Consider the following 144,179-nt stretch of genomic DNA (forward strand, 5'->3'; position numbering starts at 1 on the left):
GTGGCGCTGGCGTCACTTATTAGTTTAGACAGGAAGGTAGCCTGCATCGTTGCTGACTTCGATGCTGTCTCCTTGAAGCAGTCTTCGTTGACTGCTTCGTTCGAATTGGAACGGGGCTTAACATGGCGTACTGTCCGCGAAGACGGCAACGAAGCTGTCTAAACGGTAAATTGGAACGCACCCTCTAAACTAATAAGTGACGCCAGCGCCACCTTTTTGCGTAATAATGTTGAAACAAAAGCACTTGTTCTTTTATTGAAATATTTAGTATAACTTACTAGTGATTAAGATGACTTTGTTTTATTTTTAAATCACGTAACGTTTGTAATAACAAGGGTAATATTAGTTACGAAACTTGCGGCTTGCTCATCTCAACATGTGTGCTACGACGCTGTCGTCTGCGCTGGTTTTGCCTTTGCGGCCGCGGCGCCGTTCCAATTTTATTCCTTTAGACGTCTAGTTAGACTGCTTCGTAGACTGTCTACCAAGCTGTCCGCGAATTGGAACGCAGCCAGAGAGATGACTCCGTAGCTGCACGTGTCAACTCCGTCCTTCGCGGCCATTCGCGGCAGACGCTCCTCTTCGTTTTCTTTCTTTCGTCGCTGCGACGTTCGCTCACTCGGTTATGCGGACATAAACAGACGCCGCTCCCGCGAAGCCCAGGCAACGGCTGCCAAAGGGCTGCCCATAGCGTCACTAAATAAGCTACACTTACGAGTACCGCCACTTCGTGAACCCAGAAGCGTCTGGGGGCCACTTTATTTCTGGCTTGCAGTGTTGCCATGTCTCCCAACGAACCGCCGCCGGTTGTGGCGGGCAGAATGCGACCGGCCGCTCTCTAGCGTTCGCGCAGCAGAGAGAGAGAGAGACAGAGAGAGAGAGAGAGAGAGAGAGAGAGAGAGAGAGAGAGAGAGAGAGAGAGAGGCGCCGAGAAACAAAATGGCTGCGCCCATATGTAAACAAATATCACGTGGTGCCGACCCACCAATGAAAATCCTGGCGGCACATAATAATGAGAGAAAAGAGTGCCGATTCCCTAAAAGCCTTTATTTAGTGTCGCTAGCTGCCCCCTAAAACGACCGAAACCCGCCGTCGCCGTTTCCGCTCAAATTCCACTTCGCCCCGTAGCTGCAGATCCCTCCCGGTTGAAGAGAAACTTGCCCAGTTGGAACGTCGGCGTGAGCCCATATTTTTTTTTCAGGTGGGAAGGCCTTCCGAGCGACATTTTGGCCGGTGTCTTTCACGCCTTAGTATGCGCCATTACCGTTTGTCGGTTTAAGCGTGCATGAATTGCGGGTGGAAAAAGGGAGGAGTGCACACACAGCTAGGCTTCACGGCGCTACCGATGAAATGCCGGTTGTTCTGGTGGGAGATTTAGATGTCGAATTTACATGGCTCAGTGAGCTTAGTCGGCTGTCCCCCTTCATCGAGCGGTTCGGGTGTGGGTTGATGTGTTACACTGACATCTTACACACACTGTACGATGCTTACGAGGAGGAAGAAAAGCGGACAGCCGCATGTTTTTACGCAAGAATAGAGCTCAAGGGCTTCCAGGTTTTACATCGTTATGGCACGGACACGGGCCGTTTGTTTAAAGGAAGAAGAGCAAGAATTAAAGCGTTGGACCGAACACAAGCGCGAACAGGGCAAAAACAAAGGAAAGCTGCTGGCGCCGCCGTTACCGCCTTAAGTGCAGCTCGTCTAGTAGCGGCGAATCCCTCCTGGATAAACAGCAACTTTGGTCCGTTTGCAACGCCAGCGTGAGCCAATATCACTTCTCTTAGGAGATATTTTCTACCGCGTCTCTCATTTCTAAGCGCGCGCACTTGAACGGTTGCCGGGTTATGCGTGCGCAGGTTTGTAGAGGAAAACAGTGAAAGGGGGGGGGGGGGGGCGTGCACGCGCAGCTATGCGTTTCATGCCCGTACTGATGGATGGCATGTGTCCGCTGTGCTGGTGCGAGGTTTAAACGCAGACTTTCAACGGCCAAATGAGACCTGTATGGAGTCCTTAGTGGTAGAGCGGATTGGGATTGTGTGTTACACAAACAGTAAGATGCTTACGACGCGGGGAGGACACAGGCAGCTCCATGTTTGTCTGCAGGAACGAAGCTTGGATCCTTCAGAGGTTCATTCAGCTAATTGGAAGTGTGCTCCATCAGAAGTGACTAGGAAGTGTGCTCCATCGCAAATTACAACCCTGCTTTTTTTCGGGCACTCCGTGGACTGCGTCCAGCTTTGCAGGTCATCCTTCTTCACAGAGTGGAAGGGCACTAATGTTTTTCGTTTCGACACTCTGACACACACTCACACCCACACACAAACACACACATACACACACACTATATATATACAGGGCGATCAAAGTTAAGTCGACAGGTTTCTTTTTAAATAGGCGCTTAGATTTACGTGAAGACCACCTCTACAGTGAGGTTATGTGCCCAGGGGGACACATAATTAGGAGGTTGTCATTGACGTAGGTGGCTTAATTAACTAACATTGATTAATTAACTTTTTAGTGGCTGCAGTAACCAGGCATATTTTATTGGAAAGTTAGACGCAATCGTGTTTCTACGCAGTTTCAATTGGCAGAATTCTTCTAGCGCATCCATAGTCCGAGATATCAAACGGCGAAGTTTAATTGCCGTTCGCATGATTACGCATGCTAGAAGTCAAGACCGGCGCATAGCTCCTCCCTTTTGTTCTGTGTTTCGATAGCGGTTCCGAGTACTGCAGATTGCGATAACGCCAGCAAAGAATGAATGGATGCCAGTTATCACTTTTTACTTTGCCTCCACCCCTTTGTCGAACTGAACAGCGTACACAGCAGGCACGTCACAGAAGGGAGGAGCTTTGCTCCGGTGCAGACTGTCTTGCATGCGTAATCATGCGACCGGCAATTAAACTTCGCCGTTTTATATCTCTGACTACGGATGCGCTAGAAGAATTCTGCCAATTGAAACTGCGCAGAAACATGATTGCGTCTAACTTTCTAATACAAACATGCCTGGTTAGTGTAGCCACTAAAAAGTTAATTAACCAATTTTAGGTAATTAAGCCTCGGAAATCAATAATTACCTGCTATTTATGTGTCCCCCTGGGCGCATAACCTCACTGCAGCGGTCGTCTTCGCGTAAATCTAGGCGCCTATTTTTAAAAAAACCTGTCGACTTAACTTTGATCACCCTGTATATATATATATATATATATATATAGTTGAGAAAACGGTAGACGAACGATTAAAAACAAAAACAGTTGTTTACTGCCGTTTCGACTGGAGGACCAGTCTCCACTCAAGATAAAGCTGGTCCTCCAGTCTAAACGTCACTAAACCACTGTATTGTTTTTAATGGTGCGTCTACCGTTTTCTCAACTATTTCTTCTGGCTCCTCGAGAAGTTTCTTTTTCTGCTTACCTATATATATATATATATATATATATATATATATATATATATATATATATATATATATATATATATATATATATAGTGGAGAAAAATGCCATCCAGGTGGGATCCGAACCCACGACCTCCAACACCGGTATTCTGGAGATCGTGGGTTCGGATCCCACCTGGCGGGCATTTTTTCTCCACTTTCTTTCTTTCCAAATTCTTAATCTGTTTCAATGATCTACCACATCCTCCCCTTTGCTTTCCGAGGTTTTCTTGACTGCCAACCCTTATTTCTGTCTTATTTCAATGAGCCCATCATTTCCTATTCTGATTCGCTACATGCATAGCGAGGGCCACTGTTCTGGCAGTCTTGGTGCCATAGGGAGCTTAAGAGGGTTCAACGCTGGTCGACCACTCTCGACATGTCGTAGACACTCGAGTCACGACCCGGGGGTTAAAAAGAAGGTCCCCATCACCCCGAGAAGTCGGAGTGGCGCTGGCTACCACCCCCAAGCACAGGGAAAAAAAACATTTACATAAATACCCCAGAAAGCGGAGGGGAAAAATAGCCCCGCCGGTAGCGTAGTCGTTATCGCACCAGACCGGTATTCTGGAGGTCGTGGGTTCGGATCCCACCTGGGGGGCGTTTTTTCTCCACTTTCTTTCTTTCCAAATTCTTTATCTTTTGTAAGTACCTACCATATCCTCCCCTTTGCTTTCTGAGGTTTTCTTGACTGCCAACCCTTATTTCTGTCTTATATATATATATATATATATATATATATAACCCACGCCTTTGGGGACCGAACCCAAAGGCGTGGGTTCGGTCCCCACTCTGGGCGCGTGTTTTTCTTTCTTTCTTTCTTCCGTATATTTAAAAAAAAATAATAACTTCATTAACCGTACTAAAAAAAGAGCCTAACCACACCCCTATGCCTCCTTTGGCGTTGTAGACTGCCGACTTATCTTTCTGTATTTCCCCAACGAGCCCCTCATTTCCTTACTATATATATATATATATATATATATATATATATATATATATATATATATATATATATATATATATATATATTATATAAATCTAGAAAAAGAAAAAAAACTGACAAAGCGCGGAGGAATAGTATAAGTAAACAGTCGACTACACAGCAAGAACAATAACAAAGAAGGTGTTGAAAATTATCATCGCCACGCTTCTCCGATGCATGAAGAGGACGAAGAATAAACCTAGATGCGACGGAGATGGTGAGGGATAGCTAGCGCTCAGAGCTCGCTCTCGCGGCTCGAGGCTGGCTCCTCGAGGAATCGAACGACGAAGACACCACTGGGTGCCACGAAAATAAACCCTCTGCTTCTGCATGGAGAGCTTCATTTTTCGACTCCCGCCACGCCTTGGCTCAACACACAGCAAGAACAACTACACAGCAAGAACAATAACAAAGAAGGTTTACTCACGTAACGGCAATGGGACTTGCCTTTATCAGAGTACAGTTACATGATGTTGCTTCCAATACATTTGGAACACATTTCTTATATAGCGTTGTGGGAAACCGTGAGAACATCTTTCTCTTTTTAGTTTTCCGCAAAGCTATATAAGAAATGTGTGTATATGTATGTTTGTCAAGAAGACAGTCGACGCACCAGTAGCTGGTTGAAGTGGTTTATTCGAAAGTGGTGAAGCCGATAGGAACGCAAGTCCGAGCGTTGAGAAAACCCAGATCGTTTCTTGCAATTGCACCTTCGAGGATTCGTCTTCCCCGGACATGTCTTTAGCGCATATCCCGTGTCTGTATTGGACATAGTCCTGCCTCCCTCTTTCACAAGGTGGAAGGTGGTGCGCTGCATACCCCGATGGCTTGATGACCTGTTGCATCGGTTCATTACCCTCGCCACAATCGCCCTCGGTGCAAAAGGAACCAACTTGGCGACTTAGGGTGATGTCGACACCAGAGGGCTTAAGCAAGGCTTACGTTTCTCAACGTGGACTAATAAGTCCCGCAACGTGGACTATGATGTGGTTATTATTTTCAGATGAAAAGAACCTTGACCAAGGCAGAAACGTTAAGTGCCGTTACGACAGGCGGCTTTGCGGAAGCGCTTGTTAGGTGCCTCTAGGGGCCGACATTTTTGTCGTCTATCATGCTGTTATCCGTCTTCAGAAACAAAGGTATGCGTCATGCCACCACACTTTTTCGCAGAAGGACTCTGCGTTAATGCTCCCGCGTAACTGGATGTGCTTGCTACCTATGTCTCTAAAGCCATGGATAAGGAGTGTTTCGAACCCGCCGCGGTGGCTCAATGGCTAAGGCGTTGCGCTGCTGAGCACGAGGTCGCGGGTTCCATTCCCGGCCGCGGCGGCCGCTTTTCTGATGGAGGCGAAAAGCAAAAACGCCCGTGTGTACGAGATTTCGGCGCACGATAAAGATCCCCAGGTGGTCAAAATTAATCCGGAGCCCTCCACTACGGCGCGCCTCATCGCCTGCGTTGCGTCGGCGCGTTAAACCCCTCAATCAATCAAATAAAATCAAGGAGTGTTTCGAAAGGAACACCATATGTACTTCAGCAATATTTGGCTCCTGCCCACACTGTCTGCGCCACCCAAGAGTGACTCGCTACCAACTTGTGGCCTCCTAGTTTTACACAAATAAATCCGTTGGACTACTATGTCCGGGCGTCGTTGAGAGAGACGCTAACAAACATCCGCATAAAAAAAAGATTCGCTAAAGGCCACCGTTGCTCACTCAATGGCCAACATCTCTAAGAAGCACGTGATCCACGCATGCAGCCGTTTCCGAAGCCGACTCTAATCGCTTATGCTGCCAATGGCGGATTCATATACAGTAATCCCTCGTTACAACGAAATCGCTTTATTCGAAATATCGCTTTATTCGAAATATATTCTGGTCCCAACCCAAACGCATGCATTTTAGGCGGCATTACTCGAAGTGCACGAAGAGCTCGAACCGCTTAGAACGAAGTGGTGAGCGGAGGCATGGCCGAGCGGCGGTGACACAGCGGTGAGTCAGGCTGCCAACAAGGCGGGTGAACGCAAGCTGGCCTTTCCGCGGCCATTTTCCCGAGCCGGTCATGCTCGATTCGCGCCAGACGACTTTAGACAAACGTTACGAGTGCGTGTTTCGCTCATAGACATTGATCAATGGCGTGGACTTGACGCTGCGCGAACATTGACAGTCTAACCATAGAATTAGCAGTGTCGTCGACCACGGGTCCCCGAAAAACTCTTGTTTTGCGAACTTAACTGCTGCAAACATCGGTGGAAAATTTCCCAGAGATTATGTAAAGCCCCTAGTGCAAAACTGGTCAGTTTTCATGATTGCGCTGTGCACCCAAATTGAGCGGTTAATCATTTGTTTTTGTGCAACGAACGCCTCAGACTCGAAGCACGGCATTTGCGGCGCTTTCCAGCGCGAAACTCGCTTAGCTTTCCGTGACGCCAGCACGTCCCCCTGTAAACTGACCACAGCCACTGCCACTTTATTGGGCGGCGACAACAGCCTCATGCAATGCTTGGTCAAATAGGAGCAGGGGTTGCTTACACCCGTCAAGAACTTGAAACAGCCAAAGATTACTGACTTTTTTGCACCTGAATAACGCTTTGCTTCACTGAATACTTTGTGGTTTGATTCCCTGCAGTTGTGGTGCAATTAAAGCTTAACTACTTTAGCTTTTTCGAGTGCTCTCTTATATTAAAATACCGCTTATAACGAAACTTTTTGCTGTCCCGCTGACTTCGTTATAACGAGGGATTACTGTAGTTATGGAAACAAACCCCAAGAGAAGTAGTTCGCAAATTTTGGTGAAAATATGTCTTATTTTGCTGGTGATATTCTGTTGTGCTTGAAGCCAACGTTCTGTTCTCAAATAGCTCGCGCAGAGAAAGAGGAGAGAGGGAACGAGAGAGAGAGAGAGAGAGAGAGAGAGAGAGAGAGAGAGAGAGAGAGAGAGAGAGAGAGAGAGAGAGTTGGCTGGCTGGTGTAAGCGCTCTTGGTGTGGGTTGCGTGGACTATTTGCGTGACTAGTTGGACTATTTGCGTGGACTGCTTTTTTGTACATTATCATCATCACGAGGTGACTTACCAACACTTCGTCATCTCTGTAAATACTCATCATCATGGTGTGTGCCCGCTTGTTCTGGGCTCGAGCGCCCCAATCAAAGGTCGCCTTGAACATGGGCCTCTCGACTGTAACGTCGCCTCTCGATATATAGAGAGAAAATATAGAGATAGCGTTCTGGCCTTTGACTTAGACACGTGCGTTCGCGACGTTTACTGCAGCCTAGACGAGTCATTTGAGCACGCAATCCCGGCAATAGCAATTAGGAGAGTAGCAAAGTACGTCACTGCTGAACGTCCCCGTGCTTGGCTAAGCGACCAGTCACATTATTGGATAGAAGAAAAAGGCGCGAAAGGTAAAAGAGGATGACACTGATAAGGGGACACGTTCGGAAATCGGAAACTCACGCTTTCGTATTCGCTGCAGTACGAGGAGGGTTACGTTCCCTCGTAAGTCTTGTCTGACTTATTAAATCGCTCGGTGGTGGTTTATTATTACTGCGAATCTACGTTAACGCACTTCAGCAAAAGGGAAATTTGGGTCAGTTGGTTTGGATTCATGACATAACAGCGCAGATAACGAGACGAGGAGCAGAAAGATACGGGACGAGCGCTGCCCGTATTAACGCACTTTTTAGGGAAAAACACTCTCACATTCTTCAGCTCCATAATGTCGGATTTATTGCTAGCGCAGAAAGGAGCATACCCTTTTATGTTTATCAAATTTTTAGCTGGAAGTTGTCGCAGCAGAGATGAGCCGCTCGAACTTGCGTTGGAGTTCCCATTTTTCATCGTCCTGGAGGAAGCAAGCCGAAATTGCAGATCGGTTCTGCGCGGAGGAAGCAGAACCAATAAGAATGCAGCGCTCTCAGTTAATAACCGCTGCAGTCTATGCAGTCTATGAATTTAAAATGTATGAACATTTTACCATACGTGCAAGTCGGGTTTACGAGTGCTGATCAACAGACACTGCATAAAAAAGGGCTACAATTAGTACATGAAGTTGGAGGCAAACATACCGTGCAGAGAATATTCGTAGCAAATGCGTCTTAGTAAAGTTATCCAACCTTCCATCGCTTCATTTATTGCGGATGCACAAACCTTCCTGTTACGGACAGGCAGTCGTTGTTCCAAAATTCTCTCACTTTTTTTTCCTGATGAAAAATTCCCGGGATATCTTTATTTTATCGGACTGTCAATGTAATGAAAACTTTCCATGCGTCTCTAGGCACATGCTTGCGATTTCCCACCTTTTTTTTTCTTAGTTTCACAGAGACTTATTGCGTACAGAAAGCCGGAGTTTGCCGTTTCTAAACTTGGATTCACTGTTTTTCAGAGCACAGCTTTAAATTTCGAGAACAAGTAGACGCTTCCAGCCCCTGAAATAAGCTGTACAACCTCTAACGCAGAACGCTAAAGGACGGAACACAAAAAATAAAAAGGAGGTCACAGGAAAGGTTCTGTGCGTTCCTTAAATGACAGCAACTGATTAGTGAAACAATGCGCCGAAGCTAAACTGGTATTTCTCGCCAATAGAGAATCACTGCATAAGCGGTTTGCTACTAAGCTTGGCGCCCCGACGTCAAGAATTGTTCTTGATTGGTTTATTGTTCTCGCCGGTTTCAAAACTGCGCCGTAACTTCTTTGACGCTTCCAGTCCTTGCCGTATTTATGTGACGGCCCCAAAACGTGCTCCCGTGGTTAAGTTCAAAACGCAGTAACCAGACTTGTCTGCTTTCTGCACTCCAAGAACAACTGTTATTTTGCCAAATCATGCGAAACGGCAGCAGTGAGTGCACAAAGATGCACAAGCGCATATAAACACTTAACACTCCTTACGTGTAGGGGATAGCTTTATATGTGTAATTCACGCTATAGTACGTCCATATGAATCAGCAATGGTCGTATGATAGTAGATGGCATCGTCACTGGTCAATTCCCTACAGTGGGCAGGTGAGATATGCTAGTTGGTGTGATGACGTCGCCGCCGAATAGGTGATGGAGCCACCGTCTTTTGAAGGACGTTGTGGTCGTCACTGGACAACCCGCGTTATTGGGAGTTAAACTTCTACGTGACAACTTGGAGGATTGATAACTTTATCGTAATGACTGGCTCAATGATCGGCAGCCCCTGGAAGACTACGGTATACACCAGTCATGTTCAATTTATTTACGAGTACTATTAACTATTCGTAGCAAAGACGATCACAAGTCGGTCAGAACCCGCATCCAGCGGCGCGCCCGCTCTCCCCCGACAAACACCGAACATCTCGGTTTTATTACAAAAACCCCACCACCTAAAAAGGCGTAACACCGGATAGTGAGAAGGACCTGTCAATCCACATTAGCCCACTGGTTGGTCATAAAAGCAACCAATCGTAGATGTGCGTAACATAGTCACGTGATCCAACTCTATCTCAGTGCGGAAACTCAAAGGCATTTATCGAACACAGATTACCTTAAAGGACCGTGCAGACATAATGCAAATTTGTTTTATTCGACAGATTTGCTGTTTTGTAGTGCCCCAGCGCTTGCCCGGCAGCAAACAATGCTTTATTCACTGATAAATTAAACAATTTTACCCAAAATTTTGATTCACCGGCTAAATAGTGTGTTTTGTGACGTCTGCGATGACGTATCCAGAGCAGGTGTTCAAGCGAACGTTAGTGCGCTGTTTAGTCTGCAGCCAACTGCGAAACGCCATGTTTAGTGTCATCCCTCCTATATAGTGCCACCATACCGTTCAGGACCGCTGTCGGACATCGCTTTGTTTCTGACCGTAATGGCACCTGGCTTACAGTTGGTGTAGTATAACAAACGAGGCCACAGCCTGGTTGACATTCCTGCGTTTCCTATACGTTTATTGCTTCCTTGTTAGGGTTGGTAATAATCATTTCGTGAGACATTGGATATGCGCGACAAACAGGCTCACGTAAGACAATGTCTCTTTAGCCAATCGGATAGTGCCGTGTGAGACAACCCCAAAGCGCCGGACTGCTGTGCAGCTATAACAAGCATAGTGCGCGCAGTACCAACAGCAGTACGCGCTGGTGATTCTATGTTTACGTGTACTTTCGTATCTTCTATTCTTAACCCCATAATTATCACTGCTATAATGAATATGCATTAAATATAAGCGCAAATAGCTCGTTCTGCAAGCTCATAAGCCCTGCCCAACCTGCGTTTGCTTTTTCCTGCTTCAGCCAATCGCATGGCTGCGCATAATAGATTTCCCGCCCTAGAACCTATAGGTTCTAGGGCGGGAAATGAGCTGGTGTGTCGCATGGCCATTCTCTTATTTCAAAATTATAAAGCCTGTCCGGGTGAACTCTGCGTTCAAAAAGGTGTCAGTTTTATTAAAACTAGGCAGTCTTTCGAATCAACCCAACTTGCAGTTTGTCTGAATAGCCCCTTAATAAAGAACGAACCAAAAAAAAAAACAAAAAAGAAAACACCTGAACTCTCAGTGCTCAACAACATACTTCGGTTCGTCTTTTGTGCCGTCCACGAATTGAAGGCCGAAAATCAAACTCCGCGTAGAAGAATACCCTTTACTAAAACTTGACTTTGGGCTATTTGGGCACCCATTGTAAGAAAAGCAGCGCGGAAAACTGGGACGAAATAGATACAACTACAAGCACTCACGAACAACTAAGGAAATTTTAGGGGTGAAGCCCCTTAGCTGCTCGGGCTGTCGGCGTCTCCTGTCGTCGTCGTCTGATGTAGTCACGGTACTGAAACATCGGGACACTCGTTTTCAAACGCCTCGTGGTAGAACCTAAACCGTACTAAAAGAAAAGCGTGAAATAGAAAAAACTAGTTCAAAATAAACTAACATCATTTAAAGATTTGTGGAACGCTCCCTGTCCGCTTCAGCAATCGTCAAGCACAAGCAGAAGCTGTTTGCAGACGGGTAATAATTTGTGTTACACTCAAATACCCACCGGCTGTCGACGCTTGGCCTGATCGGGTCGGGTGGTCGGTCGAAGCAAGATAAGATATACTTACCTGATGCCGGGGCCTCTTCGAGCACCAAAGAGGAGCCCCCAGGGAGGTGCGGACATTGCACTGCGCTCGCGTTTACCCCTGCCACTACACCAAACTGGGGCAGATAGGGCAATAAAATTGCTTACATCGGGTTCAGCGAAGAGAGGACGCCACCGCCTCAGCAAGCTCGCGATTGGTCCTCCCACCGGCGCTTCTCCGGCGCCCAATCAGCGCGGCGCTTCTCCGGCGCCCAATCAGCGCAAGAGAGAGACTTGCGGTGGTGGTGGTGGTGGTGGTGGTTGGTGTTTAAAGCAAAAGGCCAACAAGGGCAAAGAGCGCCAGAGAAGAAGTTATTTAATGGTTGATGCGACTGTAAATACTAAAACCTGCTAGTAGAACTAAAAGTGACGCAAAACAAAACACAATGTAGATGGCTGTTGTATAGGGCCAGGATGATTACACGTGATATGACAAGAGCTGCAGAAATTTTACCTCAGCTAAAAACTTAAGACGTGACTAGGAAACATTGGTTCGTCGGGTAAAAAGTATGATGGGTGGAGTGGAATGTGTCGTCTGTATAATTCAGGGAATCGTTTGTGTCGTGTTCTGTCCAGTACCTTGCATGTGATTCGTATATGGACTACGGATGAGTCCCTTCTACCCCTGCTACACATGAGTTGCGAAGATCCAGTGAGCAGGTGGGAGTGCGTTATATGTCTGTGGCCTATCCGCATCCTAGCCAGGGCGACTTCAGTGCATCTGTTGTGTGAATCAGTTGTGTAGCGTCCAAATTGTGGTTTTATTACGTGTAGTTTGTTGTCTGTTTGTAGACTCCAGCGTAGTTGCCATGTGTTACGAAGCTGTCGTCTGATGTGTGACTTAAGGTCGGCGTAAGGTGGTGTTGTTATGTCAACTGTTGTCATGAGAGCAGCAGCACCAGCTATTTGATCAGCGATCTCATTGCCAGGGATCCCACAAAGACCTGGTACCCAGCATATAGTTACTTCTAAATTTGAAGCATATGCAGTCATTATAACCTTTAAAAGAACATTGATCACATTGTTTTAAAGCAAAGCTTTTTACCTCTACCCACCAAGGGTTCTTTCGTGACCGTTGGTGTCAGCAGAAAACTCCCGCGAACAAATAAAAGAATTTACTGGCGCCGCCAGGCATCGAACACGGAACTAATAGAGTACCAATGTGAGAGCCCGTTGTCTTACCGATTTAGCTGTGAGCCAACGCGGAGACGGGGAAGGCAGGTGGTGCATTCACCAAGCGCATCTACGGGTTTACCCCGTGAATTCTCAAAGAATGCCACGTGATAGCGTCACGCGACCTCTCGCGCCGCTGTGCGCTCCGCCCACGGCACGTCTAGCGGCACTGCGCACGCCTTGCGGGTGTGATAGAAATTACAAAAATTAAAGGACGCTCACACCAACACATGTCATGTCACTTCTAGTACGCCAATGTCCTAAATCCTGTGGCCTCCAGTGTTCAACTAAAAAATCACAGCTCCTTGTCGTCCGCCCTCACACCGAACGACATTTGAAGGAACACATTCAAATACTCCTTGATGGCCAGCACAGGATGTAACTCGCTTGATGTACTCCCGGACTCTTGGCGACAAGAACTAAGGATTCTCCCTTTGCATAAAAATATGAACCCCTAACACGACAGGGGTCGCCGACAGGGACGGACTCAAGCGCTCGACCCCATCCTCGGTGAGGATCATGAAGTTGTCTACACAGACGCCTAACATCATCGACAGCAGCAGTACGCGCCATCATCGTGGGTACCTCGGGAACCAACCTCCTTGCGTGTGCCTCACTCAAGACCCAAGACATGACGGCAGCAAAAGAGGCAGCCATCTCCTTGACTCTCACTCAACCAGAGGATGGGAAGGTAGTCACCACTTCCCAAAGCCTACCGGAATTACCAGTCGGGTTGGTTGTTCCAGCTTGCACTGCGTGAGCTAAAAACCCACTCTTCAAACGGTTCAGTTCAGCTCATCTGGACACCCGCTCACGCTTCAATGGAGGGCACCGAATACGCCCACTAACAAGCCTGCGCTTTTGCCCCCCGTGCTATAGAGCTGTACGATGACAGTCACCCGCTTGACTCGTTCAGGGACATAACACAGCATTACCTTCATCAGAAACAGACCCTACCTTCGCCTTACCCTGAGCATTCCAGAGAACAACAAACTACCCTACGGCTCATAGAATCCGGCTCCTTCCCACACCGGACGCGTCTTTACTTAAAGGGACCCAGAAAAGCCTTCTGTAAAAGTTACAAAATGCCTGTATTGTCACGTAGCACCAATATAGCGATTCAATGCCGTTGGAATTATTGATCTACATTCAGTATTAGCTGCGCCAGAAGCAATTAAAGGCACCTCTCCCCACTTGCCAATCGACTCCTCCTCCCTCTCTGCCTCCTTCAAAGCAGCTAGCTACATTCCTGCGCCTAGGCTCGCGTCAATCACTGCGGACCCGCCTTTGCCGCCTTTGCCTCGGGATCGCGCAGGAAGGAGGAAGAGCAGCCGGAAGCCAATGGCAGTGACGCCGCCGGCGGCCGACCTTGCCGGCGATTGGGCGAATCAGGGGGCGCCTTCGCCGTTGCGTCAGCAGCGATCACCGTTGCGTCACCCGCGGTCGCCGTTGCGTCAGCCGCGGTCGGCTCGCTGCGGCGTCGCGCTCATCGGCTGAGAAAGGCGATCTTCAAAAATTGTTTACAAATTATCTGTACAACGTATGGGGCTCACACTTGGCTCAAAAATCCCCCGTTATGTGTTCTACCACCTGAATGCATTTGATTGCCACCTTCACAAAGCTTTTCGGGGTCCCTTTAATGCACTAGAATAGCTACGACGCTGAATGTAAATTTTGCTCAGAAGTAGGAACACTCCGCCACGTAACCGGGGTGTGCGACTTTAGCCCTGAGCACCCTCCTCTCTTTCCGTCAACTACCCAACCCAACGCTATCCAACACGAGCAACGGGAGATACTGCTGTCCAGCCCCTCTCTGCCTACCCAGCTTCAGCTGGTGGACAGGCGGCGCGCAGTGCATATGGGCTCCAGTGAAGAAGGAACCACTCCCCTGGGCCGCACACTGGGCCGTTCAGAAATCTGAGAAGAAGTATTTCCTCCTCCTTCTCCTCCTTCGTCTCTGCCGACGATCTCGTCACCTCTTCCAGCGGCGGCAGAGACGGAGAAGTGCGATCGTCTAACACCGGTTTTAAGCTTCCTTTAATTTTATACAAAAAAGAGTTTCCACTCAAGTGCTCCACCAATACAACTCATCCAACCACCGTTCATACATCATGCATTGATTTAACCCTTACCAAGAATATCTCTTTGAAGTAACAACGGGTGTGGTTAAGTGCATTTCACTTCTCTCTGGTTTCATTATTTGTAGGGCGACGCGAAAGAATTTAAGTGACCCCTCATGGGTAATCGTTGTAGGTGCCGTTTACAGCTTTGCTTTCCAACCACATTCACATGATGGATTGGTCCGATTTTTAGATGCGACGCTGAGAGCATCTCTTGTCGGCGGCCCTGTCCTTCCTGCGTGCGTCCGTCGTCGTCGTCGTCGGCGTCCGCACTCTCCTCGGCTCACCCCCTCTCCTCTCCGATAGCGAACACTCTCTCGTTAGAGTGTACTAGAAGTTTTAGAGTGGCCCGAGCGGCGGCCTCTCCCATTGCTCCGCCGGGTCGACTTTCGCGCTGAAAATAAAACCGGTATAGCGGCGGCGCTGCCGTCGTGGACAACTGAACTGCCGGCGCTCCCCGGCACCAGCTCCCAGCCTGCGCGCGGCAATATTTGCGTTGCTCGCTGCGGTGTTTTGCGCTTGCGAAGCTGATTTATTTTGGATTATGAGGTTTAACGCGCCGGCGTCACACAGACGATGAGGCAAGCGGTACTGGAGGGCTCGGGATTTATTTTGACTACCCGGGGATCTTTACGTGCGCCGAAATCTCGAAGACACGGGCGTTTTTTGGTTTTATCCGCCACACAAAAGCGGCCGCCGCGGCTGGAAATTGAACCTGCGCCTTTGGTCAGCTGATTTAGAAACTAGACGCAGAAACGTTATGACTCCGCTTGAGCAAACTTTAAACTAGTACGACCCGACATAAAATTATCGACCCCCCCCCCCCCCCAAACGATTTTTGTCTTTTTTTATGGGTTTTCTGAAAACGTTAATCGTTGATATACAGTAATCTCTCGTTAACTCAAAGTCATAAAATTAACTGAAAGTTTTGAGGTAAGCGCGGAGTTTTGAGTTAAGTCAAATGCAGAAAACGTGTAGCCAGGTCCCTGAAATTACAGCTAGTGCTGCTAACAAAAGCACTGTTGCACAGGGGAGATTTCGTAATAAAGGCAAAATAATTCGCAGGAAATACAAACTTTTATTTTTGCAGAAGAAAGAACTCTGTTGCGCTCGGCTGTTTCGCGTTCGCATCTGCATCCCAGAAAAGAGTACCCGAGCTTCTGAATGCATTGCATGAATTGGTAGTCGCCACCGCTACATTCTACTTTGTTACAAAGCAGACGCAGCATGTATGTTCTTTCTGCCGTTCTCCTCGGCTCCTCCTCGTCTTTCTGCCGGCTCCTCCTCGTCCGCATGATCAGCTGCTTCGTCCACAGCTATCTCAATGATGTACGCGCCAGACAGCATTCCGGTGACGGGGACGCGTAGTCCACGTACACTTTGACTTCACGACCGCTTTCGGCGAGTAGTGGGAGTAATAATTCGAACGGGGACTTTATCAGCTGCCTGCAGCAGACTTTGCTTTGTGTCCTCTCTGCCAGTATTTCGAGACATCCGTGGTCCTCCGAAAAAACGTTTCGAGATAAAGCGGGCAAATGCGTAGCGCCTCTGGGAGGTAAACACACGGTGAGAAAAGTTTCGAGAAGATATTTTGAGATAGCAGAGTTTGAGTTAAAGAGGGATTAATTTGATGGACAGCAACAGGAATGTGGCAGCCACCCTTCCCTTTCTTGACTCTGCTCATGAAGCCAAAGCGGCGGGGCGCACATTCTATAGGCTGCAAAACGTTTACTGGTTTTTTACGTTCCTATTTGGAACGAAAATACCAAGAGCCTTAATTTGGGATACCCCTACCGTTGATGCTTGTACTGTCGTTAGTGGGCTTTCTTATTTTATTAACCTGCTATGTCGAATATTGCAAGCACTTGGTGAGGAAGTGTGTACTGAAAACGAAGTGCAAGTCTGCAGGACCAATCGTGCTTGCCAGGGGAAGATGCCGCTGTGTTTACTACCTCTTGTAATTTTAGGGGACTTCTGAATCCTTCCGTGCATTTTTTTTAGTTTATTAGCGATCTCTAAGACGTTTTTACCAGCTGCTTCAGCGACAAGGAGCTCCACCATGACAGCGTTATGGATGTGCTGCATCCCTTATGCACAACAAACACCTTAACGGCGTTGGTTGCGACCAGAACGTGAGACCTTGACAGCAAATTAGGTTCGGTTCTGTATACATTGTGACACGGATTCATTTCTATATAAAAGGTTTAAACAAGTTCCGTGATTACATGCGAAGGTGGGAGCAACACCTTAAACTTAGCCGTCGGTAAGGATCGAGGGCGAGTTGCGAAAATGCGTTGGCCAGAAATGTCAATTTAAATCTCCATGTCAGCGTTATTCCTAAACCTTTAGCTGTGTAGACTTCGTGCATGATTTCCCGCGTTACATTTCAGTTGCTGAGCTATTGAAAATGAAAACAAATTGTGTATTTTGTTCCAGTTCCGTTTATTTGAACCTCCATTTAGCGTTCCTGAACATTTACCTCTATAGTAGACGTGTTATATTTAATTTTTGTCGCGGTCAATATATTTTCTGATCTATGTTTTGCATTTCTTTTATGTGCGTGTAATTGTACTCTCAGCATACTTGTGAATTAAATTTGTGTTAATTTGATTCAACTCCTTTCTTGACCGAATCAGGTGAAAGGTGGTGTGATAAATAGAACGTTGCGGGAATGGTTCTATGAAAGGTCATTGGGACAACTGAGCTAACCGCTGGGCTAACCCCTTTTTAGTTAAAAAGATATCTCGCTTGCGCGTGTCATTTTCTGTTCGGCCACCACTGGGACCCGTAATTATCCCAAGCGGGCCACTGCTTAAATACTGCTATAATAACAACTCACGCAATAAAAAACAAACGCAACTTATGATATTAACCCCCATAACTGCTGTCCGAGCGTAAATTGCGAAACAATAAATAGGTAATTCTTCTGAGAAGCTATCATCCCAGTCCTCATATATTTTCGTGTCATTTGCGTTGTTGTGCCAGAGCGCCTGGCCCAAATGCGTTGCACGAGGCGACGCGCCGACAGCGAGGCTGAGTCACGCCTCTCCCTTTCGTCGCTGCGGCGCGGCCGAATCCCGCATCTCAGAACGCTGCGGCGCGGCCGAATCCCGCATCTGAGAACGACCAAACACAAACAAAGGCATGTCGCTACGCCCGGAGGCAAGGTCACGGAGACGGCGGGGGCATCGCCCTCCCTTTCCCCATTGGCGGCGCAGCTGACTCACCGCTTGGCTACCATTCGTACCATTCGTCGGAATTCAAACTTCAGGCAGCGAGAGCCCTGATTAGAGCTTTTCGAACTTCTTGGGGCCACAACGAACTTCCCGGGCTATAAAAGAATCCCGGAGGCTCTCATCGTCGGCATTCCTCAGCGGCTTCTCTCCGGCACCAGTCTCTTCGGAAGCACCGAGTGAAAGGGTGCTGTCGCCTTTGTGCGAATCATGTAACGTTTGCTTACCCTGTACATACTGTATATAAATGTTACTTTAAGTTTTCATCGGCTCGAGAACTTCTTCGCTCTGCTCTGCGCCGCGTCGATAGCGGACGGAGCAAGGCAACGTCGCTACACCGGTGACTGCGCTCGGATGGCCAGTCGCAACAGTGGAGGCGGCCCTGGGATGCTCATTCCCAACAGTGGAGGCTGCGGTGAGAGGGCCCAGTCCCAACAGCGGTGACAGCGTCGGGATGGCCGATTCCCAACATCGGTGACGAGCTGAAGGCGAGTCACAACCTTGGAAGCAGCGGTGGGATGGTCATTCCCAACAGCGTCGACCAATTATGTCCATCAAGCAGCACAATAAGGACAAAATGATAAAGCAATCATGAACTGGTTCATAACAGGCAATTAGACGGAAAATACTGTTTTATGGGAGATTGGAATAGCCAAAATGTCGCTGCAATTACATTATTTACAATCCCCTACGAATGCTGCACCAAAGGAAAATCCGTAATTTTCTTTGTTGTCGAGCGGGAAAGGCAAAACAAACGCAAAATGAGCTGCAGTGTTTATTTTTAATTTCGTTACCCACAGTCCACTGTAAATACAGTATATTTAAGCAATTGGACGACCCGCTGAACAAATTTCGAGCGCTCCGCGCGTACCCGGCCCGAATGACCGCGCGGCCGTGCGCGCGGCCAGCCGCTGCTTTCGCTTTCAGTGGTCGTTGACCAAAACACCGCCGCTGTTTTCTGCGCGAAACGAGCACCTCTCCGGGTGGCTGGTCGGGCCACTCTAAAACTTATAGTACACTCTACGCTCGCGAGGGGCATTGGATTGGATTGCCTTGGCTTGGCTTGGATTGGATCGGATTGGATTTGGATTGGATTGGATTAAAGTGGATTGTGTTGGATTGTGTTGCGTCATAGCCACGGCAGATGCACTGGCGCCGGCGCCTGCCCAGGTGAGAGCGAACACTCTCTCTCAACATCTGCGGGTGTGCGGCCCAGCGAGCTCTCACTCCGCCGGTGGGCGGCGCTGCGCGCGGTGCTGCGCATGTGCAGTACTCTCTCTCTCTGCGGTCTCCTCTCCTTCGGGCGCGCTGCGCATATAACCGGTGTGCCGCTCTCCGGCGGCCTTTCGGTCGACGGTTGCTCGCCTCTTGCGCTTGAACCCCCCCTCAGCGTCGCATCACACCAGGGTTCCCGCGAGGGGAGGTGGGCGTAATTTTTTAGACGACCTTCCTGATGACGATGCCTGCACAACGCTTGGAGATTCTGTGTACACGATGGACTTGGGAATTTCATGTTTAATGATATGATTTGAAATGAGTAAGATGCCATACGCTTCTACCGTTAAAATATTGGTATGAAAATTCATTTTTTAGTAACGCTAAAATGTGGTCCTTCCGCTGCACAAGAGACAGCGGAAGCAGTTTTCGACGCGCCGCTGAAGAATTTTGTGCACCTGTACTTGTCCTGCAGGAACAGGAAGTGCTGCAGAATTGCACTCCTGGGTACCCTATCTTTTTGTAGATGCGTGAATGACAGGCCGCATGATATAAGACGAACATGCCATGATAGAATGAAATTATGGATGAGTGTCTTGTGCGTGTCTGAAAGGGGGACATTTAGTGCAAAAGCCTCCTCCCTCACTCTGAGAAAGGTAAGGACATAGATGGCCTGTTTAAAAAGACTTGCAAGTTTGATGTATCGTTCATGATATGATGAAAAGGATGGTTGGTAAGAGACACGATCTTAGACGCGTACAGCAGGTCAACATACTCCCGCTGATACCCTAGGCACCATTTGTCACACTCGACATACAGACTCTCGACAGGGCTAGGGCGGAAAGCGCCGCATGAGAGGCGAAGGCTAAGATGCAGCCTGGGTCGAGCATTTTCATAGCAGTTTTTGTAGCCGACCCATACACGACACTGTCGTAGTCAAGCCGAGACCCCACCAAGGCTGTGTAAAGGCCCAGCAGGAGTTGTTTGTTGGCCCCATAAGACTGGTGTGAGAGGACCTTAAGAATGTTCATTGTTTTTAAGCATTTGCATTTAAGCTGCTTGATATGCGGAATGAATGTAAGCTTTTCGTGGAATAAAATACGTAAAAGCTTGTGCTCCTTGTTCACAGGAATCGACACGCCATTAAGAGTTATGTATGGGTCCGGGTGGACTCCACGCCTCCTGGAGAACACAACACAAGAGCTCTTTGCAGGATTAAGATTAAAACCATTCTTGTCTGCCCAGTCGGCCAGTTTCTTGACGCCGAGCTGGACCTGACGTTCGCAGATTGACATATTATGATTTAAAGGATATCTGGTCGTCGTCTACATACATGAAACAAGAGATTGTAGGAGGCAATGCCTTTTCAAGAGAGTTCATCTTAACTATGAAGAGCGTGCAGCTCAACCCGCCACCTTGCGGCACGCCATTTTCTTGCACATGAACCTTTGACAGTGCCCAACCAACTCTCACTCGAAGCGTTCTAGGTGACAAGTAATTGACCACGGTGTTTAACATGTTACCCGAAACACCGAATGACTTGAGGTCCCTAAGGATCCTGTAACGCCAAGCGGTGTCGTAGGCCTTCTCGAGGTGGAAAAACACAGTTAACAATACTGCTTATGCACGAAGGCATCCCTGATGTACGAGTCAAGCGCGACCAGTTGATCATTCGTTGATCGTCCCACCCTGAAGCCTGCCTGTCAGCTCTCGCGAAGACCGTTGCACTCAAGGAAGTACACGAGCCGGCAATTTATCACCTTCTCGAGAAGCTTGCACAGACAGCTCCTTAGGGCTATGGGACGGTAACTTGAGGGAGACGATGGGTCCTTTCCCTCCTTCAAGAAAGCCACTACTATGACCTCCCCCCAAGAGTGTGGAATGTGACCCGAAAACCATATTATATTATATAAATGTAGAAGTGTTTCAAGTCTGTCTGCCTGCAGCTGTTGTATCATTGTATATGTGATGTTGTCTGGGCCTGGAGCTGAGGGTTTACACGTGCTCAGAGCAGCCCTCAGCTCATGCAGTGAAAATTCTCAGCTAGAAGAACATGTTGACCTATTGTGATGTAGTAGGCTTTTTGTGGGCGATTGTTCGTATTTTATGAAAGTGTCTGTGTAGTGTGCTGAACTGGACACGTGTTGGAAGTGTTGTGCGAGTGGGTCAGCCTGGTCTTTGAGTGTGTTACCTGTTGTGCTGACCAGAGGCAGGCTGTGTGTTTGTTGTCCCTTGAGCTTGCGTATTCGTGTCCATACTTTTCGTGTGTCTGTGCAGGAGTTTAGGGATGTTATGAATGAACGCCAACTATCTCGCTTTGCCTCACGGCGTAGACGTTTTCCTAACGCTTTTGCCCTTTTGAACAAAAGGAGGTTTACCGATGTGGGGTACCGATTAAGGATACCCCACGCCTTGTTCTGGGCCTCTCGCGCTCGCCTACAGTCCTCATTCCACCACGGCCTCCTTTGGTGGCACGGGGCACCAGAGGCGTGGGGAATAGACTTTTCGGCGGCATCGAGGATGTGAGCCGTGAGGAGTTGGGTAGCTTCTTCAACGTGTAGGCGTCCAATGGATGTGTGGTGTAGTTTGGATGTCTCTGTAAATGTATTCCAGTTAGCTCTTGCTTCATTGAACCTGTTTTGGGAAGATGGACTGCGTGGGCCTTTACCTATATATGTTAGTGAGGTGGGGAAGTGGTCACTACCGTATGGGTCAGTGCCCACACCCCACTCAAGAACAGGAAAGAGAATGGACCTCTCCCTGTATGTAAACAACGTGACGTCACTAAGCACACGTGCGCGACGGGTGGCGCCTGCTGGCGGCCGCGAAGTGAGGTGGTGGTTGGCAGAAAGCGCCTGCGCCGACGGCACGGCCTGGCCGCGCGGCGCCCGAAAGGAACGATGTGCCGTTGGTTCGGGCCGTCACTGGCTTCCCACATTGCAGGGGGGGTAGCTATCCTAGCTGTGGCCGTCGTACCTCCATGTAGCTTTCGGCATCTACAACCTCCGCTACACTTTCGTTTACCGTACAGTCAACTGAACGGCGACGCTTTCGGATAATCAGTGCGCGGCAGAACAGCCTAAACGAGTAATTCTGAAGGTTGGTGCTGTTGCGACGCATCCCAAAATGTTTTTGAAGATTCTTTGTGTTCGGACACATACCAAGGAAAGCTAATTTATTGTTGCTTTCGAGGTCCGCTTAAGCTAAGCGCGGTGCCTCAGGCAGCTATATATAAACGCTCCCTGTTCTTGGTCTCTTTGCGTCGCCCGGAGACAGTGGCGTACACACGATTGCATGTCGAGGGGAAAAAAGGAAAGGTAAAGCATGAAAGGATTAAATAGTAAAATAAGCAGCAACGAAACAAAAATATGAAGAGCAAAAGGCAAAAATTATTACAATAAAAATATCGCGATGATGTCGTTCTCTACGAGATTGGCCGATTGTTTTCTTACCTTTACCCCAGTGAAATATCGAAGTGGTTCATCGTCATTGTGAGAGTAACATAGCAGCCACATATGGTTAGTGCGTATATCTTGCGACAGTGCACTGAAATACTTTCGGTAGTCATTATTTCATGATAGTCAAAGTTAGTGTCCATGTACGCCCGCTGCATACGCCAGCGTCGGGAGGCCGCAACAAATGAATACATTCACTGAGTCTGTTCGCTAAGGGCAAACACATTTTTCGAGTCGCGTGAGCGGCCCATCTCGCCCCGAAGGTACGATGCTACATGTGAGCACGGCAAGCATCTCAGTTTTCCGGCATCCTCAAGGCAGAATATAATTGATCAAGGTAAAAATTTATTGCACTTACAAGCAATGAATTTCGTTCGTCTTGAACAGTTCCCCCCATAACAAAAGACCAAACTTGTCGTTGTCGATCAGGCGGCAGGCGGCTATCGCGGATCCCTCGTCGAAACATTTATTTCGTGTCGCCTAAGCAGGTTAGGCATTCATTGTGTTTTTAATACAGTGCTCTACCTCCTCAAAACATGACAATATTTCGCAGCAAGAAAATTTCCGTCTGCCCCCTCCCCCACCCCCCCCCCCCCTATTTTACTTGAGCAAATTTCTGCTGGTGCTGTGATAGCAGATGGTTGATAAACAGCATCATTTCATTGCACGAATCAGCGCGGACTGCCAGTGTAGACGGTATAACTGCGCTTTAGAGAACAGCTGAAGTTCGAGAATGCGAAATGTTGCTACGAGTAAGAGCAGACTATGTCGCTGCTTTGGCTGCCAGCCTCTTCGGCACAATGCGCGCATCCACAATACACGCCGAATTTACCTCTGTGGGGACTCCGAAAAGTCTGATGCCGCTGATTTTGCTCGCAAAATTTGGGTAGCCGAGAGCACAGCAGCCCACCGGCATCAGAAAAGCCAACACGTAAACAAAAACTCCACTTTTGCGCGCGTCTAATGCAGCCTCACTGCATACGCGCCGCGCGCCGGTCCGAATGTTTTGCCAACCACCCTCCCGGCCACGCCCAGCACGTGCGATTTCCGTGACGTCACGGCCGCCGCGTGACGTACCCCGGAAGAGGTCCATTGCGGTCAAGAAATGAGTGCGTGTTGTGTCCTATGTTAGGGTATGTAGGCTGTTTCTTATTGAAAAGGCATGCTCCCGGGTGTGTTAAAAACTTCTCCATCAGGCGACCTCAGGGATGCGTGCCAGGTCGCCAAAGAGAATTGTGTGCATTAAGGTCACCTGCGAGAATGTACGGTTCGGGCAGCTGGTGGACCAGCGCCTCGAAGTCAGAGCTCGAAAGTGCAAGATCCGGAGGAATGTATATAGACCATAACGTTATCAACCTATTAAATATTATTGTGTGGATTGCTACAGCCTCAACGACAGTGTTCATAGTGACAGGGTGGCATGCTAAGGATTTCCGGGCGATTATGGCCACACCATGAGAAGAGTTGGTGCAGCAATCCCTGTCCTTTCTGTATACCAGGTAAATATTCAAGAAATTTGTGTGTTTTTCGAATTCAAATGTGTTTCCTGAACATACATTACACTTGGCTGATTAGCATGCAGTATTTCGTATGCATCAAGATTTTCAAGAAGGCCTCTGCAGTTCCATTGCATTATGTCTGCTTTTCCCATTATGAAGTGTTCGGGGATACTGTTGTGTGTTTAGGTATCGTCTTTCGGAGCTTGGACTCTCGAAGGGGGCTTTTTGGGCCTCTCTAGAGGTTTGGATGCAGGGACCCGTTCCTTTCGCTGCGACGCAAGCAGGAACGTTCCCACGTCCATCTCACCCTCCGATGTCCTAGGGGTGCCCGATGGACCAGGCCCCTTGGACTTGGCTCCCATTCGTGCGCGCTTTGATTTTTGACCCGCTACCGCCGAAGGTGTCGGCAGCACCACAGGTGGCACGGGTGGTGCGGAAGGGGTGGGAGCCGATGTGGTACTACGGTGTCCATCACCTGCGCAGCCTCCAGTGAAAGCAGGGAGGGTGAGGAAGCAGGGGCCGGAAGGGCATCAGTCCCGACCGTGACTGTTTCCACCACAGCCGCTGCTGGCTCAGCGAGCGCTGTGGTGACGCGTGGGGCTGCATGAGGCAACCCGGGGGGGTGGGGGCGGGACCAAGTCCGACTCTCAGTACTGGGTCCCCGCCGAAACCAGACGCCGCTCCACCCACCGGCGAGCTGCGTCGGCGTACCTCCCTAGGGGGAAACAGGCGAACCTCTTTTGCGCCTCTGGGAAGGTGATGTTCTAGTTGACTTTAAAGGCAATGGTCTGTTTCTCCTGCTTAAACGTTTCCCAGCTCCTAGAACAGGCAGCGCGCGGTCCCTGGCAGTTTGCACAGGTGAAGTTGTCGGATTCTCATTTGTCAGCTGGATGATCTTGTGCTGCACATTTTGCTCACGTCAATTTACCACGACAAGAGGTTGTGCCATGCTCAAACCGCTGACACTTGAAGTAGCGGCGTGAGTTTGGCACGTAGGGTCGTACCGGACATCTCATGAAGCCAGCGTTGACCGACTCAGGAAGTGTTGAGTTACCAGTTCGACAAAGGGGCATTTCGTCTTTAGGACCTTTTTAAAAACAATTAACAAAGCCAACAACTGAGGCAACGATAAACAAAGTGCCGGGCGTCTCTATTAATTAAGGAGGATACTTTAACTCGACAGTGCCGATGTAAGTATTTTGAGCCGGTATGTTGTCGTCTTCACCAATGGTGTTTTTGGTGCAGCCATAGGCACAACGCCAAAGGTCCCCGCCAGATTGCCGCACAGTGCGGCTTAATAAAAATAAGAGTCACTTCTAAACGCATTTCACCTTCCGCGTAGGGTCACTGGATAAAGCTGTGGGCTGTTGATCCCAAGGGCGCAGCTTGAATTCCCATCAGTGGCGGCTGCGCTTCAGATGGCGACGATAAGCAAAAAAGCCCCTGCGTCGGAATATCCGCAAACGTTAAAGATCCCCAGGTGGTCAAAACTAGTCCGACGCCCTCCATTAATGGGCCTCATAGATCATGGGTAGCTTCGGCGCGTAAATTCCCCCTTTTTTTTCTCACAAAATCCTTCCTCTGGCACTTGTTCAAGCATTTATTCTTTAAAGTAACCGTTCGCAATCGGGCTGCTCGGCTAGATTGGTCTCGACGAACACTTTTGTGAGTTCTACGAAGTGCTTATTCTTCTCTTAACTCAACGTCCTGTTTTTTCAAAGCACGTACGGTATATGTGCATGAAAGCACACAAGGGGAACGTTGTGCTACGCCCACGTCTTATGTCTTAACTTTTGTTGCGGCAGGTTAAACAGCGCAGGGAATTTTTGGTGGTTTTATTCAAACTAGCAGTGGCTGTCGCTCCATTAGCTCTTCTTTTAATTGCCTTCCTTCCCGCCGGTCGTCATGTTGCATTCAAAAGGACCGATTTGTTGGAAAGAGCACGCATTTCGACTTTTTTCACGAGGTTTCAGTTATTGGGCTGCCTTTTCTAACGGTAAAGCTATTCATAAAAGCTCTATACGCCGAACATTCGCAATTTTACGACTGGTTGTTATTGCGCGAAGGAACTGCTTGCTTAGCCGCGTGGCGGCCTGCAAAGATTCCAATTTTATTCCTTGAAGCACACTTTTTGCGTGCATCCATGTTGTTCCCCAACATTTTCTCCAGTCAACAACTGCACCGAAAACAAGAAGCCAGAGAGTGGCCAAAGAATGGCACTGCGCACTTACACACTGGAGTATGTCGTCGTGCGTGAGGCCGAGCCTCAGCGCCAGCCGGTACTCGTCCTCGAGCGTCGTGTGCGTCACGGCCGGGTTGTCGGTGCTCAGCGAGAAGCTGGCTCCGGCGCGGCGCAACCTGCGAGTGGTTGGAAGGCCGTGGGCACCCGAACCCGGCGCTGTAATTAACGCCTGCTAAGACGACGAATCAGGCAAGTAATATCATTCGCTGGCTTAAAATCCAACGCTACTGTACGCGCCTCGCTGAGTAATAATGCTACAAAGGTAAAAGTTCGTAGTGCGGATTACTTTGTGGAAACTCCCCTTTGCCCTAACCAAAGTGTAGTAAAATGCTACAGATGAATAGAATTCTAAATAAAGATAATAACGCTGCGTGCCGGGGCATCCAACAGCATAAAAATTTCGTCGTATACAGTTCAATCAATTATGTCGAACAGCATTAAAGTACTGCTCGAATTCGTATGTCTCGAACCATGTTATGCCCAACATTCCTAACGCCGTATTGAAAGCTTTTTTGTATGTATTAACACTACAATTCTCCCTGATCGATTAAACCAAACTGTTTTCTGAATTTAAATTCTATATAGCAAGTCGTTACCGTACAATTACCCCCCGTTGCAAAACTGTAGGACCAGTGTCAAGAGGTCAGCTGTCTGTACGGCGTTGCGCATCACAAAGCTTACGGAATATACCACAGGAGGGCACAACACTTGATTTATGGATAAGTGCTTGTGTTTCCAAGCAAAGCATGCAAGGGGCCTTGGACATAAAGGATGCCCTGCCTCATGGAGTGATGCGACAACAAAATTCGGGGGCAAGTAATGGTTTCGCAAGCAACATTTCGTTTCTTAATCGGCACAGAATTGGCACTTCCGGGAGGCACTTCCGTTGGTTCGCCTCCTACACTAGCTACACTCTTTTGACCAACTGCCAAAATTAGCCACTGCTTGGCCTCCGTTACTCTAAGATATTTATTGCGGCTAGATGGCTCTACCAATGTGCCGAGATAAACATCCTCTGGTTCTAGTTGTAACGGTTTGGGTTCGAGCCCACGCTATTCTCGACGTTTTTTTACGTGAAGTAAGCCGTTGTTGGGTCACTCCATGCCAAACGTCCCAGCCGTAAAATCAACCATCACGGATTTGCTCAGGAAAAATTGTGGGTCATCCTTGCATGGCCCACAATTCTCCCTGAAAGTGTTCTTGTCCAAAAAAATGTTTTTTTTTCTAGCGGCCCTTCTACCTCCAGGGTTTAAAGCAAACTTACGCCTGTAAAAGAATTCATGAAAAAATAACTTATCTTACAATGGCCACTATTTCTGTGAACATCATGTTGAGGCTGCTCTATGGCGCATTTTTAAAATATTTTTTTCCTTTTCTTTGCTGTGAATACTCTATCTAGAAAATACACGATGTCGAACATTTTTAAACATTTTTAGCAAGTACGAGCACATTCTCTGAGCCAATGAAGCATTTGAACCTGTATCTCCGCATTGTGGAAAATTGGTAAAAGCTATATTTTCACTGAAAAAAGGTGAAATGTGCGAGAAAACGTTTGTCGAACTTAGAACAATCTGCTTTCTGGCCCATATTCACCTTGAAATTGCGCATTGCTGTGCTCGTAGTAAAAATGTTAAATACAAGCCATTCACTATCACAAATGATCGCAGTTTATTTTAGGAAGTTTAATCAGAACAGTTTTTTTTTTTTAGCTGAGAAAAAAATTTTCTATTTCTAGAGCGACACTACATCACCACGTTGTTCCACGGAGCGTCTTCTGTGCACGGCGTGCACCTGCCTGCATGAAAGAGGCGTGAGCCAGCGGGTTTGCGCTACAAGAATACCTTTCGCGGCATGGTATTGTAGCGTCAGTACAGGAAAAAGGAATAATTCGCGTACAACGTGTAGCTGGCGGTGGTGCGCCCATTCCATGAGTACGGGCAACTCAAGGGCAATCTCCGCCTTGTACTATACTTCGTTCCGCTTAGCCTTGGCAGTTTCACACTCGCTTTTTCCCCTCTCAATTTGCTCGACCACGCCCGTGCAAGGCTCAGGACTGGCGGGATATCTCGGACGCCGTGTAGGGGATGGGGGCACGACATAGGCGTTTCTTTTTTTTTGAGCTTGGGATTTCAGATAGTCTCGCGAATTACGCGAGAACGCGCTAAATATACTTGTTTAAATGAATTCTTAGCCAACATGTCGCGTGAGACCGTCTGTTAGGTCGGCATTTACCCGCACCCGTTACCCCGTTCGTACGACACCTTGGTCATACCACGCTTTCTCGCGGTCGCTGGTAAGTTGTATTACCGAGGTTCCACTGTATATATTTATATATATATATATATATATATATATATATATATATATATATATATATATATATATATATGGCTACTGGCACCTAATCACAAGGACACATCGGTTAACAGGAACACAGTAACTGGTTCAGTCACCTGTTCGAACCAAGCAGTCCTGCGATTTCCTTCATCGTCTTCGTCTTCCTGTTCCCCAGCTCATCTATGTCTAATTAGCTCCTAGCCTTAGGGTAATTGCCCTTCTCCTCACATTTCTGTATTCTTGACCCACAACACTTTCCCCTCCCCCGGGGGGAGGGGGTGAGAAGGTCGAAGAGTAGGCCTGTATAACGGTGGCGCCTATGGTCATAGTTCATGGCAAGGCTCACGGCAACTGCCTAGCGCACACGGCAAGACAGTTATGCGTATGTGCCCTCGCTCGTTCCATCGGTCGCCGAAGTCGGCGACAGGGTCATTGCCGCAGACCTCGGGTGGATGATGTGCCACATCTGGCCCGCAGATGTAGCGCTTTCGATCATCGCGGTCGCTATTCGTGCAGTCCCGCGAGATGTGGCCCAGCGTGCCGCACAGGTAGCACTGGGGAGGAGACATGCCGGCACCACTCCTTCGTTCGCCTTGTTTGCAGTCCCTGGAGATGTGGCCCTGCTAGTGGCAGATGTAGCACGTCTTCTCTTGCTTCTTGCACTAGCGGGCGATGTGGCCCATCCTGCCGCAGTTGTAGCAAGACATCTCCTATCTGTGCTGGCAGTCTTTGGAGATGTGGCCGCTGCCGTTGCTGCGGTAACACCGGGCCTTAGTCTCCTTGCAGTCCCTCGCAAAGTGACCTATCCAGTTGGACTTGTAGCACTTCTCCCTGATGTGTGGCGTGTAGTTCATGCGGCCACCACGGCCGCCCCCACCCCGTAACACGCCCCGTGGGCCTAGGTCACCGCCCCTGCTTCGTCCGTCGGCTCCGTCTTGGAAGCACTCGCGGGCAAAGCGTCCCGGCTGGTGGCACTGGTAGCACTCTGGCGTCGTCGTGCTCCGCCGCCGCCTTGGTCTGTTGGCAACTCGTTTTAATTGGGCTGAGCAAACCACTGGCTCAGACAATACATGTTCTGTCATGTCGCCTTTTAGTTCCGCTTCCACCCTAGTCCCTGCCATTGGCGGTAAACCTGTGCTAACAGTTGCTGCCGCTCCGATGTAATATCTGTGCGCCCCTTGCGCGGCAAACACCACGAAGACACGATCAACAGGAGCTTTCCAGCTTGCACGTATATGCAGAAAGCGACGTACGACGAAAGCAAAAACTAGTGCAGGTAGGCAGGACCAATGACCAGCTATCGGACGCGTAGGAATGTTTTCACGTAGCATGCACCTAGGCGTTGGCGAAAATGTTATTTCGATACCAGCATGTTAACACAAGCCACATCCGACAATTACCGGCCAAATTGGGCTTTCGGCTACCATGAACTCGACATGGTGGAGTCTTCCCAGAACCCTCACATCCAGAAGTACATAACCAGTCAGTTGCATCTTGGCTCTGTTGACGGGCAGCAACCATGTGGCGGCTGCGGACTGTATTAAGTGAGGCACATGAGCGATGACAGAACGGTCCAAAATGTTGACGGCAGCACCTGTCTCCACTAAAGCCTTTAGTGATTGGCCCAGCACGACCACGTCTAGAAGCACATATGGTGCATCGTGGGAAACCTTCGTCCAGACAGTGGCGTTGCCTGGAACTCCCGCAGCCACAGTGGGCACAGACAACACTACAGGGTTTACTTCACGTGTAGTTGTTTCAGCTGCTTTGGGCACTCCTACACTTCCCGCATCAAATTTCGTACGGCTTGAAGAAAACTCTGGCGACAGATGAGGGGCTTGATAAGTTACGAGGGTTCCGGCCCTCGAAGGCCCGCGCTTGCGTTTCCCGGTCGACCAGACAGAACATCTTCTCCGCGGTCACAACCACGCGCGTAGTGACCAGGGGCACCACAGGCGTGGAGGAGGCTGCCGAACCCTGCCGTGAGGTAGCCTAGAGCTGGAAGTCGAAGAACCAGGCTCAACTTGCTGTGCAGCAGGAGATTCCACAGCTGAAGCTTCGAGCCCCAGTCCAAGAGCCGCACGGACAGTCATCGGCCGAGCGAGACGCACAATACGCTGAACATTGGGGTTCTCCAGGGCGTCAACAAATTATCCGGTGCCAATGAGATCTTTTGTGGCGTTCGGAGAACCCGCGAGTACCTTGTGCGTCAGTCGCTCTACGCAATTTGCGAGGTCTTCTAAAGTCATGCCTTGCTGTCGCACACGCGCTCAGCAAAATGTAGCTGCTGAAAGCGGGCGTCGCCAAGGAGATCTTCTATGGTCCTTATTAAGCCGGGGTAGTCGAGTCTCGTGTGCCCCGGCAGGTATTAAAGTACATTAGAGGCGGAAGGTCGTAGCTTGGCCACCATAACACCAGCCTGGTCCATAAGAGACCAACCGCTGGCCTCAGCAAGCGACTGTAACTGAACACGGAATGCTGCCCACGATGTACAGTCACCAAAAACAGGTGGACGAAGTGGCACACACTGGTGCTGAGTTGCCAATTGCGGCACAACAAGCGTGGAAGGTACAACGGGCGCAGTCAGGTCCAGGGCAACCGGCCGAAACGACGATTCCATGGCTGCCATACGATTGCACAGGTCAGCTATTCGACGGTTGAAATCCACAAACCAGGCAGACATCTTCTAATTAGGTCAGTTCAACTTTTCGTCGATGACGTTGGTATGGCAGTCCAGGCAGTCGACGAGTCTACCAAAGAGCGCTACCAAAGAACTGGTCCGAATACGCTTGTTTCCTAGCAGCAGAATCAAGAGACAACGTTCGGGCATCCCGTTGGTTGAACATGAGGATCGCGCTCATCCTGGCTGTAGCGTGGGCCCCATCCTAGACAGGCCGGATGTATTGGGCGGCATTCGGACTGCTGCTTAGGAGACCCCTCATGGGAAGCGATGTGGATGGGTCACTTGCCGGTCAAAGTCTTTGTGGAAAGAACACGCCGCCATCTTGGTTTGTAATTGCGCGGCTCTGTCTCTCAGGGGACTCCTCAATGCTGGATGCTGGCGCGGCAAGAAGGGACGCCATCTCTGCGAGGGCTCGAGCTTGACTGCGGGTCATCATGTGTATGGCACCGCTGCCACTAAAAATGCAGCGGGCAGCAATTCATCAAGACACATCTGTTAACACGAACAAAGTAACTGCTTTAATCACCCGTCCGAATCAGTCAGTCCCGCGATACCGTTCTTCGTCTTCATCTTCCTCTTCTCAAGCCCATCTCTCTGACTAACTGGCTAGCAGCCCCAGGGACATTCTCTTTCTCCTCAGCTTTCTGTATTCTTGGCCCACAATAACACATATATATATATAAATAAATATATATGTATATATATATATATATACACAGAGAGAGAGAGAGAGAAAGAGAGAGAGAAAGAAATAAGTGTTGGCAGTCAAGAAAACCTCCGAGAGCAAAGGGGAGAATGGGATGGGTAGTTTAAACAGATAAGGAATTTGGAAAGACAGAAAGTGGAGAAAAATGCCCGCAGGGTGGCAACCGAACCCACGGCCTCCAGAATACGTGTCTGGTGCGATGACCACTACACTACCGGCGGGGCTATTTCCCCTCCTCTTTCTGGGGTATTTATGTTAGGGTATTCTTGTTTCCAGTGCTTGGGGGTGGTAGCCAGCACCACTCGAACTACTCGGGGTGAAGGAGCCCTTCTTTTTTACCCCTGGGCCATGACTAGAGTGTCTACGACATGTCGAGAGTGGTCGACCAGCGTTGAACCATCTTAAGCTCCCTGTGGCACCAATACTGCCAGAACAGAGGCCCTCGCTATGCATATAGCGAAACAAAATGGGAAATGAGGGGCTCGTTGAATTAAGATCGAAATAAGGGTTGTTAGACAAGAAAACCTCGGAAAGAAAAGGGGAGCATGGGGTAGGTCATTGAAGCAGATAAGGAATTTGGAAAGACTAAACCAAAGCGGAGAAAAAATACCCGCCGGGTGGGATCGCAACCCACCACCTCCAGAATACGCGTCTCGTGCGATGACAACTACGCCCCCAGCGGGGCTATTTTCCCCGCCACTTTCTGGGCTATTTACCCGCCGCGGTGGATCAGTGGCTAAGGCGTTGCGCTGCTGAGCACAAGGTCGCGGGTTCGATTCCTGGCCGCGGCGACCGCTTTTCTGATGGAGGCGAAAAGCAAAAACGCCCGTGTGTACGATATTTCCGCGCACGATAAATATCCCCAGGGGGTCAAAATTAATCCGGAGCCCTCCACTACGGCGCGCCTCATCGCCTGCGTTGCGTCGGCGCGTTAAACCCTACAATCAATCAATCAATCAATTTCTCGGGTATTTATGTTAAGGTATTTTGTTTACTGCGCTTTGGGGTGGTAGCGAGCGACCCTCGGACTACTCGGGGTGAAGAGGACCTTTTTAACCCCCTCGCCGTGACTAGAGTGTCTACGACAGGTCGAGAGTGGTAGACCAGCGTTGAACCCTCTTAATATTGAATAAATTTGAGGCACTAAACCACAGGGACCAGAAGAAACACGCAGACACAGACAAGGCGCCACTTCCAACTAAACTTTTTTCGTGAAAAATCCCTTGGATATTACACTTTTCTGACGTCATGAAAACGTCACGCCAACAACATGTGCCAACCTACACGTGTCCATCTAATAACTCCAGTTCTTTGAGTGATAATACGACCGACGGTGTACTGATGCACTTGTTTTCCGCCTTGTGAACGAAGTACGCCTCCACAATCTCTATTCCTTGCCTATCTCTGACCCATTTTAGAAACGTGGCCTGTTTGAAGAGCGGAGTGCAGCTTGTACCCTGCAGAGTGCCTCTTTTGTAGTAAGTGGCCCCCAGCCAAGTGGCCCCCAGCATTGTTCTTTACTGCCCAACAGTGCTCGCGCGCTTTTTCGTTGAAACATATGCCTGTTTTTTGAAACTCATGGGAATCTCGTAAACGACTCCCATGGTGCATTCTGTGTAGAATTCGCCGTCCTTCTTGGAGCACGATTGCTCGTTCCTTTGCGTCATCATAGGGTAAAAACCTTGGCTAATCTGCAGGGTGCACTAGACACCACATTGACATCGTACCTTTGAGCGACTTTTTTGAGGTTATGCGAGATACTGTGCAAATATGGGATAATATGAACTTTCTTTCTTTCTATATTCTTTTGCATGTCAGCTTCCTTCGGTTTTTGTTAGAATTTTTGCAGAAGTGCTTCGCAGACACCGGAAACAACTCCAGAAGAGAATACTGCATTGCGCAGCCGGGCAATCTGTTCGTTAAATGCGTCTTGTTCCTTGTGCGCACACGACTTTTTCAAGGCTGCCTTGATGCATGTCATGGCCACACCTCTTTTGATTAATTTCGAGTGAGCGCTATCAAATGGAATCAGCTGCATGTTGGCGCGCGGCTTGTATTGCCAACACACGTGCGTGTTCTGAAAAGTCAGGCTCAAATCTAGGAACCGCAGGCAGTTATTGCTTGGCAGCTCCCACGTAAACTGAAGCGATTGTGAAGAGCTGACAAACGTTTCAATGACGTCATTTACTACATCATTCAAGCTGGTTTCGGCCACTTGATTAACGACAACAAGATAGTCATCCACATATCTATGCATGGTGAGGTGATACGCATCAGGCAGTTTCGTCTTTACGCAGTCATCAAAGGCACTCAAATAGATATCGGAAGGAATGGGGACTAGCGACGAACCAATACAAATTCCACGCCGTTGTACATAAAACCTGTCTTCCAATTCGAAAACAGTACTCTGAAGGTAAAAGTGAACAAGTTGCAAAAAACTCTCACGGCTAACACCTGTTTTTCCGTTAAATTTGAGTTGACCGAAATCATCTATTTTGTCTCTCAAGGCACTGAATAACCCATCATGGGGAACACTGTAATACAAGTCTACAACATCCATAGAGAAGGCATGCACTCCATTCCAGCGACCATCTTCTAGCAGTTGTACGACTTCTTCTGAACTCCGTACCAGAAAAGGATCTTGTAGTGGCAAGAGGCGAAGATGCCGCTGTAGGTATTGCCCAACCTGAGCCTGCCACGTAGCCTTCTCAGAAACTATAGAAAGGATCGGGCACTCCGGCTTGTGTATCTTGGCCGTTCAGAACACTTCAAGGACTCCCGTCACCGTCCTGGTCATAGCCTTTTTGAGGGACTCCAAGTTGACGTCGGTGACTAGCTTGAGGGCCCTTGCTTTCTGTTTTTTAGGGTCAAAAGGTACCTCCTTGAAGTTCTTTTCAACGGCACTCAAAGCTTTTTAGCCATTCTCTTTATCCGCCTGAACAATGCACAGTTCATCCCGCTTGAGAGCGCCAACGATCCTCCTAAAATGAACTTTAAGTGCCGGCGTAGTACTCACAGTCTTCAGCAGGGTGTCCACTCCATTCTCAGTAGCCCGTTCGCGTTCTTGTTCACCCGCACTTTCACCAAGGCTCCGCACAATGGCGGGCATCCGGGACCTTGTTGCAGGCGGTTCCACTCTGTACTTGGGGCCATTTTGTAGTAGACGCAACACATCATCTGGAACATTAGTGTCGCCCGGAAGGGTGACCCCACTGGATTGGGCTTTCCGTCGCTCCCGTTTTGGAATTGTGGTCCTCGCTTGGTGCCACAGGAAGTCGCCAACCTGATCAGCTAGCTTCTTATGCTTAAAAAAAGTCCTCGTCCCTCTCTTCTCATCTTTTTCCTTTGTGGGCGAGCACCCATAACCAGTCGTTGTACCGTCGTACTTGTCTCCACTTCTCCGACTTCAAAATCTTAGTTTGAAATCGGAGAAGTGGTCTATTCTGTATGTTGAACCAACTAGCCCTGATCAAGCTTCTGTTAGTTAATATTTCTTCTACATTGGGCTCTTTCCTTCGTCTCAAGTTAATTCATGTGCACTAACTACGTGTGTCAACCTCATCGCTGCGACGTCCTGCCAATCACGCTTCCTTTCTCACAACCTCAAGCAAAGAATTGTGCCTCAAGAGGTTCGGGTCATGTGTTGCAGCTATGGCTTGGAGCCGTCCTGGGAACACGCGAAGAGGATCTGCAAGATTTTGAAGTTCGAGAAGTGGAGACAAGTACGACGGTACAACGACTGGTTATGGGTGCTACCCCACGAAGGAAAAGATGGGAATAGAGACACGAGGACTTTTTTTGAGCATAAGAAACTAGCTGATCAGCTTGGTGACTTACTGTGGCAGCAAGCGAGGACCACTCTTCCAAAACGGGAGCGACGAAAAGCCCAATCGAGTGGGGTCATCGTTCTGGGCTACGCTATTGTTCCGGATGATGTGTTGCGTCTACTACAAAAAGGCCCCAAGTACAGCGTGGAACCGCTGCAACAAGGTCTCGGAGGCTCGCCATGCTACGGAGCCTTCGTGAACGTGCGGGGGAACAAGAACGCGAACGGGCTACTGGGAATGTAGTGGACACCCTTCTGAAGACTGTGAGTACTAAGCCGGACTTAAACTTCCTTTTAGGAGGATCGTTGGTGCTCTCAAACGGGATGAACTGTCCATTGTTCAGGCGAATAAGTTGGGTGGCTTTGTGATCCTTCCGGCTGGAACATATAAAAAAAAACCTTGAGGGCCGTTGAAAAGAAGTTCAAGGAGGTACCTTTTGACCCTAATAAACAGAAAGCAAGGGCCCTCAAGCTAGTCACCAATGTCAACTTGGAGTCCCTCAAAAAGGCTTTGACCAGGACGGTGACGGGTGTCCTGGAAGTATTCTTCACGGCCAAGATACTCAAGCCGGAGTGCCCGTTCCGTGCTATTGTTTCTGAGAAGGCTACGTGGCAGGCTCAGGTTGGACTACACCTACAATGGCATCTTCGCCTCTTGCCACAAGATCCTTCCGGTACGAAGTTCAGATGAAGTCGTACAACTACTAGAAGATGGTCGCTGGAATGGAGTGCATGCCTCCTTATGGATGTTGTAGACTTGTATAACTGTGTTCCCCATGATGGGTTATTCAGTGCCTTGAGAGACAAAATAGATGATTTTGGTCAACTCAAATTTAACAGAAAAGCAGGTGTTAGCTGTGAGAGTTTTTTGCAACTTGTTTACTTTTTACCTTCAGAGTACTGTTGTGGAATTTGAAGACAGGTTTTATGTTCAACGGCGTGGAATTTCTATTTGTTGGTGGCTAGCCCCCATTCTTTCCGATATATATTTGAGTGCCTTTGATAAGTGCGTAAAGACGAAACTGGCAGATGCGCATCACCTCACCATACTTAGATATGTGGATGACTGTCTTGTTGTCGTTAATCAAGTGGCCGGAACCAGCTTGAATGATGTAGTAAATGTCGTCATTGAAACGTTTGTCAGCTCTTCACAATCGCTTCAGTTTACGTGGGAGCTGCCAAGCAAGAACTCTCTGCGGTTCCAAAATTTGAACCTGACTTTTCAGAACACTTACATGTGTTGGCAATACAAGCCGCGCAATAACAAGCAGCAGATCCCATTTGATAGCACTCACTCGAAATTAATCAAAAGGGGTGTGGCCATGACATGCATCAAGGCAGCCTTGAACAAGTCGTGTGCGCACAAGGTACAAGACGCATTTAATAAACAGATTGCCCGGCTGCGCAATGCGGGATTCTCTTCTGGAGTTGTTTCCGGCGTCAGCGCATCACATCTGCAAAAATTCAAACGAAAACCAAAGGAAGGTGACATGCAAAAAAAAAGAAAGTTCACGTTATCCCATATTGGCACAGAATCTCGCATAACCGCAAAAACGTCGCTCAAAAGTATGAAGTCAATGTGGTGTTTAGTGCGCCCTGCAGATTGGAGAAGGTTTGCCCTGTGATGACGCAAAGGAAGCGGCAATCGTGCTCCAAGAAGCACGGCAAATTCTACCCAGAATGCACCATGGGAGTTGTCTACGAGATTCCCATGAGTTTCAACAAGTGTTATATTGACCAACCAGTCAGATGTTTCAACGACAGAGCGCGCGAGCACTGTTGGGCAGTAAAGAACAACGCTGGGGGCCACATGGCTGAGCACTGCAAAAGGTCACTCTGCAGGGTACAAACTGCACTCCGCTTTTGAAACAGGCCACGTTTCTAAAATGGGACAGAGATAGGCAAGGAAGAGATAGGCGTACTTCATTCAGAAGGCGGGAAACAAGTGCATCAGTACACCGTCGGTCGAATTATCACTAAAAAAACTCGAGTTGTTAGATGGACACGTGTAGGTTGGCACACGTTGTTGGCGTGACGTTTTCATTACATCAATGCAGTGTATTTAACCAAGGGTATTTTCACTAATAACGTTTAGTTGGAAGTGGCGCCTCGTCTGTGTCTGCGTGTTTCTTCTGATCCCCGTTTTTTAGCGCCTCAAATTTATTCAGTATGTTCAACCAACTAGCCCTGATCAAGACTTTGTTACTAGCACTCTTAAGCTCCCTATGGCACCAAGACTGCCAGAACAGAGGCCCTCGCTATGCATATAGCGAATCAGAATTGGAAATCAGGGGCTCGTTGAATTAAGACCGAAAGAAATGAGGGTTGGCAGTCAAGAAAAGCTCGGAAAATCTTTGTGCCATAGGGAGCTTAAGAGGCTTCAACGCTGGTCGACCAATTTCGACATGTCGTAGACACTCTAGTTACGGCCCGGGGATTAAAAAGAATGTCCCCTTTACCCCGAGTAGCCCGAGTAGCGCTGGCTAATACCCCCAAGCGAGGGAAATAAAAATACCTTAACAGAAATACAGCACAAAGTGGAGGACAAAATAGAACCCGCCGGTAGCATAGTGGTCATCGCACCAGTCGCGTATTCTGGAGGTCATGGGTTCTGATCCCACCCGGTGGGCATTTTTTCTCCGCTTTCTTCCTGTATTTCCAAAGTCCTTATCTGTTTCAATGACCTACCACATCCTCCCCTTTGCTTTCCGAAATTTTCGTGACTTCCAACCCTTATTTCGGTCTTAATTCAACTATCCCCTCATTTCCAATTCTTATTCGCTATATGCATAGCGAGGGCCTCTGTTCCGGCAATCTTAGTGCCATAGGGAGCTCAAGAGGGTTCAACGCTTGTCGACCACTCTCGACATGTCGTAGACACTCTAGTCACAGCCCAAGGGTTAAAAAGAATGTGCCCTTCACCCCTAGTAGTCCGAAGGGCGCTGGCTACCACCCCCAAGCGCAGGAAACAAAAATACCTTTAAAAAATACCCTGCAAAGTGGAGGGGAAAATAGCCCCACCAGTAGCGTAGTGGTCATTGCACCAGACGCGTGTTCGGGAGGTTGTGGGTTCGGATCCCACCCGGCGTACATTTTTAGGTGCGGAGCACCTTAACACCGCACAATTTCCGTCCGAGTCCGTGCGCATAGCATTCATAATCGCAAGAAATCACACAAGCACCCGGAGGATTCGAACCTGCGTCGGGTAGACCAGACAGAGTTAGCGTCAATCGCTTTGACGATTGGGCTACGACCGTGAGTTAATAGCGATAGTCAAACGGCTTACTCTCTCGCCTGTAACGGTGCGGAGTACCTTAAGAACTCCCAATGTCCGTCCGCGTCCATCTGTGCGCACACCAACATCAAGCGAAAATCAAGCGAAATTTGTTTTGAACAGTCAGTTGCAGTTTCATTTAGGGAATAATCAATGTTCAACTCACGGCTCAAATCTAATGATGGTCGGGGCGCAAATCGGATGTCACTCGGGGTGCAACTTGGGTGTCATTTCGAGTCCCCGTATTCCACTTCCTCGCCATCATCCATGGAGTGGAAATAAGGGTATTTTTCTGCACTTTCTTTCTGTCTTTCCAAATTCCTTATCTGTACAAATGACGTACCACATCTTCCCCTTTGCTTTCCGAGGTTTTCTTGATTGCCAACCTTTACTTCTGTCTTAATAAACGAGCCACTTATTTCCCATTCTGATTCGCTATATGCATAGCGAGGGCCTCTGTTCTGGCAGTCTTGCTGCCATAGGGAGCTTAAGAGAGTTCAACGCTGGTCGACCACTGTCGACATGTCGCAGACACTCTATGTCACGGCCCGGGGGTTAAAAGGAAGCTCCCATTCACTGGGAGTAGTCCTAGTGGCGCTGGCTACCACCCTGAAATGCAGGAAACAAAAATACCTTAAAATAATTACCCCAGAAAGTGGAGGGGGAAATAGCCGCGCCGGTAGCGTAGTGATCACCACACCAGACACGTATTCTAAGGTTGTAGGTCCCGGATCCCACCCGACGGGCATTTTTCACCACTTTCTTTCTGTCTTTCCAAATTCCTTATCTGTTTCAATGACCTACCACATCCTCCCCTTTACTTTCCGAGGTTTTCTTGACTGCCAACCCTTATTTCTGTCTTAATTCGATGAGCCCCTCATTTCCCATTCTGATTCGCTATATGCATAGTGAGGGCCTCTGTGTTGCCAGTCTTGGTGCCATAGGGAGCTTAACAGTGTACAACGCTGGTCGACCACTTTCGACATGTCGTAGATAATCTAGTCACCGCCCTGGGGTTAAAAAGAAGGTCTCCTTCACTCTGATTAGTCCGAGAGGCGCTGGCTACCACCCCCAAGGTCAGGAAACAAAAATACCATAAAATAAATACCCCAGAAAGTGTAGGGGACAGTAGCCCCGTCGGTAGCGTAGTGGTCATCACACTAGACACGCATTCTGAGGTTGTAGGTCCCGGGTCCCACCCGGCGGGCATTTTTTCACCACTTTCTTTCTGTATTTCTAAATTCCTTATCTGTTTCAAGGACCTACCACATCCTCCCCTTTACTTTCCGAGGTTTTCTTGATTGCCAATCTTTATTTCGGTCTTAATTCAACGAGTCCCTCATTTCCCATTCTGATTCGCTATATGCATAGTGAGGGTCTCTGTTCTGGTAGTATTGGTGCCATAGGGAGCTTAAGAGGTCACTGGTCGACCTATTTCGACATGTCGTAGACACTCTAGTCACCGCCAGGGGGTTAAAAAGAATGTCCCCTTCACTCCGAGTAGTCCGTGTGGCAGTGGCTACCAGCCCAAGCTCAGGAAACAAAAATACCATAAAATAAATACCCCAGAAAGTGGAGCGGACAATAACCCCGCCGGTAGCGTAGTGATCATAGCACCAGACGCGTATGCTGGAGGTCGTTCTTTCGGATCCCACCAGACGGGAATTTTTTCTCCATTTTCTTTCTGTCTTCCCAAATTCCCTGTGTGTTTCAATGACCTACCCCATCCTCCCCTCAGCTTTCCGAGATTTTCTTGACTGCTAAAGCTTATTTCTATCTTAATTGAACGAGCCCCTCATTTCCTATTCTGATTCGCTATATATATAATATATATATATATATATATATATATATATATATATATATATATATATATATATATATATATATATATATATATATATATATATAATACACATTACAACGGGGTTTATTAGCAGGTGTCCAGAGCGTGGTACCAGGGGCTGGTTGTACTGGAGGCCAAGCTAGCTCGGGAGTGCAGGCGCAGGTCTCGCAGCCAGAGCGTTCTCAATGGAGCTGCTGCGATGACTCAGCTTTGCACATAGACCTAGTGGGGGATTGACGCCACCTGAAAGTCAGCCTCGGTCTCAGCTGAGCACACACCCCTTTGGCCACACTGGCGCGCGTTCTAACAGCCACTATCTCTGTTACAATTAACCTCCGGGGGAAAAAGGAGCCATCCCTGGTGACTCAAGGCGAGGTGAGGACGATCTGTAGGAGGTGTGACCGGCTCAACGACGTAATTCACCGGTGAGAGAGAGAGAGAGAGAATAAACTTTATTTAATGAGAGGAGTCAAGCGGGCGGTTTCCTCAGTTCAGGACCCCGTTGGAGCGTCCAGCCGCCTCAGCTCGGTGGATCAGCCGAAGCTGCTCTTCGAGGCTAGAGCTGGCAAGCACTTCCTCCCACTGCTCAATCGAGGGATTAGATATTGGGGAAAGTGAGAGGTTAAGCTGGCACTCCCACACCATGTGATACAAGGTGCAGGGCGCATTACAGAATTGGCACTGTGAGTAGTATATTGTTGGCCAGAATAAGTGGAGATTGGTCGGGTGGGGGAACGTGTTGGTTTGGAGGAGACGCCAGGAGCGCTCCTCTGCCTTGCTGAGGGAGGGGTGGCCAGCGGGTAGCATAAGCCTGGTGAGCCTGTAGAATTGGGTCACCTCCTGGTATGACGTTACAGGGATCGCTGTCTCAAGCCAACTTTCTCGCGGCGCTCGGTTGGTCAGACCTCGAGCAGTCTCATGAGCAAAGACATTACCGCAGAGGGAAGCGTGAGCTGGTGTCGGTGAAGTTCGCTCGACGACTCTGTACGGTTCCTCGTATTTAGCTTGTAGTTTGCTCCAAAGGCCGGGGGTATTGGACGGTGTCCAAAGCCAAACGAGGGAGCCAGCAGCGTATGTAGGAGTTCCGCTGGAAGCGTTGTAGCGGGACTTGTGACGTCCTTGGCCTGCTGTCGTGAACGATCTCGCCAGTTGGCGGCACTCTTCTGCATGCTTGGCGATTTCAGAAACTGGTGCAGGCTCTGACGCATCCGGGTGGTATGGAAGTATAGTGTCCAATGAACACGATGGCTCACGTCCGTATAATAAAAAGAGCGGCGAGAAGCCCGTGGTTGTCTGCGTCGCCATATTGCAGGCGTAAGTGACGAAAGGAAGGACTAAATCCCCGTTCGAGTGGTCGGGAGGAACGTACATTGAAATGATGTCATGAAATCTATGGTTGAAGCGCTCAGTCAGTCCGTTAGTGTGCGGGTGATAGGAGGACATCTTTCAATAAGCGACTCGGCATTCGGTCAGCAGCGCCTACACAACGTCTGACAAGAAGACGCGTCCCCTGTCACTCAACAATTCTCGGGCTCTCCATGTCGAAGTATAAAACGCTGAAGGAGGAACGATGCGACGTTGTGGGCGGGGACAGTGGGTAGTGCGGCTGTTTCTGCATACCTCGTGAGGTGGTCAACCCCGACGATAATCCATCGGTTTCCTGTAGTCGTGGTGGGGAGTGGACCATATATGTCGATGCCGACACGGTCGAAAGGGCGAGCCGGACATGGTAGCGGCTGCAGCGTGCCGTTTGGGTGTTGAGGGGGAGACTTGCAATGCTGGCAATCTGTACACGATCGAATGTACTTGGTCACAACCGTGTACATTCCACGCCAGTAATAGCGCAAACGCAAGCGCTAGTACGTTTTGAGCACCCCAGCGTGCGCGCACGTTGCGTCAGCGTGGTAGTGGGAGCAGAAATCAGAGCTCAGATCGCCAGGGACGACGAGTAACCACTTCCGGCCCTCAGATGAATAGTTGCAGCGGTGAAGAAGGTCGTCCCGAAGGGCACAGTGCGAAGCCTGGCGGCGCAGCGTCCGAGAGGCGGCAACTGTTGACGGACTCGACAAATATTTACGGACAGAGGCGATCCACGGATCTTTACGCTGTTCCGCAGCCATGTCAACGGAGTCTAGAGACGCCACGGTACCATCTGGCATAGATGAACTGTGATCGTCCGACCCCACGGGTGATCTGGACAGGGCATCAGCATCTGTGTGTCTGCGTCCGGACCGGTATACGACACGAATGTCGTGCTCCTGCAGGCGAAGAGCCCAACGACCGAGTCTGCCAGAAGGGTCTTTGAGTGAAGACAGCCAGCAGAGGGCGTGGTGGTCCGTAACGACGTTGAATGGACGACCGTAGAGGTAAGGGCAAAACTTGTTGATTGCCCAAACGATCGCCAAACATTCTTTCTCTGTTACGGAATAATTCCGTTCTGCCTTCGTCAGAGTGCGGCTGGCGTATACGACGACGCATTCATGGAAGCCAGCTTTCCGCTGGGGCTGGGCGAGCACGGCGCCAAGACCGACACCACTGGCGTCAGTGTGCACTTCAGTAGGTGCAAGCGGGTCAAAATGGCGCAGTATTGGGGTGTCATAAACAGGCGCCGCATGGTCACAAATGCGATGTCACAAGCAGTCGACCACTGGAGACGTTCGTTGTGTCTGCTGGGGAGCTGCGTTAAAGGGGCGATGATGATTGAAAAATTTCGAACGAATCGGCGAAAATACGAACATAAGCCGATAAAGCTTCGGAGGTCTTTCAGGGTGGCCGGTTTGGGAAACTCTGCCACTGCACGAAGCTTGTACGGATCTGGAAGGATGCCGTCTTTAAACACAACATGGCCCAAAATTGTTAGCTTGCGAGCAGCAAAGCGGCGCTTCTTCAGATTCAGTTGCAAGCCGGGTGATGTGAGGCAGTGAACATTTGCTTATGGTGCTCAAGGTGCGTGTCAAAACCTGATGGAAACACAATATCATCCAGATAATAAAGACAGGTTTTCCGCTTAAGGCCCCGTAAAACGTTGTCCATCATTCGTTGGAAAGTGGCTGGCGCATTACAAAGCCCGAACGGCATGACGTTAAATTCATTAAGACCGTCAGTTCTAACGAACGCTGTTTTTGAGCGATCGGCATCAGCCATGGGCACTTGCCAGTAATCAGACCACAGGTCCAAGGAGGAGAAAAGCTCGGCACCCTGTAGGCAGTCAAGAGCGTCATCGATACGGCGTAGCGGATAAACGTCCTTGCGTGTAATCTTATTGAGGCGGCGATAATCCACGCCGAACCGGATCGACCCGTCTTTTTTTGTGTCCAGAACCACGGGAGAGTCCCACGGGCTGGTAGAGGGTCGGAGAGTTACGTGTAACCATATCGGACACTTGCTCGTCGATCACGCGGCGCTCCGCAGGGTACACGTGGTATGGTCTCTGCCGCAGTAGGGCGTGGAATCCGGTGCCTATTTCATTTGAAACGGCTGACGTGCGTGCAAGGGTGCTTTGCGCGCAATCAAATGAGTCGCGAAAACTCTGGAGGAGGGCGATGAGCCTGTCGCGTTGCTGTAAGTTGAGGCCCTTGTCGACAGACTGCAGGAATTCATCCGAACTTGACGCGCGTGCAGGACTAAGTGTGCTAACAGTGAGGAGCAATGGTTCCTCGGGCACAGCGTTCACGTGAGAAGGGTGAACGGCTTCCACGCACCCTAGACACTCCCCATGAAACAAGGTAGTTATGCAAGAAGATGTGTACACAGATGACAATTAAACTACAACCGGACTGGACGTCGATGACAGCAGAGGGTAAAGGCAGACATTTGCACGAGAGGAAGGACCTGGAAGGCGTGAAAACCACAGTCGTGTTGCCCAGATTGCACAAAATAGGCACTATGACGGAAGACCTCGGCGGAATGTCCGTATCTTCGGAAACAGTTACTTTGGTCGACAGCTCGTTTGGCGGCGGCTCGTAGAAGGGTAGAAGTTTAACTTGAAAACGTGCGCAATCAATTATGGCGTGATCTCGGGATAGGAAGTCCCAGCCGAGGATGATGGCGTGGGAACATGTAGGTAGAACAATGAATTCGATTATGTATGCGACGTCTTGTATGAGAACCCGAGCGGTACACACGGCCAACGGTTTAATCTCTTGCGCGCTCGCAGTCCGAAGGGTAAGGGCAGAGATAGGCGTCGTTACTTTACGAAATGAGCGGCGTAGACGTTCACTCAACAGACACCGCGGCACCGGTATCAATGAGAGCGAGGGCGGTGACATCTTCAACAGTCAGGTCTATAACATTAGCGGGTGAGAGAGGAAGACTGCAGAATTTCGACGGGGCTGCAGTTCTTGCCTCGGGAACTGCAGCCGTTATTTTCCATCAGCGGTCGGATTCTGGCGCGGACGCATGGGGGACAGCGAACGGCGATGTGGGGAAAAGGAGCGACGGCTGGAAAAGGGTGGATGGTAGGCAGAGGACGAGTTCGGTGCCTGGCCCAAGACCCCATGGGGGTATTACGGTTGCGGTCCAAAAGGAGGCACTTGATGGACGTCGCTAGCAGGCGGTGGTCGCCGACGGGACAGCCGAGCGACGTGTCCGGGAATGCAGCACGCGTAACAGATAGGGCGGTTGTCGGGTGTGCGCCAGGGGTTCAGCGGTTGAGGTGGTAGCCGAGGGTAAGGCGTCGCCCGCTGGTCTCTCACATCCTGATACGCTTGGAAAGCACAGGGCTGCAGTTGCCGGACCACCGAAGCGTAACTTAAGGGGAGCGCTCCAGGAATGGCGGGGGGCGCCGCCATTGTCACTGGTGGTGCGATGGGCACTGCCACTGGTGGTTCCAGGGGCCCTGTCACTTGTGGTTCGAACGGGGGCACCCCAGGTGGTGCGATGGGCGCTACCACGGGTGCCGGCACAAGTGTAGGTGGGCGAACTGTAGGAAGCGCCTCGGCGACTTGCACCCGGATTACGCGGCGTACAGTCGAAGGCAGCGAAGCCGAACGCCCACGCTCATGAACACTGGGAAGCAGAGCCAGCTGTCGAGCAATTTCTGCGCGCACGAACTCCTCGATGTGCGGCAGAAGAGAAGAAAGGTCAGGAGGCATTGTGAGAGGTGAAAGGCATCCCCGTGAGCACTCTTCATTGGGCGACGTGCGCTGGTGAGTAACGACACGCTGCTTGCACAGTTCATCGTAGCTCAAGCACCATGTAATCATTTCGTCCACAGTCTGTGGGTTGTTGTTTAGCAGCATCTGAAAGGCGAACTCTACTATCCCTTTGAGAACGTGTCTGATCTTTTCGCTCTCCGGCATAGCAGGGTCCACTCGCTTGCAAAGGTTTACAATGTCCTCGATGTAACTCGTGTAACTTTCATTGGCCTGTTGGGCTAGGACGCGCAGGCGTTGTTCGGCGCGAAGCTTGCGTAGAGCGGGGGGACCAAACGCTGACAGGAACCTCGTCTTAAAGGCCGACCAAGTTTGCATCTTGGGTTCATTGTTATGAAACCCCGACTCGACTAATTTGTCGAGGGAGAAAAAGACATTGCTGAGTTTGGCAACGTCATCCCAGCGGTTTTCGGTGCTCACCCTTTCGTATGTTGAGAGTCAATCTTCCGCATCGATGTCGTCACTGCCGGTGAAACTGGGGGTGCAGCGGGGGTCACGTTGGCGCAGTGACCCCCAGCAGATAACGGGTGCAGGCTGCGGTGAGGTCATTTCGTGCTCGATTCCTCGTGAGACGGGAGGGAGTACTCGGTGGCTTCGTAGTTCCAGGCCGGGGACTGTGCAAAGACTACGACCTCCACCAAAATATAATTGGGTTTATTAGCAGGCGTCCAGAGCGTGGTAACAGGGGCTGGTTGTACCAGAGGCCAAGCTAACTCGGGAGTACACGCGGAGGTCCCGCAGCAAGAGCGTTCTCGTGGGGCTGCTCCGATGACTGAGCTTTGCACATAGACCTAGTAGGGAATTGACGCCACCTGAAAGCCAGCCTCGGTCTCAGTTGAGCACACACCCCTTTGGCCACACTGGCGCGCCTTCTACGGCCACTATCTCAGGTACATATATATATATATATATATATATATATATATATATATATATATATATATATATATATATATATATATATATATATATATATATATAGCGAATCAGAATAGGAAATGAGGGGCTCGTTGAAAATAACACAGAAATAAGGGTTGGCAGTCGAGAAAACCTCGGAAAGCAAAGGGGAGGATGTGGTAGATCATTGAAACAGATTAAGAATTTGGAAAGAAAGAAAGAAAGTGAAGAAAAAATGCCCGCCAGGTGGGATCCGAACCCACGACCTCCAGAATACCGGTCTGGTGCGATAACCACTACGCTACCGGCGGGGCGATTTTCCCATTCACTTTCTGGGGTATTTATGTTAGGTATGTTTGTTTCCTGTGCTTGGGGGTGGTAGCCAGCGCCATTCGGACTAATCGGGGTGAAGGGGACCTTCTTTTTAACCCCCGGGTCGTGACTCGAGTGTCTACGACATGTCCAGAGTGGTCGACCAGCTTTGAACCCTCTTAAGCTCCCTTTGGCAACAAGACTGCCAGAACAGAGGCCCTCGCTATGCATGTAGCGAATCAGAATAGGAAATGAGGGGCTCGTTGAAAATAACACAGAAATAAGGGTTGGCAGTCGAGAAAACCTCGGAAAGCAAAGGGGAGGATGTGGTAGATCATTGAAACAGATTAAGAATTTGGAAAGAAAGAAAGAAAGTGAAGAAAAAATGCCCGCCAGGTGGGATCCGAACCCACGACCTCCAGAATACCGGTCTGGTGCGATAACCACTACGCTACCGGCGGGGCGATTTTCCCATTCACTTTCTGGGGTATTTATGTTAGGTATGTTTGTTTCCTGTGCTTGGGGGTGGTAGCCAGCGCCATTCGGACTAATCGGGGTGAAGGGGACCTTCTTTTTAACCCCCGGGTCGTGACTCGAGTGTCTACGACATGTCCAGAGTGGTCGACCAGCTTTGAACCCTCTTAAGCTCCCTTTGGCAACAAGACTGCCAGAACAGAGGCCCTCGCTATGCATGTAGCGAATCAGAATAGGAAATGAGGGGCTCGTTGAAAATAACACAGAAATAAGGGTTGGCAGTCGAGAAAACCTCGGAAAGCAAAGGGGAGGATGTGGTAGATCATTGAAACAGATTAAGAATTTGGAAAGAAAGAAAGAAAGTGAAGAAAAAATGCCCGCCAGGTGGGATCCGAACCCACGACCTCCAGAATACCGGTCTGGTGCGATAACCACTACGCTACCGGCGGGGCGATTCGCTATATATATATATATATATATATATATATATATATATATATATATATATATAGCGAATCAGAATAGGAAATGAGGGGCTCGTTGAATTAAGACAGGAATACGGAGAATGCGGTCGGTCATGAAACAAATGAAGAATTTGTCGAGACCGGGCATTTTTTCCCCACTTTCCTTCTGTCTCCTATATATATATATATATATATATATATATATATATAGGTCGTTAGAAGAGGTTACTGGCGACTGGATGTGAAATACGTAGAAGATCACAATGGAAACATAACAGTATTTATTGACTCGACGTTTCGGACGGGGAACGTCCTTTATCAAGGACTCGGACGTTCCCCGTCCGAAACGTCGAGGCAGTAAATACTGTTATGTTTCCATTGTGATCTTCTGCGTATATATATATATATATATATGTGTGTGTGTGTGTGTGTGTGTGTGTGTGTGTGTGTGTGTGTGTGTGTGTGTGTGTGTGTGTGTGTGTGTGTGTGTGTGTGTGTGTGTGTGTGCGTGTGTGTGTGTGCGTGTGTGTGTGTGACCGTAATATGACAAATATATGTTTTCATATATAAATATGTCATATTTACTGTACCTTATATCACAGAAATGTGCACATCATTTACACATGGCAATAGAACTTCTAACTCTACAAACAGTACTTTATGGCTGTACAATAATGATATACCAAAAGTGTAAACAATGCGATTTCATAAAAAAAATAATAAGATTTCATTGAGGCCACGCATGAAAAACTAACATAAAGAAAACAAACAAAAACCACGCTGGAACATTTCTAGCATTTCCATCAACGGATTAAAAGGTACTCGCGCACTTGACGTGACAAAATTCGCTGTTGTTGTTATAACCACCATCCATTATGTTGAGCAAAGTACGTGAGCGATATTGTCACGAAGCCAAGGATGCCGCAGTTGTCTTGAAGGAGAAACTAGTTTATTGGAGCGAACTTGTGCTCCCCTAACAACTCAAAAGAATACAGAGGCGGCGAATCAGCGGTCAACAAAGTGACTTGCGTCGGCGAGCGTCGCAGAATCGAATGCCGCGGCGTCTGCTGTGCAGGCTTTTAAACTGTTACGTCCGGGAGGGATTTATTAAGGCAAGAGCGCAGGCTCCGAAGGCAGGAAAAGGCGAGCACCGTTGAGCACGACGCGAGCAGCGGTCCGGCTTCTTCTTCCTCTAGCCCAGAGAGCCCAGCTCCCGCATCCTCTTTCTCCTCTTCAGCTAATCCAATCCACTTGGCCAAGCCAATGTTGTAGAATTGGTTGACCGTTACACTTCCAAAAAAAAAAGTTCCTGCGTTTTTGCAGCCGCCCCATTCCATAGGGGCGATTTCCCGTGCAAGCCGGGTGAACTTCCCAAGCGTTGTAGTCCCACACAAGGGCCGAGCGCCAGGCCGGGGAGTCGCTTGTACCTATTTTACCGGTAGGTGCCCGGCGCCACCAAGGAACACGAATTCACATGGTGCCTTCCACAGCCACGATGGACGCTCAACTCGCAACCGCCTGTGGCAGGACAAGCCGCCAGACTCTTTCACCCCCGGCAATGGCGCAACGCGGCATGATGGCCGGGGGCCCCGACAGATGGACAAGGGTCAGGGGCCCCGCGATAGGGTAAAGGCAGCTTTCCAGACGTGAAATCCCCTTTCAAGGGTCCGCACTCGACCAGGGACGCCTGTACCCATTAAAGAAACCGGTGGGTGTCCGGCGGTACCAGGATTCGAACCCCGGACCTCCCGCATACGAGGCGAGTGCTGTACCTTTGAGCCATCGCTGCGGTAGTAGCGACGGTAGTAGCGACGGGCGGTGTGTACAAAGGGCAGGGACGTAATCAACGCGAGCTTATGACTCGCGCTTACTGGGAATTCCTCGTTCAAGGGGAACAATTGCAAGCCCCTATCCCAATCACGAAGGAAGTTCCACGGGTTACCCAGTCTTTTCAGACAGGGAAAAAACACGCTGCCTCCTTCAGTGTAGCGCGCGTGCGGCCCCGGACATCTAAGGGCATCACAGACCTGTTATTGCTCTGTTTCGTGCGGCTAGGAGCCGCTTGTCCCTCTAAGAAGGTTGTAAGGTGCTGGGAACCCCGCACCTATTTAATAGGCTAGAGTCTCGTTCGTTATCGGAATTAACCAGACAAATCGCTCCACCAACTAAGAACGGCCATGCACCACCATCCACCGAATCAAGAAAGAGCTCTCGATCTGTCAATCCAAGATAACGAAGTGCGCCACGAGCGCAGCCAGCGGGAGCTCGCTCCACGAGCGCGGCTCTCGCGGCAGTCGGTCGTAGCCATCTTGGATAGCCGGACGTCTGGTCTCCTCGTTCCCTTTCGCTACACAATTCTTTTGCGCGAGCGTTTCTGGAACCGCCGATTCACATCCAGAACATTGTAGATCACAGAAGATTATTCTGGGATAGCGGCGTTAGGGCGAAACACTCTGCTTATCTGAATGAGATAGCCCGTGCGGCATAAAAATAAAGAATGGAACACACGCTTCGCATGGGACACAGATAACAGAGCCGGGCGCGGCCGGGCATTAAAAACAAACAATAAATAAACAAACCCGTATATGGTTCGCGGCAATATGTAAGCGGTTGGAAAATGTAGTTAGTCTGGTGGCGAGGAATAAGCCACTTGTCAGAGCTGCTCGTGCGGAATCAGGGTGTTGTACTGTGAGTTTCGAAAATGATTTAATGACGAACTATAGTTTGTTATTTAATAATCAAGAATAGACCAGCCCAAAATCTCAGTTTGTTTTGTAGTTTGTGCAAGTACGGTGCGCTTGAGATGCAACACACCGCTATTTTCAACAGGCAATTAATTGTATTCGTATTTACTAATGTAGTTAAACTCAAGACAAGAGTGGAGTTGGTTAAATATGATGGAGATAGTGCGTGGAAGCCTGTAGTTTTGCTATCTCAAGCTTTAAGTGTCAACATCGTGATGAAGCACCCGCAGCCGATTTGGTCAATGGTTCAACGTGGAATTGCCAAGAAGTATCTGCTAAGAAGGTGAGGCCAAAAACTTTTATGCTTTTTCTGTTTACCGAATGGGCGCGTGACCAAAATTTAGGCGCATGTGGATGGGCATCCACTTGTTTTCAATGCAGAGCATTTGTTTAACTCACGATGTCACCCGTTCTAGTTGTCCATCGTCGTCCGCACCCCTCCCCCTAAAAAAAATTATACTTACCGGCGCCTGGTTTCGATCCCATGACCCTGCGGGCGGAACGCAAGGTACATGGTGCTCTACCCACTGCGCCACAAAGCCTACACAGAATGGAGGGCTACGAACGCGCCTTATATTCTTGACTCATTCAAACTACGTCAAGAAGCTGCTGATACAACGCATTCACTACCTGTGGGTGGAACGCGAGGTACATGGTGCTCTTCCCACTGCGCCACAATAATCATGCCCACCTGCTAATAAATGATGTCATACCCGCCTGCTAATAAATGATGTCACGTGACCACGTAATTACGTCTCCTCATTTAGTTACAATACAACAACCAACAGCAACAAGTGCAACAACATTAACGTAACGCAAAACTACTTAACGTCGTGCGCCCCCGGATATGCTCTGCATTTGATCGTGCCCCTCGCGAGGGGGATGTTTAGTTTCCTGCCGCAGCAAAAACCAGGTGGCCTCCTGCGCAGTTTGTGGCGCATACCCACTTGGGGGATTGGCCAGGATCGTTTCCCTTACTACATGCCGGTTACGGCAGGGTTTGACTCGAACTTTTTTTAGTGCTGACATTCATTAAGAACGAAAGCGAGAGGAACGCTCATAAACTGAATTTTTTGGCCTGAAATGGTTTGGTTTTGTGGGCATTTATTTTGAGCAAAGTATGTAACGACCATTCCCAAAGTGTCACCAGTACTTTCTGCGATTCAACCACCACCTCTTGCGCTTCACGACGAACAAGTTGGTGCCATCAGCGCAAAGAACGAACGACATGTTTCCATAAATTTTAGGGATATCAATAACATACTCGTTCAAAAAAAATGGTCCCAGAGCACTCAGTTGGGCCACGCCAGAAGAAATTATCGAAGAAGGTGACTCACAGTTCTCAATTTCAAATAATTGTTCGCTATTTCTCAAGTAAGATTTCAATAGGTTGTCTGCTATTCCATTCACTCCATAGGTGTCAAGCTTTTGTAGGCGTATTTCGATGTGCAAGAAAAGAAACGCCTTGCTGAAGTCTACGAAAATGCCAACGGTAAGCTCATTTTTGTTTGTTTCCAACTACCAGTTCTTAAAGATCCTACATAACATCGCGGTTTCAGTCGATCTCCCCGAGCGTAAACGGTGCTGGCATATGATAGCAGCGCCTTCTTACTGAAGAATTCATTTAATCGTGCAAAAAAAAATTGCTATGCCTTTCAAGATAACGGGAAGTATAGATACTAGTCTATATATAGCTCCTGACGTCATTTTTATGACCACCTTTAGGAATTGCTGATATTTTAGTCATTTTCATTGCACAGGGAAAGCAACCAGTCCCCCACATCCTTCGCACGGGCACTCTGTAATCCTTGGTGTTTGTGCACACTTGTGCACAAACACAAAGCGCGGGCTGTACACTGCGTCATACTGTAGGCGCAGCGTGCAGCCCGTCACTGTGTTTAAGCGATGTTTTGCAGCGTACACGAAGTGCCGATTCTGTATTTCTGCAGTGACGCCATTCAGCCAGCGCAAGACGGGGGCGTTCAGAAGCCTAGCGCAGAATTGAGGTGATGATGATGCTTACGTGACAACGGGGTGCTCCTTGACGATTCGTGGGACGGCTCCGGTGAGGAAGCTGCTGGTGGGGCAGCACTCGAAGTGGACGCCCGCGTAGAGCGCCTGCTCGTAGGCGCCCTCCATCACTGCCCGGTAGCCGTGCCCGATGCGCTCAGCCCTCAGGTCGCGCACGGCACGCATCACGGAAGCCGCCGGTCCGGCCTCGCCCGCGTGGGCGGTTCGATGTATACCGCAGGAGGCCGCACGCTGAAATTGAACGGCAGCTTGTTCACGGTGTTTTGTCAACTCGCGTTGTTTTATGCAATGAATGCGATGTATTACCAACTCTCCCAAGCTTCCGCTCTCGCGTTGCTTCTTTCTGCACCTGTGTCCAAGGTCCTGCGTCCTGACTTCAGTAGCAAAGAATGATCAAGGACATCCTATTGTGCGCGTTGATAACTCTAGCGTCTTAAGCGAGCTCTTCCATTTCCGACAAGGGAAAATCCGTATCCCAAGTTTTAATTCGAAACGCTTGAAAGGCTGGTCTAGAATTATCATTACAAAACTATAAAGAGAAAAGAAGTTATGAAAGCTGAGGTTTCCTGTGTCAAACTCTTTTAGGTACTGTCGGGCGCAAATCTCCATTTCTTCGCCATGTACCGCCACAGACCGCTCTGTCGTCCAGGCTCCAGAAACTTGCACGCCAAGCGCTCTTTCTGCATGCCTGTCTTTGCTTCGTTATCAAGGGTGTCTGGTAACTCGCATGCCTGTGACGTGCTTTCGATATTCGCTGCAGCCGCTGTGGCGCCACGTGACCATCGCTACGGGTCTGCTCGGACTGGTGCAGCAAAAGACGTAGCTGGCGGCCGCCTTTTGCTCGGGGACCACGTTTGTCTGAATATATGCTATCTACGAAGGAAAATTCGATCGTGCATTAAAGTAACTACAGCGGAGCTGTTATAGGCGAGGCACCACGGTGCGAGAACATATTTAGGTGTTGCCACCGCGCTCGACGGCGCGACCAGTGGTGCTATTAGAGAAGGCCCAAGTTTGAGCGGAACTCGGGCAAAGTGGAGCTGTGGTCATAACAATAGGCTTATGATAATATTTCTAGGGGAGGCTAAAACACTTTTAAAATGCAATTCATACTATTTGCTTATTATTGAAGTGATGTAACCGGCCCAGGGCAGCCCGCTGCAAGGATGCGCGACTAGGGCGCGGTGCGTCTTTTAGTCCGTTCTCTCACTCCACTGTTGCACCAGTGCCTACTGGGGGCAAGCAAATTCAAACTACTTTATTATATTTCACTTTTACGCTATTAATTTGTATTTCACTACAAAGTTTATTTATTTATTATTCCAGGCGTTCGTATGAGTTTTTGTTTAATTTTTTATGTCCTATGAAATAGTTTCTGGCGTCGGTGGCAGACAGTGCACTCACGTGACCATGCACGTGACTATGGCCGACCGGCAAAAAAATAAAGCGGTTGGTGGAATGGTGGAAGCGCGCTACATTCAAAACAGTTGCTGCTCGTATTACGTTATCGAAACCCGCCGTTTAAAGCTAAAAATATCCTCGCGGAACTCTGTTTACGTGCTTTTAAGGCGAACGCCTGGTGATACGTATTAATCACTTCTTTACTGGTACACTGGTCCTGCGCCTTTTTCCTCGCTTCCGTTTCTTTCTCTTTTGGCACGGTTAGTTTGACTGGCTTCTTTCTACTATGACATCTTTCGGTCAGTCTCTCCTCTTTGATTTGTTTGTCTGAGAGTGTGAATTAGGTCTGCAAGCTTACTGGAACACGCCGCAGCCTCCCTAGAATCGGGTTCTACGAGGGTGGTGTGCACCTGTCCTACTCCCGTGACACCACATTCAGGCGAAACGCGGCCCGCACTAATATACGACCATTACTTTTCAAATTAAGTGTTCTGAATTTTGCGATCTGGACACATTAGCTGACTCATTGTAGGGTTTAACACGCCGACGCAACGCAGGCGCTGAGGCGCGCCGTAGTGGAGGGCTCCGGATTAATTTCGACCACCTGGGGATCTTCAACGTGTGCCGAAATGTCGTACACACGGGCGTTTTTGCTTTTCGCCTCCATCAGAAAAGTGGCCGCCGCAGACTCGAATCGAACCCGCGAACTCTGGACACATTAGCTCTTCAAAGCTCCCAATTGCGGGCCAATCCCACAAGTGGCCCTGCCAGTGACGTATCCTGCCAGTGACGTATTCAGAAAAAATATGCGACACGCAACGCATCTGCCACGCTTACTAAATAAATTGCGCCAATCCACCGTGTGAATGTGGTTGGAAAGCAAATCTGTAAACTGCACCGACAACGATTACCCGTGCGACGTCCCTTAAATTCAGTCACGTCGCTCCAGAAATAGTGAAACCAGAGAGAAGTGAAATGCCCCTAACGACACCCTTTATTACTTCAAAGATATTCTTGGTAAGGTTAAATCAATGATGATGCATGCACGGCGGTTGGCTGAGTTGTATTGGTGTAGCACAAGAGTGGAAACTTTTTTATAAAATTAAAGGGAGCTCAAACCCGGTGTTTGACGATCTCACTTCTGCTTCGCTGCCGCCGCGGACGGAGGCGACGAGATCGGCGGCCGAGACGGTGGAGGAGGACAAGAAGAAGAAGAAGAAGAAGAAGCACAAGAGAAGAAGAAGAAGAAGAAGAAGAAGAAGAAGAAGAAGAACAAGAAGAAGAAGAAGAAGAAGAAGAAGAAGAAGAAGAAGAAGAAGAAGAAGAAGTAGCAGCGGGGAGGCGGAGAAGGAGAGGAGGAGGAGCAGGAGGAGGCGGAGGAGGAGGAGGAGAAGGAGGAGGATGAAGTACTTCTATTCAGATTTCTGAACGGCCCAGAGTGCGGCCCAGGGGAGTGGTTCTTTCTTCACTGGAGCCCAAATGCAGTCCGCGCCGCCTGTGGTCTGTCCACCAACGGAAGCTGGGTAGTATTGGGAAGCCAGAGGCTGACTCCACTGTTGGGAATCCCACCGCTGCCACCACTATTGGGAAGCCAGGGGCTGACTCCACTGTTGCGAACCATGGTAGCGTGGTCGATGTGGGCCGAGGTGGGTGAAGTGCCGGGGTAGTCATGATGGGCAAGTTGACGAAGAAGAAAACTTTATATACAAGTATTTACATCTTGGTATGAGAGCGGGCAGTGCGCTCCTGCGCGCGCGAGATTAAATAGGCACGTTGGGTCCATTCCCCTTAACCCCTTTTCTCCGGCTGGCGTCAGGATGCACCAATCACAAAACATGGCACTGATGGCAGTGCCACCACGCAAAACACACGCGCACACGCAGGAGAGACCCCTCCTCTCCTGGGCAGGTGAGCGCCAGGTTGCTCCCGCCGTGGGTCAGAGCCCCCTTTGTCCTGGCGATGTTGCACTACCACGAATACGCCTTGCATCCCTCGGTGGTAATATTCTTCGAGTGGCCTATTGAACACAACACGCCACAAAAGGTCAAGACAATGAGGCGCGGGCACGCCGCCGAGGCTTGTCGTGCAGGGCGCCCAGCATTGCTTTTGTTAGCACCCCCGCTGGCCGGTTGGCGCTTTGAGAAACAACGAGGTCGCTGAAAGGCGCATAATTCAAGTAGGCGCAAAGTTCGCCACTGTGAATACGCCGGTTCGTGGCAAGTCGATGACTGAGGGTCAAAGGCAGGTTTTCGGGGAATCAGCGTCGCAACAGCACCCCCGCCGCCAGACAATGCATCAGGAAGACGAGCGGCTGATCGCGGCTCGGCTGGAATGATGCGGTTGGTCAGTAGGTACATCCCAGGCTTGAGGCGCAGTTCTCCGAACTTCTGCTTTCTTCTGGTCTCCTCCGTGAACCCACAGAAGGCACGGACACAAGGCTCCTGCAGAAATGACTAACTCGGCAGGACAACCATTGTCGAACCACACTCGATGCGGAAAGCGCCCTCTGAACACCTCTCGAAATGCCAGACCATGATAACAAAACAAAACCAACCTGACTGCTAAAATATTACACCCCTTGAAACGATTCGAAGTGCTCATCTCGTGGCACAAGCTCAGAATCAGACCTCAATTTTGGGTGTTGTTAAAACAACAACTACAGCAGTGCAAAATAATCATGAATGGGCTATAGGAGGTCTACGAGGCAGATGACGCAAACGAGCGAAGAAGCCAACAGGAGCTCAAAAGGCATTCCCCTTTTTGCCCATGACCATTTGTCAAAACTACTCAGCTACAACTGCCGTAATTCGAGGCAACCGAGGCAATGCATGCCTTTCGCCACCCTCTACAGCACAAAAGTCAAAACCGATACGACGGTGCAGCAAAACAAAAGTATGACTTTACATGACTCTTTGAAGAACATAACATTTCGCTACACTCACGAAAATTAAACTTGTCATAACATGGAAGTCCACAGATATACGAACACTTATCTGAAAGATAACCTACAGATAGCTAGCTCACAGAGCTCGGCTACGTCAATCAACAATAATCTGTAGCTTCCTTCTTTATACTGAACCATAAAATTGCGCTGGGCTCACCCTTACGCAAGACAACCAAACTGGCACATACAAATGCCTCAATATTCAAAACTGACCATAAACACGTAGTACTAAACGAAACTACTTCCGTTGTTTATATACAACGATTTCGTACACTCCATCAGGGTGAGACGAAATGAACACTGACACGCAGATTCCGCCTACCTTACGTGGCGTTAAATCGAAAACACTAACCACTTCTCCAACCAACAACACAAAATTTACGCTTACCTCACGCTCTGTTCGACCTCGAACAATAACTACTCCTCTAACGCCTAACAAAAGGTCTAACTACGCGGTGTTAGATTCCGCACATGAATCAATTCTCGAACAAAACACAACAGTCACGCTTACTTCTCCGTGAGTTCGATCACTAACAATAACAACTTCTACAACGCCAAGCAGAAGTCTAACTACGCGGTGTTAGAGCACGACGATTGACACACTGGTAACCAAACGAAACACACGCTTAATTTCCTCCTCTGACGGAAACACGGTAAACACTTGAATGACAAAAGAGAATGAGTAAAGTACGCAGTTACGCACGCGCACGTGGATTCGTCTGAATCCTTGAAAACATCCTAGGCCCTCGTCAAAACAAACATTTCCGGGTGTGGCCTGCCGAAACGGTGCTGCCACTTAGGCCGACCGCCTGTGCTCATCTTTTGCAAAGTACACCGCACAGTGTACGGGGGAGGTCTTTGACACTGAGTGGGAAAATAGGCGCAACGCGTGCGGAGAGTACGGAAGTGAAGGGAACCCAGAGAAGAATGGGACGCCCGACCATGACGAACGCGTCGGCGGGGAACGCACTCTCCCCGAAACATCCTCCCCCCAGCTTTCCGAGAATTCCGGCGGATCCCGGTCACCCCCTTCTGCCCTTTTCGGCATAGTGCCCCTCGGCCTCTGTCACGGCTAGGGAGCGGCCTTTTTGTTTCCCTCAGACGTCTGACCTTTCGTGTTGCTCTGCTGCTTCTGGCCATCTCAGCCTTGAATGCTGCAAAGTGAAAAGGCTCGCCTACTTTCTTTGCCTTTTTACGCTGACTGTTTTTCGGCCGCCTCCTTTTTCTTCTTCTGGGTATCGCGGCGCATTCGAGCGGCAATGCCCCGATCCCAGGCGACTTGCAGTCAAACGTGTGTGGCATGTTCTGGCTGCCCGGGCCCACCTGCGCGGCTACTGGTTCGGCTCGCGCTCGGAGATCCGCCGACGCAGTGGACTCGTTACTTCTCTGCGCGCCTACGGACTTACGTCGCGCTTCGCGATCTGCCGACGCGGCCGACTCGCTACTTTCTGGCGCGGCTGCGCAGTTAGCGCGCGCTTCGCGATCTGTCGACGCGGCCGACTCGCTACTTCTCTGCGCGGCTACAAAGTTAGCTCGCGCTTCGCGATCTGCCGACGCGGCCGACTCGCTACTTTCTGGCGCGGCTACGCAGTTAGCGCGCGCTTCGCGATCTGCCGACGCGGCCGACTCGCTTCTAGTCTGAGCGACTACGGGCTCAAGCCACTCTTCACGATCTCCCAACGCGATCAAACCGCTTCTATCTCGAGCGGGAACGCATACAGCTGGGGCATCGCGATCTGCCGACCCAATCAGCTCGCTACTAGTCTGAGCGACTACGGGCTCAAGCCGCTCTTTACGATCTCCCAACGCGATCAGACCGCTTCTATCTCGAGCGGGAACGCATACAGCTGGGGCATCGCCATCTGCCGAACCAATCGGTACGCTACTAGTCTGAGGAACCACGGGCTCAAGCAGCTCTTCACGATCTCCCAACGCGATCAGACCGCTTCTATCTCGAGCGGCATCGCATACAGCTGGGGCATCGCGATCTGCCGAACCAATCGGCTCGCTACTAGTCTGAGGAACCGCGGGCTCAAGCAGCTCTTCACGATCTCCCAACGCGATCAGACCACTTCTATCTCGAGCGGCGACGCATACAGCTGGGGAATTGCGATCTGCCGACCCAATCAGCTCGCTACTACCCTGCGCGGCTACCGGTTCAGCTCGCGCTTCGCGATCTGCCGAGATGGTCGACTCACTACGTTGTTGAGCGGATACGGGGTTAGCTCGCGCTTCGCGACCTGCCGACGCAATCGGCTCGGTACTTCGGGCCCGGGCTACGGATCTAGCTCGCGTTTCGCGATCTGCCGTTGCGGTCGACTCGCTACTTTCTTGCGCGGGTGCAGGTTTAGCTCGCGCTGCGGGATCTGCCGACAGGCGGTACCCACTGCGCAGGAGAGCTGCTTTGACCCTGTCATATACCTTGGCATCCTTTTTGCTCAACCACCCGATTACATTGGCGACACAACACAGCAGTAGCGCCAAAAGTTTTTGGGGCCAAACGTCGGAAGAGAAACCTGCCTTCTCGCAAGCGCACTCAAAATCCACCAAAAAACCAGCGATGTCCTCGCCAACCGTGAACGGCTGCAGAAGGTCTTGGTTTCTTAGGCTCGCGGACTCCCATAAGGATGGAGCAGAGTGTTCGGCGGACATCCGAAACTCCAACTCCTTCATCTTGAGTTCCTGCGCTCTCTCGGCAACTCTCTCCCTGGCCTCAATTTCCTTCTGCCCTTTCCGCGCCTGGCTTTCAGCCCGCCGCTGAATCTCCTCATGAGCTTCCTGGGCCTCCTCTAGAGTTACCTCATCTGCCCCCATGAGCTCGATGATCTGTTTTTTTCGCTTTGCGGGGCCAACAGAAATACCCAACTCCTCGCAAATTTCGAGGAGGTCCCGCACTCTTAACTTGTCCATCGTGATACTGCACCCCGAATAGTTTACCCTCGCCTACTCGCTACAACAAAGTAGATAGCAAAGTCAAAACCTAGAACGCACGACGCTGCGCTAGCAAGGTCTGGCAAAACGAGAGGTAATCATCAGGCACTCACCCCACCAAGGTTCTGACGCTGGCTGATCCCGCCGAGCTGCCATCCACTATTGGGAAGCCAGAGGCTGACTCCACTGTTGGGAATCCCACCGCTGCCACCACTATTGGGAAGCCAGGGGCTGACTCCACTGTTGCGAACCATGGTAGCGTGGTCGATGTGGGCCGAGGTGGGTGAAGTGCCGGGGTAGTCATGATGGGCAAGTTGACGAAGAAGAAAACTTTATATACAAGTATTTACATCTTGGTATGAGAGCGGGCAGTGCGCTCCTGCGCGCGCGAGATTAAATAGGCACGTTGGGTCCATTCCCCTTAACCCCTTTTCTCCGGCTGGCGTCAGGATGCACCAATCACAAAACATGGCACTGATGGCAGTGCCACCACGCAAAACACACGCGCACACGCACGAGAGACCCCTCCTCTCCTGGGCAGGTGAGCGCCAGGTTGCTCCCGCCGTGGGTCAGAGCCCCCTTTGTCCTGGCGATGTTGCACTACCACGAATACGCCTTGCATCCCTCGGTGGTAATATTCTTCGAGTGGCCTATTGAACACAACACGCCACAAAAGGTCAAGACAATGAGGCGCGGGCACGCCGCCGAGGCTTGTTGTGCAGGGCGCCCAGCATTGCTTTTGTTAGCACCCCCGCTGGCCGGTTGGCGCTTTGAGAAGCAACGAGGTCGCTGAAAGGCGCATAATTCAAGTAGGCGCAAAGTTCGCCACTGTGAATACGCCGGTTCGTGGCAAGTCGATGACTGAGGGTCAAAGGCAGGTTTTCGGGGAATCAGCGTCGCAACAGTAGGCAGACAGGGGCTCGACAGCAGCATCTCCCATTTCTCTTCTTGGGTAGTTCAGGGCCAAAGTCGCACACCCCGATCATGTGGCGGAGTGTTCCTACTTCTGAGTTATATTTACATTCAGCGTCGTAGCGACTCGGGTGCATTAAGTGAAGACGCGTCGGGTGTGGGAAGGAGCCGCATTGTATGTGCCATAGGGTAGTTTTTTTCTCTGGAAAGGTCAGGGTAAGGCAAAGGTGGGGTCTGTCTCTGAAGACGATAATGCTGGGTTATGTCGCTGAACGCCACAAGCGGGTGACTGCCCTCGTGCAGCTCCATAGCGCGGCGGGTAAAGGCGCAGGCTTGTTCGTGGGCGTATTTGTTGCCCTCCATGGAAGCGTCACGAGTGTCCAGATGAGCTGAATCGAACCGTTTGGGGAGTGAGTTTTTAGCACACGCAGTGCACGTCAGGACACCCAAACCGACTGGTTATTGCAGTAGGCTTGTTAGGAATCGGTTACTACCTTCCGAACCCTTGGTTGAGTGAAAGCCAAGGCGATGGCTGCCTCTTCTGCTGCCATCGTATCTTGGTTCTTGAGTGAGGTACACGCATGGAGGTTGGTTCTGGAGCGTGATGGCGTACTACTTCCCACGATGTTGGGAGGTGTCAGTGTAGATTACTGCATGATTCCAACAGAGGGTGGTGTTGAGCGCTTGAGCTCGTGCTTGTCGGCGACCCTCGTCGTGTGAGGGGTTCATATTTCAAAACAAAAGGAGCATCTTTACTTCTTGCCGCCAAGAGTGCCGGACTACATCAAGCGGAGTGACATACTGTGCTGCCCAGCCAATCTGGTGAAGAATGCGGCGACCCACCGCAGTTCTCCTCATCCGGAGCTTCTGGGTATAAAGATGGCCCCGTATCAGCTCTTCCACCGTGTTGTAAAGCCCCTTGGTAAGCAGCCTCTCTGTGGACGCACTCAGAAGAAGACCAATGGCCTGCTCAACCGCCTTTCTAATCATTATATAAATCCTCTTTATGTCCTCCTTGCCGAGAAGAAGACAGGGGGTTGACGTAAGTGATTCTCGAGGGGACAAAAGCTTGAACTAATCGAAAAGTATCGGATTCTTTGAGGCCTCGCTTCTAGGTAGCAACTCGCCTGATCACGTGTATGATTTGATTGATGCTGTGTTTGAGGCGCTGCAACGATACGTCACTCGTGCTGTTGGCCTGGAGATGTAGGCCCAGGATCTTGATGGTAGGGATTGGAGTGATGGCCTGGCCATCAAGGAGCATTTGAAAGTGTTCCTTGATGTGTCGTTTGACGTGAGGGCGGACAACAAGGAGCTGTGACTTTTTACGTGAACACTAGAGGCCACGGGCTTTAGCACATTGGCGTACTAGAAGTGAGATTCCATGTGTGTGAGCTTCCTTTAATTTTTGTAACTCCTAGCACACGCGCAAGGCGCGCACCGGGCCGCTAGACGTGTCGTGGACGGAGAGCACGGCGGCGCGTGAGGTCGCGTGATGCTATAACGTGGCATTCAGTGAGAATTCAGGGAGTAAACCGGTGGGTGTGCTTGGTGAGTCCACTACCTGTCTTCCCCGTCTCCGCGTGTGCTCGTAGCTATGTTGCGTTATTAGTTCCAGGTTCGATTCCTGGCGGTGGCAGTAAATTCTTTTATTTGTTCGCGGGAGTTTACGTTGACACCAACGGTCGCGAAAGAACCCTTGGGGGTAGAGGTATAAAGCTTTGCTTTAAAATTAAACGCACGGTCATGCAACGGCTCGTTCGGAAATTGTTTTGCGACTCGCGATCAGACGATAACTGAAGCGCAAACTCCGGCTGCAGACGGGTAGACGCGCGGTAGACCATGAGGAAGCCACGTCCACCGAACCACCCAAAAGAAAGGCGAGGTGTGGAAAACACGTCTCCAGTGATCATATTGCGCACACCCCGGCTGGCTGTCGACTGGTGTCGGTGGATGGTGCGGTCGCCACCAACGCTTCCGTGGAAGCTGCCCGTCACGTAAAACGGCAAAGCACACTACACTTGCTCCTCGACGGCCGTAGAGGGAAAGCCACCTCTAAGTCCTCGCAAAGGGGGTTTGTCGCCAGATGAGTGCACAGCCAATGCACAGTACTTTTGTAACGATAAAAACGAGCTCAAAACTCCTCCTTCGTTCAAAAGACGTGTCGGGGTAGAAATATGCATGTTACCGCGACCAAAACAATATACCACGCCACAGCAGGGGCCGCCACGGGCGTCCCGAGTTCAACTCGGCCGTGCAAAATAATGCCCGAGTTTTCTCCGAGTTCTAATGTTAATCAAACACACCCAGCCCATTCGTGGTCGCGGAATAGCAATCGAAGCCACACCCACCCACGGCGTTCATTTTGTGAGGGGGTAGCGTCGCAGCCACGAAGTCGTCATTTGATGCCCCCTACCAGCGACAAAAACTTAACACAAACAAAAGTGAAGTCCCCAAGCCACTGTGCGCCAATGGTGCCACAGTCGCGGGGATGTTCGGCGCAAGCCAATAGGAGCGGCCAAGGCGGCACGACCTTCCCACGGGAGCCTTCTTCATACACCGTGAAATCACAGTCTCTGACAAAAATTTGCAGAGACATCTACGTTTGTATCCTAAGATGTAAGGCGCGATAGACACTTCGACTCGCACTGAGCGTTTCCGTACGCAGCTGCTGCATTTGCGATCTATGCTTCACGAGCACGAAAGCTTATCGAAAAAAAAAGATCAGCAACCAAGGTTTTTAATCACCGTGTCTTAGGAGAGACAAAGGCCATCTGCGCTTCTGGGGCTTAATATGTGAACCAGTGTTGCGGAATGGGCCTCCCCATTCCATTGCAATTTCATTCCGAGGAATTAGAACTTGTCGTGATTCCATTCCTTTCAATTCCTCGGAATTACAGAATTTAGCCCTTTCCCATTCCTGGAATGAACCGGGAGTTCAATTCCATTCCTTTAATTCCTCAACGTAAAAACGGCCTCAGGCGCTCTATCGAGCGATATAGGAACGCAAAATGAATCTGACGTTATGATAGGCGTTGAAAACTGCAAAAGTATGCAAAATGTGCCACTTGCCGCTTTGGGAGATAGTAGCTGCTTAGTTACATATCTCGGGCAGAACAACTACCCTTCTAATGTAAACATTTACCATCCCTTCCTAACGATAGCAGAGAAAAGTGCTTAAGCTAAAAGTTCGTCCAAATTTGGCTGACGTGCATCCAACCAATCGCCGAACATTCAAACTCCCACATCGCAAGCGAACAACGAACCCATGACACGATTTCTCGCACACAAGTAACGCATCTACGATCGATTTAATGTACACGGTTACGTGGTTTATGAACTAAAGATATACTATCGCACTCCGTCTTCAGGGTCGACGCGTGTGAAGTCTTATTTAGAACGATTCTTTTTTCGTGATTTTCAAGTGACCTTTTTGACACAATGGAAGCCCGGTTTTAGAGAGAGAGATAGGAAGACTTTATTTGCGGTCCCCGGTTTCACGCATGCGCCGTGGGTCCAGAGATGTTATCAGAGCTCTTCGGCAGAGTAACTGGTATATGTGGAAATGTAATATATTTTTTTTGACGGAATGTCATTTGTCCCGCTAAAAAAAGCTTTCCCTCTAAAAAAGGGGCAGCGTCACACTGCCCCTTTTTACATAATAAGTAGCGGAATCCCGCTACGAATTATGGTGTTTGCATGTTAGCTTGTTTTAACGGTTTGTCCCTCCGCGACGCGAGGTGAAGCAGCTATCACGTTGATGTCCATTTCGTTGCACAGTCTGTCGCGTTCTGCCTTGCTATCTGCTTTGCGTACCGTCATACCAGCGTAATTAGTATGCTGTGGATAACTCACAGTAATGTCGCGCGGAGCTTTCCCACATGTACACGCATTCTAAATGCTTACATGAATGATTTCAAGTAAATTTACAGCCTTGAGCACTAATGCTACCGTAACAACGCGAGAGACTGGAAGGCAGCGTCACGGAACACCGTTAACAGTTTTGCATTCACGGTTGGAAAGTCACCACCGCTTCCGCGTTGACCTCCATTTCGCTTGTTTATTGCCCTGGCACTGCCTCAGCTCAATCCGTTCGATACAGGGCATTATTTATGACCCCCTAATTTAAAGTGACAGAACCACATCGAGACCAGAGCCCTGGCAAAATAAAGTATAATCAGGCAGTTTGTTAGTTTGTTTTTGTGAACGCGCCACGAATATGCACAAGTACCTGATCAAAATTTTGAAATGAGGCCGCCCTACCTGAATACTGGCGATGCTCCAACTTTCACGACGACGACTAAGGCTTCTCAGGTACGTTCATTTATTTTATTTTTATTTATTGTACCCTAAGGGTAAAATACATTGTAGAGGGGAGGGGCAATAAAAATCAAGAACGAAACTATACAAGCACAGAAATACTTCGAAAAGAACATTAGTAAAGAACATCAAGTTCGTAAGGGCTATTTTGACTAGATTACAAGTACGTGCACAGTTAACACCTAAACAAACAAACAAACAAAAAAGCCTTGGCAGTCAAATAAAATCAACGCAAAGACTTCCCAAGTAACGAGAAAACAAACCAGTGCTAGACTTTTTACCAAACAGCGGGTGAAAAGAAAAAAAAGAAAAAGACAAGGCGAAGAGGCGCGAAGGTACACCTGGCGCAAAGGCCCCATGCACAGAAATACAGCAACCACACCACGAACCAGTTTGGAACAACTGGAAGAGAAGAGCGCATTTTCAGATCGAAGCAAAGAACGGTGTCGCACCGCGGAGAGCTGTCAAAGCACTCGCAAACAAGGGCACTGCTGGAGCCGGAACTGTTAGAAACAAACTCCCTTTGGCAGTTGTGTCTTCTGCATTGTCGTATTTATTATCATATGCAATCGTATATCACAGCTGCCCACTACCGTACAACATCGTGGAGGTAGAATTCTCAGTAACACATCCGAAGGTCGCTTCTTATGCCTATGGCGGGTGCCAGGCACGCAGGGACCACGCCCACAATTGTATTTCTACTGCCTTGGTTTTGATTTGCTCCATCCCCGGGGCCCCGCTGCAACTTACGGACACAGGGTCCACAGGTTGGCGCCGCATTCCCGGGAGGTGCCTACCAGGTCGGCTAACAAGCTACAACGCTATTCATTGCGCGCCGGGCTCGGAGGGTGGGAGGAGAACGCCAAGCAGACTTGTTGTTTCATGTTTCATGCGCGAATTCTTTATCTTGCTAGTTCCAAGTTTCGCAGCATCATCTTGCTGTGAGAAACACCGCGGCTTCGGGTGCGTTCCGTTCGTATTCCCCCCCTCCAGCTTCGCGATGATATTCCCCGCCTGCTGGCCTGGGCACATGGCGCCTGCAGTTACGGGCGCCATGTGCCCAGGACACACCACGGACAGTTAGTTGTACAGAGAAAGCTATGCCTCAAAAAGCCTGCCACAGCACGAAGAGCCGACCTAACATTGCCATCGGCCCGGCGGCCAAACGCGCTTGCGCTGCTGGAAGTTCAGTTGCACCAGCGCTGCCGCAGGCTTTCTTGGATTTGGTCCTCTAGATGCCGGGTATACGTTCTCGTTTTTGTCGCCGGTGCTCAATTTGAGATATACCGACGTAGTCGTTGCCACAGACCAATTACGTAGCCGGACGGCGCCAGGGATGTTGACGTCGTCGTCTAAAAATCACTATTCCATTCCCATTCCATTCCGGGAAAAATGAGCTTAATTCCATTCCCATTCCATTCCTCCAGCCATTGTGGTCATTCCATTCCCATTCCATTCCGGGAACTCAAAAAGGTGGAATGAATCCGGAATAATTTCAATTCCAGAGTCGTAACTCCGCAACACTGATGTGAACGTGAAAGCTTGCACATGCGAGGTGTTCGAAATTGTTTTGCGACTCGCGAGCAGACGATAACTCAAGCGGACACTCCGGCTGCAGGCGGATAGACGCGCGGCAGACGTGGTCACAAGGAGCACGGTATGTGAGTTCGTGTACCTCTTGTATGGTGCGTCGTTCGCTTTCAGACCATTGGATCCGGCTGACCAGGTGACGTTGTTAACTCTGTGCATCATGGGTGGGGAATCCTACCGAAGCGCTTTGCATTCTGCCGACAGAAAACTGTATAATGGTTCAAAAACTGCACAAAGACCCATCATTTTGGCAGGACGCAACAGTCCCTTTGGGTGGTTTTCTGCATGACATTGGCGTCTTTGCTTCGACAGGTGCTCTCAGGTATGTTATGAGAAATACAGAGAACCGCGCTCTATCTCATCGTCTGTCTGCCTCGCAGTATCCTTAGTTTGACCGTTCACGATGTGTTTGCAACTGTTGATGATGTCTGAAGGCTCACAATGAATGTCACAGCCGTATGTTTGTAACGTAACCTTGAAGTTTTTCCGCGGAATCGCGCTTTGCTGCTGCCGAAGCAACCCCGAACGGCGGCCCGGTGCGCAGCACGTCATGATGATGATAGTTGTATTTTAATGGCGCAAGGCCAACTAAGGCAAAGAGCGCCAAACACAGATGGTTAGCTAGCATAGATTAAAAGCGAATACTAAAACTGATCACTAACAGAGGTAAAAACAAAGACAATGGAAATGGCTGGTGTAGAGGGCCAGGTTATGGTTATGCATGATACGATATGAGATTCAGAAATTTAACTTCTGATAAATACTTAAACCACGTTGAACAGAAAACATTGCTTCATCACCTAAGAAGTGCGATGGGTGGAGTGGGATTTGTCGTCTGTAGATTTCGGGAAACTGTCTACGTCGTGTGGTGTAGTGTGCCTTGCATGGGATTAGTATGTGAACTACGGATAGGCCCTCTGCACACCTGCCGCACAGGGGTCTCGAAGACCCAGTGAAGCAAGTGTGAATGTGTTACGTGTTTCCTATACGTAGCCTGGCTAAAGCTACTTCCGTGTGTCTGTCTTGTCTGCCTGTTATGTATTTGCCTAAACATGGCTTTACAGTGTGTACCTTGTTGTCTGTTTGTGTATCCCATGTTTCCTGACAAGATTTACGAAGAGCCATTCGTACCAACGGTTTCAGGTCGAGGTAGCGGACATAGGGTACACCAACGGTGCTGCGGAGAGCAGCTTCAGCAGCATTCTGATCAGTGATTTTGTTTCCCAGAATGCCGCTATGTCCAGGAACCCAGAAAACAAGTACTTTTAGTTTGGAGTTATAGGCAGACAATAGTGACCCAATTAAGCAATTGAGAACAGAATGACTTGTTTATTTGAAATATTGTAAAGCTCTAACTACACTTAAAGAGTTTGTAAAGGTTATGGAATGTTGTGTTATGGTTTGTGTGATATGCTGTACTGCAGTCAAAATGCCATACACTTAAAATGCCATACTGTGAATATACTACTGTTTATGTTTAATTTCCTTTTGCTGGAAACGTGGGGACCATGTGCAGCACATGACACAGCAAAAGAAGACTTGGATGCATCTGTGTAAAAGGCAGTGTACGGGTATTTGTCTTTCAGTTGTAAAAAATGTTGCATTATTATATTGCTAGCGCATTTTGCTCGTCAATGAACTTAAGGGATAGGTCGCAACAGATTGCTGACATGTCACAAGGCGGGACGAAGTCAGCAACAGAGGACTTCATGCTCTCATAAAATGAAACTCCAAGTCCCTCCCGATGGGCTCTCACTGTCAAGGACAATGGAGCAGGTGAAGATGGACGTGCTGCGTACAAATGAGCGGATGATATGTCATTAAGGATAAAATTACAAGGGTAATGTTTATGGAGTTCACCCTAATGGCATACAGCAGGGATATGAAAGTCCGCTGGTGTTCAAGACTCCACTTATCGCACTCGGCATATAGACTTTCAATGGGCTTGACGGAAAGCCCCGGATGTAAGACGTAGCCCCAAGTACAGCACTGGTTCAACATTTTCAATGCGGTTTTACAGGCTGTCTCATAGACGACACTCCCATAGTCCAACCGTGAACCAACAAGACTTGTGAAAACACGGAGGAGTATTTCTTTGTCAGCTCCATAGGAGCAATGCGAGAGGACCTTCAGTATATCCAGTCTTTTTAAGAATTTCTGTTTCAGATGTTTTATGTGTGGAATGATTGTCAGTTTTTCATCAAGCACCGCGCCTAAAAATTTTTGTTCCTTCTTGAGAGGAATGGAAACACTTTTAAGTGTAATATTAGGTTCAGGATGGAGCCCATGCATCCTTGAAAACACAACGCAAGTACACGTCTCTCGATTAAGCTTAAAACCATTCTTGTCGCCCAGTCAGCAAGTTTGTTAACACCAAGCTGGACTTGGCGCTCGCATATGGACAGATTAGAGGATTTAAACGACATTTGAACATCGTCTACATACATAGAGTAAGAAACTGATTGATTGATTGATTGATTGATTGATTGATTGATTGATTGATTGATTGATTGATTGATTGATTGTTGGGTTTAACGCGCCGACGCAACTCAGGCGATGAGGTGCGCCGTAGTGGAGGGCTCCGGATTAATTTTGTCCACCTGGGGATCTTTAACGTGCGCCGAAATCTCGTACACACGGGCGTTTTTGCTTTTCGCCTCCATCAGAAAAGCGGCCGCCGCGGCCGGGAATCGAACCCGCGACCTCGTGCTCAGCAGCGCAACGCCTTAAGGCACATTCCCACTGGCGATGCGCCTCGTCGCGCGACGAAAAGCGACGTCGCAAAGCGACGAGCCGGCCGTCGCTTTTCGGCGTTTTGTGACGGCGGAGCCGATCGCTCTCGGTTCGAATTCCCTCGTCGCGCGACGGCCCCGCAAAACCGGTAAGCCAATCATGTCCGCGGAGTAGGCTGACGTAGCCGGAAACGAAACGTTTCTTTACATCCGGTATGCAAACGCTGCGGGCGGGTGGGGGAGGACGAGCCGTTGCCTCCACCGCCGCTCGCTCGCTCGGCCAGGCGCTTGGCCCGCTATCGCTGTACCCGCCGGGTCGGGCCGGCAAGCAACTTCCCGTGTGCATCGGTTCTTTGGTCAGTGGCTTCAGCGTACGCGTGCACTAATCAACGAATAGCGTGGAACTCATCAGTGTGGAGAAGCGTGAATGGATTGTAAAAGCAAGTAATCATAGTATAGAGCTAGGTGGACAGCGAGACGGTAGGTTGACTTGCAGCCTCATCGTTCTATCGGCGACTGGTAAACACGCGTAGAGTTCGGTGGCGTCAGAACTTTGCGCCTGTGAAAAGAAGCGACATTTGTGGGCCGTGATGCGGGTGTTGTGGCGTGAAAGCAAGCGTGTGCATTTCTTCGTGCAATAATATGTTGAAAAGAGCGTTCTTGAGTTGTTATTTTCTGCTCCTCCCGCAACCCGCAAATGTTTTCGGCATTGCTCCAGGTTAGTAGCATGTGTTTTAGTTTGATTTCTACCTGCTTTTGTCGCGTAACATCATTTTCTTTGACTGCGAATGGTTGACGCACCAACGAGGTCGTACAAGTCGGGAAGCAGCTGCGCTGAACCAGAGTCTTTCAATGTTTTACTGGTCACGAAACTTCGGCGCTCGTTTCATATAGGGACCGCGCGCGCCGCTACAGGCGCCACCGCCTCACGAAGGTCATCCAGCCGCCGCGCGTGCGGCGTATTGGCCAGCTCTAGGCGGGCAAACGCTTGCTGCTTATGGTGTCTGCACGCTGATTAAGTGTTTTTTTTTTCGTAGTAGTTAGCGATGAATAGTCCAGTCATTGTGTATATCACCTGCCTTCAATGGGGTTTATTTTTCGAAGTAAATTACCGTTGACTTCGGCCGCGAACGGCAACGGCTTCTGTGTACTCTGGCACAAGCGCTGCGCCGTCGTGTTTACGGATTTTTAAATCTCTATTGCTTCTTTTCGTAAAGCAAAGTTGTAATTACCACATATACGGTAGCTCCGTAGTCCCGGACTGCTGCGGTCCTATCGATAATACAAAAAAAGAAACTGAAAGAAACCAAGTACGCGTCGTTCAAACTACGCTTAATGAATCCGTTGATTGCTCTGGAATGCACAGAACGCTAAAAGAGATAGCCCAATAGTATTGTCGTTTCGATGAGTGGGTACATACTTGAGAACATCTAAACGCGCTGCAGAAATTAACGCGAAGGATCAAAACACGAAGAGATATATGTTGCACCATGTGTCTTTGTGCATCCACGCTTTACAATACTTGAAAAAACAGGAAGCGAAAAAAAGAACAATAAAACTGATTTTAACACACGCAACAAAAAATTTCAATGTTACGAAGGGAGACAAAAGAGCGTGGTTCAGCGTACAAAAATTTATTTTTTTCGCGCTGCGATGTGCAGCACACGGAGAAAACAATATTACCACGTAGCTAAGAACGAAGCAAAGCTTCTCTGAACGCAGCGAGCTAGCGATCTCCTGCACTACAAAAGACTAGAATGAAACACAAACGTCGAAGAAGCAGTCCGCAGTGTGACGTGCACAGATGATGTTGCGTGGCGTTTGCTATGCATGCATTACTCTCGGAACGTTAATAATTTCAGATCCATGGAAATGGGATCGAGAACATTGTCGAATAAACAAAAAATCAAGTTAGCGACAAGGTGGCACCCTTTCCATATCAAACAATATTGCCTGACGGGACGTACGACAAACAGAGCAAATGGGCGCTCCGGTTGAAACGCCAGATAAGAAACCGGAATCGGCCACGCGCGGTTACCAAACAAACAAAACGAACCCTAAGGGATAATTCGCGGAAATAAGAAAGGTAAAAGCACAAGGACGTCCCAAAGCTTTTTTAAATGCAGAGCATTTCTTAGCCTGGCTTGTTCCTGCGTCGGACGGCGTCCACAGCTCCGCGTCCGCAGCAGGTGCGCCTCTCCTCCTTCCCTCCTCTCTCTCTCAACAGCAGCTGGCGCGCGCATGCGTCGTAGTCAGCCCGTTCGCTCCGTCGCGGTCTCGGCGTAACAGGTGCGTGATGGCAGCGCGGTGGGGCGTGGAAGGGCGCGCGCTGCTTGCGCATGCGCGCTCTCCCCCCCGTACTGCTCTCCCTCTACTGGCGCGCTGCAAATATAAAGCGGCTAGCGGTCGCTCGTGCTTCAGTCACTGCGTTGCTCCCTCCTTCCTTGGTTGACGCTCGCTCCACCCTAACGCGACTTTACTCTCCTCTCTCTACCCCAAAGCAACACCAACGCAACTACCACCCAACTACCCACCGTAAGGCGACTTTACGCGGCGTTAACAACCCCCAATGATCTGCATTGGGGGTCGTTAACGCCGCGAGTTTTTTTAACGCCGCGAGGAAGGCGCGAGTTTTTTTTTTTTTTACACGCGAGCCTGAGCGCAAGGTAATACAAGTTTGCAAACAGGTAATGGAGCACCGCTACAACCTGACTGAAATGACAAAAATCCGGCTTTAAGTTAGCCTTGTACAATTCTAGGTCCACGATGCTCTCAAAATGGTACATTGCTTTTTCCATTCTCACACACACTGCATTTCCACACACTGTCGCACACTTATAATCGAAGCTGATATCTCCAGTTGCTCGCCTTGGAATGTCGCGCCTCCAATTCTCACGCAGCTGCCCGTCGCTCGGTCAACAGAACAAGGAAACATTTTCTGTGGTATCGTTGTACAAGGAACGACATCCCGGTGCGCAACACATGTTCGGCATCGTCGTTGCACTATTCAAGTCGCATCGCAAGAGCGCGATATGCACGTTACATTTTTTTTTCCCGCACAAAACAAACACAACTCGCCGCAGCTCGGCCGTTCGAGCCAGCGCAGCGCCGCCCGAGGAGTGACCTCAGTGAGAGGGTGGTGCCACCGCGCGGCGGCCAAACGCAGCATATGAAGCTCTCCCATTGAGTTACGGAGCAGTTTCGTGACCAGTAAAGCATTGAAAGACTCTGGCTGAACGTAGTCGCATCATCGCTCATCGCAAGTGCGAACACCACCTCAGGGCCTCATCGCGCGACGCGCGCCGTAGCGCGACGAGACAAATCGCCAGTGGGAATGTGCCTTTAGCCACTGAGCCACCGCGGCGGGTAGAGTAAGAAACTGCTGGCAGTAGTGCCTTCCCAAGTGAATTTATTTTTACTATAAACAGTGTCTAACTTAGAACTCCCCCTTGAGGCACCCCGTTTTCCTGGACATGAATCCGTGAAAGTGCAGACCGCACTCTTACACGGAAGGTTCTTTCTGACATGTAGCTTGCAAGCTTATTCAACGTGTTGTCTGACAAACCAAAAGACTTAAGGTCACTAAAAATACCGTAGCGCCATGCAGTATTGTAAGCCTTCTGAATGTCAAAAATAGCGTCATACAAAATTGTTTATAGATGAATGCCTCTTTGATGTATGATTCTCAGTCAACCAGCTGATCGTTTGTAGATCGGCCCGCCCTGAAGCCTGCCTGGCAGCCCTCGAGAAGACCTTTGTACTCTAAAAAGTACACGAGCCTCCTGTTAATCATCTTCTCGAGGAGCTTGCACAGGCAACTTGTCAGGTAAATGGGACATTAACTTGCTGTGGAAGACGGGTCCTTCCCCTCTTTAAGAAAAGCCAGTACAATGGCTTCTCATGAAGACTTTGGCAGGTGCCCCGAAAGCCATATTTTATTGTATAGCTGTAACAGTGTTTTCATGGTGTCGGTGTGTAAGTACTGTATCATATACTGTATGCAATGTTGTCTGCGCCCGGAGCTGAAGGATTACATGTGCTCAGAGCAGCCATCAGCTCATAAAGTGTAAACTCTGAGTTTTAAGACGTAGCTGACCTGTTGTTATCGCGCAGCGCCTTCTTTTCAGTAGATATTTTATGTTGCATGAACGTTTTCGTGCAATGTGCAGAGCTGGACACGTGTGAGAGAGAAAGAGGGCACCGACCAAGTATCGGAAAAGAAAAACTAAAATACGTTTCGGCTCCCGCATTACAAACATTACATATTGTACCTCATTGGAAAAATGGGAGGCAGCGTTAACTAGCTTGTCACCTTAGATCAGCGTGAAGGCAGGGGACGGAACTGCTGCATCCGGGTGAATATTACAGCAGTGAACGCTACAGACGAAAAATTGTGAATACAGTATATAAAACATCTACCGAAAACGAAAAAATCAACCTACAAAAAAAAGAATGTACTCTACGAGATTCGAACTTGCTACTTGCAAAACGAAATACCTACTGCTCCAGACCACTCTGCCGCAAGCCAGCGCTGGCGGCTTAGGAAACATGAAGTATATAATGTATAACCAGTTTAAACTTTTATTTAGTTTTAGCACATTAAGCAGCTTACGTGACTATTTGTTGGATAGCGCTCGTGCGGTAAGCGTCCCCCGTATTTCCGCAACATCTCACGTCTAGCAATTGCATTTCTTAGAGGGAAAGGCGTTCGCAGATGTGTAGTCGTGCTGCAGACCGCTGTGCTTGTTCACACAGCGCAACAAAGGGCTTCGTGCTCCCCAGTTTTACGCCGTACGGTAAAAGTTTCAGTCGATTTTGTTTTCTTAGTACCTATACTGCCTTCGCTGACTCTTCTCCCGCCTTCAATTGGCCTTAGTTTTTCCTACTAACGTACCAGTCATGTTCACATGTTCACTTGTGCAGCGCTTGTGTGGAGCGACCTGGACTTGAAGCTTGATACAGTGTACAAACAAAGTAAAGAAAGGCACATTATTCCATTCACAAACGTGTCGGGTCTTTATTTCAACTGAGCGAACGAATATCGACGACCCGTCGGCGGCCGGCGGACTAAATGCTGGGCCGACTGACTCTGTCAGAAGGTCGGCGAGCCGTGCTGTAGTGCAGTCAAGCCAAGTCATCTCCTCCTGACGTCACACGAGAACGCCACAGAAAATGGGTGAGGATGCAGAAAGGAAGACAGCATTTTTGAATTGCTTTTTCTACTAAATAAATTCGCTTAAACTCACTCAGAGTGGTCGAAACATGGCCTATGGACTCCGGACTAAAATTTGCGCTAGAAATCCCGCAATGTTTACAAATCACTTCAGTGTCCCTTGAAGACCCAAACAAAAATGTGACTGCAACTTTCTTTACTGCTGCACCAGGTTTCCGCCTCTCCGCATTCGTATATTCGTCTTTTGGCAAAAATCACTGCGGAAGCAGACTGGCAACACTTCACGCCAAAGCTTCATCAGAATCACAGTCTCTGTAGCTAGAGTGCAGTTTCCATACTCACGTGCCGTCGCACTCGCCTCTCACGTGACGTGACGTCAGCACCGCACGCCCTACGCTAACGCATGGCCTGGTGCTAATGTAGCCCGGTGGCAAAGATTCTGCTCCTACTTTGTAGAACCGGGTTCGCGATTTCCACAGACGCTCAATTTGTTGCTTACTGTTTACAGCGGCAGTAACTTTTTCACCTTTAGTGGCACCCCACAACAACAACACCGGTGTTCCTCACAGTGAGGCAGTTAAGGATTGCGCCCGAACAAGCCGATCACATTTGGCCAACCTGCCTGGAATGTTTCGACGATGACTGGGTCGGTGACCTCCTCGCCGTACTCGGCACGCTGGGAAGTGGACGCTCCACCTGCGCCGGCTGGCCCCACGCCGCACACGTCGATTCCCACCACGCCACGGCCGCTGTATTCCCGGCACAAATCCAGCACCTCTGGAGCCCATTCTGCACCGCAAACACGCCGCAGGTCACGAAGTCCTTACGATCGACACATGGCACATTTTGCCGCATATTGGCAAGCGATGCTTTTTGAAACCACTCTTTGCCTCGGCTTAAGTGTCGCTCGTATGTTTCATCTGTCCGCAACCGTAGCTACGAGCAGTGGGTGGACCAGCTGACAAGCTCGGACCTCGCGTACAAACGAGTTCTCGCAGAGCGCGGGCCACGGCATCCAGGAGCAAAGGAAGACCCCACAGTGCTGCTGCCTTATTCATCTAGAATCAAGCTTGCGTGTTTTCATAAATGTTTATTGTTCGTCCCTCCCTTACTACATTTCGCACTCGTCTCAGCGCCCCAGTATCTACTTAAAATATTGTATACGTCAGGATAGTCTAGTTGTGCATGCTGTGCGCGCGTGGGCGGTCGCTTTTTCCTACCTACAGCCGGGGACATGACGCCACAGCAGCGAACTGACCATTTTTCCCCAACCGCGAATCACATCCCGCTTAGCCCGACACGAGGCGACAGACTTCGTCTTTCGTGAGAGGCGAACACGGCTCCGCGCCATCCACCATCAAATTCAGAAACTAAGAAACTAAGAAACTTCCTTAACGACTGCTTCGCGTAAAGCGCACTTGTAACGCAACAGAGCCCGCTTTACGAAGCACGTCATGGGATTGAATGCACGAGAAAGAAATTTTGCTGACGCCATTTTAACACGAAATTACACCTTCATCGTTGATTGTAATTGTAGAGTTCAGATAGTGCGTAATATATTTGAGCAATTGGCAAGGAAGCTGATCAAAATTCGAAAGAAAGTTGTTCAAGATCACGATCATTTCGGCCCAAGAGCACGTGTTTGTATCAGAAAAGTGACCCAGAGGCGTGACGTGGCGTTCACTGGATGATGTGGCGTCAGAATACCCCTGTTTCGCACTCCATCTCGCAACCTTGCGGGTTGGCACGTGCAGTTTTTACACGTGTGAGTAAATTTTAGTTTGTTCACTCATGTAATCACGCGTGAAATATACATACTACCACGATATTCATCATTGTGCGTGGGGGCCTCCTAATTCAGATAATGTTTGCTGAAAGCGATTCAATGAAGATTTTGGGCGGCGCCTACCTCTTGAATGTTTCAGAAAACTTCATTGCAGTTCCAGTGCAATAAAGAAGCTAGGCCTTCGCACTTGAATGTGGCCGAACCCGCCTATTAAGGAATAGGAGGACGAGGAGAAGTAAAAGTGATTGCACCATGAGTTAATTTCTTCCCCTATGCATGATGACGGCAGTTGAGAAGTGCTGGGTGGTCACTGCGTGGTAGATCTTTTTGACCTTCTTGGGCTGATCGCCCGGGGCCGGGATGGCTATCACTGTCCATAACTACGGGAAGGGATGGGGGCGTCAAAATGGTGCGATAGCACTCCCAGATCATGGAGTACAGGATTGGGAGCAGAATTTGCGGGTGGCGAAGTTCGAGGAGGCGTAGGTGGCGGGAAGCAAGGTGCCGTGTTCGTGTGCGTTCGTTTAAAGCGGTAGTAGGTACATAAGATAAGATATGTAAGATGGTTCGATATACGAAATTAGCGGTATACGCGTAATATTTTCAAGGAGGCCATCGATTCCTCAACATCTAATTAGAAATATCCGGCTTCGATTTAAAGAAGTTTGGCTGTGTACGATCGAGCTTTGGCACTACGCCTCTTGCGTGAGTGGTCGAAACGCCAGCGGGTGTCCACTAACCCGGCATTCCTCGCACGCATGTCAGGATGAGCCTTAACTTGGCGCCAGTCTGACACTCGGCCCGATGGAGGCCCTCGAGCGCCGCGTCCACCACGTCCCTGGCACAGGCCATGGTTGCGGGCGTCGTCTGCAAAGGCGGCAGTAGCACTGTGGTGGAGGAGGCCAGTAGCTGCGGGGCTAGCCGCATCTCGCTGTAGATCACGCCTTCGGACGCCTGGTCCACGCCAGCCTCGTAGGCAACACGCTCCATAGCGGCCGAGTCACCACTGCGGACGCCACAATAACAGGGCTGTCGGAGCACACACGAAAAGCAGCACCGTAGCGGAGGGCTACGACATGGGGTTCTTTTATGAACATCGAAAGTTCAAAGTTTTGGTCTCAGAAGCAAGGTCACTTCGACCGCAAATCAAATCCGCGACCTTGTCTTGCTCAGTAGCACGACGCCTTAGCCACTGAGCCACCGCCGCACTACGTCACCACAACGGAATAGGACCTAAGGCTTTAAAAAAAGAAAAAAAATGTTATATAGAGCCATACTTTTTTCGGTTATTTCTCGAAGCCATAAAAATTTTGAGATATTTTCAAGTCCTTGCCAGAACTGACAGTTGTGTTTGTATTCAATTTGTAGCGTAAGAACGTCGAGATATGCTGGAAGCTTCCTCGTAGCCCCAGAACATTTTCTAGGTGCTACGTTAATGATTGGAGAGCCCCCACAACAAGCGTATTCAATTTGGTCACACTCATGGGGGCACTGGCCTACTTGATTTGTAACTACAGTTTGCAGAGCGTAGACCTCACTCATGCATTTACCGCTAGCGCAGAGGAGCGCAGTCAAGGTTCATGACTTTTTTCGGCACTCTTACAAGACGAGGGGCGCAGAGAACCTGCATACTACAAGGTACGGGAGGAAACGCACGACTACATTGCCAACTTTCTATCTGATGACTCACCCTTAATAAAGATCAAGGCAGGACGCCACCTTTGATTCCACCACTACGGCGCGCCTCAGAGTCCAGGTTTAGCGTAGGCGCGTTAAACCCCACAATCAACTCTGATTCCATTAAACCCCCATGTACTCCTCAAGACTCGATCTTTTCTCCATTCCTATTTAACATGGCACTCTTGAGCCTCCCGGGTTGGCTGGGCATTGCACCCAATCTACATCATTACGGGCTTGCTCGACAGGCGGCTGAAAGACACCCTACAAGTGGCATCGGATACAGTCTATCTGTGCGCAAAAGAGGGCGGACTCGCCTGCCCACCCCAGGAATTACAGCTTGTTGTAATCCGGTGGCGCCGCATCACAAATTCAGGGGACAATGTACAACTACAAGAAACCCGGATGGATAAGTCATCAAACCATGCAAACTCTGCGGATACTAGGCTTCTTAATTCAATATGACGTAAAAAACAACCAGGTGATGCAGCGCCTTTGTGCTCCCCAGGATTAGAAGAAAATTCCACAGACGATATGGCATGAAGGAGAGCGAGCCCATCTAATCCTCTCTCAAGCATATTTTCTCTCTAGGCTGACGTGCGCAGCGCCACACGTTGTACTGGAGAAAAAATACACTGCCAAGCCAAAATTCACGTTTCAAAAAGCCACGAAGCAAGCCTTCTGCTTCCCGATGTGCACGCGTACACCGACAGATGCCTTCGCACAGGGCTCCATAATATTGTAACGTGGCGGATGATCACACGAACCATGAGGCGATGAAGCGGTGTATTTACACGACTATTTACAGGCAGCCATTCCGAGCCCGGGCTCGCTGCGCCCCACACCCATCTTCTTCCTTGTCGTCATTAGTGGTGGGCCATGCCGGCGCAGGTATTAGATGCGACGCATATCTTGCTCTGAGGCATGTCCCTCCTGCGTCGTCGTCGCGGCGGCCGTCCGCTTCCCTCCTTCGTTCTTCTCTCCCACAGCTGTGTGCAACACTCTCACTCCGGCTCATAAGCATACCACAGCTGGCGCGCTTGTTTGGGCGCGCTTCGCTGCGTAACGCTGCATTAACAACTGCTCCGGCGCGCGCAATTGCGCGCATGCGCGACTCTCCTCCATTGTCTCCTCTCCTTCAAGCGCTGTGAATATAAAGCGGGTATCGCGCTACGGCGGTTCAGTCAAGCGCTCGCTTTCGCACTTGACGTGACCTTGCTTGACTACTTCGTGCTTGACCCGCCGCGGTGGCTCAGTGGCTAAGGCGTTGCGCTGCTGAGCACGAGGTCGCGGGTTCGATTCCCGGCCGCGGCGGTCGCTTTTCTGATGGAGGCGAAAAGAAAAAACGCCCGTGTGTACGAGATTTCGGCGCACGTTAAAGATCCCCAGGTGGTCAAAATTAATCCGGAGCCCTCCACTACGGCGCGCCTCATCGCCTGCGTTGCGTCGGCACGTTAAACCCTAAAATCAATCAATACTTCGTGCTTGACTTGATTCTTTCGATGAAGACGTGATGGAAGCGACGGTCCCTTCAGTGAGTGGTGAGACACAACAATTACGCCCATCGTCCCGCGTATAGGTACACCCGCATGTGACGGAAATGCATCATACGCGTTCACAACACGTTTAACGCGATTTAGAGAATCAACCCAACGGGAACACCAATTGAACCCCCCGATGCGTCGCATCACACCAGGGTTCCCTCGCGGGAAGATGGGTGTAATTTTGTCCTGTCCCGTGATAATATGGTCGATGAGCTCATAGACGGCCCTCTGCCCAACCACGTGCGTCACACAAACCTCAACAGGTCAAGAAGATCTCAAACAAATCAACTAGACTTCTTTAAACGCTACCCCACCCAAGGAAATGCCGCAATAATGGCGACGCCGCATCACGACCAACTTGCCACTAAGAAGCATGCACACCAACTATCACTAAGGAAGACACGGGGCAGAGCCAAAGCTTCCAGAAAATTGCATGGGTTCCTCTCCATGGTCTCCGACCCGGACGCCGCCTCATACAGCGGAAGGCGAGCCAAAGCTGGAGTGGTACAGACGAAGGAGGGCCTCGTCATCGGCACAACTCTGCCTCAAGCCACAACACAAGAAGTAACGTGAAGCAGAAGAGCTATCTCACTAGCCCTGACGCAGACCACAGCAACGAATTTTCAGGAAGTGGATCGGTAGCGCCGACGACACAGCGCATACTAAGTATCAGACAACCTGGCGGGAACGGGGCAACTGTCCTCCCTGGACGGCAATAAAATCGCCCTCTTTATTGTCCGACGTTTCGTAGACCAGGCCTTGGAGGAGACAACCGAGGTTCTGTAACAACCGTTACTCCCCCGGCCCCATCAATTGAGCAGCGGGATGGGCTGTCACGATGTTGTCAAGCTCCATCTCGTTTAGCGCAGTGGGTGACACTTGTGTGGCCAGCGAAATATACAGGATGCGGTGAGTTCGTTCTTTTGGTTGTACCACTGTCTCTTGCGTCGCGCTGCCAGTGTAATAGTAACCATGACGCATTTTGTTTTAATACGGCGCCCGATTACGGCTGCTGTTCTGGTGCACGTATGACTGTTTCGACCAGCATTGTGGCTCGCCTTCTGTACTTGATTTCTTCGGCTACCTGGCGCCGAATCACTCGAGGATTCAGGTTGCTCACCCCAATTCCAAGAAGCTACGTAGGTTACCACTGTGACAACTTGGTTCGAAAAGCATCTCTTCCGAACGATGACGCTGGTGTCATAGACAGACGCCGGAGCCGGCCCCGACGCAGACAGCCTGCTGGAACACGTATCGCCCCATTAGAGCGCGAGTTTTGTCCCGCTATCTTGCCTAGCTGTCTTTAGTTGGTAGATTTCGGGGCTCCTGTGCGGCCTCCTAAGGCATAGCACTCTTTGCCCCACAGCCCGGACTGTAGGCAGCACAGATTTGGCAGAAGTTACACATTTAATCGTTACAATAGCGTAAAGGGAGATAATTGGTGAAACAGAATTTTGAAAAAAAAAGCAAGAAACAAGAAAAACTGAAAAAAATTATCACAAAATTTTTCAAATTCAAAAATATGCATCTCATGCACCTCGCTTTACGAATAAAAAATAGCGCCAACGGAGCAACTCTGCAGTGCGCCTTGCCTCTCCGAATAAAAAAACATAATTAACGGAATAAATGCACTTGATCGCTACAATGGTGTAATTTTACATAATTGCAGAAAGAAAACAAAAGAAAACTTAAAAAGAATAACACAATACAACATCTTTCACTTCTAATAGCCATGGTTGGCTGTAAATAATTGACACTCCAGACAAACTGCATAAAAATGCTCCGCATTAGTAGACAATTCTGTGAATCTCTGCAGATTATTTTCCAAATGTTTGCCGCCTGTGCCAATGAAAGACAGCAATATTGAAAGTTTCCGCGGCATAGTGCGAAGCCCGGTTCGATATGATGTGAGAGCTTGTTGGCTTTCGCATTATGACGGGGCATAGTCTACCCCATTTTGGCTGCACGGACTGTGTGTCTCAAACAGTTCGGTGTAAACAACCCTATATTAACGAAGCCGCAGCCTGCGCACGTCAAGCAATGGTTGATGGGAGCTAGAAAGTTACCACGGTGACACAGATGAGCGATTTTAAAGGACGACACTCTTGCTTGAGGCAAGCCCCAAATTTTGATCCGTGTGTCAGTCATCCTGCCCGTCTGTTTCGATCTCGCCCCACTAGCGCAGAATTTGTGGGTCTGCTCGCTGGTGGTTCACTGACCCACTGACCACCGGTGGTAAACTGGTTACCCGCAAGCACCCTGCGACCTGGCGGTTCACACAACGCGGCTGGTGGGAAGGGACCTTGAATGGAGGAGACAGGTTGGTGGGGGAAAGGAGAAAGGTATGAGTGGGAGAAGGGTGGATAAAAAAGATCGGGGAGAGTATTGGGAGGAAGGGGATAGAGCGCAGGAAAATGGGTGAAGCTGAGGCGTGGAGGGGAAGGACGCTAGAGAATATGAGGACGGCGGGAAAGCGCGTAAGCAGGCTGGGGCAGCAGGAGCACCATACAATTCCGTCATTCGTAGAGTAACAGACGATACTCGGCAAATCCTCTCTTTCTCTCTCGCTCGCTCGGGCAGAGCAGGCGCTAAAATCATATACAGTCAAACCAGGCTATAACGAACCCGGATAGAGCGAATTATGGTATATATCGAACAAAAATATTTCAGTTACGGAAATACATGGGAAACATATTCCTTATAACGAAGTTCACATCCGATATATCGAACTCTTGGCGCCTAGAATGGCCGCCGAAATGCATGATCTCGGAGCGGCGATTGAGATGTGGATTGGCCGCGACCACGAAGCAAGAGCCGCTACTGAGACATTGCGCCTCGCACTGAGCGACGTGACACGCAATACTTTCCGTAACTGTTTCCGACGCGCGGGACTCACGACGGAACCCGCCCTGTCAGCGAGTCAGTTTGGACCAAGACAGCAGCATCGGTGAACTGTGGGAAGAGCTCGCCAGCGTTCCCGATGATGTCGCGAGTGAAATCCGTCCGACGCTTATAATGAACCGCTTTCGGCAGTCGATGTGCTCCGCCAATGCTTAGATTTTTAAGGGCGCGGACTCGAACTGGTGCAAACAATGTTTCGTGTAGAGAGTGCTATGCTAGTTGAAGCCGCCAAAACGAAAGTGAAAATAAAAATCACGCTTTTTTTTTTGCAACGTGGGCATTTAAGGCGGAAAGTAGCATTATTACTTGCAATAAATGGATTATTTTGGTATGGTAATGGTTACTGTACTGTGTTTGTTTCTGCATACGCGGATGGCGGAGTTGGTAAGGAGGTGAGGGGGCTCCCGCGGATGGCGAACTCGTAACGATGAGCTCGTTAAAGGCGGGTTCGGCTATATCGAACTATTGGATATATCGAACTAATCCCGGTGCATATTGCAGTTCGCTATAAACGGGTTTGACTGTACAAGCGGTTTAATCCTATACTCTTCACCTTTTCTTCAAAAGCGCACGGAGAAATAATCGACATTTTGTTTAAGCGACAAGCACGACTTCAGGAAAAAGACATTGACAGGACAGAGGCGCAATAGCGTAGAGGCGCATCAGGACAGAGATCAATATCTATTTCCAGATGTCGTTCTTGGCTCTTAGACATAATTCCTGAGATGGCCTACCAGCTAGCCCGTATCGACCCATAAATTCAGTGCAAGGAGAAAACATTTTTTGGACAGCCGCAACTTCCGGTAATATTTACGCTATGGGCCTCGTGCGCTGGTATGGTGACGCCACTGATTTGCTGTGTTCCGCGCCACCTTGCGGACAACGAAGACGAAGCAGGCGACGTCGCGTAGCGTCTCGTTCGGCAGTGTACGAATATCAGCACAAGGAAGAAAGAATAGCCGCTATTCTTTTTCAACGCGATAGAAACAGCCAAACAGTAATTTAGTAAAGGGAAAACTTTTCACAAGGGCAACAGGAAAGCGAACTACCGAAACAAAATCGATTGTAGGCAAGCGCGGGTCTGTTTCCGCGCCGTATGAACACGCTGCCATTTTGCAACGGCTTCAACTCAGCACCAGCGGCGTCGCCCAAATGAAAGATAAAAATAAAAATGCGAAAACCACGAGCCCACTTACAAAAAAAAATGCGGACCAATCCACACTGTGAATGTGTTTGGAAAGCGAAGCTGTTTACGATACCAACAACAATTACCCATGTGACGTCATTTCAGTTCACATACGTGGCTCTGTAAAGAGTGAAGCCAAAGACAAGTGAAATTCACTTAACCACACCCGTTTATAGTACAAAGGGGTACCATTTGCTAAGGTTAGATCATTGCATGATCGACAAATGGTGGTTGGTTGAGTTGTACTGGTGAAGAAGATGAGTGGAAACTCATTTTTTTTTTATAAAATTAAAGGCTCAAACCCGGTGTTCGACGATCTCACTTCTCCTCCGTCTCTGCCGCCGGCGGAGGCGACGAGATGAGCGGCAGAGACGGAGGCAAAATGAGATGCCATGCATTGGTGTGATCTCCCTTTTATCGTCACCATCACCAATACCACCACCACCACCAACACCATCATCATCATCATCATCATCAGGAGCCTTGTCTACACCCACTGCAGGAGATAGGCCTCTACAATAAATAATAAATTATTCCGGCCATGTGCTAACTGCGACAAATGTATCCCCGCAAAATTTTTTATTCCATCTGCCCATTAAACTTTCTACCACCCCGTGCCACGCTTGCATTCTTTACGGATTAAGTCTGTTACCCTTAATGACGAACGGTTATATTGCCTTCGAATTATCTGCCATCCCCACACCTATTTCTTTTTTGTTAATTTCCGTTAATATCGGCGTAACACGCGTTTGTTCTGTGACCCGCTCGGCCGTCTTCTACTGCCTTAAAGTTACACCTATCATTTCCCATTTCATTGCTCGCAGAGTCGTCCTCAATTTAAGTTGAACCCTTTTAGTGAGCCTTCAATTTTCTGCTCCATAAGTGAGTACCGATGAGATGCACCTGTTATACACTTCCCTTTTTAGGGACAATGGTAGCCTGCCATTCATTATCTGAGAATGCCCGGAGAATTCACTCCACCCCATTGTTATCCGCCTTATTATCTTTGTCTGATGGTTGGGATAGGGGTCACTATCTGGCCTAAGTAAATATACTCACTTACCCCTTCCACTACGTCGCTGCCTATCTTAAACCGCTGCGCTGTGCTCTCCCAAGGCTTTTGATCATTACGTAATTTTTTTTGCATATTAATTTTCAGGCCCACGATCATAGTCTGCGTGTCCAGCGCGGAAATCATGCTTTTCAATTTCGTGTCACGAGTTACTTAGCAAGACAACGTCATCAGCAAATCTGGGGTGACGGGGGTCTTCTCCATTAACCCTTACTCCCACCTGTTGCCAATCCAATGTTCTGAATACTTCTTGTAAACATGCTGTGAATAACATTGGAGAGATTGTCCCCTTATCTGACGCCCTTCCTTGTAGGTATCTGTCGACCCATCTTTAGATATCATCTAGTATTCTTACATGATGCTAGCCTACACCCTCACTCCGTAATGCCTGCATGAATGCTGAAGTTTCGACCGAGTCAAATGCGTTCTTATAATCTATGAAGGCTACATATAGGGGTTGACTATACTCCGCACATTTCTCTATCACCTGACTCGAAACCCTCCCTCAAAACCCTGCTTGTTCATTAGGTTTACTGATATTTAAAGTAGCAGAAATTCTGTTAGCCATTATCTAAGAGAGTACCTTGTATTCGACTGAGTGTAAGCTGATCAGTTATTTTTTCGTTCTGTGATTTTTCCTTCTCGCCTTTAATTTATTCTTTATTTAGACTTCCTTGGATTTGTACTCCTTTAATTTTTCCTTCCTTTTAAATGCAGAGCATTTCAGTAACTCACGATGTCACCCGCGTTGGCGTCCGTAGTCCGCACGCTCACTGCGCATGCGCGTCGAGTCGAGGCGATAGCGAACACTCTCTCGCGAGGGGCATTGGATTGGATTCGAACACTCTCTCGCGAGGGGCATTGGATTGGATTCGATTGGATTGGCTTGGATTGAATTGGATTGGATTGGCTTGGATTGAATTGGATTGGATTGGATTGGATTGGATTAAAGTGGATTGTGTTGGATTGTGTTGCGTCATAGCCGCGGCACGTTGCGTCATAGCCGCGGCTGACGCGCTGGGGCCGGCGCATGTGCAGTACTCTCTCTTCCGCGGTTTCCTCTCCTTCGGGCGCGCTGATATAACCGGTGTGCCGTTCTCCGGCGAAGCAACATCCGCGCTTGGCTCAAACACCTAGAGTCCACGCCGCTTTACAAGTACGCCAACGTCGTCGACTGGGGCCGGCTTACGCAGTCCCCTCAACGTATATAAGCGGCGGAGCGCGCGTTCGGAATTCAGTCAAGGGCGTCTTTGCTTGGCTTTCGCCTGACGTGACGCTTTGCTTGACTCGAGTAGATGCGACGCATTTACTCGAGTTCCCCCAGTGGGAAGATGCGGGCGGCTTTTTTTATTGTTACTAACTCCCAGGGTATGCGGAAGCTGCGCACACGGCCTCTACAAGTGAGCGGCGCAAGGGGGAGGTCGCGTGACGCCATCACGTGGCATTCAGTGAGAACGCAGGGCGTTCACCCGCAGATGTGCTCAGTGAGCGCACATAGAGGTAAAAATCTTCGCTTTAAAAGAAACAGTAGTGCAGGAGTGAGCGGGTGTGTGTGTGTGTGCGTGCGTGCTTCGCCTCCCGGAAGCTGTATGTGTGTGAGAGAGAAGCCGCGTTCGCTCCACCAATGGAGACACTCCTGTGCTCCCGTTCTGTGAGGCCCCTCGTCCCCGCAAGAGCAATAAATTACGGCGCAATGTTCCAGCGGCGCCGGCAACGATTACGGATTTTGTTTGTTCGGCCCATGGTTGGGCCGGTTCGGCTTCAGCCTTAAGGCAGGGCCTCCTCAGGGCATGATTGGCGTAAGTGGCATCCTTTGGCGGACGGATCAATGAAGAGAAGACCAGCGACCGGACTTTCACAGGCCTTTCAGAATCAGAAGTGAATTTCTACCGTGTAAACTCCACTGTACCTTGTACGTGTCAGGAAGTGGTTTGATAGAAATCGCGACAAAAGGTTCGTGTATAATGTTTGCAACACCAAGGATATGCGGCTTCAAGAGCCCGATGATTCAGGTATGTAGAGGCTGGTATTTGAAAATGCAACTGCTCGTCTAAACTGTACCTCAAACTGTTGCAACTATGATGACTTCGTTGGATAGTCTCAGAAAAATATCTCAGAAAAAAATTAGGTTCATAAACGCGTACTTCATGTGCGAATACTTTTGGACGCAGATGCGCGTGAGGAAGCTTTCATGAAAGCCTGTAAGCGTTTATTTACCTTGTTGTTTATCGCTCGGATATCCACGGGAACAGCTATGGTAGAGTGCACAACAGGAACTATAATTGTGCACAAATGATTCCTCTCGCATTCGGAGTGCCGATGAAAAAAAAAATTACGCCCACCTCCCCTCGCGGGAACCCTGGTCGCTGAGGGGGGTTCAAGCGCAAGCAGAGAGCAACCGTCGACCGAAAGGCCGCCGGAGAGCGGCACACCGGTTATATGCGCAGCGCGCCCGAAGGAGAGGAGACCGCGGAGAGAGAGAGTGCTGAACATGCGCAGCACCGCGCGCAGCGCCGCACACCGGCGGATTGAGAGCGCGCTGGGCCGCACAGCCGCAAATGTTGAGAGAGTGTTCGCTCTCACCTGGGCACGCGCCGGCGCCAGTGCGTCTGCCGCGACTATGACGCAACACAAACCAACACGATCCACTTTAATCCAATCCAATGCTCTTCGCGAGAGAGTGTTCGCTATCGGAGAGGAGAGGGGGTGAGCGGAAGAGAGTGCGGACGCCGACGACGACGACGGACGCACGCAGGAAGGACAGGGCCGCCGACAAAAGATGCTCTCAGCATCGCATGTAAAAAAAGAACATTTGGAATAATGGAAATTGTTTCAAAGCTGATAGAGCTGTACGTCATGTTCGTGTAACTAAATGAAAACATGAATAGTGCTGTGCATGTTATAATCTTTCTCAGCAAAAATATTTTGCGCAACAAGCTCCACTTGAACTCGTTCCCTTCACCTACTGTGGCAGAAACGCAAACTACCAGTTGTACAGCAACATATGTTTGAAATATTTGAGCGTCATTTCAATAAAACTAGATGCGAGCCTCCGAATGGTGGCTGGTGTGTCCATCTGTTTGTTGTTGTTTCGCTGTGTAGCGTAAATATTTACTTTTCTATTGTTTTCATTTTAAAGCTTTCTTCATTTTTGCTAGTATGACTACGTACAATAGAAGCATGCATAATCGTGGGATGCTTCATGTATTTGCTTATGCGTACACAGTTATAGGCCTCCTGCGCTGCCCAAGGGGCGCTGCGCAAGCGGCTTCCGGGCAGTACTTCCGGGTAGTACAAAGCTGCGCGGGTTCCATAGGATCGCGTGTTGACAGAAGCAAAAGGAGCTCGATGTTCCCGATTGTTCTGCGACATGGTCACCAGCCCATCCCCGACGAGTCCGGTCACTTCCGGCGATCAACCTGGCATTAAGGGGAAAAGCTTTGCAGCGCTAAATGCGTTTACAGAGCCGACGAAAGTGCCGGGAAGGTTTGAAGTTTTGAAGGTTTGAAGAAGGTTCGCGGACCGTTTGAAGTCAAACTTCTACTTTAAACTAATACTGTAGGTGACAAAGACTTTTCAACAACAGCCGATCAAAAAAGAAGAGTTACGCAATCCGCGATGATCACGCTTTAAAAAGCCAGCGAGTCCGACGGAGCGCTGGCTCGCCGGCTGCGGTGCGCCGCTCTTTTGCACACCTGCGCACTATGCGTGCACTTTCATTAAACAGTGCTCGTTTGCGTCGCCGTTACGAATACATGGTGCAGCGTTAGCTTGACGTTTTGTTGCGTGTTTCAGTGACAAAATGTAGCGAGCGTCAGAAGCATGAAATCTGTTTCGCGATTCATTTCATTTATTCATACTGGAGGCCAAGATGCTGGCCCATGCAGGGAGGGCAGTACAGAGCAAGAATTCAAAGAACGCATGAACAGGATGCTACCTATAACATGTCACAAAAATTTACAAATACTTGACTTAGCATAACCGCGACATAAGAACAACACAATAAATCGCAGTGGGGCAAAACGCCTTGCCCCAAAAACCCAGCACTAATATAACAGAACAGCAGGTAAATTTTTATAACGTACAAGTGGTCACAAGCCTAGGTTTAGATTATTCTAATTCATGAGGCAAGTAGTTTTCCAGTTCTTGTAAGAAGTTTCTTGATTGTTAAACCTTAAGGGGGAGGGAATTCCATTCGTTAATGGTACGCACAAAAAAACACTATTCATGTGAGAATTTGTTTTAGAAAATATTGGGGTAATAGAGAGGTTATGTATGTGTCTTGTTTTTCGGGCTTGAAGAAAAGTTACGTAACGAGGTAGTTTAAGTCCGATTTTCCCACTTATGATGCTATTCAAAAACTGGAGACGACAAACTTTGCGCCTGCGTTCTAGCGAACTGATTTTATTTCTAAGCATTAGTAAGGTTGGGGAATCCTGTCTTTTATATTTTCCAAAGATGAATCTAATAGCCTTTCTTTGTACACGTTCCAAATTCATGGTGTCCTTTTTAGTATGAGGGTCCCAAACAACCGTCGCGTATTCGAGTTTCGATCGCACGAAAGTGTTATAAGCTAACAGTTTGGTTTGTGCCGGTGCCTTTCTAAGTTTTCCCTTCAAAAACCACAATTTTCGCAAAGCTGCTGAACACGTAACGGAAATATGGTCTCACCAAGATAATTTATTACTAAATGTAACACCTAAATATTTGTATTTTTTAACTTCTGTTATGATTGTGTCATTTAGAACATAAGAAAATACACTAGGTTCTTTTTTCCGTGTTACCCGAAGCAAGACAGTTTTTTTAATGTTTATTTCCATACCCCAAAGTTTACACCAATCAGAAATTGCGATAACTGAATTTTGCAAACATGAGTGATCGTTTGGTGAGGCAATTAGTTTAAAAATGACACAGTCATCTGCAAATAGGTTAATATGCACATTATCAGGGATTTTGTTAGTTATGTCATTTATATAAATCAGAAATAAAAGCGGTCCTAGTACGCTCCCTTGCGGTACACCCGAAGTTACTTGACGGACACTAGAGGAACATTTGCTAATTTCTACAAACTGTTGTCTATGTCGGAGGTAAGCCTTAACCCATGATATGATATTTGAAGGGAGCCCAATGCACTCGAGCTTATGAATTAATTTTCCGTGGGGAACCTTATCGAACGCTTTACTAAAATCAAAAAATTCCGAAATTAGTGGCGGTAAACCAAGGTGTTCGGGGAAGCGAGAGGCCGCTCGCTTTCCTTGTTTGCTCACACTTTACTTAATTACGCTCTTGCATTATATATTCCCAGTTCGCACTTCATAGGCTAGAATGAGGGTCAGCAACGTTTTTAATTGTAGGGCCGAGTTGCATGCAGCCGACACGGCGGAGGGCTAGACGGCAAAAAAATCGGATGGTAGGGGGATGGGGGCTTTCAACGCAAAAAAAAAAGAAATAGGGAATTGCCAATAATATTGGACACTAATCTGGCGAAGTGTGAAGGTGGACGATTCAACTGGAAGCGACCAATTCTCTGTTCTTGTCTCGCTGCCTAACTCCATTTGAGGATAAAACTGGCGTGTCGGCGTTCAGATTGCTAGCGACGACCCCTGCACTAGAAGATAACCAACAGAGTCAGTGATGATCATATGTAAATATTCGGGTTCGCGCGCCGTGTAGGCGGCTGGCTGTAATGTTATGCAAATACAGAAGCACATCTTTGCAGGCAGCAGGCGTGCGATTTGGTGCTTGTTTGGCGTCCATTAATAGCGCTTAATAGGGGACTTCAATGCTAAAGTAGGCAAGAATCAGGCTGGAGACAAGGCAGTTGGGAACTATGGTCTGGGCTGTAGAAATAGCAGGGGTGACCTACTAGTTGAGTTTGCAGAACGGAATAACCTTCGCATAATGAATACTTTCTTCTGTGAACGGGAGAGTCGGAAGTGGACCTGGAGAAGCCCGAATAGGGAGCACAAAAATGAAATAGACTTCATATTATGCGATAACCCTGGCGTCGTGCAGGATGTGGAAGTGCTCGGAAGGGTAAGGTGTAGTGACCACCGTATGGTAAGATCTCGAATTAGGCTAGATTTGAGGAGGGACCGCAACAAGCTAGTACGAAAGAAGCAGATTAATGAGCTAACAGTAAGACGTAAAGTAGAAGAATTCAGGATCGCGCTGCAGAACCGATATTCCGCCCTTAACGAGGAAGCCGAGCTTACGACACAGGAAGCCAGCGACAACCTTACACGCATTATCACGGAGTGTGCAGTAGAAGTCGGGGGCACTATGGCCAAACAGGATACTGGTAAACTTTCACAGGAGACGAAAGATCTAATCAGGAAACGGCAAACCATGAGAATCTCCACCGCAGCTGACAGAATAGAACTAGCCGAGCTCTCGAAGTTAATCAATAAGCGTAAGACAGCTGACATACGGAAGTATAATATGGAGAGGATCGAATACGCTGTAAAGAACGGAGGTAGCCTGAAAGCAGTGAAGAGACGTCTTGGCGTGGGGAAAAATCAGATGTATGCACTTAAGGATAAGCAAGGCAATGTCATCACAAATAGGGATAAAATAGTCGCAGTGGCCGAGGAGTTCTATAGGGATCTGTACAGTAGCCGGGACATACAGGATAATGCCGAACGAGACAGTAGCTCAGAGGAGATAGACATCCCACCAGTAACGATCGAAGAAGTAAGGAAGGCTTTGAAAGAAATGAAAGGGGGCAAAGCACCTGGTGAGGATCAGATAACACCAGACCTCTTGAAGGATGGCGGAGAAATTGTACTTTAAAAACTGGCAAACCTGTATACGCAATGCCTAATGACCGCAATGGTACCGGAATCTTGGAAGAACGCGAACATCATCCTAATCCATAAGAAAGGCGACATGAAGGACTTGAAAAATTACAGGCCGATCAGCTTACTGTCAGTCGTCTACAAGGTATTTACCAAGGTAATCGCTAACCGAATCTCTGCAACCTTAGATTTCAGTCAACCTGAAGAACAAGCAGGGTTCCGTAAAGGTTATTCAACAATGGACCATATTCACACGATCAATCAGATGATAGAGAAGTGCGCTGAGTATACTGCACCGCTATATTTAGCCTTCATAGATTATGAGAAAGCATTTGACTCGGTCGAAACCCTAGCAGTCATTCAGGCATTACGGAACCAGGGGGTAGATGAGCATTATATAAGAATACCAGAGGATATCTACAATGGGTCTACAGCTACCATCATTCTCCATAGGGAGAGCAGTAAAATACCTATAAGGAAGGGTGTCAGACAAGGAGACACAATCTCTCCAATGTTATTCACAGCATGCTTACAAGAAGTATTCAGAACGTTGGATTGGGAACAGGTGGGAGTAAGGGTTAATGAAGAATACCTCAGTAACCTCAGATTTGCTGATGACGTTGCCTTGCTAAGTAACTCGGAGGACGAATTGCAAAGCATGCTTTCCGCACTGGGTGAACAGAGTAGAACCGTGGGCCTGAAAATTAATATGCAGAAAACTAAAGTAATGATCAATAACCTCGGGAGAGCACAGCAGTTTGAGATAGGTGGCGAGGCAGTGGAAGTGGTAAGCGAATATATCTACTTAGGCCAAGTTGTGACTCCAGATCCCAACCATGAGGCAGAGATAATTAGAAGGATCAGAATGGGGTGGGGTGCATATGGCAGGCATTCTCATATAATGAATAGCAGCCTACCATTGTCGCTGAAGAAGAAAGTGTATGACAGCGGCATCTTACCAGTACTCACCTACGGGGCAGAAACTTGGAGGCTCACTAAGAGGGTTCAACTTAAATTGAGAACGACTCAGCGGGCAATGGAGCGGAAAATGATAGGTGTAACATTAAGGGACAAGAAGAGAGCGGAGTGGGTCAGGGAGCAAACTGGTGTTAAAGACATATGAGTAGAAATTAAGAAGAAGAAATGGACGTGGGCAGGGCATGTAATGCGAAGGCAAGATAACCGCTGGTCATTAAGGGTAACAGAGTGGATCCCTAGAGAAGGCAAGCGTTGCAGGGGGCGGCAGAAAGTTAGATGGGCAGATGAGATCAAGAAGTTTGCGGGGATAAATTGGTCACAGTTGGCACAGGACCGAGGTAATTGGAGAATAATGGGAGAGGCCTTTGCCCTGCAATGGGCGTAGATAGGCTGGTGATGATTAATTTGTTTATTTGACGATATTGCCTCACCTACTCGCTAGTATACAAGTACCCTGCCGTTCGTAAATCGTGCGGCGTAAAAAGTTACGCAAGAATCATTTAGTTTGTGAAAATACAAAACAAAATTTCCACTCGTTCTCAAGGCGGTGCCAGGCCAGCAGTGTCAGGTGAGTCGGCTGCGCAATTCTTGCGTTCGCTTGCATGCTCCCGCTGAAGCAACCTTTTGCAGTTACCAGCAGCGTTCCGTGTCTAGCTACGTGAACTTTCCTTTGCCGACCGCATGCAAGAATAATGAACGGTAATGGTCCTCCAGAAGTTAGACCACCCGACCTGGCGATACTCTGCAACTCCGCGACGACCGCGATAGCTCGCTCAAAAGAAAGCCGATAAATCGGCTTCTTTTAGCGCATATTATTTTGTTTAGCCTCTGCAACTACTTCAAGGGCTATTTCATACAGTATGCAGTCATTTAAACGCGCCACAAAGCGATTAAACTAAGTACAACCAACTTTCACTCTGGCTTGTAATTAAAAACACATGGAGGGCGGCGAGGGTCGTCTGCTTTTGTACTACCCAGAGGCGTCGGCCACTAGGGTGGCTGCATGTCGCCAAAACTCCAGCGCAGGAGGCCTATAGGCTATATTTGAGGACCAACAAAAATAACCATTCGTTCCGTTTCGTTGGACACGCGGCATATTTTCGCAGCGGTCTTACGCCAAGTGTCGTGCAGATATGCAAATGCGCCTATGGATCAGTTCTTTTTGTTTCTCGGGTACTATTTGCTTTGTGCACGTCGACGTCGCAGGCAGCTGATCCGTGTACTGTCGCCTGCTTTTATTGGAGAAGGGGCGCTTTCTAAAATATTTCAGCTTGCATTCCCGCAGAACTCGTCAGCGGAATATTTCTATGAATATCGCAACTGTGAAGTTAATCAAACGCGGTAATTGTTTTGTATTAATTTCTCGGTTGTTGTTTAAATTGAGCCCCGTGGCGAACTGCTGTATATGTTTATTTTGTTCTTCAGAAAAAATTCCGCCGCCGCTACTAGGTGGCTCCACATGTTCACTTGAAACTGCAGTGCACGAGCCCCATATTTACACCACTGGTGGGGTAATACGTAGAGTTTCATACTAAAGGGAAATCTGGCAAACTAAACTACAGGGAAAACTAAAGGGAAATACTAGAGGGAAATCTGGCGCCACTGTCTAGGGGAGCCGCGCTTCAGCGAGCGTTCCGTCGTGTACCCGGCAGGTACGTTCCACTTGTCCTTGGCATGTCTCATCAACAGGCTGAAACGTTGGCTATGGCTGCAAAAAAGCAACAATATTACCGTAGATAGTTCATTAAATCTGTTTTGGTATTATAAAATTGAACCTCCAAAATGTCAGTAGTTTTTTAGAAGCTTAATGTACGATGAACAAAAAAAATGTTACTTTTTTATTGATTTTGGCTTCGAGACAAGAAAGAAGCCGTATGGCTAGCTAAGAAAATCAGGCGAGGAACGTCGCTAGCAGCAATTGCGCCGCCCACGGCGGCCCGCGACTGCAGCGACAGTATGAAACTCTATGGGGTAATATTTACCCTACTCAGTACTTGAAACGGGAAAAACCGGCACGCACTTACACGATGGTCCTGACGAAGTTGAATACTTCTTTGAGGTAATTCTCCAATGTGGTGCCCTCCTTAGGCTTCGTCTTCTCTTTGACGTCCTCTACACTGGTGTAGCCCAAGTCCAGTCCTTTTTTTCTGCGTGGAAAATTTCCATCAATGTCTAGTATCACCATGAATTGGGTGGACTACAACTAGTGGATGGTTCCAAAGTCCCTCTCTGTAAACATGCGGCTTAAACCAACGATTAAAAATATCCAGTGTATTTCAAGCCTATGAAGTAGTGTGACCAGTGACGCTGGGCGCACTATACAAGCAGCGCGCGAAACAAACACGTTGTTTGTAATCTGCAATTAATTGATTGTGGGGTTTACCGCGCCGAAGCTACATCTTGGCAATGAGGGGCGCCGTAGCGGAGGACTTCGAATTAACTATCATCACTTGGGGATCTTTAGCGTGCGCCGAAATCTAAACACATGGGTGTTTTCGCTTTTCTCCTCCATTTGAAAAGCAGCGACCGCGGCCGGGATCGAACCGTAATTTGCACGTGAGCGCAGTTGCTGCCTGTTAATTAGCTGAATGAAACACTTTTATTTACTAGTTTTTTTCTAGCGGACAAACATGGCGTTGTTCGTTACCTTCCCGTAGAGGCCCAAGTGCTGACAAAAGGCGGGAATCCTGCAATCTTTACAGCTTCACTGCGAATTACGTAATTGTGAAAAGTAGAAGAAACTCGGCCAAGTGTGAGTCGTCTTTTCAGGTAATTGTAATGTAATTTGTTGACATAGTTCTGATTACAAAAGTGTTACAGCCATCTCTTGTAGCTTTGCTACCCGCCGCGGTGGCTCAGTGGCTAAGGCGTTGCGCTGCTGAGCACGAGGTCGCGGGTTCGATTCCCGGCCGCGGCGGCCGCTTTTCTGATGGAGGCGAAAAGCAAAAACGCCCGTGTGTACGAGATTTCGGCGCACGTTAAGGATCCCCAGGTGGTCAAAATTAATCCGGAGCCCTCCACTACGGCGCGCCTCATCGCCTGCGCTGCGTCGGCGCGTTAAACCCCACAATCAATCAATCAAATCAATTTGTAGCCTTGCTCCCTTGTATGGTCATGTATAGGGACCGGTCACTGCTCAGAGGGCGCGACGAATAAACACTGTGGGAATCGCGGAGAACCACGGCCCGCGAATGTTCGGGCGAGACGCTTGTGCGCTGAAACCAGTCCGGCGCTCCGCTGTTTGTCGGCGCCCCCGAGAGATGGCACCACCAGTCCGCGCGGGCATAGGCATAGGCGCGCGGGCGGCGCGAACGTGTACGCGTGGGAGACGGGCGGAGTCTCGCCGGAGGCCCGGTCGGGGCAGGAACGGCACAACAGCGCGGTGATGTCGGCGGATACATATATCTCAGGTGGGAACTTTGTCGCGCGCCTCCCGTTCGCGGTCACGACCCGGACGGCGTGCTTCGGCACTACGGTCTACTGTGTTCTCGTATCGGCGAACCTCGCTGGGCTGCCGTAGGCATGGGAGCCCGCGTGGTTGACACGCCGGGAGCTAGCATGGTGGCCTACCCCAGAGTGCTGGCAAGGTCCCCGAGGAACCCTTCATATCCCACATGGCGCCCGAACGTGGGTCTCGTCTTCAGACGAATTCGAGGTTGCTAGCTCCCCGAGAAATGCGTTGCTGCAGTCGCAGCCCGCTACGCTTTGTCCGGAAGACTTCAGACGAAACGCCTCACACCAGTCGGTTGCAGGCAGACAGTTATGGTGCCCGATACAGGCGTGACGGCAAATGTATAAACCTTCCTGCACGCACCAGGCGGTACGTCAGAAGGATACCTCCGAGCACAGTAGTCGCGGCCCACTTGCGAGATGGGAGGTGGTACGTAGGCCTTGTTCCAACATGGCGGCGGGTCACCTTCCTTGTAGCGCCGTCCCCGCGCAGTCGTGCCGGCGGCGCCGGTTGAAGTTTCCCGCAGGCGCGGACACTACCGAGCGAGGGTGCGGTGTTTGGGAGTTCGCAAGCCGCACGATAAGCCCGCCGCTAGTGCGCTTCGAGTACGAGGCAGAGTGTTTGCCGATTTGACGCTGACACAGAGCGATGCAAAGTGCCGTCATGGTAATGTGTGCTGAACTCGCTAGAAGAATTGATGAACTAGAGGCTCTTTTGGAGGGTAAGATGGCTGACACGGTTGAGCAGGTCTACGCGGAGATCAAATGTGATGCTGACGCTTCAGCACCGGATCTCGCGTCGATGAAGGTTGAGGTCGATGGTCTGGTAGCTAGTGTTTCGCATCTTAACTCTCTTGTCGAAGAAGCTCGTGCTGAAAACAAAACTCTAGTTGCTGCTAACAAGGCATTGACTGCTCAGAATAATGCACTCACAAAAAGAGTCGCTGAGATGGAACAGTACTCTCGGATCAACAATGTAGAGCTGAAGGGAATTTCATGTCCCCAAGGAGAGGACTGCACGGCAATTGTTAAGGCCGTTGGCACAAAGGTTAGCTGTACCATTTCAGACACTGACATAGACGTCATTCACCGCGTGCCTACGAAGGCTGGAACAAGCCAAAACATTATTTCCCGTTTTTGTTCCCGCTCTAAAAAACAGGAATTCATAAGTAAACTGCGGAAGGCCCGCCTTAACACGAAGGACATTGATTACCCCGGACCAGATATCTACCCCGTCTACATTAACGACCATCTCACCCCTGATAACAAGAGGTTGTTTGCAAAGGCTCTGGCAATCAAAAAAAAGAAAGGGTGGCTTCACTTGTGGACCGACAATGGCCACATTAAAGCAAGAAAGACCAATGACAGTCGGGTATTCCGAATTGCATCCGAGGCAGATTTCTCGATGTTTGGCTAGCTGGGATCACCATGTAGACAACGCGATAACACTATCAATTTCCTTTCATCATGGCCACATACTATTCACCAGATACATTTAAAGCTCTTCTTCGTACCCCTTCTTTATCAGCAATACACTTTAATGCCCGAAGTTCGAACAAGCACTGTGACGAAAGTTTTGCTTTCCTTTCAACATTAGAGCGCAATTTTTCTTGTATTTGCATGACAGAAACCTGGCTTTCACCTGATGATAAAAATTTACACAGCCCTCTATCCTACTCATCAGAATACTGCTATCGCTCGAACAGCAATCAGGGGGGCGCGGCTATTTTCGTTTCACCTTCCATAAAACACAAAAGACGACTTGATTTGGAACTGCCCGTGATTGATTGATTTTGATTGATTTGATTGATTGCAGGGTTTAACGCGCCGACGCAACGCAGGCGATGAGGCGCGCCGTAGTGGAGGGCTACGGATTAATTTTGACCACCTGGGGATCTTTAACGTGCGCCGAAATCTCGTACACACGGGCGTTTTTGCTTTTCGCCTCCATCAGAAAAGCGGCCGCCGCGGCCGGGAATCGAACCCGCGACCTCGTGCTCAGCAGCGCAACGCCTTAGCCGCTGAGCCACCGCGGCGGGTTTGGAACTGCCCGTGATAAATTGCGAATCGGTGTGGATAGAACTCGAAGATTGCCTTTTACCATCTCATGCTAGCAAAATTATCCTAGGTTGCATATATCGTTCCCCGTCATCATCGGTGTCGGACTTCTGTACCGCCCTTAACGACCTTCTCAGCACCATTTCATCTGAAAAGCAAAAAGTAGATAATGGGTGATATTATTATTAATATCTTAGACGAGGAAAATCATACGTGCATTGATTACACCAACTGCTTTTTTGGATTTGGCTACGAATACTTAATCACTCTCCCAACTAGATGCGTCACTGCAGTCACGCCGGAACTTTAATTGATCATATATTTTCGAACTTCATGTCACCTCAACACTGTGGCGTCGTAGATAGTCGAATCGCTGATCACTATCCAATTTTCTTCGCTTATCCATGTCCCCTGCCCAGCTCTAATAGATCATTTAACACCGTGAGAACTGATAAGGATCAGTTCATTACCCGCGTAAGTAACGTAAATTGGTCCACTATTTTAACATCGAATGACGCCAATGATGCATATGATCAGTTTGCGTTGGTAATTAATAAATGCCTAAACGAGTCTACTGTTACTACAAAGTGCCAGAAAAAGTTCCCTGCTCCTCATAATCCATGGCTAACGACTGGTTTACTTAAAAGCATGCGCAAAAAAGATAATTTGTATAAAAAGAGTAAAAAGCAACCGTATGAGGCTCAAAGCCCGCTACAACAAATATTGCAATGTACTAAACAAACTGTTAAAAGAAGCAAAACGAAAGCATTATGAAGCGAAAATTGAGCAAGCTGGTCCTGATGTAAGGAAACAATGGAAAGTGATTAACTCATTTCTGAATCATAAGTATGAGGCACCTATCTCTGAGCTTCAGTCATCAGGGTCTGTATTCTATCACCCATTAGATATCGCCAACGCGCTTAATGAATTTTTTGTTCTAATATACCATGCTCACCAGTAATTCTTGAGCAGCACCACCAACGTTCCTTGCACTCATTTTTTCTGTTTCCAACTAGCCCGGATGAAGTCATCAAGACCATAAAATCGACTAAAATTACCAGTGCAGGCCTCGACCAAATTAACCCTTGCAACATTAAATGGGTAGTTCACCAGATAGCTGAACCACTTGCTCACATTATTAATCTTGTTTTCAAAACGGGTGTATTTCCAACCCAACTAAAAGGGGCCAAAATCACACCGATATTTAAAAAAGGAGACCGAACTTTAATATCCAATTACAGACCCATTTCTATTCTCCCGTACTTTAGCAAAATAATCGAAAAATCCATTGTTCGGCGTTTAAACAAGTACTTATCAAAATTCAACACCCTATCTAAACACCAGTTCGGCTTCCGCGGCGGTCACTCCACCAATCTTGCTTTACTGTCTTTCACTGACAATATTAAATATGCAATTGATTCGGGAAATTATGCTGCAGCCCTGTTCATTGATCTAACAAAAGCTTTTGATTCGATAATTCACAACATTCTCTTTCATAAACTAACTGCAATAGGCGTTGTAGGACCTGCTCTGTCACTGATTCAAAGCTACTTATCTGATAGAAGACAAGCAGTCTGTGCTTCACAAAATCTTTCAAACTTTAAAACCACAAACAAAGCCGTGCCCCAGGGCTCAATACTGCGTCCTGTCCTCTTCTTAATATACATCAATCACCTGCCTAATTGTGTTTCCAACTCTGAACCCTTCTTCTACGCCGATGATAATACAATATTAGCTACTGACAAATGCCTTCATTCTCTGACAGAAAAACTTACCTCTGACATTAACAACATTTTGCTGTGGTGTCGCCAAAACTGTTTGCATATCAACGCATCTAAAACAAAGTTCATGATCTTCCATTCGACTCAGCGTCACCTTACACATGAACCAATAATAAGTATTAAGAATCATGCCATTCATGTAGTTAACCAATGCATGTTTCTTGGGGTTGTTCTTGACAGTCATTTAAAATATGACTCAGCACATTTCATATTTAAAGAACAAAAACTGCTCATGATATCAGGATATTACTCAAAGCACGCCATTTCTTTAGTGTATCAACTTTACTTTCTCTTTACTATGATTTTATTCATAGCCATTTTACGTACTGCTTATCTTCATGGGGTAACACGTACCCCACTCATTTGATGCCATTGCAACACATCCAAAACCAGGCCATTCGCATATTAACTTTCAGTCCATTCCGCTCCCATGCTTCTTCACTGCAACAGCAGTTGAGTATATTATCTATAAATGAATTATTCAAATATAACCTAGCAATCCTGTTGTTTAAGTCATTACATAACATGGTACCTCTGAATTTTTTCACCCGGTCAAGTCTTGTTAACGTAAATTCCACTAGGTTTGCCTCTAATGATAATTTGCTGTTACCTAATGCACACTCTAATTATGGAAAACAAACTGCCAACTTTGCCGCTTTCGTGTTTTGGAATTCCCTGCCACCTAACGTTAAACTCTCTTCGTCGTTGCATGTATGTAAAAGAGGTCTTCTTGAATTTTTTCTACAGCCGTAACCACATTGTCTCTTTTAATTGTCAATATGCAACTACCTGTCTTCTGTTACCCTTGACTATGTGTTAATTTTGTTGATTTGTTTGATCTACTGCCAATATTTCATGTACCATTGACTATGCGCTTACTCACAGGAGGTCCCCTTTCAGCCCTTGGCTCTGGGACCTCCTTCTGTATTGTCACTCATGTATGCATAATCAACGAACAAATAAAGTCTTTTTCTGATTCTGATTCTGATGGGGATCGCGGAAGCAATGGATCGCTGTCTCCGCGCTTCCGGAGTGCGTGCGTATCGATGCCGAGAAGTCTGCGCTCGAGATTGCGTTTAGGCAGTAAGAGCAGGCTCGTTAGTCACGAGAGATCGGCAGTCTTTGGAAGAGACGGACTCTCAGGCGACCTGTACCGGTGACGTGCGCCCGTAAGCCGCTGGTATTGCGGTTGGCACTGGCTCTACGGCAGCTTGTATTGCTGCGAGTGAGTTGCAGGAGCCCCGCCTGCTTGATCCTGACGCTGCTTTGCCGACCAACGCACCAGGCCGAAATAGCTCGGACGGGTGTTTCGATGCCTTCCCCCCGCAATATAGTCAGGCGAGCTGCCTCCAGGCGGGGGTGGCGGCTAGAGCTAAGTTGCCGGACTCGTGATTCCGCGAGCAAGCGAACGTGCAAGGGGGAGTACCCTCGGGCATCTTTGTTATCCTATTTGGCGAGGTCGTCGATAAGGTTTCCGGCAAGTCACAGAAGATTGATTACTTCCGCTGCTCCCCACAACAAGTATGTGAATCGTTTGCACCAGACGGTAAGAGCGAGACCTGCAAACGGATACCACCAGGAGCCACGCCAGTCACCACTGCCACGGACAGCGACGATGGCCTGCTGAATCCAACGTTACTAGAATAAACTTGGCTGAATCACCGGCGGGACCGATCGCGGCCCGCGGAGCTGCCGCCAGTTGCTGATCCGGCCCGCCGGGCCACGGACCTTCCGGGAGCCAACCGTTCGGGAGGACCTGCGGTCGAAGTGGCCACGGAACCCAGGAGGCGGCGGGATCTGGCGCCTACGCGAGCGGCGCGAGCCTTCGGGCCGCCGCAGTGGACGCGGCCGTTCCTGTTACCGCCTCGAGCTGGGAGTGAGGGTCGCATCACGGCGCGACCCCGGCGTTCGTCGGCTGCGACTGCAGGCTACCCCCGGGCCTGCCAACCTGCCGTGCTGCCCAACCGCGAGAGACTCGGAACCTGTGCAATGTGTTTCCCGGTTTGTGAGGCGAGCATCGCGACGGCGGCATCGTGTGGCGAACATTGGTGTGGACTGGCGTAGGAGTGGCGTTCGGTGGCAGTTTTGCTGACTTGAGGTGTTGTGACGAGTGCTGTGTAACGTGGTGTCACTTGAGCTCAAGGGGCGTCCAGTCTTTAGGGGGGAGGAGTGTGAGAATCGCGGAGAACCACGGCCCGCGATCCCGAGCCGGCGAGCGCTTCGGGAGACGCTTGTGCGCTGAAACCGGTCCGGCGCTCCGCTGTTCGTCGGCGCCCCCGAGAGATGGCACCACCGGTCCGCGCGGGCATAGGCATAGGCGCGCGGGCGGCGCGAACGTGTGCGCGTGGGAGACGGGCAGACAGGGATGCCAGGTTGGGCTATAAATAGCCAAATTGGGCTGCTTGATTTTGTAGTTGGAGGGAAAAATTGGTCGTTGGCTATTTGGCTATTTTTGGGCTCTTCTGTATTACATCCTAAAGTCTTAAAAATGCTTTGTTTCAGACTTGTCGACCCACCACTTTTGGGCTGGGTCGCAAGAAAAAGTAAACGAATCAGTCACAGCAGGAATGTGGTGCGAGCTCGTAAATTTGGCTCGTGGTCATGAAACCATTGCCAACATTGCGGAGAAACGGCACGAAAAACTAGACACACAGGGACACAGACAGGCGCTGACTTTCGACTGATTTATTTTTGGAGCGTTCACGCGATTTTGTACTCCGAACGTGACAGACAAAAATTCGAAGATATGAAATTTCAATAGGTGGGTAGGGGCGATTGGCAATAGTTACAAGCTTTAAAAAATCATCCAGAAATTTAATCTCTTTTTTCAAACATTGACAGTGCCGATGTGCGCCGACTTGCAGTACGCAGAGATTTCGGAGGTCACGTTGGTGACCAGTGTAAATGATGTGGATGCACGCCAGCACTTGAAAAACAAAGTTCAGTAAGAACAGCCTCGGATAAGACCGAGAGATATAAGAGAAGCCTGCTACACAAGTAAAGCGAGTGAAAGAAGTATCAGCACACCGTCACTGTCTATGTGTGAAGGATAATATTTTTCGGCGGTTTTTTAAACTTGTAACTCTGCACAATCGCTACTACCCACCCTTTGAAACATGATATCTATCGATTTTTTCTGATACGGCTAGAGTATAAAATAGCTTGGACACTCTAAAAATAAACCATTTGGAACTCAGCGCCCGTTTGTATCACTGAGTACTTACAGTCTGACCAACGCCCCTGCTCAACACTCCACAGGTGCTTCGTGACGCAGAAGAGAATGGGAAAAAGATCCTGCGTTCAAAGGTATTTTCGAAATGTTGAATTGTATTACCCCTGTTTCTTTCTTGTTCTCCTAGATTTACGACCCGTTTTGTATTGCCATTTAACCATGCCAGTTTCGTTACCACGCATTAGGAGCCCTTAAATTAATACTCGTGCTACACGAACGTTTCGAAGGCTTTCGAGTCAAATACCATTTCACTCAAATGACACCTTTGAGCTGCTACACGACGTTTTTCAAAGGCATTTGGTTAAAATGGCATTTGAGTCAAAGGAGCCCGACAACCGACCCTTGAGAGTCTCAAAGGCCTTTGAAACACGAGCGGTCGTAGCCTCGGGCTCAGTTTCTGCAAGACTAATAACAAAAACAATTATTTACGAGTAAAAAAAAATGTGTGTTTGAAGTGCAAGATTTCCATAATTTTTCACTCGTGCACTTGTTTTCGTTCTCTGTCACTCACTCTACGATTACGAGGTAATTTGGTAATCTCCACACCGGCGGTGCGAAAAAAGACAAAAAGAAACTGGCTGCCTTGTGCATGTTTTGTGCGCGCTTGTAGATAGTTATCAATTTGATCTCTAATAATTCCTTTTTTGCCCATTTCAAATGTAAAGTTATATTTCCGCCAAGAACGAAGCATGGCAGCAGGGGCGACACCTAAACATGGCGGGCGAACGCAGAAACTTTCAACTGCCTTTGAGAATGGTCGTGTAGATCGACAGAACACCTTCCAGTTCGAATGACATTTGAAATTTCGAAGGTCATTCGACTGAAATGTCCTTCCAAATGCTCGTGTAGCACAGGTATAAGTTTCGTTTTCAATTATAGATTGGCTTACCAGCTCACCATCTGGGGATATGGCTTATTGTACATCCTGCAAAATGGAGCTACGGGCGCATGTGCAAAACCTCAAGGCGCACCATAAAACTGAAAAATATGCTAGGAACATGCAGCCCTCATCTACGGCGCACGAACAACGGCAATTGCAGGGTTTTGTCGTCTCGCAACCAAGGGTCACCAGCAATAGGACTGAAGTGAAAATTGCAGATCTGCGTTTGGCTGCGTAGATCGCTGTCCACGGGTCGCTTGTTACGACCGACCTTCGCAATTGCGGCAGTCCTTCACGCAGCAGTAGCGGCGCTGCCACAAATTCTTTCGTGCAGCGTCTTGATCCTTTCGGGCACTGCAACTTTCCATTATAACTATTTCTTAAAAAAGACTTACGTCGCACAGCATCGAACCGTACGCAGCGCGCGTGTTTTCCCATGCACTGAACGGCCGGTCGTGACATCCACCGACCCAAAGTATTTAAGCGGCGGCGAGAGGTGCCACGCTGCAGTCGCGGGCAAACTTCAGTTTCCGGTGCCTATTGCCAGCAGACGAGAGTTCTGTAACATCTACAAATTCAGTGTGAACTAACTAATCAGGAAACGTAAATGCACCTCGTCGTAATGATAGAGTCATCTTAGCGACCGACTTCAGTAAACGTTTTTTTTTTAAGTTTCCTGCATGCTATTGAGAGCTGCAAAGCCTTTTAACCTAAATCGGAAGACGAAACTTCTCATTCTACGCGGCTCTTTTCGCGGACGCCTGTTTTGTCAGAACCAAGCCTTATGCAGGTTCGTTGTAAAAAATAACTATTCAATTTAGTTATGTGGTAGTTGCGCACTGTATTGCATGTAATGTCTGCAAGGACCTACAGTTACTAACATGCCCGTAAAGGCGGCATTGATGTGTTTCTGGCAGTTTCGCAGAAATTCGGGTCCATCGATTACAAAAAAAGCTCCTCTATAGCTACAAGAGGGAAATTGTCCCTCTAATCAGTTAACCCCTTTAACTTTTATCCGGGTTGAAAACCCGCAACCTGCATTGTGAGGACCGAACTTAACTGTGCCAGATCCCAGATCGTTTCGTGACGCATGTAGGTGTCCAGATGACTGTGTAGTTGCACCTGCAAGTGGAAGCGAGCAAAAATAGCAACTCTCCACATAACAGACAAGAGCTAGGGAAAAGAATTGCGTTCAGGTTGGCCATTTAAAAGTTGGCCTGCGCTGGCCGCGCTCCATGCCGGCTGGAAGTCAGAGATGTTGCGTCACGTGACCTTGAGTGATCGCTCGCCCAGCGGACGCACCGGAGTTACCAGAAAATGTAGCAGCTTCCGAGTGGGAACCGTCACACGCTGCGAACACGAATTCTTCACAAAGGTTCACCTGCGCACGTACACCACTGCGTACGTGCCTTGCCCCAGGACGTCAGGTTCTTAATTCAAGCACCCTTTAATAAATAAGGGGCCTTGCAAATGCCCCATACGGCTCATCTGCACCTCTTGAGCGCATTGTGTCCCGCACTACGGAAGGGTGCGTAGATCTCTGGGGGAAGTCACCAAAGAACTTAACAATGCTTGCATTCCAGGGCCCGCGGTGTAGCATGCATTTAAGTCAATGGGTCGGGTATGGGAACATGACCGAACAAACAGACTCTTTATCACGTTATCGCCTAATTAGCATCACAGCTTGGCTGTAATGTTACATGACGGCGTGCGGGAATCGCTCAATTTCGAATTTAATAACATGAAACATTGATACGATACCGCAACCAATTTTCGTTTATCCCTATTCCACCTTTCACCACTGATCTACTACCCACAAGTTTGCAGGGACTTCTATGGCCGCGCGCCCCTTCCCTCACATTGAAGTTTGAAGTTTATTTCCCCGCTGCAGTACAGTACGTTTCATAAAACAGTTGTGGCTTCGAAAGCGGGGAAAAAGCACCGCAGTTGCAACTCGACTAGCCGCACCTCCTACCTGTACAAGGCAGCAGAACGACGGTGCAGCAAATCTTATACGGTCTTGCCGTATGATTGAAAAGAAAACAAAACAAACATTCGAGTTGTTTTTTCAAGTTCCAATAATTACATGCACATTTTGGTGACTACAAGTACAGTCACGGACAAATGAAACGCGATCGTGAAAATATGAACCAGAACGCACAAATAGCTGGATTTCTTTCCATACAAGCAAAATTGAGGCGTGGCTTTATTACAGTAACAAAGTTTGGAAATGTGTCTTTCCGAAAATACCAATAGCGCGTAGTTATTGGACCCCCAACAGTATCCTCCAATTTTGCGTGTCCTGGGGTGGTATTCTGGAGTTTCGTCCGTTTTTTGTCCGTTTCAAAAGTGTCCGTTTCGAGCGAGCCCTGATTGGCTAAAAGCGAACGCTCGGATGTGACGCAAGGCAAGCACGGCTGAGCTACTGCGTTGAGCCGCGGCTTCTCGGAGCAGACAATTTGGAGCAGACGATTTTGGCAGTTCAAATATTTATGTTTGTTGGTTATTCACCTTGTTGTTGGTTCGCCGGCGGAGCAGGAGGACGAAAATAAATTTTGACCCGTTCGAAATGCCTGCCGAAGCCTTCCGCTTCGCCGAGCCCACTGTGCTGTGGCTGTGCGACGAACTGAAGGGCCAACTTGGCCGGCGCCACCATCGGCTCATGCAGTGTCGAGAACCAAGTGATATGCGTCCTTCGTTTCTTCGCTACCGGTGGGTTTCAGTTAGAGGTCGGTAACAAAGAAATTATATCGCTGTTGCAGCCCTCCGTAAGCCGGTGCTTCTACTCCGTCGCCATCCCAAGTGAAATAAACGATCGTCTGCGAGCTTGATAGCTGCCGAGCGTCAGACGACCAAAATTTCACAAGAACTCGGCATAGAATTTATAAACACTTATTTCTACTTGACGAATACACATACCAGCTTAACGTTAGTAGACTGGACGCGAACCAGACAAGTAGTTAATAAACAAAAATACCGTCCACCCCACAGGTTTTCCCTCGAAGAGTCTCACAGAAATGCCAACAAAAAGCTCGCGTCAGCATGCCGAAAGTGCGTCGATGCCAAAATACATAACAGGGGGTTATTATTTGCATACACGGTGATTGTCATGGGCATACAGATTGTGTTCCAAGTGCAGAAAAGCTGAGGGTCGTTTGCATTGCTCACGCTTCATTGCTCACGCTTTATTACAAAAAAAAAAAAAAAAAAAACAGCTGGCTGCAGCTATCATCTTTCGACATTCGTCCCCTTGAGGTGAAAATTTTCAACTTCGTCATATAAAAATCTTGTCATGTTTAGATTATCAAAGTACGTTCAAATAAACACAGAAAAGATAGTTTAAAATAGTTTGATTTGTTAAAAATGTGTTTGCAAAGCCGTTACGCAGATGTCAATCCAAAGCTCGCCTACAACGGGTTGTACGTCACAATATAACGGACGCGATATAGACGTTTTCAGAACGGACAAACTCCAGAATACCGCCCTGGTTCATATTTTTGCGTTCACATTTAATTTTTCCATGACTCTACATAAACTAATCAGCAATAAATAACGAAAACACAAGAAAATTACAATCCTAATAAAACACACAATAATTGAAGGCAGTACATTCTTGAAACTGGCATGCATGTGCAAGGACTGGATCGAATTTCTCTTAAGCTTGCTCCGCATTTTATAAACACGCTAAATAGATCACTACACGAAAGGAGGCGTAAGTGCTGTACTGTAATCTTGAACTCATTTAGTACGTGTGGAGCGGAGAATATTAACATTTGAAGTCCATAATTTGTTTGTGGTCGGAGGATGCGCCAGTGGTCAAAATTTTGCGTGGGACGCTACGAAATGTTCGGCTGTAAATGCGCTAAGCATCTCAGGTTTACACTACTTCTGCAAATTTCCCACATTAATAACAACAACAGTTTATGTTAGTATGTAATACAAAATTTTTCTACTGTATACTTAATAAACAAATCGGATGAATCCTCTGGTTAGCCTAAATTTACCACAGCCCACAATGCGCTTCTCTCAAGTTTATAAAACTTTTCTTTTGTTGCCTGAGTTTTAGATGCCCTTACAACTGACCGTAGCCAAAGTTAAAAGAAAAAAACGTAATAAAAACAAGAGTTTTCTGGGGGACCAGCAGAAATGACTGACACCTCCCTAGCGTGCCAAGGACATTTCTTACTATAATTACACAATTGATTAGTATGGGAATCGCAGAACATACGTTGATAAAAGATGACGCCTCATGTTTTAGAAGTCACTGAAAGTTCATTTATTGATTGATTGATTGATTGTGGGGTTTAACGCGCCGACGCAACGCAGACCGTGAGGCGCGCCGTAGTGGAGGGCTCCGGATTAATTTTGACCATCTGGGGATCTTTAACGTGCGCCGAAATCTCGTACACACTGGCGTTTTTACTTTTTCACCTCCGTCAGAAAGCGACCGCCGAGGACGGGAATCGAACCCACGACCTTTGTGCTCAGCAGCACAACGCCTTAGCCACTGAGCCACCACGGCGGGTTCCTGAAAGTACAATTTCAAAATTATTTAGTAACAGTTTGTGCGTGTACTTGCATTCCATTCCTTTCGAGCGGAAAAGAACGGCCTTGGTTAAAGTGCTGTTGATTTGTAACGAATTCTGACAATACCATTTCGATAATTTGACTGTTTTATTAGCGGCTTGTATCTAACCGTGCGCATTTGTTCGCGTGAAAAATAGGCTCGTGTCATCTGTATAAATATTGTACGTCATTGACTGATCCACTTTTACAATGTCATTAATATAAGGGTTAAATAAAAGACGTCTTAATATACTTTCCTGCGGTACACCGCGTTTCATTTTTAGGGAGTAGATGTTTGCCTATTTATAATCATACACTGACACCTATCACGAAGCTATCTCTCTAATAAATTAAGTGCGATAACTCTGGCCCAGTACTAGATAATTCGTCTAACAAAGTTTGGGGATAGACCCTGTCGAACGCCTTCTTAAAATCTACGATTACGCCTAGTGTTAGCTTGTTGGCTTTCTTGCTTCAATTTTGCCAATTATTAACTATTTTTTATGTAACAGTGCTGCCTCTCTCGACACACCAGGCCTGAACCTGCAGTGCGCCGTTGTAATGACAAAATTCAAGTCCAAAAGTTTATAGTCTAATAAAAATGATTTTTCTAGAGGCTTCGAAAATATTGGCAATACCGATATTGGCTGGTAATTACTCATTTCGTTTTTGTCGTCACTTTTGTAAAGAACGTCGACTTTGGCTTTTTTTCTTCACTGAGGGAACAAACTTGTGCTTAAAACAACATTATATATGCGGGTCAGACAGTGTACAAATAAATCAATAACAAGAATAACTGGTTCATTTTTATGTTTTATAAAAACGTTTCCTCACGTCGTTCCGTAGTGTTAATAATGATCGAGGAGGGTGTTTATTAACACAAGGCATTTTCATCGTAATTAGGGTCTTCTTCCCAGATTCTTCCCCCGAATTTATTGAGCACTTAAACGAATCGCTGTGCTTTATACAAAACAAGTACCCAAAATACCCAATAATTCTTGCTGGAGACTTCAATTACCCAGGGATTGATTGGCGGTCAGGCATACCACATGGCAGCACAAAAAGGCATGAATGTCAAGAATTTCTCGATGTGTTGTCTGCCTTTAGTTTGAGTCAAATGGTCAGATTGCCTACACGTGTCGACAGAATTTTAGATCTTGTGCTGACCACAGAACCAAGCAATATGCTCGTACATGTTTTAGATAACATCAGCGATCACAACGTAGTGCATTGTGAGGTAACACTAGAAAGCTCCAAAACCGAGAATAAAACGAAAACAATTTTTGATTACAACCGCGCGAATCGCGCCATGATAGAAACCGAATTGTTATCATTTTCCGCGCAGTTCTTCACTTCCTTTGCTCTCAGAAATGTAAATGAAAACTGGCAAATTGTTCGCGATAAGCTTCTGGAACTGAAAGAAAAATACGTTCCAAGAATCAGTATCACGTCATCGACGCAAAGCGCGTGGTTTACGACCGGCGTTAAACGCTGCATCAATAAGAAAAAGCGACTTTATTCCAAGGCCAGACGATCTGATTCAGCCGATGACTGGAAGCGCTACAAAGAACACTCTAAACTGTGCAAAGCAGAAATCGAGGCAGCCAAGGAAAAATTTTTCAACAACGATATAACAAACCTACTGCAGACCAACACGAGAAAATTTTGGAAAGTGATAAATCCAAAGTACTCATCATCATCGTCCATATCATTGTCTAAAAATGGTACAGACCTTTCCTCATCAGAGGCTGCAGAGGAATTCAATTCTGTTTTTTGTTCTGTGTTTACAAATGAAAGCCCATTACCAGCCACTCTTACTTTACAGTCATTAGATTCAGCAATGGATGACTTGCTTATCACTCAGGAGGGTATTGCTGCAGCCATTGATAGACTCCCGACCAACTCTGCACCAGGCCCCGATGAAATATGCACCAAACTACTAAAAATGACTAAAGTGGTCATATCCCCGATCTTAGCTGCTTTATTTCAGCAATCGATAGACACAGGATGCGTACCGTTTGCTTGGAGAATTGCCCGTGTTATCCCCATCTTTAAGTCAGGCGACCCATCTGTGCCTCTTAACTACAGACCGATTTCCTTAACCAGCATAGTTTGCAAACTTCTAGAACACATAATATCATCTGCCGTAATGAGCTACCTAACAAAACAGAGCTTCTTTTTTTCTAATCAACATGGTTTTTTGAGAGGCCGTTCTTGTGAAACTCAGTTATTCGAATTAATGACTGATCTCCATAATGCAGTACATTCGTCCTCACAAATAGATGCTATATTCATAGATTTCGCCAAGGCCTTCGACAAAGTCCCTCACATCCGTCTAATGGAAAAACTTTCTGCTCTTAATATCAACCCTAAGATTAACAGGTGGATTAAGAACTTCCTAACCCATCGGTTTCAGTCAGTAACCATTAATGATCATTCCTCCTCTTTAGCTCAAGTAACTTCCGGTGTTCCACAGGGCTCAGTCTTGGGTCCTATCTTATTTTTAATATATATCAATGACATTAACACTAATATCTCTTCTACTATCCGATTATTTGCGGATGACTGCGTCATTTATAAGCAAATTAAAAACCCCCAAGATTTCTTATCCTTGCAAGCAGACCTTAATCAATTGACGAAATGGTGTAGGGATTGGCAGATGGAAGTAAATGTGCCCAAAACTAACGCCATAACATTTACCAAAACTAGCGCGTCTGAGCCCCGTCACTATTTTCTCAATAGTATGCCTGTACAAACCGTAACCATGGTAAAATACTTGGGGGTCCACATAATGTCTGATCTAACCTGGAATCACCATATCGATACAATAACCAGCAAAGCTTCTAAATCAGTCGGATTCATTAGGCGCAATCTGCATTCAGCCAACACATCCACAAAGCTTCTGGCCTACCAAACACTTGTTCGATCAAAGATTGAATATGCAGCGCTAATCTGGAACCCCCATCAGTCGTATCTCGTAAATAAACTTGAGGCACTCCAAAATAAAGCTGCCCGATTCATTCTCAGGAACTACTCACGAACATCAAGTATAACAGAAATGAAACAATCCCTGAACTTACCACCTCTACAACAACGCCGGCTTTATAGTCTTTTATCGGTTTTTCATAGGCTATACCACAGCCAGTCTTCTTTCGCTGCCTCGCACATAAGACCCGCTGGTCGCGTTTTTTCCCGTTTAGATCATGCATTCAAAGTTCAACCAATATTCGCGCGTACCAACCTATTTTTCTTTTCGCCACTCTTACTTGCTATTCATCACTGGAATCAGCTCCCAGGCAACATCGTCACCCTCAGTAATCACGACTCATTTATCAAAGAGTTGCAGTTATTCCTCAATGTATAAATCATTTTCCAGTGTTTGTGTCATGTTTGAACCTCTTAGATTGGTTCAATGTTCGATGTTTGTGTTATTTTGAACCTGGGTCATTTTTTAACCCTCGCATTTTAGGGATTGGATAACTGTTGTGCGCCTTTTGTGTACCCTTTTTTTGAAACTATGCATTTCGACATGAATGTATTTGTATTCGCATTTTTTTGGGTGTTGCTGTTTTTAATGTTGCAATGTGTTCTTTTTTCATTGCGACCCCTATGTAACGCCCGTAAGGGCCTTTAGGGTAAATGAATAAAAAAAAAAATAACGTAAAGTAGCCATTCAATTTATTGGGTAATGCTTTTCCGTTAAATATATGTTTACCAATGGTAATCTCGTCGAAGCCGGGCGCTGTTTGCTTGACAATATATTTGTGTTTAGTGTTTTCGACATTTGTTTAGCATCCATGATGCCGTTGAAAATAATAAAGTAGTCTCGTTTGGCTTGCCTTAAATTTTTTGCAAGATTCTTTCTGTAGGCCCTAAATACGTTGATCGCATTTAAATCGCGATGGTTCAGAAACGACTGGTATAACCTGCTTTTGTACGTATAATTTTTAAGACATCAAACGTCGCTCAAGGTTTACGTGCACGTCTTGGCTTAGTACAGGAAATATCTATTATACACACATGAAAAAATTTCAATTAAATGGTCATAAGGGGTATCAGCCGACGAGCACGCAAGAACGCCGTCCCAATTGAGCCATGGTGAGGTCATCTCGGAACTGCGTGAGTGTAACCGCATTGACGTCCTGATTTTACAGCGACTTCTTTGGTCGTATGGTACGTAGCAGATACTAAATAAATAAATAAATAAATAGGCCAATGGTCATTAAGTGCCACATTAATGGTACTAGAGAATAAATCATCAAGTGATAGGTTGGGAATGACAAGGTCTCTATCGGTTTCAGTAGTTGCAGTGATATTTGTGTGTGTGTGTGTGGGAGGGGGGGGGGGCGGGGGAGGTATTACGCTAGACAAAAAATGGGATACGACAATCGTAGATAATTCACTCTCTTTAGGAGTTTTTATTAACATCTCAATCTTTAAATAACCCCCTAAAATATAAAGTGCGTTGATTTGCGTTTACGAACAAGAAAATAGCCTCTAGAAACGGTAAAAATTCACTGAAATTACCATCAGGTGGCCTATACACTACAGCAACCACAAAATGTCTCATTTTGTACAAATTGCTTCAATGTATGTTGTCGTCAAGGTCATTGAGGAAGTTGCAGGCGGGGCCCAGTTTTATAAACCTGCAAACGCCGCCAGCCCTTTTCGATTTCCTGGTCAAGTAAACGGCAGTGCATCCGCCCAGATGTATAGTATAATGAACTATGGACCACGTCTCAGTCAGCATTATAACCGAGAAAGAAAACCCGAACTCTTATAAAAATACCAATGTCGTCATATTTTTGGAGTGCTGGTGGTATTGGTACTGACGATTCACACTTTTCAACAATATCGCACCGGAGTGTGGTTGGACTAATACAAAATAGAGTCATTGCTAATTTCTATGGCTCAATATGGAAGTGCATCCAGTCGGCAAACAAGTAGTGAGATTTTTCCAAGCCGTGCACAGACAAAAAAAAAAGAAAATCACTGTGCCAATAGGTCTCACCAACAAGGGCAGAAAATGGAGCCATGAGGTTTCCCAATTCCTTTCGCGATTCAGGTAGAAATACAAACCATCCAGAAAATACCAAAAAGGGCACTGCAAAACAGTTCTCCGAAAGGTAGGACGTAGGAGATAAAGAAATAAAAAAGCACGCAGCAACTATTGGAAAGAGAACAAATGTGGGGCGAGCAACGCATGCCCACATTGCACTCCCGGTTGGTTAGCGCGCACATACAGCTGTGCCCCCTTGACACATTTGACCGGCGTGATGAGATGCGCCATAGCATCACAAAAAGTTATCGCGAGGCGTGGAACGTTGGTCTTATTTTCCAGCTTTCATAATGAGTTGTTCATTTTTGGGAACATCCTCACTGCATGAAATCTTTACTTTGGAGCGTTGTCCATCCGCCGCGCGAAAAGCTTACCATTTTCAACCCAAACCTATTTCCAACCTGTCTCACGTTTGCGGTCAGTAGCCTGACCTAGCAGACGTTTCAGTTCCGGGAACAGGTGTTCGCCAACAAAGAACAGTGCCTCCGAGTCAAAGCCTACCCGCCGCGGTGGCTCAGTGGCTAAGGCGTTGCGCTGCTGAGCACGAGGTCGCGGGTTCGATTCCCGGCCGCGGCGGCCGCTTTTCTGATGGAGGCGAAAAACAAGAATGCCCGTGTGTACGAGATTTCGGCGCATGTTAAAGATCCCCAGGTGGTCAAAATTAATCCGGAGCCCTCCACTACGGCGCGCCTCATCGCCTGCGCTGCGTCGGCGCGTTATACCCTACAATCAATCATCGAGTCAAAGCCTACATCAGAGCACTTGAGCCGAGCAGCACGCACTTTCTCGATAAAGCAGTGCCGTTTTCGCCTCTGCGCGAACTCTACGCTTTTTTAAATGCAGAGCATTTCAGTCACTTACGATGTCACCCGCGCGTTGGCGTCCGTACTGCGCATCGCTCCCCCTACACTATATAAAAAAATAATACTTACCGGCGCCAGGTTTCGAACCAACGACTCTGCGGGCGGAACGCAAGGTACATGGTACTCTTCCAACTGAGCCACAAAGCCGACACAGAACGGAAGGTTACGAACGTGCCTTATATCCATGACTCATTTAACCGTCGGCCACAGGTGCGCCCTCTCCCCCGCGTCCTCCTCGCCTTCTCTCCGCTCGCAACGCCCTCTCTCGCCGCGTTCGGTTCGGGCGCACAACAGGTGGGGACGTGCGCAACACCCTCTCTCGCCGCGTTGGGTTCGCGCTGATCAAGAGTCGGTTCGCGCGCAAGAACAGGTGGGGGCGCTCGCATCGCGCTCTCTCGCCGCGGTCGGTTCGCGCTTAAACCACATATGTCGTTCGCGCGTGCTCCGGTCGCTAACATATGTGGCGTGATCGTGACGTCAACATCACGCGTTCGTGTGGTGGCGCGATTTTGGCGCTATAACACTCTCTCGCGAGGGGCATTGGATTGGCTTGGCTTGGCTTGGCTTGGCTTGGATTGGTTTGGATTTGGATTGGATTGGATTGGATTAAAGTGGATTGCGTTAAATTGTGTTGCGTCATAGCCGCGCCACGTTGCGTCAAAGCCGCGGCAGGGGGTTCACGGCACGTTTCACCAGCGACTTTATCGACAATGTCTACGCTGGAACACAACAATTACAACAACAACCAATACGTAATCCATACGACTTGCAGGCGCGCCCCCCGCGGAAATGCTCTGCATTTGATCGTGCCCCTCGCGAGGGGGATGTTTTATAGCAGTTTAGTGCGCAGATTGAATTTTAGGTTTTGGTTCAGCAGTGAGCCTAGGACCATCACATCTGATGAGGGATGAATGACATGGTTTTTACGCAAGCGGCGTTCATGTGTGTGAGCATAGGGCTGTCGTTGGAAGCAAATACTTTCTCAATAAAAAGATGAGAGAAGTCGTTCGCCTGGATCTCCCATAAATTAACGTGTCAGCTAGCTAGTGCTAGCTGTTGCTAGCTTTATCCACGAATCAAAAGGATGACGGCCTTCACTAAGTCTCGGTAGTTGTGGCGCTGCCTGATTTTTTTTGTTCGATTGCTTGCAGCTGGTACTCCGTGCACAGACTCGAATTCGGCTTTAAGAAGTGGTACAACTACTGTCTCTCCGAATTTTTATAACTGCATTTATGAGGTTTTCAGTGTCGTTTTACGGGATGCCTTTAAGCTCTACATTTTAATTACTAAAGGTGTAGCTCTATTGTAGCAGTCAAGTTGAGCTACACCTTAAGTTAAGCAGACTTGCTCAGGGTGTAGCAGTCTACTCTCGTGCTCTTTAACCTTTTGAGCAAGATCAGAGCACGTGGCCTTTAACTTAGCGTTTCCTTGCCTTGAGCTCCACGTTAAGGTATAGGCCTTGAGCTCCACGTTTTCAGCCTTTAGTTCTTCATAATCAGTATTTAAGGAAGTCAAAGAGGACTTAAGCTCACTCAGCTCCTTCCGAAAATATTGTTTATTGGATGTTTGAATTAAGCCCGAATGTCACACTTCAGATCCTCGAAAAGCGCTCTTATCTCTTTCGTCCCGTTTCAACAACCGATAGAGGCAATAAGACGCCCGTGGCAGTACCAGCAGCAGCAAAAAGGCAAAAAATTCAGGAAACAGGCAGAAATTGGCTGCGTCAAAGAACCCTCCGCGTTGTTCCAAGCAGTTTGACAAGGGTCATTTGACAAGTGTGATTGCTGCTGTTAGGGCCCCCGCCCGGTGGAGGCGTAGTCCAAAAAGGATGCAGAATCACCGCATTGCCCCACGACAAAGCACATTGTGAGACAAAGTAACAGGAATTAGTGTTGTAATTAGAAATCGGGGTTCCTTTCTATCGATCAAAATATTTGGGAAGGGCTCGGTTTATTATGTTATTTTTGCAATTGTTTTCGCCGCAAAGGAGTGCCCACTGCCAAGATTAATTAATTATTAAACAATTAATTATATAAACAATTAATTCATAATTAATCATTTCATTGTTCCATCGGCTGATAAATGTCGGGGTAGAGTGCCTGGGTATGTGCGGGGTTATGGCACCGCTAAACGTGGAATTCTCGGTTTAACGCGGCCTGAAAGGTACCTGAGCTCCCCACTTCAAGAAAGTAATGTAGATGCGCTTCGTTACTGGCGAAAAGTTGCCAAAAATGGGCAGTGCGAAGAAATAATGTGCGAAAATTCTAACTCGCAGTATGATTTCAACTCTTGGTCCAGGAGTGCCAACCGTATGCGTTGGCACCAAACAGAGATTTTTGTTTAGCAGACCATCCTCAGGGTATCTTCCTCAGGGTACTTTCCTCAGACCATCCTCCGGGTACTGGATCTTATCATCTTATGCACAGCTTTCCCGCATATTACAAATGAACTTTTCCTGCTCGCTCGATTGGTCACCGAGAGGACAAATGAGACAGGACAAGCGATTGCCGCCAAAGCTGGCGTCAAAAATAAAAACAAAGTGAGTTCTAGGGAGCAGTTGTCTGTTAAACAGAGTGCAACATCGTTGTAACAAATTCTCGCTTGCTGCAAAAGGTTTTATCGCGAGCGCATAAAGAGAAAATTATTCCGACTTTTAATGAAGTACCCGCTCTAACGATCCCAGTTTCCTGCCCATAGACAGTTATAACGAGGGTTTCAGAGAGCACATACCTTGTACTTCGGAAGGGCCATGATTCTGCGGCAAGCGACTGTTGGCGGTGACCACTCGGAGCACACGGGCGTGTGTTTGAGCTGAGCAGCAAGCGTAAATCGAGCACCTGTACCTCCCTCTTGTTTTAATCCTGCCGCCCGTGACCGTACTCGCCAGCTGGTTTCCCGTGCAGCTCTCTCATCAGCACCTGTCGCTTTGGGGGTTTCGGGAAAAAAAAAAAAAACCGTGAAGAGAACAGTGCGCTTGCTCTCGGGGCTAAACAGAGGCGAATCGACTACGTCGATGGCCCTCCAGGTGGCGACACCCTGCGGCCAGCCTGCTGACAGCTACTTGCTTCTCCCATGCGCGACTGTCGCAGCGCATCCGTTTAGTGTGCTTCGTTCGAACGCCATCAACTCGTTCGCCTTCTACGTATCGTCACAGAACCTTCAGTATGCCGTCCTTAACAACATTGCATTTTGGCTAGATTGTCCTATTGATCCGTTATTTGTTTTGATGATGTCAATAATGAAAATGTAAAAATAAAGAGAGACAGTGACAGAAGCATGAGTGATTCCTAATTACTTTCGTTCCTGAAATATTCGATATTTGTAATTTATTATTCGGTCCATGTTACGTGAAACAACGTTCATATATGTAGCCCGTGTATAAGCATTTCCAAAGCCTCGTGGGTTCAAGCTTCGCCCTTCCCAGCTGATTACTGCTATTGGGCTGTTAGATTTTGTTACGATTCTGCGCGCCGCCCCCCGGTTCGCGCGTGCTGCAAGCTTTGTGTAGTGCTCCTCTGCATTGCGGCAGAGCCCGCCTTCCTCGAACATGTTACTGCTTGTGCCTACCGCGCGGGGCCCAGTGGCGGCGACTCAAGCCGTTGCAGCGACAAAATCATCGCCAGGTTTCCGGCTCACGCCTAGTTCAGCCATCGGCCACCATACACTCAGGAACGAGCGCAACTCAGAAGACGGCGATCTTTTCAGCCCGATTCCAGAAAATTTCCGAAATGTTCTGCGATGTATTTCTTATCGTATTATCTTGGGAGTAAAAATTACCAGTCTATGAAATATGACTTCAGTGTATTGGTTTCACAAAGTTACTAGGGGGGGGGGGGGGGGTTAAAGTGTGAGTTTAGTGGAGAAGCTTCAAACATTGAGGAAAAGCTCCTGTCATTCCCGGAGCATACCACGTGTCGCTCAATCGGTGAGCGCTATCCCCGTCGTTGTATCAGTCCGTGTTCAAAACAAGTCACATTTTTTGCGCCTACGCGCGTTACTGGAGCGTTGAATGAGAAGTGAAATAATTTGGGGCTAATGCGAAGCGGCGGTGCGTGTCCTAGGTGCTGTTACGAATCGTCGGTGTGTCTGTGTGTGTGTGTGTGCGTGCGTGCACGACCGGCTTTATAGATAGCGACCTGCGCATCGCCACCGGAGATGGGAGCCGGCGTTCCAAGACTGCTGTGTAGGGCCGGCGCTGTCCGTCAGATGGGGCTAATTTCAATCCCCTAACTCGCAGCTTCGCTTGGCTCGCACTGCGGCCGGCGACTCCTCGCATAAAAAGTAGCGGTCGTACCAATCAATGCCTGTTGGAAAGATCACTACCTAAATTACAATCCCGCAACGAGATTTATGGTTAAGTCAATATAACCGTTCCTTTGCTATGCAAACGTCAACGCATACAATTAAACTACACGACTACCATCTCCATCTGAGCGACTGGCATTCTTTATTTTTGGATATTTCTGTTCATTTAGGCATGCGGAAACATTGTCGACTTTCGGTTTACGTCGAGGAACTTTCTTTTGACGTGAAGATCGCCTGTGCACATGCAAAAGTCCACAGGAAAGGCTAGGATTTGCATAAACACTCCAACAGGGCCCATACGTGCGTGGAAGCGCTACATTCTTGCCGGAAAGCAATATTTTTCCCGCAAAGGGAGCACTAATCGACGGCAACCTTTTCACCCACTGCGACACTTTCACCATAACGGAGCGCCGCGTTTGTTTAGGAGAGCCGTCGGCAAGCCCAACAAATGGTCAACGTGGGTGCGAGAGCCGTCCCCCTAAATGCTTGCGGAGAGAACCTGTTATCTCCGGGATATCTTTTTGAGCGACTGCCTTCGTACCGAAGCGATTGGAACCTTAACGTTTAGATGCGGAGTACCTTAGCACAATGTCCGTTAGAGTCCGTGCGCATAGCATTTATAATAGCAAAAATCACACAGGCACCGGCAGGATTCGAGCCTATGCCTGGTAGACCAGACAGAGTTAGTGTCAGTCGTCTTACCCATTGGACTACGACCATGAGTTAGAACTAAAGAGTCAAACGGCTTACTCCCTCACCTGTAACGGTGCGGAATACCTTAAGACCTCCCAATGTCCGTCCCCGTCCATTCGTGCGCACACCACCATCAAGCGAAAATCAAGTGAAATTCGATTTGCGCCGTGAGTTGCAGTTTTATTTAGGGAATAATCAAGGTGCAACTCACGGCTCAAATCGAGTGACGGTCGGGGTGAAAATCGGATGTCTTCGGATCGCAACTTGGATGTCATTTCGAGTCCCCGTACTCCGCACCCTCGCCAACATCCACGGAGTGGAGAGGCTGCCAGTTGGTATAGGTTTGTCGCCCAGTCTCAGGAACGGCCCCTGGATCAAGGCCTCCTGGTTAAGTCGACTATAACCTACAACCTCGGTATCAGACTCACTGCAACTACTTTTTTATATCACTTTTCATGCTGGTTTCCGGCCGCGACACTCATGACGTAATCATAAGAGCGGAAGACATTCTTAAGAAGCTTGCCATGCAAGTGGTCCGATGGTAACGCTCTAAAAATTAATGCGAGTAAGTCGAAGGCCATTTCGTTCCAAGCTAAAAATAAGAATGCGCACATCCATATTGAGCTTAAATTGAGCAATGTGCCCATTGAAATTGTCCACAGGCATAAAATTCGTGGGTTGACTTTTTCTACTACCTTGTCCTGGTCTTGCCATGTTGAATCTCTCAGGAAGACATTGTCAGCGGCAGTAGGTGCATTATCGCGATGTCGACATTTCTTTCCGATAACAGCTAAACTACAACTCTACCGTGCTTTATTCGCGTCCCACTTAAACTACTGCACCCTTGTTTGGGGCACCACTACTATACTCGGGAACAAGTTAAGAACGGCAATAGCTCATGTACGGTATCACTCCGCCTAGGCGACGGACCCGGATGTCAACGGGCGCGCGCTTTTTAAAATGAGACTACTATGAACGCGTAATATCGTCTGCCTTTTCTCATGTAGCTTGTTTGTTGTCGCTGCAGTAGTTTAAAAGCATATTAAGTCCAAAAAGTCACGAAAACTACTCGTGTCATGTTCAAAGTATTCTCAGTAACGCACTACTTGCGCCGCGCGGATTAACACCCGGCTGGGGTGATAAGGCACATGGGCAACTTCCGTTGCCATGTGTTCCTTAACTTAAGGTTAAGGGAAAGCGAAACGCAGTTATAATGAAGCATAGAGCTCTGTGGGGGTATAACAAATATGAAGTAGTAAGAGGAATGTGGAAAGGAGTAATGGTTCCGGGTCTCACGTTTGCGAATGCTGTACTCTGCTTAAAATCAGACGTTCTATCAGGCCTTGAAGTAAACCAGAGAACGGTAGGACGTTTGGCCTTAGGCGCGCATGGAAAAAGAACTAACGAAGCAGTTCAGGGAGATATGGGCTGGGCGTCGTTTGAAGTTAGAGAAGCTCAGAGTAAAATATGCTTTGAGATGAGGTTGAGGGCAATGGATCAACGAAGGTGGGCAGCTAAGGTTTTTAGGTACCTATACTTGAAAAGCGTGGACCCGCAGTGGTTAAGAAAGACTAGAAGGCTAACGATGAAATACGGAAAGAACAGTGGGGAATCCAAAACATCCAAGGTAACGAAAAAAGAGGCACGGCAGATTGAAACGAATAAATGGAGGGAAAAAATGGAAGCTAAAACGTCGTTAGAGATGTACAGGGCTGAGAAGATGAACATCAGAAAGGAAAATTTCTACGATAATTCCCAGGGCAGTGCTTCGCTTTTTGAGGCTAGAGCAGGTTGCCTGCGAACCAAGAGTTTTGTGGGGAAGTATTCACAAAATGATGGGGTATGCGTGGTCTGCGGAAAAGAAACAGAAACTATGCGGCACATAGTGTTAGAATGTGAGGGTATCCATCCAAATCTACATGAAGGGAATATTGGGCTTTCAGAAGCCCTAGGATTTAAGGGTATCGGAGAGGAAGTTAACTTCAAGGCTGTCGAGGGGACGAAAAGAAGATTAGAAGCCTGGTGGACGAAAAGCAGAGAGGGGAATTTTGCCTAGGACAGTTACCACTTGTAACAGGGAAAAGAAAGTATTTCGGGCCTAATAAGCTTTAGTGCCTGCCCTAAGCAGCGCTAGTATTAAACCAAGAGTGTAAAACATGGTTATATTAGTCCTTTTTGGTAAGATGACATGTCATCACCCCGCTTCAAAGGGGAAACCAATAGGATTAATCATCATCATCATCATCATCATCGTTGCCGTTCTTAGGTTGTCACCGAGTATATCGCAAACTTAAACTCTATTATTTGCTGCAGAAAAAAGCACTCCGCTCCATAGCTAACGTAGCGTACTCACGCACAACCGCTCACCTGTTTCCGAAATATGAGATTATAAGTGTAGAATATGTTTTTTGATTTCAGGTTACTTCATTCTTACTTTTTTTTTCAAATAACAAATTGCAAGGTTTCTTAAAACCTCTGACTAATCTTATAGTTAAAGAGAGCGAACCGCGCACCCGCACTCTTGACATGTGTGTTCCACACCTTCGCAAGAATTATCTTGGAAGACAGAGGCATTCGCTTAGGAGACAGAGGCATTCGCTTGGAAGACAGAGGCATTCACGCAAACGCAATTTCTGGAAGACGATTGCACGATTATTTTATTCACAACTCGTGTTATCTGTTAGAAATTTTGCTGTATAGTGCACCCTCTGTTGATACTGGTATCTTTTTATTGTCCACGTATTACACGCCATCGACGCATGTGTGAAGATTTCCTGTTCTCTGCCAATTTTCCCTTGCAGTCCTATCTCACATGAGCATTTCCAATTGCACAAGTTTTTGTAACTTGCAGAAGTGTATGACTGGGAACGTTTTATTTTTCCGCAGAAACTTTCGAAAAATGTGTTCCTATATTTGTAAATGCTTTGCTGTGGCGTACATGTTTATCGTTAGATCATTTCTGTAATTTGATTGAGCATTACTTTCATGCCTCTGTAACTTCAGATGTCTTGCTGCCTGTACGGGCCCACAGGCAAAGTTTCATATATCCTCGATAAACACGCACCGGGTTTGCCCACAAAACCGGCGCAGTGCACAGACGGGGCGTTGATCGAGGACAAACTGAGCGGTTCTACCCTAACGCCATCTCTTAGAAAGAGAGAGAGAGAGAGAGAGAGAGAGAGAGAGAGAGAGAGAGAGAGAGAGAGAGAGAGAGAGAGAGCTCTTTATTAGAGGAAAGCAGAGAGGTCTGCGGGCATGTTAACGCCGACATGCTAGCCATCTCTTAAGCTGTGAAAGCGCCTCATTAAAATGTTCACAAGTGGCTAAAAAGCACCGTAATATAACACAGCGCCACAATAAAGTGATATTGAGTGAAAGCCATTGATTATATGTACACACAAGCCATATCCGTCACACATGTGCGACAACGTACTTCACCGCTTCCACTAAACCGCTACCTAGAGGCTAGAAGCTGCTTCTCATCTTCCTTGTGAGAGTCATAACGCGAGTGCTTGTTACGTTCCGCCTTTCCGCCACAGCAAAGCATGTAAGTCTTCGCGGTCTAGTCACTCCAGTAACTGTTCGTGTATTTCAGTCGAACGAAACGAATGCAAAGCTCCAACTGGCTGGCCATGCATTCAGCCTTCTTTGCAGTACACGAAGTTCGCGTCCTCATTTCCAATCTCCGGGCATTATTAACGCCAGTTATGAGTCCGGCGCATCGTAGTCTGATGAATTCGCAAGCAATTCATGCTTGCCAGCAACAATATACAGCCCGTTCCGCCTTCACACGAGTGCGCCGATGGTACAATTCATTGTACCGATGCGCCGTCGTTGCAGCAGACGGCGGAGGAAGCCGCTTCGTCGGCGTCGTCCGCGATGCATCTTGGGATTGCACTCCGTCGCACCGTTTACTCTCACGGTGCGCGACGAGGCAACGAAAAATTGCCCCGCGAAGGTGCGCCCCAGTTTATCGAGGACAGATTGTGTGCACCGGTGCGGTTCGTCGAGGATGAAAAGGTGCACCGGTGCGCCCTGGTGTGCATCGGTGCGGTTTATCGAAGATGCTATTCGCCGCGAGCTCGACATGTAGGTGGCGACAGCGTCGCGCTGCTAGTGTGGATGCTCCGCTGAGCGGCCCGTAAGAATGCACACTGTGGGCGCGCTTCGTGCCTTTTTCCCGCCGTATGTGCGCACGAAAGCTGCAAACAAGAGTGGTATGCTGTAGTTCGGTTCCTCAACGTTCAACGTATAGCATGGAAGCGGCAGTCAGTTTTCATTACTACGCCAAAAAAAGCGACGACTCATCGGGTATCTCAGAATGGCCGTAATTGTGACAATGAACTTGTACGCTGTGGCTCGTAGCAAGCTCGATATTTCCAGACTATGGCTTTGAGCCTTCAATAAAAGCATAAATAGAAACAAATCAGGAAGCCTCGATCTTTGAAATTCAGTTTACAACGGCAATCGCAATCGCTTTCACTGGTAGCATGACGCATTCTTGCATTTGTGGGATGCCCTGAAATGGTAACACTACTTAACTGCCCCGAAATTCTTTCTAAGAGCTTACGATATTTTTTTGTGTTCAAAAGGCAACATAAAATTACTGAATTCTGAATTTTGATCAGCGCAGAGATATAAATGTAACCGCTCTAACGGGTCTTTTAAATGAAATTTTAACGACTCTGAAGAAAGGTTTGATGAATAACGGTTTCTGATCACTTATTTACGGCTTTCGTCGCAAGTGAACTTGCGAATTGAATTGTCAACGCACGCAGTACAATCAACATCTCATGTTTAGCTAGGTTTTCGCAAAGTGACAGCAGGTTTACAGTGTGCAAACCAAGCTTCTGGGACCTCACAGTGAGCACGAATTTTCTGTGACGGCTGCTCTGTTGACGATTTGCGTTCCTTTTAAAATCTAACAGGTGCCTGCAACAGCGAGATGTGTTTGCATTCTTGCGTATAAGGTCGCTTACGAACCCTAAAAACGGCAATAAATGAAGTCGCGCTGTTGCAGATGTAGTAAAACATTTCCTTTTTATTTCTCGTTGCCAATCAGCGTAACGGGTTCCCGGTAACTACTTTGTATTGTAAACTGAATATCGCCGTTGTCTTGGCATTTAATTCTTGAGGATTGGTTAAAAAAATGAAATTCTGCGCATTTCTTTTTTTTTTTTTCGGGAAGGGGGAGGGTGGGGGTCCTGCCAACGTTGCAAGAGCAGCGAGAAGAGAACGCGTGTAACGCGCGCGAAAAGCCAAACTATGGTTATCAGTATTACTTACAATCGAAACTACACTAGGCGTCGTGTTCTGTAGCGATGAAAAAGCAGTACACGTATTTTCCAAAATGATTAACCCCCCTTTGGTCCGAGATTGTCCAGGAATTGTGGGACGCCTTTTTAAAAATTGTATTGAAAGCAAGCATTGTACGTGGAAAAAAAAAAAACCAGCGAGTCATGGAACACACCCCACACACGACACATGTGGGCAACAACGTGCATTATATTACGCGTTTTCTCCTCTTTCTTTAAATTTCGGTCCACCTTAAGAGGTTAAGACGTGACCAAATTAGGCATTTGGTTATGCTGAGTGAGACACGTTTCTGGACAAGGTGATTCATGTCGGATTTGAAAATGATATATATGAAAATGACACACGAAATGCCACATGACAGACGCAAACTCACAACTGCTTAATTTTACCGAAAAATTCCCCCTAAATACTCTTGCGCATCCATAGAAACGTATTTTAAATAATACGTAAAATTAGCAACTCGATACAGTTCAATAAAGGTTTATTCCTCCTCCTGAGTATAACCAACGACTGTCCAAAAATGGTATTTATTTTAGAAAAGGTACGGGAAGGACACGATCACACAGGCGCTTGCGGGTGTAAAACACGTGTCCGGTAATGTATGGGCGATAGCGCACGGGTCGTGTGCAGTGTAAATGTTTTTGTTTGTTTATTCTTTCTATAAGGACACAGCGCAATTTTACAAGGGTGTGGAATTTGCACGCGTATGCACAGGTCTTGTCGCTTCTTACCCGTTTCGCGTACTGAACTTTTATCCTTTAAATAATCGCCACGCCACCTTCAAAAAGCACCCTTCGACGTCCCCGAAACGGCAGACGACTGCACTCAACAATAAGAAAAGTGCAATGTGTGGAAGCAATGTTTATAACACGTTTCACACTCAAGCGGTGACCACAGCGAAGATGTTTCGTGGAATTAAACCAGCGCATTAACCCGCAACGGCCGCTGATTATTATGTTTCTAGAGAAAAAGAGCCCGCAGAGGTTACTATGTCATTGCTTACTGCTAAACGAGCCCACATATTGGTTGTTTTGTCGTGTGCAGCACGCGTCTTGCGCCGCACGCAACGTGAAAAAGCAGACGACGCGAGAGCGCCATCCACACTAGGAGCGGTTCCTCCCGCCGCCGCCAGGGGCCGACTGTGTTCGCGCTCGGGGCGAATACGCCTCGAGCTTCGCGATCGCTGCGCCGCCTGCCGCCGCTTCTCCGCGGCGTTGACGGGATTTGCGCTGCGTGACTGATAGGGGCTCGTGCAGTGTTTTGGTTCTATTTCGCTTCTTTTCGCCTTTCCGCGCCCTATAAAAACTTTTTATGGTGACGACTATAGGCAAAGAGTACATTTAGGTCACTTAAAAAGCAGCGGCGTCTTCGTAGAGTACGCGATCGCCTGCAAGAGCTACCCGGGGACGCGGTTCTGCGCGCTACGTCGCCGCTCTCTGGGCGTCGGCGACGGCAGCAACATATCACCCATGTCACCTCCAAAACATCAGGCACAAATGAATTCTACTGACGCCTCGTTTAGACCTGATACTGGCACAACGAGAGGTTGGCTTCATTTTGCAGCGTGGACAACGAATGCGGCTTCGTTTCGCATATTGTCACCGATAGGACGATGGACCTTGGTGGTTTAGGGTTGAAGGAATTGGCTTTATTGCCACGAACTCGTTGGTCCCTAAGAACAGCGACAGCGCGCTTGCCGAGCGCCAACAACGTCGTCTTCTTCACGTCGTCTTCTTCTGGCCGTCCGTCAATGATGATAGTGGGGGATTGACCATCCGCCGTGTCAATGAATACTAATGATTGCGGCATTACCCCCCTCTTCAAGAACGCATCGTCTCGATGCGAGTGGATACGTAAACTGCAATGCGCTACTCTGGAGGTGACGGCTGGAATGCTAGCGAACAAAGTAGGGTTTGAGGCGCACAACATGTACAACGTCCGGATGTAAAGGTCGTCGGGATGAAGAACGCACTGCGTCCGGTAGTACCTCGTAGTTAACGTCGCTGATACGGCGCAGTATTGTATACGGCCCAAAATAACGCTTAAGGAGCTTTTCGCTAAGACCACGGCGTCGAACGGGTGTCCAAACCCACACCTTATCTCCAGGACTAAAGTGTACGTCACGTCTACGAAGATTGTAGCGAGCAGCGTCTACTGACTGTTGAGTGGAAATTCGGATTCTGGCTAATTGCCGGGCCTCCTCTGCGCGCTGAGAGACTAGTCGAGCGTCCTCGTGGGCATCATCATCGGGCAGGAGGGGCAACATAGCATCCAGCATTGTGGTTGCTTGCCGTCCGTGAACCAGGTGAAACGGAGAAAACCCTGTTGTCTCCTGGACGGCAGTATTGTACGCAGGGTAACAAAAGGTAAAATCTCGTCCCATGTTCGATGCTCCACGTCGACGTACATCGCCATCATGTCTGTAATAGTCTTGTTGAGGCGCTCTGTCAGTCCATTGGTTTGTGGGTGGTATGCAGTAGTTCTGCGATGACTGGTGTGACTTAGGCGCAGAATGTCTTGCGTTAGTTGAGCTGTAAACGCGGAACCGCGGTCGGTGATGAGAACCTCTGGTGCACCATGTCGTAGAACAATGTGCTGGATAAAGAAAGCAGCTACTTCCGATGTGGTTGCGAATGGAAGGGCTTTGGTTTCGGCGTATCGGGTCAGATAATCCGTTGCCACAACTATCCAGCGGTTGCGTGCGATCGACAAAGGAAAAGGACCTAGCAGATCCATTCCAACTTGCTGGAACGGGGTCGTCGGTGGATCAATCGGTTGAAGAAGTCCGGCAGGGCGTGTTGGGGGCCTCTTTCGCCGCTGGCATTCTCGGCATGTCCTGGTGTAATGACGCACAGCTTTGGGAAGATGAGGCCAATAATACTTTTCCCTTAGTCGCGCTAGCGTACGGGTGTAACCAAGGTGTCCCGAAGTCGGATCATCGTGACAACTTTCAATAATCTCCGTGCGTAGATTGTCCGGCACGACCAGGAGCCACGAGCGACCGCCAGCCGCAAAGTTCTTCTTGTAGAGGACATTGTCCCGAAGAGTGAGCGCGTGCACAACACGTTTGAAGGCTCTAGGGACAGCACTTAATGGGTCGTCCAAGTAGGCGATCACCTGCCTGAGCTCAGGGTCGCTCCGTTGGCGTGTCACCATGTCCGCACTACTGACTGCTCCCAAGAAGGCGTCTTCGTCGTCATCGGTAACAGCCTGCCCACACCCCATGGGAGCCCGAGAGAGGCAGTCGGCGTCACTGTGCCTGCGCCCAGACTTGTACGCTATAGTGACGTCGAATTCTTGTAGCCTCAGGCTCCACCGTGCTAGACGGCCAGACGGGTCCTTGAGGTTAGCCAGCCAGCATAGGGAGTGGTGGTCAGTGACCACGCGGAACGGGCGCCCATAAAGATAAGGGCGGAACTTAGTGACAGCCCAAATGACGGCGAGGCACTCTTTCTCAGTAGTGGAGTAATTGCTCTCCGCCCTAGAGAGCACGCGGCTCGCATATGCAATGACTCGGTCAGCGCCATCCTGGTTTTGAATAAGTACCGCACCAAGCCCCTTGTTGCTAGCGTCAGTGTGAATTTCTGTCGTCGCCTCCTGGTCAAAGTGCCCCAAAACAGGTGTTGTCTGTAGCGCTTCTTTGAGTCCTTCGAAAGCCTGTTGTTGCTCACGCTTCCATTCAAACGGAACATCTTCCTTCGTGAGGTGGGTCAGTGGGGCGGCAATGTGGGAAAAGTTCCGAATGAAACGTCGGTAGTAGGCGCAAAGGCCCAGGAACCTTCTGACCGCCTTTTTGTCTGATGGTCTCGGGAAAGTGCTCACTGCAGCAGTCTTCTCTGGGTCAGCGCGTACTCCTTCGTTGCTGACGACATGGCCAAGAAATTTGAGCTGGTCGTAAGCAAATCGGCATTTTTTGGGATTTAGTGTCAAGCCGGCGGTTTTCAGAGCTTCAAGCACGGCTCTCAGCCGACGTAAGTGCTCCTTGAAAGTGCAAGCAAAAATGACGACGTCATCAAGGTAAACAAGACAAGTCTGCCATTTCAGGCCTGCGAGGACCGTGTCCATGACGCGCTGAAATGTTGCCGGTGCTGTACATAGCCCAAACGGCATAACTTTAAATTCGTACAGGCCGTCTGGTGTAATAAATGCAGTCTTCTCCCTGTCCCGCTCATCAACCTCGATTTGCCAATAGCCACTTTTTAAGTCAATAGACGAGAAGTAACGAGCATGACGGAGCCGATCAAGCGTGTCATCAATGCGTGGAAGGGGGTATACGTCCTTCTTAGTCACTTTGTTCAATCGCCGATAATCCACACAAAACCTCAATGTTCCGTCTTTCTTTTTTACAAGCACAACCGGCGCGGCCCAGGGGCTTGTCGACCGTTGAATAACGTCGTCCTCGAGCATGTTTCGAACCTGCTCCTGGATAACTTCCCTTTCTTTTAGAGAAACGCGATAGGGTGGTTGACGGACAGGATGTGTTATGTCGTCAGTAATAATTCTGTGCTTGGCTACACTTGTCCTGCCAACACCGGTTTCTGCAGCGAAACAGTCCCGAAAGTCGTCGAGCAATTGGGATAGCTCGTGCCGCTCTGAGAGCGAAAGCTTCGGATTGATGTCTAAATCGATGGACGCATTCATGCCTGTTTTCCGGGCTGCAGATCGTGTAGTCACTTCGGACAGCAAAGGATCGTCAATGGAGTCGGCAATTCCTTCCAGGTAAGCTACGGTCATTGCTCTCGTCAAATGCTGTGGCTCGTTCCGGAAGTTCGTAACAAGGACATTCGCGTGTCCTTGATGAAGGTGTGCTATGCCTCGAGCAATGCCGATCCCCTTTTCTAGAAGAAGTTGGAGACTGCCCTCGATCAGAGCCTCTCCGCTAGTTGCCATATCTGTATGTACAGACAAGAATACGCTGGAGCGCGGGGGCAGCTTCACATGATCGGCTACGACACGTACCGGTGCTGCCGTCAACGAAGGGATTTCTTCAGTAGGTGCAGGTGTCCGAAGCGTAAGCCTGTTCGTTCCTAGGTCGATGACGGCGCCATGTTCGGTCAAAAAGTCTATCCCAAGGATAACGTCCCTGGAGCAGTTCTCCAGTACGAGGAACTTCACCGGGCGCACTTCACCATTGATTTCGACGCGGGCGGTGCAACGTCCTATCGGCGCCACAGTGTGACCTCCGGCGGTGCGCATGTCGGGACCGTCCCACTGCGTTGTTACTTTTTTCAGGTTACGACACAACTTCCCACTCAAGACGGAATAGTCTGCCCCTGTGTCCACGAGCGCCGTCACGTCGCGTCCGTCGATAATGATGTCAAGGTTATTCGACACGGCGTGCGCATTGTCGGCGTTATTGTCCGGGCGTCGCGACGTTCGTGGAGGCTCTTCACCATTTGCGGCATCGGCAACACCACCTCCAGGGGTTGCCGGGGTTAGTTTTCCCGGTGAGGGACGGGAGACTGACTCTCACGGCGAGATCGTCGAAGAGGTGAGGCGGGGCGATGAGGGGACGGCGAGCGAGCTCCTCGAACAGTAGAGGGTAGCGGCGAGGGCGGGCGTCGAAAGTAGTCCTCACGCGGCGGGGACGAGCGTCGAAAGTACTCATCGCGCGGCGGAGACGATCGGCGAAGGTACACCTCGCGCGGCGGAGACGAGCGTCGAAGGTAGTCTTCGATTTCTCGAGGCTGCTGGCCATACTTCGGGCGTGGGTCGTTGGGATGGTACCCTCGAAGCCCAAGCTCACGGTAGGGGCACCGGCGGTACACGTGATCGGCTTCACCACAGTGGAAGCAGAGTGGGCGGTTGTCGGCCGTCCTCCACAAATCCGTCTTTCGGGGTCCACGCTGCTGCTGCCTAGGTTGCTGGTAGCCTGTTTGGGCAAATCTCTCTCGTCGCGGCGTGCTCATGTCGGGCCCAGCAGTAAGCAACTGCGGTTGGCTGGTAACGGCAGCGTAGGTTGCGGCCGAGCGCTGGGGGGTTACATCGACTGGGCCACCAGGAACAAGAGCTCGTTGCACCTCCTCCTGGACAGCCTGAACGAGAGAAATAGAAGCTGGCGACTTCGAAGCCGGCAGCAGCTTTTGGAGCTCTTCTCGAACAACGTCCCGGATGAGCTCCCGGATGTATCCCTCGGATGCATGGTTCGAGAAGTGGGCCGATGCAAAAGCTGAAATCGTCGGGGCACCTGTCATTCGGTGGTAGTGATCGTTCCTGGCTGTCAAGGCTTTCTCAATGTTCGTTGCCTCCGTCACAAATCCCTCGACTGTTGTTGGTGGATTGCGAACAAGGCCACCAAAGATATCACTTCTCACGCCCCTCATCAATGCGCGTAACTTCTTTTCTTCAGCAGCTTGTGGGTCGGCGCGGGTACTCAGCCGGAGGACGTCTTCGACAAAGCTGATCAGACTTTCGTTAGGGCCCTGGATTCGGCGTTGAAGGAGGTCTTCAGCCTTTTGCTGTCGGTATTGGTTGCCGAAGGCTCGCCTCAGTCTCTCCTTGCAAACTTCCCACGAGGTTAGCGATCGTTCATTGTTTTCGTACCATATCCGGGCCGTATTTTCCAATGAGAAATAGAAGCTTTGCCGGCAATGATCTGAGGTCCATCCGTTGTGACGAGCCACCCGTTCATATTGATCTATCCAGTCATCGACGTCCTCAAAGGCATCGCCGTGGAATGGGGCAGGTTTTCTTGGGATAATGGGCCAGTGCACGAGGGGGAAGAAAGGTGCATCGGTTTGCTGTGCCTGTGACGTCATCCTGGAAGATACAGTGGTCCTTGGGCCGTCGGGTAGCAGTCCGAACTCCGGAGTACGGCCTTGCAGCCGCCTGCTCGTGCGAGCCTCGTTCTCCAAGAAGGCGCGCCGGCCTGGGCTTAGAATTGGACTCGCCTCGCGGGGTCGCCGAGAGCCGCTGGACATCGGGTGAACGTACCCAGCTCCTCCACCAGAATGTCACCGATAGGACGATGGACCTTGGTGGTTTAGGGTTGAAGGAATTGGCTTTATTGCCACGAACTCGTTGGTCCCTAAGAACAGCGACAGCGCGCTTGCCGAGCGCCAACAACGTCGTCTTCTTCACGTCGTCTTCTTCTGGCCGTCCGTCGATGATGATAGTGGGGGATTGACCATCCGCCGTGTCAATGAATACTAATGATTGCGGCAATATATACGCCGCAGAAAAATATGTTTCGGGGATGTGATTACCCGACCCCGGACAATAACTGATGCCTTTTATAAGAATATAAACCATGCGAAAATGTAAAGTATATTCCAAGCCTGTGCGTCGTTAAATATGTGTCCACACACGCCATATAGCAAGAACCAAGGAAATGAAACCACAGAAAAATAAATGCTGTGTCAATGCGGAATTCAGAAACATAATAGCTGTAACGGAAGTGAAAAAAAAAAAACAGTGCAGCTTCTGGCATGCTAAAGACGTTCGTCTAGGTTTCACTAGACCAACTATACGCGAAATGCACTGCTATTTCGCGAGAAATCGTTGGGGTGGGGGGGGGGGGGAGCAGGGGAGGGGGACGCCGTGTACAAATGCGGAGCGGAATCAAGCAATGAATTAACGTTTTAGTAATCCCACACATAAATCTCGCGTTCACTTTCCTTTTGTTTTTATACTTCAACGAAGAGCTGATCGTACGGCGGACGCATTTTTGGAAGTATACAGGGTAGGCTGTTCAACAAGTGATGAAATGTGTGGTTGGAAGAGTATGGTATGTGATAAGGCCCTCTGATTTCAGTTTCTGGTTTGTTCTGCAGGCTCCCTGTGCCATATGATGATATTTCGCAGAAGCAATTAGTCGCGGACGCGGATTATATTGTAAGCCCGTCTCCGCGCTGCTCGCAGAGGATATATGTAGCAGATGAAGGTCTGCGGGCGCCCACCTCACGACAAGACGACTCTGTCGTGTGCTGATTCCCGAGTATAATTATGCATTGTCCATCGTACGTTTGTTGAATATTCCCGAAATTAACACAGACTGGCTTGTAAATGACGGTGATGAATATCTGAGGTATAATATTGGCAAACGTAACTGGTGTGCTGTCAGGTATGAGTACTCCGCTGATTATGTAAGCGCACAAAACCGATTTAAATCGTAGTGTATAGCCTTAGCATGAACATCTCAGGAACCGGTGGTTACGGAGACACGGCTAGTAAATTCAGGTCAGTGTAACTACAATCGGCTCCATCATACGCCGATTCCGCGACGCTGGCCTGTGACACACACCTGGCGCTTATACAGACCGAAAATACCACACTAAGATCGCGTCGGAAACATTTCCACTCTCGTAAACACACCCCATTTGCGAACAGAGTGACTGCTCCACACAAACATGAATTTCAAACGCCCACAAACGGTAAATCTCAGTCGTGAACGTGCCGCAAAAGCAGCGGCGGCACTGGGGAGCGGGGCGCGGACTCCCGCGCCTGCTTTCGAAACGGGCCGCTAGGGGGATTTCAGTGTCGCCCCTACTAAGGTCCCTAAAATTACTAAGGTAGCGCCATCTTTAGATCTCGCCGCCTTTCGCCCTCGCCCGCGCTCCTCTCTTACTTCGTTTTTTGCCATTTTCTTTTTCGCCGGCGAACGCCGCGCGCCATTGGCCAAGGGAAAAGTCACGTGGTTTTGTTTTTTTTTGCTCCGCCGCCGGGTCGCCTCGCCGATGCCTCGCCGGCTGGGACATTGCGCAACGCCGCTGCTGCGACGCCATTGCTGGCTTCCGAGCCACCGTCGCCACCGTGCTTCAGTACCGGCTTTATCGTAGGCGCCAGCTAATAGCAAAGTAAGAATTAGCTGCTCGTTTCGAAAAAATGTCGCACCGGTGTCGTTTTAGGTTGCTTCTCGGTGTCGATGTGTTGTGCCTTAGGCAGCGCGAATATCGTCAGGCAGGGCGCAAGACTTCGTTATTCCGTCCGGGAAACGCGACGCAGAAAGGAGAAAAGTTTGGTTGCATAGATTTGAACGGGCATACTTCAGGCCGACGCTGCCATCACACTTTTGCGAGGTAAGTTTCTGAATGCTTGTTCTTGCTCTGTTAAATTCTGCGCGAGCTTGAGCGGTCACTTACGAAGAAATGCGTATTCCCTTCGCGACCGTCGTCCACGCTTTGTTCTGGGTAGGCATTGCGCGCAGCGCCGAGTTCGTCCCGTCGTAAGCTATGGTTTGGATAAGAGGCCGTGTATTTGTCATGTGCGCGCTTAACTTCCAGCATCAATATCAGCGTCGTAGCATGTTCAGTCAGTTGTCGTAAGGTTTTCGTGACGCGAGAATTGTTCACCTGAATTCATGCTTGTTTTGGCCGACGGCAGCTTGCGTCTGACCGTGTATCGTGTGCGTTCCGAGTGCGTGTACGCTCTTTTTGGCGTGAAGTCATGTTTTGTGTGTTAGCTACCCGAGTGGTATTATAATCCCGTTGTTATGATATCGGAGTGATTTGCTGCGTAATATGGGCTTGGTCGGTGCGGCGCAAATTGAGGCTGTTGTGAGAAAAAAAAATTGCGGCTAGGTAAAACAATTTAAGGTCAGCTAATATAGTGACCGCGCCGTTGACGTACGTTTGATGCGTAATTTCTGTTATCGCTTTATTAAATCGCGCACGTTTGAATGAGCACTTCAAATGCATATTCGCACCGTAACGGCTGTACGCCCTTTCTTCCGTGTATGCACAGAGGAACTTCAATTACGACTTACGTTTGCATTACACGCGATGCCGTACATTTGCAGTGTGCGCTCTTACTTCATCTTAGTAGTCAATGGCGCAGCGTATTCAGTCATTGCGATTTGAACCAGAACACACTGGGCGACTATATTATTTTCAGCAGACGTATTTTTGTCCAAGCAAAGCGCTTGCTAAACGGGTTTAGTGTAGCGAGTTGAGCGGTCGCGGCACTGAGCAGATGCGCGAACACGAATTTGACCATGCTACGGTAGAACAGTCACTAACTCCCTTCTGCAATGCATTATTGCCTATATTTGCGGACTGTTTGTGGCGCATCTCAAACTCGGTGGCGACATTTTTTCCCCTTCTCAATATGATTATTTCACAGATCAATTTGAGCAACGGATATTGGAGAAGCTTGGCGTTAAAAAAACTAAACCCAAATGCCACTTCCAACATTTTTTCTCACGGGAAGCCACGTCAGCAGCACAAGCCACCTGCACGACGTCATTACGGACGTTTGTTCCAATAAAATATCTATTTGCTGGCACCAATTCATTTTTGTGATTTATTGTTTTCTCTTGATAATCATCGTGACATTGGTCCTCTTTCGAATGTCTTTCGGGTGTATCCCTGTGTTAGTGCAATATGCAAATCTGCCAGAATATATCCCAGCACAAAACAATTCTGTCCAGGCGCCTCCATTAATAACGGCTGTAAACGACCGCGCCCGGTGAAAAAACGTATTGCATGATTAATTAACTCTAGACGGGGCTCTAGAAATCCTCTAGAAATTAACGGGGCTCTAGAAATCCTATAAATGCGACCAAAGAGCGATTTCGGCGCGAAAACAAGAGCAAACTGCAGCGAGCGCCCTGAAGCGTAGCGAGGGGCGTCTGCTCTCAAGTGGCCAACAAATATGGCGGCCCCGCCGCGGAGTTAAAGGGACGGCGGCGCCGCGGGTGAGGGGAGAGAAAAAAGAGGAGGGCAGCGGAGAAGGAAAGAGCAGTTGGCGCTACCTTAGTTCTTTCAGGGACCTTAGCCCCTACAGGCCGCGCTCGAGGCGTATAATGTATACTAGAGGGAAATCTGCTGCCACTGTCTCGGGGAGCCGCGCTTCTGCGAGCGTTCCGTCAAGTACCGGGCAGGCACGTTCCAATTGTCTTTGGCATGGCTGATGAACAGGCTGAACAGTTGGCTCTGGCTGCAGAAAAGCAACACTATTACTGTAGAAGGTTAATCAAGTTTGTTTTGTTATTAAAAATTGAACCTTCAAAAAGAGTAATTTGTCAGTGATTATGTAGAAGCTTCATGCGCGGTGAACAAGAAAAAAATTTACCCACTTTTGTTGATTTTGGCTTCGAGACAAGAAAGAAGCCATTTGGCTAGCTAAGCCATGTAGGCGAGGAACGTCGCTACCGGCAATGGTGCCGCCCATGGCGGTCGGCGACTGCACCGACAGATTTCCCTCTAGTATGTATCAGTATGAAACTCTATGCCCCCAGGCACTTTGAAGTGGTCTATGACCGCTTTTCGTTTGGGGCACCCCCAGCAAAAATTGTTGGAAATAAAACGAGTTGAGTAGAATTGATGCTACTGCTACACTGCCTGCACATAAGCACCGTCAACCAATACTGCGCGAAAAATTTCTGACGGGCAGTTTTTTTCATTGTATACTCGTGATATACATCGTAAGCCAATGGGAACTGACCGCACGCTGAGTGCTTCTTCCCGTGTTTTCTTTTGTTGTATTATATGAAACAGTGCGAGCAAAGTGCTTCGTCTTGTTAATTTCTTATGATGAATTTTTTTGATGAAACGCGCTGAATGTTTTTTTTTTTTTTTTTGGGGGGGGGGGGGGGGTATTCTTCCAGATATAAGTGCGCTATCGAACGCGTGGAACGCCATGAAACACGTTAGCAAATGTATATCAGCTCTGAAAACTTTTTTGCGGGAGAAATACTATTGGGTGCGCGTTCGGTGGACGACGGCCGTGTGCGTGCTTTCGGCAGCCTAACCAAGTAATAATTTCGCGTCGAAAACAATTATTTGTTTTCAACGCGACCCACAGCAGGTGTGCACCTCACCAAGTGTTAATCGCCAAAGGAGGAGCACAACGGACCGAGAAAACGAAATGTAACAACGATGGCAGGCCGAGCAAACACGTGTGCAGCGGTGAAATGAGGAGGGGCGCTGGCATCGAGGCACTATAGGCTCCGGACAGCGAAGTTTGCCGCGCGAGCGCAGCGCCAGCCGCGACAGACACGCGCAACTCTGGGTCGGTCCCGCCGCGCCGATCGCTTTCAGCACCAGTGAACGCAACTTAGCAAAAAAACGTTTGTTATACCGTTATTTGAGCGTATATGTACTACATAGTGCAACAAAGTCATGCAAAATGTTATACAGTTGGGGGGAAGCCTCCAAATAAAACGGGGCACTGATAAAATGCTGTCGCCTCGCTGCCGAGCCGTAGGCTAGCACAACTGGGAAGCATGTGTTCAAGGCTTTGCATTCTCCCGCGGATTCTTCTTCTCTGTTTTTTTTTTTTTCGCAGATACCGAGCATGTTTACTGAATCTTGAAAGGCCCACATTAAGCGAGCGGATTACATGCTGCCTTGGTGTACGAGAAGCTTGCTAGTAGGGTGGCTAGCAGGCGGTAAATACACACAAGTGCGCATTAAATTTGGTAACAAAGAGGGCCCCGAACACAGGTATAGCAGAGTAGTTTATCACCCAGCGGTTCTACTCTACTTCATCTAATATTCCACGTGCTTATACCGCCGAACTAAATACATATAACCACATATGGGGCGCGGACACTTATTGGCATTAATGTTCCCAAATGTTTCGCGAGCATTTGGATAGCATAAAATCACCGCCTCTTCTTGCAAAAGAAACAATGAAATTATTGTCTAAGCAACTGAAAAGCAACGAAAAATAGAGCTAAGACGTGCCGCAATCAAAGTTGGAACAATATGGACATAGGAAAAAAAATTTCGCGTTCGGGGAGGCGGAGGAGGAGGACAAACTTTATTTATCCCATCCGTTGTGATTGCGGTCACTCCGGACCAGTGAAGGGTGTGCTCAGGGAACTAAATTTTTTCTCCCGTGACTTTTGTTGCAAAAGTGTTGACGGTAATAAAAGCGCTACTATTCCTTCCTAAGGGAGGTCTCCTGCCGAACTCGTTGGCGTGTAGAGAAAAAAAAAATTCCCGAATATGAATATTCCGTAATTTATTCCGATACGCCCATTAGATGTTCTGCTTACCCCTCCCCCATCCCATCCCTATCCAAAGGAATTCTTGTGAAAGCCTTCTCGTGATGAGTTTCTTTTTTGGGGGCGTGTTTACGTATATGCAACTAACGTAGTGGGCTACAACTGGAAGCCCAAAAGTTTCTCGGCGAAGCGGGCACTTATTAACGTCCGCACTTTCGCTATACCCCAACAAACGTGAATTTCATATTGTTACATGAATGGAGCATTACATTCGGATCAAAGACCTGTGTGTAACTCCCGTGTGGTCCAGAGTCGCATGCAAGTACACTCACATGGATGGAATACCCACGCGGAAACATCGCGCAATGTCTGATATATTTGCAGACAAAGCCTCCGCTTTGTGGAGTGAGCAATATAAATTACGTTTTCTTTTGAAGCGAAACATGTTGAGATTGAGAAATGTTTGCCCCGCAGTCAGGCTGTACAAGCGTTTCTCTTCTGGGCATCACGCCTATGCGGCCTTTATATGCCTTCTCATACGTAAGTTCAACCGAATAAATCCTTCTCCATTCACATGCACTACGTGGCAGGATTGCTTTACAATCTCTTACTTCGTTTTAAGCTCAAAAGGGACGACTAATATTCTTAATCCGCGCTGCAAAAAGAAGAGCGCCCCCGAGCCAGCAGCGTACCGGCTTGCGGGGACCGACCCAGTGTTGCGCATACTGCTGAAGGGGGCGCTGGGTGTCGCGGGCTCCGTGTCGCCCTCTGGGCGCTGTCCGGAGCCTATAACTGAGGATTAAAAGCAGCGCCAGCCGGTGCTGTGGTAACGGAAAGAACTAAAAAAAAACCGAACCACGCGCGTGTGTTCCCGTTCGTGTGTGGTTGTGTGCGTGCGCGTGTGTTCGCGCACGCACGTGTGTGTGGTTGCGTGCGCGCATGCGTACACGTGCGTGCGCGTGTGTGTGCGTGTGTGGGCTTGTATGTGTGTGTGGGTGTGTGCGCGTGCGTGCGCGCACGTACATGTGTGTGTGTCTAGGTATGTGTGTGCGTGCGCGTGTGTTTGCGTGTGTGTGTGGTTGTGTCCGCGCGTGCACGAGCGGGCGCGAGCGTGCGCGCACGTACGTCTGTGTGTGTGAGTGTGTACGTGCGTCCTTGTGCGTGTGTGGGCGCGCGCGTGTGTGTATGCGTGTGGTTATGGTTGTGTGCGTGCGCACTCGTACGTGTCTGTGCGTGTGTGTGTGTGCGTGCGCGTGTGGTTCTGTGTGCGCGGGCGTTCGTGGACGTGCGCACACACATGCACGTACGTGTGTGTGTGTGCGTGCACGTACGTGTGTGTGTGCGCGCGCGCGCGCGTGCAGGTACGTGTGCGCACGTACTGGCGCTCGAACGTGTTTGTTCGTTTGTGTGTGTGCGTGTGTATGTGTCTGTGCGTGAACGTGTGTGTGGGTGTGTGTGATTGTGTGTGTTTTTGCGTATGTGTTTGCGTACACGTGCGTGCGCGTGCGTTCGCGCACGTACGCGTGTGTTTGTGTGTGTGCGTGCGTGTATATGTGGGTGTGTGCACGTGCGTGCGTGCGTGTGTCTGTGCGCTTGAGTGCGCGCGGGCGTGTGTGTGTGTGGGGGGGGTGCACACGCACATGCACCCACGTACAGAGGAAGACGCACGCACGCACGCACGCTTGGTGGCCTGGCTTTTATGACCGCGAAGAACACCACATAGAAATCCATCACACTCGCACAGAGTACCAGGGCCCTCTCACGCTCAGAAAAAAATGGCTGCAATCCACGCTGTGAAGGTGGTTGGAAAGCAAAGCTTTATAGGCTCCGGACAGCGAAGTTTGCCGCGCGAGCGCAGCGCCAGCCGCGACAGACACGCGCAACTCCGGGTCGGTCCCGCCGCGCCGACCGCCTTCAGCGCCAGTGAACGCGACTTAGCAAAAAACGTTTGTTATACCGTTATTTGCGCGTATATGTACTACATATTGCAATAAAGTCATGTAAAATGTTATGCAGTGGGGGGGAAGCCTCCAAATAAAACGGGGCAGTGATAAAATGCTGTCGCCTCACTGCCGAGCTAGCACAACCGGGAAGCCTGTGTTCAAGGCTCTGCATTCTCCCGCGGATTCTTCTTCTCTGTTTTTTTTTCTCGCAGATACCGAGCATGGTTACTGAATCTTGAAAGGCCCACATTAAGCGAGCGGATTACATGCTGCCGTGGTGTACGATCAGCTTGTTAGTAGGCTGGTTAGCAGGCGGTCAATACACATAATTGCGCTCTGAATTTGGTAACAAAGAGGGCCTCCAAGCACAATATAGCATTGCAGCTTTATCACCCAGCGGTTCTACTCTGCTTCATCTAATATTCCATGTGCTTATACTGCCGAATTAAATACATACAACCACATATGGGGCGCGGACACTTATAGGCGTTAATGTTCCCAAATGTTTCGCGAGCATTTGGATAGCATAAAATCGCCACCTCTTCTTGTAAAAGAAACAATGAAATTGTTGTCTAAGCCACTGAAAAGCAAAGAAAAATAGACCTAAGACGTGCCGCAATCAAAGTTGGAACAATATGTACACAGGAAAAAAAATTTCGCGTTCGGGGAGGAGGACGACAAACTTTATTTATCCCATCCGTTGTGATTGCGGTCACTCCGGACCAGTGAGGGGTGTACTCAGGGAACTAAATTTTTTCTCCCGTGACTTTTGTTTCAAAAGTGTTGACGGTAATAAAAGTGCTACTATTCGTTCCTAACGGAGGTCTCCTTCCGAACCCATTGGCGTGGAGAGAAAAAAAATGCCCGAATATGAATATTCCGTAATTTATTCCGATACGCCCATTAGATGTTCTGCTTACCCCTCCCCCATCCCATCCCTGCCCAAAGAAATTTCTTGTGATAGCCTTCTGGTGATGAGATTATTTTTTGGGGGCGTGTTTACATATATGCAACTAACGTACTGGGCTACAACTGGAAGCCCGAAAGTTTCTCGGCGAAGCGGGCACTTGTTAACGTCCGCACTTTCGCTATCCCCCAACAAACGTGAATTTCATAGTGTTACATGTATGGAGCATCACATTCGGATCAAAGACCTATATGTAACTCCCGTGTGGTCCAGTTAGTAGTTCTGGAGTCGCATGCAAGTGCACTCACATGGATGGAATACCCCGCGCGGAAACATCACGCAACGTCTGATATATTTGCAGGCAAAGCCTCCTTTTTTGTGGAGTGAACAATATAAATTACGTTGTTTTTTTTTTTTGAAGCGAGACATGTTGATCTTGAGAAAGGTTTGCCCCGCAGGCAGGCTGTACAAGCGTTTCTCTTCTGGGCATCACGGCTATGCGGCCTTTATATGCCTTCTCATACGCGAGTTCAACCGAATAAATCCTTCTCCATTCACATGCACTATGTGGCAGGATTACTTTACAATCTCTTCGTTTTAAGCCGAAAAGAGGCGACTAATATGCTTAATCCGCGCTGCAAAAAGAAGAGCGCCCCCGAGCCAGCAGCGTACCGGCTTGCGGGGACCGACCCAGTGTTGCGCATACTGCCGAAGGGGGCGCTGGGTGTCGCGGGCTCCGTGTCGCCCTCTGGGCGCTGTCCGGAGCCTATACGACACCCACAACAACTGCCTATTCGACGTCACCTACATTCATACCCGGGGCTCGACAAAGAGTGAAACCAGAGATTTTGCCAGCCGTTACCGGGAATTGGAGGGGCGGCGTCCGGAACGCAGCATCAGCGTCGGCCACGGCCGGGATAGAGCGGCGGACACCGCTGCTGTATCCCGGCCGTGAGTCGGGAGAAAGAAAACGGAGAGTAGCATCTTTCGAAGAGCGAGACGACGCAACCTAGCCATCCTGATGTGCTAGCTTGGGGCTACACGACCGCGCGACACAAGCGCAGACACAGAAACAATACGGCATGTGAGGTTTGTGATTCCTATATATACCGATTTAAACTAGTTAGTTTAGTAAGTTTGAGAAATGTGAGAAAGCTAACGGCACTTCTATAATCGTTATTTATCAGAAGCAGTTGCTACTTGCGTGTTTTGTAACGCCTGTTAAAACACAACTGAATTGGTTTTCACCAATTCAGAAAACGGAGTCGCGTTCGTGGCAAACAGTGCGCAAAAGGTAGCGTTTCTCTAGCGGCTAGATGTATGTATGTGGATTGCGCATTTTGTTTTCCAACCCTACAAACCAATCGTCAACGTATCTTTCCGTACGACCACTTAATTCCGTCGGGTGCGGGTTACCCTGGAGGTGCTGTGGAACAAGTTAATCTAGCCGTGTGAAGGAAGCGCGCAATGAACGCGAAGCTGCACCAGAACAGGCCCAAAACAACCAACACAAAACAACGACAAACCGTACCGCCGACCCACCACCGGCGAGAAGGCACTTCCGCGCTGCGAACGCTGGGTAAATTCGCCGTGTCATCTACAGTGTGCTCCGTGAGTGGAACCCTCCGCCCTCCTCTGCCTCCCGCCGCCTCCTCTGCCGCGTTAGAAGTTTGTTGTCACGCACGACACGAAAGAGCGTTGGCTGCATGGTAGAGGCAGAAAGCTTTGCTTTAGAAGGAGTAGAAAAAGGGAGGAAATCACCGATTTCCATCCCAGTCCTGCGAGGTTCTCCCTTTAGCTGATCACATAGCGCCCTCCGTACTGACTCTAGCAAACACCGAAACGGGTGTGGAAAATTTCCCCCCTGTCGTCTGGGATCTGCTTCCGGCGCTGACGCCGACGACGAAACCCTTGTTGCGCAGCGTCCGTGGCAGCGCCTTCCTCCGGTTGGGCGTGTGATGGCTCCGTGGGACTGTGTCTTTCGTTGTCTATGCCCCTGGTATACAGTGAACTAGAATATTGTAATAGTGGCAAAAGCGGCAGCGGCAAGCGGAAGCCAGAAATCCGGAAATCCGTTAGGGGCATGCTGCTCTGGATCCACAGCAGTATTCGAAGTATTCGAATACTGGAGCGACGTAGAAAGAATGTTTTGTTCCGAACTGTCGTGTTTTTGTTGTTTTCCGTAAGTATGGATAAATCTGCCGTTGGTCGAGGTACTGTGGTGGCTTCTGCCAGCAGCAATGTGTACCGTAGAGTCGTGCATCGCGCCGTAGAACACAAATGAGCTTGAAAAAGAGTTTTTTGGCTGAAATACGTCTTTGAAACTCCTCACGGCACGAAGCTTACACCCACGTTGCGTTGTATGTTGGCAGAAAAACTATTGGTCAGTTAATTCCGGTGGCCAAAAGCCGTCGTAAGTAAGGGCATTTACAACGCTTGTAGCTCTACCTACGACGCAGCATCTGGCTGTGAATACTACGTGTGTCCTAATGGGAGTATGAAAAACTCCCTCGCCTCCCCTTCCCCTCCTCCTCCTTCACCCCTTACTCCTCTACGCCTCCTTACAAAATGGCTGCCAGTTCGTGTTGTGTGTCGTGTGAGCTCTAGCGTAGTCGAACTTTTTGTGTCGATGAGAACTTGTGACCGCACGAAAGGATGCGAGGTGCTTGCCGCCAACCGACACTCGTTGTAAACATCGTGGTACCAACCTGGGTTAACGTGCCCCCGCACGGGGCACACTGAGTAATCTTGGTGGTGGTGTGGACGACACCGCGGACCCCGAGCCCCCAAACATAAGCTGGATCCAACCGTGGCGATGTGTTTTAAGGTGAAGTGTAGAAACCTCAAACGGTGGCCGCCGGAGCCTAGGTCAAGCTCCGGAGGTCTCCCTGTCTGTTTACCAGGCAGGGAGCTCCGGGACCTCTCAAGCTATGAGGGTAAGGTTTCAGAAGAAAGTACCCCCGTCCCCTGCTTTTTTTCAATGCCTCATGGATAAATCAAAACCTCCCCGTAAACCTGATCGGTCCCTGAAAAGAGGCAGCACCGATGTTGCATACCCACCCCTTCCAACTTTCACTCTCCTGAAACATGATAATTATCCAGGATCCTTAATTATCGA

General features: G+C 48.7%; 2 protein-coding genes and 1 pseudogene across 2 annotated transcripts; all 3 read right to left on the reverse strand.

Annotated features, from left to right (window-relative positions):
- Nucleotides 1-8,193: 8,193 nt before the first annotated feature.
- LOC144175984 (adenosine deaminase-like) lies at nucleotides 8,194-97,413 on the reverse strand. Its single transcript, XM_077705208.1, has 7 exons — nucleotides 97,358-97,413; nucleotides 95,144-95,266; nucleotides 77,705-77,970; nucleotides 75,801-75,967; nucleotides 53,168-53,406; nucleotides 26,418-26,544; nucleotides 8,194-8,295 (listed from the first exon to the last, which is right to left on the reverse strand). The coding sequence occupies exons 1-7, from the start codon at nucleotides 97,411-97,413 to the stop codon at nucleotides 8,194-8,196; spliced, it is 1,080 nt and encodes a 359-aa protein (XP_077561334.1).
- Nucleotides 28,820-29,847, reverse strand: LOC144173893 (uncharacterized; annotated as a pseudogene).
- A 30,632-nt stretch (nucleotides 97,414-128,045) lies between the features above and the next one.
- Nucleotides 128,046-132,436, reverse strand: LOC144177460 (uncharacterized). The gene is made up of 4 exons (XM_077705438.1): nucleotides 130,988-132,436; nucleotides 130,790-130,888; nucleotides 128,229-128,642; nucleotides 128,046-128,158 (listed from the first exon to the last, which is right to left on the reverse strand). Exons 1-4 carry the CDS (start codon nucleotides 132,240-132,242, stop codon nucleotides 128,046-128,048), a joined length of 1,881 nt encoding a protein of 626 aa, XP_077561564.1. The 5' UTR covers nucleotides 132,243-132,436.
- Nucleotides 132,437-144,179: the final 11,743 nt, after the last annotated feature.

The sequence above is a fragment of the Haemaphysalis longicornis genome, unplaced genomic scaffold (genome assembly GCF_048455015.1).
Source record: "Haemaphysalis longicornis isolate Haplotype H1 unplaced genomic scaffold, Haemaphysalis longicornis Haplotype H1 scaffold_1, whole genome shotgun sequence".
In the NCBI taxonomy this organism is placed as follows: Eukaryota; Metazoa; Arthropoda; class Arachnida; order Ixodida; family Ixodidae; genus Haemaphysalis; species Haemaphysalis longicornis.

Coding starts and splice junctions, on each gene's coding strand:
- LOC144175984 (XM_077705208.1), bottom strand. CDS start 97,413: ATGCGAAACACTAGCTACCAGACCATCGACCTCAACCTTCATCGACGC. Junction 75,968..77,704: donor ATGCGTGCGAGGAATGCCGG/GTTAGTGGACAC, acceptor TTTGCGGTGCAG/AATGGGCTCCAGAGGTGCTG. Junction 8,296..26,417: donor ACGACGACATACTCCAGTGT/GTAAGTGCGCAG, acceptor TCCTCCGCGCAG/AACCGATCTGCAATTTCGGC.
- LOC144177460 (XM_077705438.1), bottom strand. CDS start 132,242: ATGTCCAGCGGCTCTCGGCGACCCCGCGAGGCGAGTCCAATTCTAAGC. Junction 128,643..130,789: donor TCGACGATCTCGCCGTGAGA/GTCAGTCTCCCG, acceptor CTGGCCGTCTAG/CACGGTGGAGCCTGAGGCTA. Junction 128,159..128,228: donor GGGACACCTTGGTTACACCC/GTACGCTAGCGC, acceptor TCATTACACCAG/GACATGCCGAGAATGCCAGC.